Source organism: Lepidochelys kempii, chromosome 7 (genome assembly GCF_965140265.1).
Source record: "Lepidochelys kempii isolate rLepKem1 chromosome 7, rLepKem1.hap2, whole genome shotgun sequence".
In the NCBI taxonomy this organism is placed as follows: Eukaryota; Metazoa; Chordata; order Testudines; family Cheloniidae; genus Lepidochelys; species Lepidochelys kempii.
Genome location: NC_133262.1, coordinates 97,969,578 through 98,091,473, shown reverse-complemented (window position 1 = coordinate 98,091,473; position 121,896 = coordinate 97,969,578). Strand labels below are relative to the sequence as shown.

The window sequence follows — 121,896 nt, the reverse complement described above, 5'->3', positions numbered from 1 at the left end:
AATCCTTTCCTTCAGTTGAGCTACAGTTTAAGAAGATAAATGTGACAGTGTCTCATTGGCTTCAATGTTAATGAAAATGTCCCATGTAACGCATGAGTTGCAATGCGTTGTATTGGGTGATACACTCAAGTGGCCAAATTCAAAGCTACCTGTGTACGGGGAGGTAAATTATCCATCAGTAAGTTGGTGCAAATGAGTCATATTGATTCCAGTGGAGTTCCATTCACTTATACCAAGGCTCAGTTTGGTCTAAAGAATGTATGTTGGTAATTGGAGGACTGCTTTATCATACACCTTCCTACTTCATTCTCCCTATTTGCTTTCTCATCATGCAAGTTTCACAATTTGCGTCACTTTAAATTTGACTTAAGGAGCCTTTGTATGCTAGTGGAAAGATCCCTTTTTGTTTTATAGTTCAGTAACTCCTAGCACATAGAGATCCAGATCCCCGGCTGTGAACAAGCAGCTGTGGAGATTACTTTAAGCCACCTTTACATCTAGTCCACCTTTTGTGATTTTGGGCCATCCTGTCAACAAGCTAGTCTCAGGTGTGAATTAGAGCAGCCTCAGGGCTTCTTTATTTTATACTGACTGCCAATGGCCGTAATGAGCTGACCTGACAACTGGAGCTCAGTGACATAAAAGGATGCCCCTGGTTGCTCCTTTTCCATAGCTATGGTAGCTCCTAAGCCACCTACTCAGAGAGAATTCTCAAGTGGCTAATCAAGCTAGCTTTCAGAGCAGCACAAAGCATCCTTATTGGCCAAGGCTTTGTATATGGCAAAAATATGTGAAAAAAAGAAAGGTAGCCAGGTGCAATGGTCAAATTGAAAAACTGCTTTAGCAAAAAGTGTCTTTCCCCATATTAATAAAAATGCTATCTTGGTATTCTCTTTGGTGAGGAGATTGCTCTGTGTAACACTTCTCAAGCTGTCCTTCCCCATTTTTTTTCTCAAACAAGCATTTATTTTTCACTTAAGCAATTGACATTAATGTTTACCAAACGTTGGTTGATTGCTCCAAGTATTTCTTGAACTGATTATTTCTCTGAGTCCATGAATACTCAGATGGGCTAGTATCTCTTATGGCTCTTGACCTCATAATACCAGGAAAGCCAATGAAAGCCAGTGCATAGGCTTGACGCCACTACAATAGGCCATGTTGGGGCACGAGAAGAAGGAAGTCAGTATTGGGGAGTGATGTGATGCCCACATCACCTTGAAGTGAATGGGATAGTTTAGACTGCAACAAAACACTCCATTCAGATAATAAATAGTGTTTGGCACACAGAGAAATAGTGAAGAGAGCTGTAAAGGCCGAGCAAGCAGCAGATACAATTCAGACTTGGGGAAGAGCAAAGTAGGCTGTAAGAACCAAGGGAACTGTGGAGAGGATGGGACATGTGCCAGAGAAATTTCAGTCTCCTGTGAGGTGTCCTGGAGGCTATAGCAATAATATATAGGAGTATGTTGCAACCGTCTTCCTGAAAAGCATTTTATATTGTGAACATGTCTAAACAGATAAGGACCTCGACAGGGAGACAGATAAATGAATGCACCTGTAAAATTATGTGCATAAAATCTTATGTGGCCCACACTGCTGTGGTCTCTGACCACCAGGTATTTTATATGTATGTACATACATATAGTGAATGTACCCTACTCTGTGACCCTTACAGCAGGATTAAAAGATTAGGCCGTTATTTTTATTCACATTATTATAGAGCCTGATTCTCCACTGTCTGAAGTGGCTGTTTGCACACATGCACAGTATGTACACAGGTTTCAGAGTAACAGCCGTGTTAGTCTGTATTCGCAAAAAGAAAAGGAGTACTTGTGGCACCTTAGAGACTAATCAATTTATTTGAGCATGAGCTTTCGTGAGCTACAGCTCACTTCATCAGATCATATGTACACAGTGGGTGTAAAATGCTATCATTCTTCTTTGCATTCACTGTGCCAGGGGTGCAAATAATGACAGAAAGTGTGAGGCAATGGAGAATCAGGTCCCTACAGTACAGGCTTGGTCCTGCACAAGCAGGTGGACTGATGACATATTGGCATAGAGTGAAAAGTGATGAGTCAAAACGGGAATCTGATCCGGCAATAAAAGACCCTGCGGTGTGGCCACCAAGCTACTTGAGCCAAAGAAGGCAGTATGTAGCTGTGTACCTTATTTACATGTGGAAAATCATGCTCATACCTATGTTGCTTCAAACACACCCATTGTGTGGCCATTCTCCACCCTTTTTCACCCTTCTCTCTTGAGAGTAAGGAAGTTGGTATTCAAAAATCTAGATACTTACTTCCACCCAGGCGGAGTACTGTACTCCTTGTGCTCCACCATGCCTACTGGGTACAACTCTATGCTCCCTGCCACGCTCTAGGCAAGAATATGCAAGAAGAAGGCCCACATGTTAACTCTGACAAGACCATATTCAGCTTGCCTTAGTTAAATATTTCCCTTTACCTGAAGAACTCCTCATGCCTGCATTATCATTGCTGACTTTATTTTCAGTGTTTAAAGAGAATGGGTAGCCTACATAATAAAGACCCCTCTTTCTTATACCCTAATCTTGATTAGCATAGTGAACACTTCTAAGATCAGACATGCCAAACCTGTGAAAAATTGCAGAAATTGGGCTCGTTTTTGGCTTAATTGGCTTGTGAGTTGCTTGTTGGTTGGTTTTTGGCTTGTAGCTTGTTGCTTCTTTTTTTTGATCAGCTCTCAGCAAGCAGGGGCAAGGGCAGGAGAGAGTCAGGGGTGCACAGTGGGCCCACCACAGTCCCAGACTGCATGCTGAGGGGATCTTGTCACATAGAGTGTGGTGATTCTTAGGCATTGACTTCTTTTGAAATGGGATTAGTTTGATTTTTGGCCTATTGTGAAAATCGGGGTGCTTATTTACTGCATGAAAGTTGGCAACTGTGTCTAAGACCTCAGCTGTAATACATGCTTTAGTTTCTCATAAGAAAATCATCAAGTGACTGCGTATTAAGGCACTAGGTGATGATGATGAATATTAAAATCTCCAGAAAGGAGGATTAAAGGCTCTGAAAATTGTGGTTGGAGGAGTCAGAAAGAAGATGCTGAGGAAGTCCTGAGACATAACAGGAGAACTGAGAAATATAGGCCCAAGGGTCATGAAGATCCTGAGAAACACATTGGTGGGAGGCTTCTGGGTCTGACAAACAGAAGGCCTAAGGTAAATAGCACAGGAGCTTAGAGACTCTGGCTTCAGCTTCTGAGACGGGCATGGGGGAATAAAGAACACAATAAAGATGGGTCTGTCCTGAGGAGCTGAGATACTTTGGCTGAGGTAGCAGGAAGATCATGGTGTAGGCAGATGAGTGACAGGAGCTGAACAAAATTATTAGAAGATCTGAGGCATAACAGATGAGCTGGGAAACATAGATAGGGCTAGCTCAGGCGGTGGGGATGGGGGAAGGGGCAGGGTATTTGAAAAAGGCAGGCAGCAAAAGGGTTACAAGGAGGAGGATGGATCAGTGTGAAACAGGCAGGAGAACTCAACTGAGAAATGACCTACCCTGCCACTTTCTGAATGCTGGCTAGGAAAACTATGTTAACCCTGAAGAGTCTGGAAAACCACAACTTCTTTGGTTTGTCGGATTGTAGGAATTAAAGTTTGAGATGTGGAGGCGCAAACGGGCAGTGCAGCCTGTACATTTTAATAAGCACTGTCAGAGCTAATCCACCTCTGTTTTGATGTGGAGTAATTAAAATAGATAAAGAAAGTTCTTGGCTCTGTCCTTTCTCATACTAGAATAGAGGTTTCATGCCACAGTGTAAAGCAGCTGTTGCCATGAGATTATTAAAGAAGCCTGCTTTATATTTCCATAGAAAATTCCTCTTTCTGCAGAGTCAATTCATTCTCGTATGGCTCATTTACACTTCAGACACACACACATTCCAGCTAAGGATGACATTAATGATGATAGTTTGGATGTAGCGATAGGACTGAAATCCATTCCTTCAAACCACTTCAAACCACTCTTCTAATTCAATTCATAATACAGTGCTGTGAGACTATGGCCATGGTAAAAACAATTGTTGAGAGAAGATTTCTATGACACAGAAATTGATGACATGCCATATCAGTCATAAAACTGCCATGTGCCTGGTATACTTGATTTAATTACCCCTTTGATCCAAGGCAAAATGTGGCCTTTCATATCCCAGTCTCCAGGCAACCCAACTGAAGTCCACGTGCATACCTTCAGAAGGAAGGGGAGGATGAAATATGGTTTCCCAAGGGTGTAGGTTTGGGCGGGGAGGTTGCCGCTCCATTTCTCCCTTCTTTCCATTCTTCTGCTGACCTAACCCCTCAGATCAATTTCTCTTCTTGCCAGTCACAGCAGTAGGAAGGGAAATTGTGGAGAACAATGCGGAATGTGTACACAGTGTTATCAGTGGGAAGCGAAGTGATATGTGTTGGTTCAATACATTGCTTCCTACTCTCTTGTGGACAGCACTGATGCCATGTGAGGGATTCAATAGTACTGGGACCAGCTGGCAGAAAATCAGGAGAGATGCCTGTCAAGGGTTTTGGGGGAATCTGGGGTCATCTAGGTTAGCCATCCCCAGTTCCTATCCTTGTTCACACAAGTGGCTCCAGGCCAGCTAAAAATGCCCACTCATCCTCCAAAGCATTTTAAAGTGCTTGGGAGGAGGTTTTTGTCACTCACAAAGTGTGGGTGAGTTAATAGCCTTGCAGAATCTGGCTTTGAGAGTCTACAGGAACTACAGGTCAGAGCCTTGTCTCATCCAAACTTTTCAAAAAGTGTAAATAGCATGTCTTCTCACAGTTAATTTCTAACAGCTAAATGATTATACTAGCTCAGGGAAAAGCAGCAAAATTGCTGGTGAAAGACAAGATGGGAGTTAATGGTTTCCATACATCTCTTGGATTCATCTAGTTGTTTCTCATTTTTGCCAATTACTCATGCTATTTCCTCTGACCCTCTCTCCTCCCCTCCAAATATCCTCCCAGCATCACTTTCCATGAGCTGTAGCTCACGAAAGCTTATGCTCTAATAAATTGGTTAGTCTCTAAGGTGCCACAAGTCCTCCTTTTCTTTTTGCGAATACAGACTAACACGGCTGTTACTCTGAAAGCTGTGAATTTTGTTACCTTTGAAGTTCTTCCTTAATCCACTTGTGGCAGAGATAGTACTCCTGTTCATTCTACACTCAGTCCCTCTGGAGCCAAAGGGCAGAGCTGGGCTAAACTAGATGATGGTGAAAAACACCAGCAGCTGGTCTACACTAACAGTCCCACCATTGCTACCTCAAGTGGGGATGCACCAATGCCAGTGCAACAGTGGGAGATGTAAAGAAAAATGCCAGTGTAAAACTGCCACAAGCCACTGTAGTACTGTTGAGATTGATACCATGAGAGACGAGACTGAAAGCTGGCCAGAGCCAGAGATTCTTAGTCATTGTTACAAACACACAAACCTCCCAAAGTTGGTTTTGTGTGTGTGTGTGTGTGTTTTATTATGATACCTTTTTAACTCCCAAGTCTAATAAACACTAGATTGAAAGGATGTCTTTGTTAATGTTTCAACATTTTACCACCTATTCAATTAAAGTGTGTGAAAGCTCACAATAAATTGTTCTGAAGCTTCATCCGACTTGACATTCTTGATATTCCTAAAGTAAAAATATGTAGGGCAAGATCCCACTTTTTTTTTTTTTTTAAATAAAAAAGCTTTCTGGCTTTCCGCAAACATCAGAAAGAACCAAAACAAACAAACAAAAAAAGCAGACTCAACTTATTTAAACAGAATTTGCAGATCCCCTTTAATAGTTACAAACAATAGTTGTTTGCTTTGTTTTGAAGCAACTCTCATTTTACAGACTGTAAAAATTGAGGTGTAACTTCCTCAATTATTATTTTTCCTGTAGAATCTACTTATCCATCTTAATATATAAAACCTCCAAATGCCTACATAACACTTTATACATGCTTCCTGCTTTATATCACAGGCAACCAGGGAGGGACTGATTCTTATTTCATGTAGAGTTTTTTGTAAATAAAAAGTAGGCTTGGGAAATTCAGTAAACTTTCAGTATGGCTAGAGTCCAACTCAAGTCCTGCCCTAAACTGCCAAACTAAAATAAACACCACTAAAATTATACTGTCACCGTATATTTGATTTCTTAGAACTAAATGACATTTTAAAAACACATTACATAGCAAATATAATTGCTGTAGATTATGCTGAATATTATGAAATTTTCTAAGTTAAAAATACTCTTGGCTTCAGACAATGAAACGCTCTTAGTTCTTCTACCCAGGAAACTTGCACTGTTTCAGTTTGTGTGTTCAGCTGGTCTCAAACAGCAGAAAGTGGGTGGAAGATTAAAACCTACATTGGGGGATGGCCTGATAATGCTCTGTCATGCAGCAGGCCTAAGTATGATTTGCCTGTGCTCCCTAGGAGGAGACTGACCTGAAAGTCCACAGATTGAGTTTAGTGGGACCAGGATTTCATCTCATGTCTATGAAGTGCAGAGCCCTTTGGATTAAACTAATTTAAGATAAAACTGCTCTAATTTCAGATGATCTCAGCACACATTAAGCAGAGAGATGATCTCTAGGTAACCAGGATCCAGCTCCTTTAGGGGTTAGCTTTCTTTTTCTGCTCTAGTCTGTGCAAATCCCTCTCAAAATCTTGTGCAGCTAAAATCCCATGCAACATTTTCAGTACTTCTGTTTTTGTACAGAGTAGTCAAGGTTGCCTGCAGGGTGCTCTGTTTTGAAGGTATGAGAAATGATGCTGTATGTCAAAGTATCAATTCCGCTCTGCATATGTTGCCAAAAAAATCTTGTGCTAAATTGACCAGCAGTGCAGTAAGATTCCCCCCGCCCCAAGAGGCCCAACTTCTCATAAAGTTCTTCACAAACTTCTTGGTGAAATCATGGTCAGCTCGTGTTTTCCAGTCTTGATTCTATCCTTGAATACACTATTCCAGTAGAATCTCTGTCTCCTAGAACTTAAAGTTTACAGATCTCTTTGCCATTGGCTATTTTCAGATAGATAATCCTAGAAATGTAGGGCTGGAAGGGAACTCAGGAAGTCATCAGGTCCAGCCCCATGAGCTATGGCAGGACCAAGTAAACCTAGACTATTCCTGACACGTATTTGTCCAACTTGTTTTTAAAAGCTTCCAACGACGGGGACTCCATCACCTCCCTTGGAAGCCTTTTCCAGATCGTAACTACCCTTATAGTTAAATTTTTCCTAATATCTAACCTAAATCTCCATTGCTACAGATTAAACACATTACTTTTTGACGTACCTTCAGTGGACAAGCAGAAGAATTGATCACCATCCTCTTTATAACAGCCCTTAACATACTGGAAGAGGTTATCAGGTCACCCCTCAGTCTTCTTTTCTCAAGACTAAACATGCCCAGCTTTTTTACAACCTTTCCTCATAGGTCAGGTTTTCTAAACCTTTTATCATTTTTGTTGCTTTCCAGTGGACTCTTTCAATTTGTCCACATCCTTCCTAAATTTTTGTGCCCAGAACTGGACAAAGTACTCCAGCTGGGGCTCACCAGTGCTGAGTAGAGTATGTGCCTTATGTGCAATGCTCCTGTTAATACAGGTATGTTCTTGGCAAATGAAAATAACTTTTATAAAGCTTTAAAATAAGCAGAGATGATTCTTCTTCAAAGGAATAAACTCCAAAACATTGGCTGCTGGGTAATATGTTTAGATATAAATCTGTACCTGAAAAAATGGGTCATCTTAGCAGCTGCCAGACCATGGCCTGGAGTTAGAACCAATGATTGGGAGTAGGGACTTGTGACACCCAGTATACAGAAGCTCTTCTAATCTGGGTGCACTATAGTGTGGCTTTAATTGGAGCCATTGCTATTTGTCTTTGTTTTGTGAACAGAGTATTATCACAAGCCTTTAGGTCTTAGATCTATCCTGTGCCTGTCTCATTCAAGCTGTGTTGTGGTTTTTTTCCACAACTGTCATATTTCTTTAGTGACTTCTCAATATTACAGCTTTCTTTCATAAGCCATGATATGATGATGCAGTTTCTTCCTTCTATAGTTAAGGTTATATACAAGCAACATTTTTTATTATTGTGAAGATTTATTTACACAGAATTTAATTTATAGACTTTCAGGCCAGAGGGGACCATCATGATCATCTAGTCTGACCTCCTGCATACTGCAGTCCACAGAACCTCGCTCACCCACTCCTGTAATAGGATTTTGTAGAAATTAAGTGACATTACATAGAAATCAATCTGAAAACATATAAAATTTAAGAGAATGATATTCTTTCCATAACATGTTTCAAACATCCTATGGGATTTGATAGAGAGTTATAGCTCTGCTATAAGTGATTTTAAAAATTCTTTAGAAAGGTTGTCATTCTCTATTAAATTCTATATGACTTTTCCATAAGGGTTGTGCATTCTCATTACCTTTTAGAGTAACAGACCACAGTAGAGAAATTGCTGGTAATTCCTCTAGCATTTGTTGAAAATTTCCTGCTGATACACAACAAATAAGTCTGAGTTTTGCAAAAGGACTTGAGCCATTCATTAAAAGGTTCTGAAATCATCTAAATATCTGTTCCAGCACTGAGTCCTTGCATTGCTTAGTCCACATTATAAAAAGAAGAAACTGTTTCTGTTCATTCTCAGTACTGCACTTACCCTGAATGAGTGGTGGATTTGTTACACAAGTGCTTGTGTAACACCAACAGACCCTGGTTGTCATCTGTTGGCAGGCAGGATTGAACTGGGGACCTCTCGGGCTTAGTGAATGAGCCTCTACCGCATGAGCTAAAAGCCAACTGGCTCTTAGCTAAGGCTGTAGAACAGACTCATTAACTCTCTCTCTAAGTGGTCTCAGTGCCACTAGATGGGCAGAACACCACACCCAGGAGGTGTGTGGGTTACACTTGCTTTCCACTGTTTGCTCACATCTACCCCCATATCAAATAGAGTTGCCAGGTGTCTGGTTTTTTACCAGACAGTCTGGTCAAAAAGGGAACCTGACTGTATCCAGTCAGTACCATTGACCAGACACCCAAAGTCCTGTTACTGCTGGCAGGGGTGGCAGGGAGGTGTTGGGTCATCACCTGTACCAGCCCCTACTCAGCTGGGGCCACCTCCTACCTACATTGGGCAGCTGGAGCTCCCAGGCCCGGCTCTGCAGGTGAGTCCCTCCTGACCCAGGTGGGGGTGGGGGGAAGAGGGAAAAGCAGCAAGCAAGTGGGGGGTGGGGGAAAGAGGAGCAAACGGGGTGTGGGGCCTTGGGGGAAAAGGTGGGGCCACAGGGACAGGGCCTTGGGGCGAAGGAGCAGGGCAGGGGCAGGGCTTGGGAGGTTCCAGCACTCCTGCTGGAGCATCCAGTTTTAAAATATTATAAATTTGGCAACCCTAATGTCAAATCATTTAATTCCCAAACACGGAAGTTGTTTTTGACTTAACTCTCATAACTCCTCTCTGGACTCATTTGTGGAGATCATGTTAACTTGTTAGTTGCCAAGAACAGTCTGTCCTTTTCAAATATGGTGTAATGGACTGTAATATTTCATGAAACTGCCTGTTCTCTGGGCTTAGCTGGCTCTAACATCAGTAAAACCACCAATTAAATCACTTAAATCTGCTCTTGACATTGGTCCATTTCTTCTTTGGTATACTCATATTCTTGTCTTTACTATCTGCATTTCAAATGGCTTATTCACCTTTATAAGGCTGGCTTTAAAAAAAATAACCCTTATTTCCTGTTTCAACACAGAGAAAAAGCAGCTCATAAGGGAGCTTCAGTTAACTGCTCACTAATTACTGCAGTTTATTTGCAGATTCTGTTTCGTAGTTCTTGATTATTTCTCCAGGCCTATATTAAGGCTGGTGAATAGATTATTCCTAGCCACCAGGATGTTTCTAATCCTTTCTTGCTCCTTTTATTTTCTAAAAAAGAAAAGGAGTACTTGTGACACCTTAGAGACTAACCAATTTATTTGAGCAAATAAATTGGTTAGTCTCTAAGGTGCCACGAGTACTCCTTTTCTTTTTGCAAATACAGACTAACACGGCTGCTACCCTGAAACCTTTTTATTTTCTGATGCCAATTTAAATTTTATCCACCTCTAATCAGAAATAGTGGTGTTATCAGTAGTTGCTATGGAGTTGATGAAGTGAAATACTTGATTTATGGAGCACCACCTTGTATTAGACTTACCACCCAAAGTATTCTCCTTAATATCTTTCCCTGTAATGCAGCCCTGAGCAGAAGTGTCTCACAATGTGTGTGTACTCTACTCCAGAGCCCATTGAAGCCTATGGGATTCTTTTCATTGACTTCAGTTGCCTGTGAGGCCCTAAGGACAGATTTTGAAAGATATTTAGGTGTTGCTCCACTGAATGTTGCAATAACTGATTTAGGAACCTAAGTGTTATTTACAAAAGGCGTTTAGCCACTTGGGATCCTAAATCCCATTTAGACTCCTAAATCAGTTAGGTATTGCATAGATGAGTAAGGCAATGCCTAAATATCTGTTTAAAAAAAATAAAATCTGGGCCTAAGGGCCTGTTTTTCTGCTGCTGTTACTCATCTTGAATAGTACTTACTCACACAGTAGTAATAGAGGCAGTGTAAAGTCTGAGAGAATTTAAGAGGTAGGGAGGAAAGAGGGAGAGGTTGGTGGTGAGGAAGTGGGCTAGAAGCTAAGATAGCAAAGGGTGGAGGGAAAAAACAAGTGATAAGGCAAAGGGAGGGGGGAACAACTGGCAACTGAGTTTAAAAAATGGCCAAGTGCTTTCATACTCAGATAATAATCAAGCCAAACTGTTTATCACCATCTGCTTGTTGGAGTTACATGGACATTGCCTGAGGAGAAAAGTATCTGACATTCCTTAAGGCTGGATCTAAAATATTAATAATCAAGAACAAGGAGGTAGAATATAAACTAAGGAAACCTCAGCCCAATGAGGTTCACTGATAAAGAACCAGTTTTAGCCCTGGGACAGTGTGGTGCGTTTGTGTGCCCTGCATAGATCTGGAATGGTTTAGTGTGAGCCTGAGAAGCCAGTTATTTTATCTAGCTGCACCTGGAAAGAGAGCCAGGCTTAACTGACCATAAAGCACAGCTGGCAGGACCAAGCTGATGAGTGTAAGGAGAGGAAGTTTGTAGCAGAAGGGGGCTGCAGGAAGAGAGTCTGCGGTCACATTATGGGATAGAGAGGTGGTGAGGAGGAAGTCCAGGGGGAGAATATGGCCTGGGATCCTAGCCTGACTAGAGAAGGATGGCAAGCGGCCTGGGAAGCATAAAGCAGCTACTGGGGATGGTGCAGGCCCTGGTGGTGTGCCCTGAATCAAGGGCAGGATTTGGACTGCCAGGGAGAGGGCAAGTCCTGGGAGGTGTTCTGTGGAGGAATAGAGTAAGGAGAACTTAAGAGGCTTAAAGGGCAAGGCTGGGTAGGAAAGTGCCCAGGGAAACAGCAGCAAGGAGTGGATTTGCACAGGCCTGGGCCAGGGGCTCCAGAACAGGGGGAATCTGGGGGCCATGGCACCGTCACTTTTAAAAGTGGGAGGGCATAGCTTTTTACCAGCCATAAGGGTGAGTGATGGGGGAGGAGGGGAGCGAGTGGAGAGGAGTGAGCAGGGCCTCAGTGGGAAGAGGCAGTGCAGGAGCAGGACTCAGGGAAGGGGCACTGTGGGGGGGCCTGGCCCATTGTTTGGGTGCCCTTGGTCCCCCACTTTTAGGGAGCTTCTGCCACTTCTGACCTGGGCTGCTATTTGTAGGGTCCATGGGCTGGAACCTGGTGTAGTGAGAGGGATTGGGTTCCCCTACCAGTCACTGGTAATGTGACCTGAATCTGGAAAAGGAAACAAGGACACTAGAAACCCTTGAGGCAAGTGAATGAAGACCAGAGGCAGGGACCAAAGACCCTCTTGTGAGGACACTGGACTGCTTTATGTTGGGCTTTCGTTACCCCAAAAAGGGAGAACTAAATCGTGACCTGGATGGAGGGTCAAGTTATGGGAAGAGGGACGACCACAGCAACAGAGTGACCATTGGCAGGCGGTGGCCAGACCGATGGCTACTATGCCCACCTGGCCAGAAGGGATGCTTTGCAGTGAGTGAACCCCTTCACAGATAGGCATGTATAATCCCATTTCAAATCAATGGGTGTTATGTGTATGTATCCAAGGCAAGAATTTATCCCAGAGGCTTTTCGACTGTGTCATGCCTTGCTCTGGCTCAGAAATTGTGAGCAACTGCTCCTCATGCTACACAGTTTATGAGCACTGGTAATTGCCAAAATAAATATACAGGAACAAAATGAAGTCAGCTGAAGGCTTGAATATTGAAGCCTCCTATGCCAGGAGGAGTAGATTGGCCAGTTGAAAAAGGATTTCTTATTGTCTAAAAGACAAGAAAGGAATTTGAAACAGTGTGGTCTATATTTCTAGCTAGATCATTATGGCTAATAAAGGCTTGGAGAAAGTGATGTGCATATGCTGTTCTTTTTTCCCTTCAGAATATCAGAAGTTTGTTTTATCTTGTTCACAGTGTTACTGAATGTAGTCTGTATTAGAGAGGGGCCCGCTGCCACAAGTTCCCTCCCTGCCAGCTGCCTGCATCTGTGCTTGTTCCTCTACAGGGTAGCCTGACCGCAAGTAGGACATCTCCGCAATGTGAGATGCACCAGGGGCTGCTGGGCTAAGCCCAGGATTGAGAGGAAGTAGAATGTGGTCTCTAATTAGAGCTGGCCAAAATTTCTGGCGCAAAGTTATTTCTTTAAAAAAAATGCCCCTTTCCCCAAAAACTCTATATAAAAGAAGTAGACACTATCAAAAGTGTGCATTTTCAACAACATTTTCCACAATATTCTAACACATTTAACCAAATTTGTATCAAAATAGTTTTTAAATAGTTAGTAACTTTTTTAATTTACCCAAACCCATCTTTTCTTACTGAAAATTGGGGTTTCAGTAAACAAAAGTTTTCAAAATAGATGTAGATCCTTCAATACACAGACTTTTTAAAAAAATCAGTTAATTTGAGGTATTAACTATCAAATAAACTTGCTAAACGTCTCCCACCACAGGCCAGCCTTGTATATAGTGGTGAGATCCTGGTGTCTAGATTCAGTTATCCTTCTGCTTTGGAGTAGTCAAAAATTATTTTCACAGGTCCATCCAGAAATGGAAGGTTAGCTCTAGGGATGGGGGACGAGACTAGGGGTTTGGCTTGGGCCCATCACTAGTATTTTTTTAGTACATGTGTGTTTATATATAGGTGTTTCCTTCTGACTTCTCTCCTTCTCTCTCCATCAACAGAATAAAATATTTTAAACAGCCAAAAAGATGCTTCTATCAATTTAGTCCTTTTGCCAGTTTTATCAATATGGCCCCAAATCAACAGAATGGCTGCAGACTGTGGAAGATCTCATAAAATTTACTTATGGTAAAAAATAGGTTTTAGGGAAATTGCTTTTTTTGACTGTTTTTTCATTGCTATAAAAAGCATACAAAAATATTTTCCTTTGGTATGTCTACATCTTTTTCACTAAATAGCTAATTTCCTTTTTCTTTTTGCTGAATAGTAGGTTCTTCTGCTTTGATGTCTAAGAAAAAAATCTGATTAGAAAATCTACAGTGAAGAAGAAACAGGAAACACTGTCATCTATATAGGATTTACAGTTTAATGCTTTGGCTTCCATAGATTCACACAATTTTCTACTGGTTAGGAAAATGGCAATGTGCAGACAAAGAATGGATACTGTAATACTTTTTTATTATTTTTTTTTCTGGAAACATATTCCATATCACCTTCTTTCACATCCCAAATTATCCTACAAAAATCAGCATATAAAATTAATGCTCAGTAAATTTAGAACAAATAAAAGGAAATCTCGCAGCCTATAATCAACCTGTGGAATCACAGAATTTAAATACTACAGCAGACTTTATATACACACACAGAACATGAAACAATACCTCCTCCCACCCCACTGTCGGGCTGGTAATAGCTTATCTAAAGTGATCATCAAATTGGGCCATTTCCAGCACAAATCCAGGTTTTCTCACCTTCCACCCCCCCACACACAAACTCACTCTCCTGCTGGTAATAGCCCATCCAAAGTGACACCTCTCTACACAATTTCAGAGTAACAGCCGTGTTAGTCTGTATTCGCAAAAAGAAAAGGAGTACTTGTGGCACCTTAGAGACTAACCAATTTATTTGAGCATGAGCTTTCATGAGCTACAGCTCACTTCATCGGATCTTCATGCAATTGATAGATTTCTCCATACGGCTAAATGCAGTGCCTTGCATAATGACAGGTTTCAGAGTAACAGCCGTGTTAGTCTGTATTCGCAAAAAGAAAAGGAGTACTTGTGGCACCTTAGAGACTAACCAATTTATTTGAGCATGAGCTTTCGTGAGCTAAACTAAGGAAAGTTTAAACTAGCTCACGAAAACTAAACTAGCTCACGAAAGCTCATGCTCAAATAAATTGGTTAGTCTCTAAGGTGCCACAAGTACTCCTTTTCTCTCTACACAATGTGCATGATAATCAAGTTGGGCCATTTCCTGCACAAATCCAGGTTCTCTCACCCCCTCACCCCCCTCCAAAAAACACACACACAAACTCACTATCCACAAGTACTCCTTTTCTTTTTGCAAATACAGACTAACACGGCTGTTACTCTGAAACCTGAATTTAAATACTATGGATGGATTTTTTTCTTTTGAAGGGATAGGTAATTTTATAGTAAGTTATAAATATTCTTAGCTATAACCAGCAACAGAAATTAAATCTCAAGGCATCAGGGAATAAGCTGATTGTAGGGGTCAGGAGGGAACATATATTTTTGCACAATTCACGAAGGGCCAAGTTCTGCTTTATGTTGGTGTAAATCAGAGTAACACCGCCGAAGTCAGATTGGTGCAACAGAGACCAGAATTTAGAATTATGTGAATTGTACATGAGGGCTTCACATCTGTCTGATGCATCAGTTCTTGTCCTCTATGGGGAGGAAGGCAGACATTATGAATCAATGGGTAACTAGCTATAGAAAAACCTATGCTCCTATATAGCCAGGAAGTTTTTGTTTGGAGACTGAAATATATGCAATTTCAATACTTGGTTTTAAACCTGAACATGGACACCAAGGCCTAATACTTGAGTCCAGCCCACCTTTACAATCTCCCATTTGCCTAAGTCTTCTGAGGCCAGTTAGGCCTCTGGCATAAGCATTCATGAGGCTGTGCTAACTATTGCTGGCTTGCAACAGTTCCCAGGAACTTTTTACAATGGCTGCTGGATTGCTAGCGCACAACAGTACTCTGCCATGACACCTTCCTCGTCTATGCCCCAAATGCCTCATATGCTGCTGGGGAGAGGGCTGAGGCAGGTTAATGTGGATCCGCTATGCTGGCTGTATACAAAGTAGGGATTCCCTCCTGCAGGGGGAATCTTCAAATTCCTGAATATGTTGGCTTTATGGCTCTTTTGCACACTCAGGACCTGGCCCCAAGCATGAATAAAACCAGATGAAATAATTACAATCTAAGCTGCCTAGCAAAAAAACCCTCTGAACACAAAGGAAATCCACATGTTAGACATATTTGGAGTTCATCCCTCAATTCAATCAGATATAAAGTGCTTTTCCTCCTCAAGGACACTCAGATGGAATAGTTCAGCCTAATATTAGTGTTTAAAGTTAATGAGCAGCACATTCATAGCCTTTGTATTTTTACATTCTGAGAATCTTTATCCAATAATATGGCGGAGGTATAAGGTTAACTCGTGGTGACCTTTTTTTAAATGTGTTAAATATCAGCATAATTCTTCTCTATAATGATCCTAAGTCCAACAGTGAATGATTGAGGTCTGGGAAGCATGGGCCATGTAAATACTGTTCCAGGGATGGATTTTCAGGCACTCAGTACCCACTCTCAGGGCCAGGTTTTTAAAAGAGCTCAGCACATTGGTTATTGGTACAGGTTTTACGAATGAGGCTTTATTTAGGTTCTGTGGGAGAAGAGTTCTTTTGAAAAACTGGCCCAGTTGAGGGTGCTGAGCCCTTCTGAAAATTCTAGTTCCAGTGTCTGTGTTTGCTTTGGCCTGTGTCTTTCTTTGAGTATCCCTGCCATGATCTAGGAAACAATATTTTATTCTTGTGCTCTCTGTAGCTTGCCTTGCACAAAGCAGGTGAGCGCTCTCCTTTGAGGCAGCCAGAGGGAATCCTCCTGCAGGAGGGACTTGTAACAAATATCTCCCAGGCTCCTCGTACCATCACAGCCCTCAGCTACTGGGAGAAAGAGACTCAGACTTATTCCTGTCACATACTGATGTTGCAGCTCTGGCACTAAGCCAACATTCATTAATAAGCCTTTAAATGCTGTGACAAGGGTAAAATTTCTGCATCTGTATGTACTATTGTAAATTTTTTCCATATCCTTCCATTTAGCAAACTCTTTAACTTGTTTTATCTCTGCTACAGATGTATTTTCCCCTCTCCTCCTATCTTTTCATTCTGTCCAACTCACTGTGGTCAGTAGAATAGGGTTATTTTTAAAAACCCGATTAATTTTTTTCCTACTGCTAGTGTTAAAAATGAATGCATAGAGAGATCAAACAAGGAGAGATTAAAGAGAGAGAACTGTAAACAGATCTAAAAATAGATCCTTGTCTCTTTAAGTCTCATGAATCTGTTGCCCACAGTACAGCTTAGTTTCTTTAAAAGGAACAAGCCCCTTCATTTCTGTTGATGATAAAAGCACTGTTTATAAATCTCCTGATGAAAGCAGAACATAGTTTAAACACTGTACTGTAGAAGATGTTGGCATCTGTTAAGGATTTTTGTGTGAGAGAGTGAGTGTCAGATGTTCTAAGACTTTTTCCAAATTTTTCAAAAGTTTATTTCCAAGTCACTCTCAGCACATGGTACATTTAACATTTTTTCAGGATTGTCTGGTTCTGAATTCCACTGCTTTATTTATTAACCAGCCATGTGTGTAGAAGAAAGAATTTTAAAAATCATAGCTCACATTTTTTAGCCTTACCCTAATGCTTGAGAGGTATCTGTTCTGTAAACAATATGTGGCAGAGAGCTCAAAGGAAATGAGTAAGCCCCTTACAGTGAAACACATTTTAGCAGCTTGCTTAGCTGAGTGCTTCTTGTTTATTTGTTAAAATGCATTGCCAAATATGGAGTGAAGCTTCACTCAGAAGAAACTGCTTCACCAAGGAATTGATTCTGTCTCACTGACTCAGGGCTGTGTAGAAGAGATAAGTAGTGTCTTGGCTTCTTGAGTTATCAGAGTTACCAAATCATTACTTTTTTCCAATGACTGTCTCAGCTCCACGGAATACCTTGTCTGAACTAGCAGGGGAAATAAAACAATGATAGGCCCTGACTCTTTCATCCATTTTTTTCAGTTTCTCATTTCCTTTTCTCTATCAGCAGCAGTGAGAAGCTTTGCTCTGCAATCCCACCTATAAGGACCTCAAATCCTTTTGGAGCACAGACTTGGGAACCCTGTTCTGGGACCTGATCTCTGGTGAGTTCATTTGCACGGGGGGTGCTGATCCTGACAACTGAAGAGAGACTCATGAAATGGTTAAAGCATTGTAGGCGGAGGAGGGGAAGTAGTTGGCTCACTTTGAATGCATCCCTCTTCCCCCCTCCACACACTTTTGTTATTGTTTGTAAAGGCCTCATAGAGAACAGTGGTATTTATGCCTAGCACCACTACAGGACATGACATTACTTTTAGATTCTGTTTTTTCCCCTTTGACATATAGAAGTGTGACAGAAAGAAAGGCGTGTGGGAGAAAAAGTACAAGATCTATTGTGCATTTTACACTCTCCTTCCTCTCAGAAGAGAACACATACTTAAGTGTGGAGGTAACAGTGTGAGTGGTTTAAAGGTATCAGTGCTCCAAAAGGAAAAATATAGACAGTGGGTGAAATCTTGGCCTTTTGAAGATAATAGGAGTTTTGTCATGGACTTCAGTGCAATCATCCAGTGACATCAATTACATAAAATCATGTACTTTACTGCTCTGGGTGGAAACATAAGCTGCACCACTGATGTCAGCTAGTAACCAGCCTTAGTTTACAAATGATGCCTACCACCTGCAATGTTCCAGTGGTCTGGCACTTCACAAATAAGTGAAGGCAATGCAGTAGGACTTGTTCTGTTGAGCAGTTGGTTATGGAGAGGCAGCACAGCTGTGCATCAGTGGAAACACCACCTGTCAGTGGGGATGCAAGTCTCATTCTGCTGGTTCTGCACCAACATATAACAAAAGTGTTGACCCCAACACAATCACGGACAACACCCTTGTGCAAAATGTCCTCAAAATGCCCTCACATGTGTGATCACAACTCCCATTGACTTCAGAGTGTGTGTGTGTGTGTATTTGATGGGAGGATTTGGCTATGGAGGGCTTTCTGCACAACTGTAGAGCTCCAAAGCAAAGTCCCTGGCACATGGGTCAGATAAACATTATTCTAGGTTAATTAACCAAAGGCTATCAGTCGTCTGTGGGTATTCACAGATGAAGAAAATACTCCCCCCGACCCCCCCCCCCCCCGCATTCAGGCAAGGGACCTAGAGATCAGTAGGAGGTGAAGATGTTTTATGCCATTGGAAGTTCCTTGGAAGCCATTTACTGCACAAGATGCTATCTAAATACTTGTTGTTGTTTTACAGTTATTATTTATTACCCATGACTGTGTATCCATACATGTTTCCCACTGAGCAGTGCACCACACCTCAGGAGGAGGCAGACATTTTCGTGTGCCCCCCACAGAGCTGCTCAGAAATTCCAAGCTACTTGCAGATGCAAAGCACACTATCATGAGCTGTAGCTCACGAAAGCTCATGCTCAAATAAATTGGTTAGTCTCTAAGGTGCCACAAGTACTCCTTTTCTTTTCGCGAATACAGACTAACACGGCTGCTACTCTGAAACCTACCATGCGCAAGTCACTTTTTGATTGTTGATTGACTAGAGCGAAGCAAGGGGTTAAATTATGCTGCCAATTTTGTTGTTTATAATGTAACTATCTCTTTTGCCTTCGTGAAACTGAAAGGGCTCAATCTGATGTAAATGTGGTAGCTCAAAGAAAGAGAGATCAGAGCTCTGAACAAGACCCATAGGGGAGGAAATGGAAAATTACAGATTAAGGGAGGGTAAATCTGATTTCAGAAAAGGAAGGTCATACCTGAATAATGTAATGGAATTTTAGCTGATACCATGCTGCTCAGCTAGACAAAGCAGGGGGGGAAATAGAGCAGACAGGCACTGTATGCCATAATTAGAGTACATGTAGTTCCCTATCAAAGGCATTAGCAAAATATAAGGTGTGGAGTCATGGAAAATATGGAAAGCTGGCATGCTGGATTCAAAACTGGCTAAACAAGGGATAATCATATGCTGCTTTTGCAGGTGTATAATTGAGAAGTATCAATTATGTATAGCTGGTGCATAAGAGGATTATTGAGTCACAGAAAAGCTTTCTTTGTTTGGAAGAATTACCAGTTGATAGTTATTCCCATCCATTCCCCATTATGTAAACATTATTTGTGTATTTATGTTGGCTTTTCATTTTTGAAGATGGAAATGCATTTGCTAAGCATATTCATGTTTCAGCACTGCAAGTAGTTTAACCACTTCACTGCTGGTCCTTCATGCCAACTGCTATTCTGCTAAGTTCCATTGAAAGCAGAAGAAACAATCTTTTGTTTATCTATTTATATGTCATGAAGAATACTGTTGGCACTCAACAAATAATAAATCATAAGTCAGCAGCCGAACAAAAAGTTCATTCTGCCAATATGCATTCTGTTTTGTTTCTCCAAGCCTGAATATTAGTACCAGTATTACACAAAGACTTTGTTAAACAATTAGTATGCTTTACTATTAATTATTGAGTTCTTTGTGGTAGGGACACAATTTTCCTATATGTGTACAGCGCTTATCATAATTTAGATTGCAATAGCACCCAAAATGTACTAATTTAATAGCATGACAGTGTTAGGCCAGCCTGTCTACATTCTGGTTCCTAATGGTCAGAGCAGAAACCGGAATCAGGAGTTTAGCCAAGGATCAGAGGTGTAATTGGAGCTGATGGTCAGGAGCAAGGCATAGGGGCAGGAACCAAAGACCAGACAAGGATCAGGCATGGAGCAGGAGTAAAGCAGGAACAGGGAGTTGGGGCAGGAGTGAGGCAGGAACAGGACAGGAGCATAGCAGGAACAGCTTTGGTTACAGAACACAGGAGACAGGCAAAGAACAGGGTCCAATGCAGCAGCAACCGGGAGTCTGTGTGGTTGCTCAGAGAAACCACCCAGATCACATCTTAGCTTAAGCGGGTGCAAGCCAATCAGGTACTCCTGGCTTTCCAATAGGTGTTCCAATAGGACTTCCTCTGCGGCCTGACCTTCCAAGATTAGTGAGGTACTCCTTTGTCTGTCTCCCTTGGTGGCAGCGAGGCAGTATCAGAGACCTAGGGCCCAACAGTTCCAGTTTCTAGACCAACAGAAACCAGGAACCTGCACCCTTTGATCCTTACACTGCCTGTGCACTCCTCCAGGGTGGCACTGAGCCTGGCTTGCTGGGATGATATCAGCTTTTCCACTAGCTTGGGGACATGGATATAGGCACGCAGGATCTTTCCTTGGGACTGTGAGATACTGAAGGCAACCTTGCCTCAGATGGGATTCAAGGATTCCGTGTACTATATAATCTTGTGCCCCTGAATCTCGACTGGTGGAGAGGTTTGTTGAAGCTGATCCAGAAAGGGATTCTCTATATAGGGCTTGAGGTGTGATGTATGGAATACTGGATAGATGAAGTGGGACTACTGAAGTTGCAACTTAAAACACTACTGGGTTCACCAGCTGGTAGATTTGGAAGGGACTGAGGAACTGATGGTCTAACTTCTGAGAAGGCTTGCTTGTCCCAAGGTGTTCTTTGGAAAACCAGACCTTCTGGCTCACAGCAAATGCCTGACATTTGGGGTTGCTTGTCCGAGAATCACTTGTAGGCCTTTTTAGCCTCTTCCAGGTGACTCTGGAGGAAAAGTATCTTGGATATAGTGAATTCTGGACCCAATTGACAGCCTCCAGATAATGCAGTGTGGAAATGGGGATGATATCCATAATTTTAAAAGAAGGAGCTCTGTCCTGTGTAGATGATAGGTATTATTTTTAAGAGAATTTGTTATATTGTATCAGGGAAACTCAGTTGTCTTGATGGAAGTTAATAAAGCACCAGTACTTGATTGACCCTCACCAAATGCCTGTCGATATGGCTGTGATATATGGTAGAGGCGGATGCATTAGGCAGAGTGTCTCCTGCCAGAAGCAAGAGACAAATTGAGGCTCTCGATCAAAGATGATTTGGTCTGGAAGCCTCTGGAGGTGGATGATGTGCACCACCAGCAGCTGGGCTGCTGCTTCATCCAAAAGCAGATGGCTGCAGGGAATGAAGTGGGCCACCTTAGTTAGTTGGTCTATGAGCATTCGGACTACAGTGTGACCCTTGGAGCCTGGGAGTTCCAAAACAAAGTCCAAAGTGATTGAGATCCAGAGTCTCCAGAGGTTTTAGGATGTCAAGGGGTTTCCCATGAGGCATCTTAGTACAAACACATGTAATACAGGAGTCTACACAGTCTCAGACTTCAGTACTCATACCAGGACACCAGAAGAAATGAGCAAGAGTGAAAAAAGTCTTGAGGTGACTAAAGTGGCCTGTGAGCAAGGTGTCATGGCATAAATGTAATTAAATGTGTAACTGTGATGTGTGTCACCCTGTTCCATATGGATTGTTGCACTTTGGCCATTCCCTTCTCTGGGAGTCTTCTCAGCAGAGGTGGCTGTCTGCAGGCATGTCCAGGGAGGTCAGGTGTTAATGAATTTACAGGTCTTCAAGAGATATGGGGTGATTCCAGTTGGGCTCTTCATTTCCCTGGTAATATTCCCGTTTATGTGATCGGGCATCTGCTTTCGCATTTCTGGTTCCTGGATGGTATGAAAGGATGAAGTTAAATTGGGAGAAGAATAGTGCCCACCTGGGCTGTCTTTGGTTCAGTGCCTAAGCCATCCAGAGATATTCAGAGTTTTTATTGTTGGTGAAGACCTGTACTGGGCATCAAGCTGCCTACAGATTAGAATTGTCGCTGTTCAAAAGAGGATTTCACAGCAAGCAGTTCTCTGTATAGTATTTCATAGTTAATTTCAGCAGGTGTGAGCTTGTGAAATTAGTATGTGTAAAGGTTCAATACCAATTGGGGCCCAAGCCTTTGGGACAAGACAGCACCAAGAGCCACGCTTGAAGCATCTGCTTCCACCATGCATGGCTGAGTGGCACCCAGATGTGTCACAATGGGGGCTGTTATGAAGGCAATCTGGAGCTAATCAGAGGCTCACTGTGCTTCAGGTGACTAAATGAACTTGGCAGACTTGCGGAGAAAGGAAGTTGGGGAGGCCTTTTGCCCCAAGAAATTCAGAATGAATCGCCAATTAAAAAATGTTGAATTCCAGAAAGATCTGCAGCTCCCAGATGGGCTCGGATGCTTCCCAGTTGTGGATTGCTTCAGCCTTCTGAGGGTCCCTATGATACCCTTCAGGGAGATGATATACCCCAAGAACTCAGTGGATGGCTGGTCACTCATGCATTTTTTGAGTTTCACATATAGTCCACATTTCTGTAATATTTCCAGGATGAACTAGGTGTGTTTATTGTGATGTTAGGGATCCTCATAAAATATCAATATCATCCAGGTAGATGACTAAGATTTCCCTGAACATGTCATACCAAGTGTTGGAAGGGGGTGGGAGCACAGGTTAATCCAAATGGCATGATCACCTACTCAAAGTGCCTCCAATGAGTCCAGAATGCTATCTTCCTTTTGTCCTCCACTTAAACCCTCCCCAGATTGTAAACCCAGCAGAGGTCTAATTAAGTAAAGATTTTGGTGGATCACATTCAGTCCAGTAGCTCTGAGATTAAGGGCAGGGGCTGTGAGTTTTGGATTGTTATCTGGTTCAAAGCCTGATAATTTACACAGAGGCATAGCATTCCATCCTTCTTTATCACAAAAAGGTCCAGGGCCCCTACCAGGGAAGTGGCTAACCAGATAAAGCCCTTCACTAGGTTTTCTTGGATGCGTAGGCCCAAAGGGCTTTCAGTTATGGTTCTGACATAGGGTATATCCACCCATAGGGAACATGGTTGTGGATCTATGTGTCAATCATAATTCCATTGTGGAGATAAAATGTCTGCATTTTTCTCTTCAAAGACTTCCAAGAAGTCTTGATAATTGCTAGGGAGCTGGGGGACGGTGTCCTGTGGGCTAGGCCCCAAGGCCTGGGTTTTTTTCCCCAAGTGTCACAGTCCTGGGAATAGCTCTAAACACAGGGCTAGAGAATGGGACTCAGTGGGTTGCAGGCAGTAACTGAAAGAAAAACTGATCTTTTCCATCAGGAAATAATGGGGTCATGCTGCACCACCAAGCAATGCCAAGAATCAGGGAAGTGCACTGAATGGATTGCATTTAGTTGCATAACCTCTCAGTGTCCCTAGAAATCAATATCTAAGGGCACAGTTTTGTAGGTCACCAACCCTGAAGACAAGGGACACATAGATAGTTTTGACAGGATACAGCCCACTCTTGGGCTGGAGGGGGCTGCACAAGGTTACCTCGGCATTGCTGAAATTTGCTGCAGCCCTGGAGTCAATCATTGGAGGTGGAAGGGTGTGGCTAGATCCAGGAGACACATCTGTATCAGAGCTTAGATATGAGGAGAAGCCCCTCTGGTCTCAGTTCACGTCTGGGTGCCCAGTCAGGAGGTAGTACCAGGATCGTACTGTGAAAACTAACAGTTCCCTTTACCTTGCCCTTACCCAAGCCAGCTCCCCTTACCTTGCCTGGGCCTGTTAAGTTTCCTGGCAGCTTTCTGATCAAGCAAGAGGTGAGCATGTGTCTAGATGCCCCCCTGTAGATACACAAGTTCATGCAATAGATATACAAGTTCCCCTAATATCATCAGTGCCTTTTCTTCCAGGGTCAGGTGGCAGCTTAGGTCAATCGGTATTGCCTCAGGGGTTGGTACACATGGCTTTGGTTCAACATACAGTGATGGGGGTGGACCCACACTTCTTTCTTTCTTTCTTTCTTTCTTTCTTTCTTTCTTTCTTTCTTTCTTTCTTTCTTTCTTTCTTTCTTTCTTTCTTTCTTTCTTTCTTTCTTTCTTTCTTTCTTTCTTTCTTTCTTTCTTTCTTTCTTTCTTTCTTTCTCATAATTGGGCGTCAATTCAGAGAGCTATGTCAATGAAAGCATTAATTTGGGAGAGGCTCTTGACATGGGACAGTTAATCCTTCATCTCTTCTCTCAAGCCTCACCAGATTTGGTGTAATTGGGCTGCCTTATTCCTTTCCACATCTGCCACCAGTCACTGAAAGTGAGTGGTTTATGTTTTAGCGGGTCCCTGCTCTTGCCAGAACTTCCCCAGTGCCACTTCAGTGGTATGGGCTCAGTGAGGGTCGTCGAATGTAGCAGAGAATGCTTGTATGAAAGTGTCCCAGTTGGTGAAAACTGCGCTGCCCTCTTCTAAGAGGGACAAAGCCCAGTCCAATGCTTCCCTTGTAAGTAGGCTCACCACCAGTCACCATTGATCAGAGATGGAATCAGAGTCAAGAGTCAAGGCAAGGGTCAAAGCTGTAGTAGAAGCCAAGGGTCAGGAGAAAAGCTCAGGGGCAAGAACCAGAGACGAGGCAAGGATCAGGCATGGAGCAGGAGTAAAGGAGGAACTAGAAGCGGGGGCAGGAGTGGAGGAGGATTCAGGAATGGGGTTTGACACACATCCTAGGAGACCGGCAAAGAGCGGCGTCTGATCCAGCAGCAACGGGGAGCCTGCACGGTTGCTCAAACAACTCATCTGGGTCACTTCCTGGCTTCAATAGTGGATGTGAGCAAATCAGATGCCCCAGGCCTTAGATGTTCTCACAGTGCTTTCTGTGGGGCTTTACCTTCCAAGATGAGTGAGTTGCTGCTTCATCTGTCTCCATTTGTGGGGGTGATGGAGTTTCGGTGACCTAGGCACCCCACAGTCCTAGGTTCAAAGCCGGCTGAAACCAAGGACCTCTGCCCTTGGATCCTTTCAGATAGATCTTGTATTTCTAGTGGGAGCTCCATTTCCCTCCCTTGGTGCTTACCCATCCCCACTGGAAACAAAGGGCACAAACTTAAGAGGGGTTGACTGCTTTCTTTAAGCAAGAAGAAAATCCCTCTTCCTGAAAACATTACTTTAAACATTCTCCAGCTATTTCCAAACAAATTGGCCTTTACATGGTAGCAATGATGGAAACATTTAGGAATTAAGGTCTAGTTTTATAAAGGTATTTAGACTTTCAATGAGACTGAGGATCCTAAGTGCCTCTGTCACCTTTAGAAATGAGACTTAGGCCCCTAAATAACTTAGGCCTTGCAAAGCTTAGTGGCGCAATGACTAAATACCTTTAAAAATCTGGGACTGAGTCTTAGTAAAGAGTAGGCTTCTGCAGTCATGACCTGCAGTGATAGTCATGTTCCTCTGCAATAATTAAACTACCAAACACAAGAGTGAGGCTAGTGAGTATGGGAGACAGATCTCTTGTAGCTGGATCATGATTCTGGAACTAATTGCTGAAAGAGATCAAAATGTCCATGTATTTCTCTGTCTCCAGAATGATTTGGTAATATATATTTTTAAAATCCCAGTAATAGGAGAAAGGTGAGTGGAGAATAAAACACAGAGATCTGTATATGTCACTTAAAATGTGTAAAGTGATGAGTTCTCAACTCCCACCGATATAAAAAATCTAATGGTTGATGGGGCTGTGTATTTTATTCAAGCTCTCTGCAAATAAGGGACTTTAATAGTTATCAGTATTTTGGAAAATTATTTATGGATTTAATATGCAGTCAGACTAGATTGTCATGATGTTCCCTTCTGACCTTAAAGTCTATGAGTCTATGACATTTTAGAAAATGAAACTCTTTTAAAAAATAAGTAATAAAACAATTAAGAAATGTTGCTTGGCCTAATTTAACAGAATGTTAAATCCAAGATGACGTGTGTCAACTGAATAATTCCACACTGCTACATTTTTTCCATGCAAGTTATAAATTGTGGTAGAAAATAATCCATTCAAGCTGGCACTGGTGGTCTAGTATCTGTAGCAATGAGCTGCCAGTTGGTGTGAATGACACATAAGGCAGAATTGTAACTTTCTGTCACCTGTAATTTGTTTCACATGTAAAATCCAAGGTCCAGCTGAGTTGTAGATTTCAAACTGTGAAATATCTTCCATAACTACATCTTTTTAAAAAAAAACCAGTGAAGTTCTGCATAATGTCTGAATGATTTACTATTCCATTCTAGATGGGATGGCGTGGCTTTACCCACAACTGCATAATCAGAAAAGGAGTATATGTATCAAATAATCTGTTACACTAAACAAAACAAACAAACAAACAAAAAAGTAAAAGTCTAAGCACCAATTCCTCCTAAAATAGAAAACTATATGGCATAGACACTATTAGATGCCAAATTTTAAGTAAATATGATATGCTGCAGAAGGCCAGACAGGATCAGGATCTGTAATAGTTGTGTACCAATCTGATGGTAGTCTGGAGGCTGTTAGTTCATGGGATTGAATGTATTTATTGTTTTTCATTATTGCTAAAATTCAGCTGTTTTACAGCTTTAGTTATGTTGTTACTGTTTACTATTGCATGTATTTGAATGAAAGGGTAACTCAATGTCATTGGTAATTTAGCCCAGGCAATTGTAGCCATTTTGTATTATCACACACAATTGAGCAGACCTGTAAGAAGGTAAATAGAGAGCCGTACATTCTTAAAAGTTTTCTGTTTCTGGCCTTCTCTGCTCTGAAGGAAATGCTGAATGTAGTCCAGCTTTGTCTAACTTCCCTCTGGGTACTGTTATCAGGCTGTTACTAGCAAATGTTATTAAATTGCAAGATTAAACAGCTGAAAAGTTTCTGGATGGACCTTGACCAGAATGGGGCTATTAGGAGTTTTTCAAAAAGGCATTGAGGGTAAATGGTGAGACTTTCAATGGAGAAATAAAGTGCATTGCCAAAGTCAGAGTCAAGACTTCTATGAGCCTTTTAATAGGAAGTTGGCTAAATTAAAGGTATTAGTGTAAAAGGGAACTATCCAGAATACGGAGTCTAAAATTGGAATTATTAGCTCTTTTTTTTTGTTCATGAGCACACTTGCTGTCCCTCTGCTTTATCGATTTGTGTGAGCAGGGATGATACTGATATACTGATTCACTTTAGGATTATCAGTTTTCTAATCGCACAAAACCGAACACACTAGCCCCACCCCTTCCCTGAGGCCCCACCCTCTTTCCCGCCCCTTCCCCGAGGCCCTACCCCCGGCTCACTACATTCCCCACCCCTTGGTGGCTTGCTTTCCCCCACCCTCACTCACTTTCACTGGGCTGGGTTGAGGCAGGAGGTTGAGGTGTGGGATTGGGTGAGGGCTCCGGCTTGGGGTGCGGGCTCCGGGGTGGGGCCAGGGATGAGGGGTTTCTGGTAAGTATCTCTCCTCACTTTGTGTCTGGCTGCTGACCTAGCATTTTTCTCAAAGTCCTCACAGCAGAAAAGGAGTTCCAGGGCACAGAAGGCATTTTTAGTGCGCAGTAAGCATGTCCACATAGTGAGTTAGCGCAGAGTAGCCAGTGCACTGTAAATTCACACCCTAGCTTGAGGCACACTAACTTCACCATGTAGACAAGCCCTTACTCTCTCAGCCACTGTCCTCTGAGAGTCTCAGTTAAGAGTTGGGAAAGAGGGTAGGTAGACGTCTATTGCTATTGGCAATCTGAGGATGCTATTACCTTGAGTCCCAGTCTGGGAGTGGTTGCTGGTCAGAGGTCTCAGGGTGTGGCAAGAAAGGGAATTCTCCTTGAGTGACTCACCAGAAAAGCAATCAGCAGTGTCTCTCCCTTGAGAGTTAGTGTTTGTAACAAGAAAGTAAAAAAATTAACACATGCAGAAAGTAAAACTGGAAAACCATCTAGACTGGGGTTCATCTAGTCCAGTAACCCCAGAGTGGAGAGCCTAAGGCAAACTCCCCTCTCTTTCCCATACAACCATTACTATGGCCCTGAGCTAAGGCAGGGGAAAGCTGACCTGAGTAACTCCTCATTCACTGGGAACCAGGCAGTGCCCTGGCATGCTGTCACAGCTTCTTCATCCAGCAGCATGGCAGCAGTGGAACAAGCTCCCCATACATGCTGCTTTCCTTGGCAATGTGTCTGATGGCAAAATACTGCTCTCTCAGGCCTCTTTCTGACACAGCTTTGGTGTAAAAGAGAGGGAGGGGAAGCTGGTGAGAGCACCAGCCAACACCTTCAAAGAGAGGAGCAGGGGATTAGCTAGGGAGCCTTCTATGAATAGGGGGGAGAAGGGCATCTTCTGAGAGGCAAGCACTTCCCTCAGTTCCTGAGTAGCTCTTGAGAAGCAGCACCCAGCTACCTGCAGCTGTGTTTGATTTGTTTGGATGAGGGAGTAGTAAAAGTTGGTAAAGAAACCAATAGTTGGTAAACTATTGGGAGGTTTAGCTCAAAACTCCAAGATTCTCCGTGTCATGTTATATAAGTGAACATCTACCAAAGTCTTTCTAACCCTAGATTACATGGTAACAACTGAATGAAACTTAAAGGACACCCAGACTTCTTTCAAAATATATTGTTTAAACAGTTAACGTTAAAACAACCATTAACTCCCTTCCTTTTCCCTAAAACAATACAGTGGCCTTCAACAAGTCTTTGCACTATTGCTGCTTTATAGCCAGGTCTTGATCCATCTAATTATGTGCAGAGGAATTAGGGGGCATAAAGTAACTACATATGGCCCTATCCATGGGACTTGTAGAAAAGCCACAATTTAGTCCTCCTCCTTAGTATATTTTAGTTGCCAAACCATACTCTTAAAACTTATTTCTCTTATTATTTTGAATTTTGATAAATGGTTCCAGTGTTAATTGCTGATTTTCAGTATCTATTGGTCCACTGAATATATCTTCCAAATGTGCTACTTTATCTAGGCACATGGGGCTAAACTTTGCAAGCCTCAGTAATAATTCTGTAATTAAGATTGTGGGAAGCTTTTTACTTGAAACAGAACCAAAATCCCTCTCTCACACACTGAATTTAGTCTTCACATTTACTACAACTTCTTTCCAGAGGCAACTGAATTTTCTAGGATGTTTTCTAGATAAAATGCTTCCTAAGCTTTGCTAGAGAACTTTAAAATCATTCAGTTTTCAAACTGAGCACCATGCGTCTGCCTTTCCCCCTTCGCTATTGCCAAGCAACCAAACAAACCACTCCAAACTGCATTCCCTTTCCATTTTAGTATACCAAACCTTAATTCTGATGTTAACTTCCTCATGGAGAAATAACAAATTATAGACTTATACCAGGTGTATCTATCAGTAAAATATCATCATCTGTCTGAGTCTGGAGTTAAGATTTTTCATTTGAATGTGGGTGTGAGGAAATAGATGTGTGCTTTGTGTGGTGGCTTCAGATTCTCAGACTCTATTTTGGTATCATGATGTTTGGATGGAAAGGAACGGGAGCTGACGTTAGTGTGCGGGTGACTGTTAGTCTAATGCAGGGGTGGCCCGAGGGACATATCTGGGTATGGAAATTATATGGGGGCGGGCCATGAATGCTCATGAAACTGGAGGTTGGGGTGAGGGCTCCGGCTGGGAGTGCAGGCTCTGGGGTGGGGCCAGAAATGAAGAGTTCAGTGTGCAGGAAGGGGCTCTGGCCTGGAGCAGGAGGTTGGGGTGTGGGAGTGTGTGTGCGTGAGGGCTCCGGCTGGGTGTGCAGGCTCTGGGGTGGGGATGAGGGGTTGGGGATGTAGGAGGGTGCTCCAGGCTGGGACTGAGGGGTTCAGAAGGCAGGAGGAGGATCAGCGCTGGGGTGCGGGAGGAGGACTGGGGTGCAGGAGAGGGGCAGGGGTGCAGGGTCCGGGAGGCGCTTACCTCAAGCAGCTCCCAGAAGCAGTGGCATGTCCCCTCTCCGGCTCCTACATGGACGTGTGGCTATGTGGCCAGGTGGCTCTGTGTGCTGCCCCATCTGCAGGCACCAACCCTGCAGCTCCCATTGGCCGTGGTTCCCAGCCAATGGGAGCTGTGGGGGTGGTGCTTGGGTCGGGGCAGCGTATGGAGCCCCCTGGCTGCCCCTAAGTGTAGGAGCCAGAGAGGGTACGTGCCGCTGCTTCCGGGAGCCATGTGGAGCCATGGCATGTGTGGAGTGGGGGCAAGCCCCCAACCCTGCTCTTTGGCTGGAGCACCGAAGCGGGACAAGCCCCAGACCCTGCTCCCTGGTGGGAGCTCGAGGGCCAGATTAAAATATCTGAAGGGCCCGATGCGGCCCCCGGGCTGTAGTTTGCCCGCCCTACTCTAATTTTTGCTAGTGTAACTCTCATATCAGAAACCATAACTCTAAGTTACCAAAGTTTTTTGTTTGGTTTAAGATTGAGTTTCAGTCTGAACTCTGAATGTTTTTTGATGTCTTGTTTTTGAGGTTTAATGCCAAGTTTAATTATCTTTTAGTTTTGTGGTTTCATAGAAATCATGAAAGCCTTCTCGCCACTACTGTGGTTCTTAAGACTGGAGCAGTATCTGATGAAAAAGTGCAAATAGCTCCAGGTGCTGCTAAGAGACTCAGACATTTCTCAGCAACTACCTATCTGGCCCATTGGAATGGCAGCAGTATCACCCTAGGGCTCAGGAACGAACTCCTTTGGGCTGGGAAAGAGTGTGAACTTCCCCTCTTCTTGGCCATTTCTTCTGGTTGATCCATGGAAATAATACTTATTTACTTCTCCAGTGGATTTTGATGATTAATAATTGGTTAATAATTACAAAGTACTTTGAGATGAAAAGCACTACATACATGCTAAGTATCAGTGTCATTTCACACAAAAACCATAGTTTCCACTAACCACATACTACTAGCATCTGAAATAGAACTCACAATGGCTCCAAAAGAATCAGTGTCTAAAAGAGAGTGATTTCTGCTAAAAGAAGATCTCCACTAGCTATGGAAAGAACACCTGTGGCGATCTGATATAGTCCATCCACTATGGCCAGTGGTTGTAAACAGAGACCATTACACTTTTCTGCATATTATATCCACCTTCCTGCAGGGGTGGATTTACACCTTATGTGCCCCTAGGCACAGCATCTTCAGCTCCCCCCGCCTGCAGCTGACCTTTGTGTTGCAAAAAGTTTTAGAGCAGTATGGCACCCGAAGGCACATGCCTACTGTGCCAAATTGGAAATCTGGCCCCGCCCTTCTGGCTGCATAAAGTTTTGTTTGATGCAGAAGAGAGCAAATGAAGGATTACTGAGATAAGGAAGAAGACTGTCTAATTGTGAACACTGAGGAAATGACGTCCTATCATAGCCACTGTTCTTAGCACCACTAACACTGTTGCTGTGCCTTCAGGGTACCCTACGGAATGAACGCTGATGCAGAAGAATTTTGCTTGATGCATTATCCACTATAAAATGTAGAAGCAGCACATTGTGAATCATCAGCTAGTCTCATTTTAGTTTAGTTACTTTGCCACACAGCACATTGGGGAAAAAAAGACCCATTTTTTCATTTAGAACAAAATCATAATGAAATATCAGTCCTTATAGTTTAAGCTTCATGGCTGCCAGGCAACCACTCAAATATTCATTAAAAAATTAAAGGACTAGTAACAAGGGTAACCATGTAGAGGCATTCATTAGCAGTCTTAAATAAGAAATCCAATTCATATTTTTCAGTCTAGAAATGCATTTTGTGAAATGTTATTTTTTAATAAAAAATAAAGTATACTGTTAAAAAAGCCCAAACAAATGGATAGACACATTAACCAACCAACCATGCAGCAATCAACCAAAAAATACCATCTGATAGCTATGATGCAGAAGCTGACTGTACAGTCAGGGCAGGGAAACAAGCAACCAGGTGGATATTAATGAGGTGGGGTTTTGGGGTGGCAGGGGGTGGGGTTAAACTGTTCATTTTTAATATATATATATATATATATAATATTCTTTCTGAAATCTTGACATGAACATACTAATTAGACTAATTATAATCTGTCAGTGAAAATCATCACATTGTTCACTCTACTTGTATGTTATAGCTCTTTCCCCATACTACGTGTCTAGATTGCAAGCTCTTAAACCTATTATGACCTATAGAATGCTACAGAACTGTCTAGAACAGGGGTGGGCAAACTTTTTGGCCCGAGGGCCACATTGGGGTGCAAAATTTTATGGAGGGCCGGGTAGGGAACCTGTGCCCCTGCCCCCTGACTGCCCCCCTCAGAACCGCCCACCCATTCAATCCACCCTGCTCCTTGTCCCCTGACCGCCCCCTTCTGGGACCCCCGGCCCTAACCACCCCCTGAAACCCCACCTCCTATTTATTCCCTCCCCACCCCCGACTGCCCCCCCAGAACCTCTGCCCCATCCAACTGTCCCCTGTTCCCTGTCCCCCGACTGCCCCCTGGGACCCCTGGCCCCCTTACCATGCCACTCAGAGCAGCATATCTGGCTGCTGCACCACCCAGCCAGAGCCAGACATGCTGCCCTGCATGAGTGGGCAGCCCTGCCACCCAGAGTACTGCCCACATGACGGCATGGCTGCGGGGGGGGGGGGGGATCCTCTTGGGTCAGGGGCAGGGCAGGACAGTCCCGCAGACCGGATGTGGCCTGTGGGCTGTAGTTTGCCCACTTCTGGTCTAGAAGCATAAAATAGAATAACAATGATTTTTGAACATTTGGTGTTGGCAGTACCAAGACCGATACCAGTTGTGGACTATTCATCCATGCCCATGAGATTCACCCAGCATGCCCATAGTCCTCCTCCCTCCCCGGCCCCCGGGTGCCAACTGGGAGGGGCAGGGGACAGTAGAAGCCCCCCCCCCCCCCGAGTTTCATACAGGAGGCGTGCAAGCTCCCAGATGGACCACTTAACTACAGCACAGCATTAGTGTGAAATGTAAGTTCTGCAGAGGAGAGGTGCCCCTGGAGCAGGGAGTCAGTATTTTGTTTACAAAGAGAGGCAGGGTGATTAAGATAAGATAGGGCTGGTGATTAAATTAAGGATCTGGAAGTTAGCCTGTAAAAGAGGAGTCCCTCTGTGGAAGGGGGAGAGGTTATTTTTGATACAGGGGACTAAGAAAAAATACAGCCAAGCACTGATCCAAGGTTACATTCAGAAAAGGGGGAGATTTGGGGGCGTAGGTGAAAAGAAGGCGGTCAAACCCAGAGCAGGGCTAGGAGTGTACAGAGAAGTTCCCACTCTACCTGTGGTACTTAATGGGGCCCCATCCCCATCACTAAGCCTGGGCCTCACAATGTCTAACCTATTTCTCCTCCCAGCTCCTCAGTGAGGTAGAGCAATGCTGTTATCCCCATTGTACAGATGGGGCACTGAGGCACACACAGAGTAAAGGCCAGATTTTCAAAGGTATTAGGCACCTAGTGAGATTTTCAAATGCACTTAGAAGGTTTGGTGCTTTGTAAACCCCACTACATATCTAGCTGCATCTTTGGGTCCCTAAAAACCTTTGAAATTCTGTCTTTAAGGCACTGGTCTGGGGTCAGAGAGGAAGTGCATGGGGAGAGTAGAACTCAGGTCTTTCAGGGCTAGCTCCTTATCCAGCACACCAACCTCTCTCTCACTCCTGCATGCTGCAAAAAAAGAGGACTCTGATAGATGGGAGCAAAACCAAGGTGGCCATTCTCTAAGACTCCAGCAAATGGTCCCAGGATGGATGTCATGGTTGACAGTATGAAAAGCAGTACAATGATTAGGAAGGCTGGAGAATGAGAGTCAGATGAGAGGAGATCACTTAACTCCCAAAGGGTGGCAGGTTCTGCCCCGTGCTGGGTTGTACAGCAATGACTGCTTTGCAATTTTACATTTTAACTGAATATCATTTTGTTCAGTCATTTTTTGTTCTGAGTTTGAGAAAAGGAAGGAATGAGAAAGTATCAGATGTGTTTATGCCTCAAATACTCAGGGTTTCAGCTGTATTCAGGCCAATTCCAGAACAAAGAACAGAAACTGCATCCAAAGAGTCCATAAAGTCGACTACTATTGTCATTATTTGCATTATTCACTGAGCACCATCTCTGTGCTCGGCACTGTTCACAATATGCCAGAAAATCCAGTCCCTGAGCCAATGCACATAAGATGTGTAACTCTGGATAAGATGGCTCAGATATTTAAGTTTGAAGTGCATAGCTATTGACCACACGTATTATCACATGTTCACTCTGATGTTTATATCTGTGAGTGGAGGCACTGATGGCAATAGAAGTTTTAGTTGATAAAGGACCAGACGATTCGACCTTTCAACTTTCTTTCTAAAGGATGAGCTGCCCAGAGCTCCTGTGCCTGTTTATTTTCATTTCCTGCCTGCAGTGGCCCTGATGTCTCAATTTTTTCTCAACTTTAAAATATAGAATTTTCTTTAAGTGGTCTCCTGTGAGAGCTGCAACTCAGTTGCTGCAGTGTTGTGTTTAAGAGCCTTCTGGAAAGTAACTTGCCTTTAAACAGAAGTAAAAGCAGTTTTGCCAACTCTCATGATTTTTGTTTTCCTTAAAGCCCCAGCTCCTGGATTCAAGTGATATGTGGTGATTTCAGCCTTCATTCTTAACGAAAAATGAAGTTTCTAGTCCTCATGGCTGTGGAGAAAGCTTCAAAATGTGACCCCAGTGCACCCCAAAGGCTCAAAAAGCAGAAGGCAAATAAAAAGAACCCCAAATCTGTTGTTTTTACATAATCTCATGATTTTAAAGCCAATCTCATGATTTTTGAACATTTCTGATTGGCAATACTGTGAAAATGACTTGAAAGTATCAGTTTTACTCCTGTTTAAGGTTAAAAGAACAGGAATCCTTGTGGCACCTTAGAGACTAACAAATTTATTTGAGCATAAGCTTTCGTGAGCTTGACATCTGATTTGTGTCCATTTATTCTTTTACGTAGAGACTGTCCAGTTTGGCCAATGTACATGGCAAAGGGGCATTGCTGGCACATGATGGCATATATCACATTGGTAGATGTGCAGGTGAATGAGCCTCTGATAGTGTGGCTGATGTGGTTAGGCCGTCACGGCAAACCTAGTGGCTGAACTTTGTGACTTTGTCCTATTTCACATTTGGGGACAATGTATTCCTTCAGATCAGCGGCACTGCTATGGGTACCCGCATGGCCCCACAGTATGCCAACATTTTTATGGCTGATTTAGAACAACGCTTCCTCAGCTCTCGTCTCCTAATGCCCCTACTCTACTTATGCTACATTGATGACATCTTCATCATCTGGACCCATGGAAAAGAAGCCCTTGAGGAATTCCACCATGATTTCAACAATTTCCATCCCACCATCAACCTCAACCTGGACCAGTCCACACAAGAGATCCACTTCCTGGACATCATGATGCTAATAAGCGATGGTCACATAAACACCACCCTATACTGGAAACCTACTGACTGCTATACTTACCTATATGCCTCCAGCTTTCATCCAGACCACACCACACGATCCATTGTCTACAGCCAAGCTCTACAATACAACCACATTTGCTCCAACCCCTCAGACAGAGACAAACACCTGCAAGATCTCTATCAACTACAATACCCACCTGCTGTGAAGTGAAGAAACAGATTGACAGAGCCAGAAAAGTACCCAGAAGTTACCTACTTCAGGACAGACCCAACAAAGAAAATAACAGAACGCCACTAGCCATTACCTTCAGCCCCCAACGAAAACTTCTCCAACGCATCATTAAGGATCTACAACCTATCCTGAAGGATGATCCATCTCTCTCACAGATCTTGGGAGACAGGACAGTCCTTTCTTACAGACAGCCCCCCAACCTGAAGCAAATACTCACCAGCAACCACACACCACACAACAGAACCACTAACTCAGGAACCTATCCTTGCAACAAAGCCCGTTGCCAACTGTGTCCACATATCTATCCAGGGGACACCATCATAGGGCCTAATAACATCAGCCACACTATCAGAGGCTTGTTCACCTGCACATCTACCAATGTGATATATGCCATCATGTGCCAGCAATGCCCCTCTGCCATGTACATTGGCCAAACCGGACAGTCTCTACATAAAAGAATAAATGGACGCAAATCAGACATCAAGAATTATAACATTCAAAAACCAGTTGGAGAACACTTCAATCTCTCTGGTCACTCGATTACAGACCTAAAAATCACAATATTACAACAAAAAAACCTTCAAAAACAGACTCCAACGAGAGACTGCTGAATTGGAATTAATTTGCAAACTGGATACAATTAACTTAGGCTTGAATAGAGACTGGGAGTGGATGGGTCATTACACAAAGTAAAACTATTTCCCCATGTTTATTTCCCTCCTTCCTCTCCCCCCCCCCCACTGTTACTCACACGTTCTTGTCAACTGCTGGAAATGGCCCACCTTAATTATCATTACAAAAGGTTGGGTTTTTTTCTCTTCTGCTGGTAATAGCTCACCTTACCTGATCACTCTCGTTACAGTGTATGGTAACACCCATTATTTCATGTTCTCTGTGTATATAAAATCATCCTACTGTATTTTCTACTGCATGCATCTGATGAAGTGAGCTGTAGCTCACAAAAGCTTATGCTCAAATAAATTTGTTAGTCTCTAAGGTGCCACAAGTACTCCTGTTCTTTTTGCGGATACAGACTAACACGGCTGCTACGCTGAAACCTGTTTAAGTTTAGTTTCTAGTCTATTATTTGTAGGGACGTAACACCTCTAGAGCCCCAGGCAGGTGCAGTATAAACTTTTTGGGCCTTGCCCTAGTAGGATGTTTCCGAAGTTAAATGATCTATTCCAAGCTTGTTGCCGTTCTAACACTTTTTTGCAGTTCATCTAGATTTTTCTACAATTGTTTTAATTGTTGTATTCAAGAGTTAGTAACAAAGAATATACATTAAAATTTTAAACCTAACTAGTGTTACTTAAGTGACTTGACACAAGATGTAACGACATGTTAGTATTAGAGCTCAGTGAGTCTAATATTTATTAAATCCTCTTTTTTTTATATATAGGAATTAGATACAGTGGTCCTATCAGCTAATTTCTAAGTTATCTGCAAAAAAAACCCTAGAGTTTTCAGGTGCCTAAGTAGCCATTGGAATCACGGTTAAAGTTGCCCCTTCCCCCCTCCCCCCAACATCTGAAATGGCGCTCCTGCCCCCAACATGATGAACTGCAGAGATCTGTCAGAGACCTCTGCTGCATAAGACAAGGCTGTGGAATTCCCATGCACAGGGTTTTCACTGCTTTCTCTCACACTTCACCGCCACACAGCAGTTCTCAGGTTTTAAGCTTCTTTTGGGCTTTCTAGGGGTAGGTAAAATGTCTTAGGATTTGGCCTGCCTATATTTGCCTAAAACACTGGGAGGCTTGTCATTTCTTGTCACCACCTTTGAAACACTGCCTCTACCAGGAAGTACTTTAAAGAACAATGTTCTGGCATTGAGCAAATTGATATGTGGACGTCACGGCTGGGAGTTGTTTAAGGGCTGATGTTTCTACAGACAAGGATGTTCAATATGGCTGTGTGCTCTTGTTTGAAAAGTAAAGTAAGTTGTGGAGACAACCCTCTAGTCCCAGGACCTTCTGTGAGAGGAGAGTCTCACGCCCCATCTCCTCTTCCCTCCTGAGCAGCAGATCAAAGAGTTGCTGGCAAGGAACTCAGGGAGGTCTCCTCCCCGCCCCGCAGCAGTAGCAGCAGGGAGCAGGAAGCTCTGCATTCAAGACTGGGAACTCTGCCACTGAGTTCCCAGCAGTGATGTCTTCCACTCTGCCATTATTCATTTTGTTTTGGTGCGATGAGGGAAGTGGGTGTTTCATCCTTCTGCTCTCCTAGCAGCTCCTCTTCCCCGCCCCCTGAGATTAGGAAAGGTCACAAGTAGGGCCGGTCAAACATTTTCCATCAAAATGGGTTTTCAGCAGAAAATATGGTTTTCAACACAACTACATTTTTCTCAAAAAGTGTTTGGTTTGTATGGAAATGTTTGACATTTTGTCACAAAAAAAAAAATCATCACCTGGAAAACTTTTGGGTGAAACCTAAAAATTTCAGTTCAGCAATGCCACTGCAGTGTGTCACTGGATTTATAATTCACGTGCCTCATGTCCCCATTTCTCTCTATAGGCCAGGTTCGACAGCTGGACTACATCTCCCAAGATGCACCACGGACATGGGACTTTCATGATGAATGGCAGCAATTCAGCCAGAGAGGAGACTGTGCTGCATCGTGGGAGATGCAGTCTAGCTTGACTCATAAAGGAGAATGGGGAAGCACAGAGGCACCCGAGCTACAACTCCTGTGAGGCAGTGCAGCAGCATTTCCAAATCAAAATGTTTGATTTTTGGCTGAAAAGTAAAAAAAATTCTCTGGGGGAAAAAAAAAAAAAAAAAATTCTGACCAGCTCTAGTCTTAAGGGCGCCTTCCCATCTCTCCTCTATACCTGAAGAAGGGGATGAGGATTTGCCCCTATCCATGCACACCCCTTGACTACTCCCAGTATCTACGGGAAAAGTGGCTCAGCCCAGATTTCCCTCCCAAACACCTCTGCCAAAGTTCCCTCTTTGGGGGAGGAAGGTGTTTTCTTCAAAAAATCACCCCGGGAGAGGAAGTAGGAGGGCATAGGGAGTACATGAATCATCTCTCTCTTCCCTGGTCTTCCAGCTGCAAATTGGAACAGAGAATTTGTTATATATCTATGTCTATAGGTATAGATATCTATGTGAACAACTCTAGGCATTTATTCACTCTGTCCCTCACTCTTACAAAAAGGATGCTCAGTGGAAAAATGAGTGAAGCCACACATTAACATGCTAGGTTTCAGAGTAACAGCCGTGTTAGTCTGTATTCGCAAAAAGAAAAGGAGGACTTGTGGCACCTTAGAGACTAACCAATTTATTAGAGCATAAGCTTTCGTGAGCTACAGGAAGTAGCTTCTTCTGAGGAAGTGAGCTGTAGCTCACGAAAGCTTATGCTCTAATAAATTGGTTAGTCTCTAAGGTGCCACAAGTCCTCCTTTTCTATTAACATGCTAATTATAACTGCTTCTTATAAAGCAACTCAACTTGCTACTAAAGGAATGAGGGGTGTTTGTCCTCTGCATTCTCCTCTGTGAATTTTTCCACCAGCAGGCTCTCCTTGAAGAAACCTACCTGAAAAAGAAGAGGCAAGTACTCTGGGTTTGTTTCCTTTATAGGGAGGAATGTACTCCAATTTATTTCTGATCCAGGCAAAGAACAGAACAGTATGACCAGAAAGGCAAAGGAGGTCTTGCTCCATGTGTGGCAACTTCTACTTATTTTAATTCTCACTAGAAACAAAAACATGCATGAAAGGAACTATTTTAGAGAATCAGGAATAACATGGTCTCTTCTAATTCAGAGCTTCCTTGTGTGGGTTAATACAGGGTTAACTCTAACTATGTCTTATTAAAAATGATGTAGTGTCTTGTGATTCCAGAGAGCAGATCTCTGAAAACAGTAGTGCTGCAGTTTGTTCTGTGCAGGAGTTTTGAATCAACTGCTGTTTTGTTTGTTCCTCGGTTTATTACACCACCATTGCTTTTTCAGCCTGCATTAATTTCTTAGCAGTCTACACATGCTATACACATCCATCTCTATAGGGCTTTACTCACTTTACCTTAGCCTGAGCCTTCAATTACACCAACCTGAATTTTCCCTAGGAACGCTCTGACATCCTGTGCCTTTGCTTATTTTATGCAGTCTCTTCTCTCCTCCATTTCAAAAGCAGCAATTGCTTATACAGTGTTTACAAGGTTGCCAACTCTTGCAGTTTTATTGCAAGTCTCACAATATTTTGTGGTTCACTTAAAGCCTTAGCTTCTGAAGCCATGTGATTATTTAGGGATCTCAAGCTTTCATTTAAAAAAAGTAAGTGACCTGTGCACCCCAAAGGCTTAAAAACCAGAAGGCATTAAAAAACTGCAGTGTGTTTTTTTAATCTCATGATTTTTTTATTTGGGCCAGTGTCTCTCATGGTTTTTGAACACTTGGGTTGGCAGTACTGTGTTTAACCCAAGTTTTGTCAGTCATCCTGTGTAACCCAATGCATCCAGAAACAATACATCTCTTAGATTGTTAGCTTTTGGGCTGGCGCTGTCTCTCACACCATTTGTATGGTGTGTGGCACAACATGGTTGCAATCCTGGTTAGTGTCTTTGGGTACTATCACAATACAAACCAACACCAGCTTAACTAAAATAATCCGTCTCACCAGATGAACATGTCTAGACCTGGTATGGATCCCTGTAATCCTAAACCTCCACCATTTATCTTTTGGCTTTTTTAAATATCTGGAGTCTCTAACTCTCTCACAGATCCCTCTCTCAAGCCCATTTCCTGCGGGCAGCAATCTCTTTAAGTGTCAGAGATACAAACTCTTTTTGCAAGCTCTGATTCATTTCAGATCTGGATCTCTTGGCCACTGCCTGCTCCATGTTTCCTCTGATTAATTCTCCAGAAAGCTACCATGCCCTGCAATGCTGTATAATTATAATTCTTTCATATTTATATTCCAATAGTGTCCAGAAGCCCTAATCAGGATTGGAACCCAATTGTGCTATGCAAATACATACAGTGTCTCTTCCCTGAGGATCTTACAACCTAAGAAGACAAATGACATCTGAAGGGTGAGGCACAGAAGGCTAAAGTCAAGTCTTTGCATCTATGTAGCTATATAGCAACCATTATTTTTTATTACACCCTTACAAACAGATAAAGTGCTGTTGCATGAACTATGTTCATCTGCTCCTTAAGTCAGCCTTGAGGAGAGGATACTGGCCTTATGGATTTTAACTAACTAGGAAAATTGGTTAAGTCAGGGTTTCCAAAGGCAAGCAGGGTGAGAATGGTATTTTCAGGCCCACTGAAACCAAATTAATGCATTATGCGCAACAGCTCAGGACTACATTACAACCTACTGAAATAAAAATTCCCAGTGTATTGATTTACTGTTGCAGGCAGCCATACAACAATGTCAAAGCAAATGGTTCTCCTGTGAAGCCAGTGATTTTCCAGCAACAGCAGCAAATGGAAATGCACAAAGGAACCACAAGGGACTAGCTATTACATGAAGCAATCATTTCTCTTCCTGAAAGGAAAAGCAGTAATAGCATCCCATAATGTCTCTCCTAAAGCATAATTCAATAATTAATATTTGCTTTTCGTCATTTGTATGGTATAATAATGGCAACCTAAAATGGGGATCCCGGAGCAGGCGTGGGTTCTCCCTGATGGAAGGCATACATTTTGTTAAAACTATTATAAGATAAATGACTAGCTAGAGGATTCCTTTACTTTTAGGGTTACCTAATCCCTGGGAATCATTTCCATGTGAGGGTCTAAGTCAGTTCTTCTCTATAGAAATGTGTTTAGTGGGTACTGGGTCTGACTTGTTGTGCCTGGTCTGAGCAGGGAAAAAAGTAAAAGGGGGAAATAAAAAAGCCCTTCTGAGCAGTGCCTGTCAGTCTCTTGGAACTGCTACAGCCAGTTGCTTTCTTTCTTTGGGGCCCTGCCTGCTGCAGACATATTAGGCACAAATTCTTGCATCAGGTCTTTTTGTAATTTATTTTTAAAACTACAGAATGACCGTGACCCTTGGCATTGAACCAGAAACCCTCTGATTATATGTCTTTGTAAAGCTACAGCAAGGTTTATATATGTGGTAGCTACTATTGTACAGTATGTGCTGTCTCTGCCAGTGTTTCACAAAGTGTCCTTAGCACACAGGATGTGCGACTGGTAAATAATCAGTTGAAACATTTTTTCCTTTTCAGACACATGTTATTCTTATCCTCCAGACCCTCCTTCCTAACCCTTTATATGCCAAATCCCAGATCAGCACCCAGTGATATCGACATGATTATAGACAATTATTGTGGGCTTCTTAGTTGCACAACGAAGCACATAAAATACTGTACCTGTTGCTAACAGGAGATAAAAAATGCCAGACCTCTACAATGAAGTACCAGGGCACAGTAATCTAGACCCATTCTACCATTCCATTTCAGATTCTAGTCCTTGTAGCAGACACTAGATTGAACTATAATATTCCTAAAATATAGGCTCCTTTGAGGAACATACTTTGGCCATGTTGGGTGGTGGCACTGAAACCTATCACAGAAGTATTGCAGAAAAACAAAGGTCAATGACACCATTCAGTAAATGAGCAGCATTTCCTGTTGATGATTCACAAAGAGATATTGCATTTGGCTCCAAAGATGGTGCTTCCTAACCCAGAAAACAGCTAACTTTGATACATCCAGGACACCCGCCATAGGACAATGTTTTCTGTAGAGCAAACATTTGATTGCTTTATGACTACGATAGGTTTACCTTGTGACAGATAATAAAATCAGGTTTCAGACATATTTATATGTAAGTTAAGTTGCACATAAAAAGTCTGTATATTCTTGTCATAGTCATATATTCTAAGGCCAGAAAGGAGTACTGTTATCATCTAGTCTGACCTCCTTATAACACGGGCCACGAAACTTCCCCAAAATAATTCGTGTTTGAATTAGAGCGTGCACAGAGAAAAGCCAGTCTTGATTGAAAAATTAGCAGTGATGGAGAAACCACTAAAGCCTTTGGTAAATTGTTACAATGATTAGTTGTACTTGTTGTACATGTCATCAGTTGTACATGTTACAATGATTAGATGATTAGCATCAACTTCTAGTCAGTGGTTCTTGTTATAACTTTGTAGTACTGTATCTCTAGATAGGTCATAGAGGCCTGCATTAATATTACAGTCTCGTACTTTCATAGTTTTGGCTCCATTGTGCTGGCCAATGTACACACAGAATGTTAAAATGTTTTCTGGTCTAAAGAATTTACAGACTAAGGAGACATCCTCTCCTTTCAGTTACATAGTAATAGGTACCCAAAAGAGAACATTTAGATAGGGTACTACACAAGTCCCATATACTCATTGACCTTTTGAGCATCCCCTTTTTGACAAGAATATAAGCTGAAGCTGAATGCAGTCTATTGGAACACTTCGCTAGATTCTGCATTGTGCAGTATAATGGAGTGCTTTGCTAGATTCTACCTTGAATTGAAGGACATTTTACAGTTCAAGTGTTGTGGCAAGACTTATCAAGCTGGAGATCTACAAGGAAAATATCTAAGTGATCTGAGACAGAAAATGCTTTGCTGCGTATCCTCCATTTAAATGTCCTTACATACAAATGCATCATGTATGCTAATTACTTTTTCAGTTTTGTTCCTGAGTTACCAAGTTGCCCAGCGTGCTCTGTGTTGGCCTCAAACTTTTCGTTATTGATGTGAAAAGAAAAGGAGTACTTGTGGCACCTTAGAGACTAACCAATTTATTTGAGCATAAGCTTTCGTGAGCTACAGCTCACTTCATCGGAAGTGAGCTGTAGCTCACGAAAGCTTATGCTCAAATAAATTGGTTAGTCTCTAAGGTGCCACAAGTACTCCTTTTCTTTTTGCGAATACAGACTAACACGGCTGTTACTCTGAAACCTGTTATTGATGTGGTTTTTCAGACTTCCATCCTTTGCTTCCACGTTTGTGGATTATTATATGAAGCTGATGCCTAGATTTATATCTGATCCTCCACACCTTTCTTCAGGAAACTCAATAATGTTAACTTGTCTGATGGGGTTTAGATGACTCAGAGCTGTTTGATGCACTCAAGAAAGCAAGATATAATAAAGATTTCATGTGCAAGAAAAAGCAGCTCATCTAAGTTGTTGTTGTTTTTTAAGGTTGTAGCCAGTTATTTCCTATTCGTTTTTTAAAAAATTACCTTATATTTAAGATTCCTTTGAATTCAATTTCAAATCCCAATATTTTTAGCCTTGCTATTATTTTACTGTTGGTTTTATTCTTTTTTATTAATTTGTGGAGACCCCATCCCTGAGGAATCTGGGTATTCTATTCGATTAAAGATGTATCAGTTATCCTCTGAAAGAATCTCCTCAATTTTCCTGCACTGCTTGGCTACTCTTTTTCTTGTAAAGTCTATGTGTACATAGTAATCTGAACTCCTTCTGTGTACAAGGCAGGTGACGGAAATAATCTCCTTTGTGTGAAACAATAAGGGAAGAACAAGACTGTTCGGCTAAAACGCTCGCTGACTCAAAGCTTGGCACAAAACATAAACTTTATTGAGGTTTAAGATAGTTTAGTTAACTTTTCCTGCAGTTATTTTCATTTCCAAACATACCTCAATTACCTGGTGACAGCCAAGATTGGAAGGGAGTGGGCAAAAATGTGACAAGGAAAGCTGTTCCTGTGAAACTTCCAGCCCAGCTCTGAAGACCCAAAAGGTTCAGCTATGATTTGAAGAAGAACACAAAGTTGGGGTGCTCCTTGAGCCAAACCTCTGACAATTCTCTAATATCTCTCTCTGCCCCTGGTATTTCTAGGGTCTATCAATATATCTGAAATAATCTAGTCACTTCAGAGGTGATTCTGAAACTGCAGAAGGTGAAAATGTGAGCCCTGTGCTCAAGTTCAAGAAACATAGTAGTTTTAGAGTTGAATCTTCATTTTGCAGTCTAGGATTATCATATGGATACCATCAGAATGCTCACACATTGATTTATGGATAACAGATTTATATATTCCATGCCTTTGAGACCACCACAGTAGATTACTGGAGTGCTCTAATTCTAGGACTTTCTGATAAGCACATATGCATATAGAGCTTGCTGCAGCATTTTGAGTCCATCAGTTGAACTAAACATGCAGAGCAAATGTTTCCAGTGTTGAAGAATGTGTATGGCTTTTTTTTAAACAGTGTTTTTAGTACAAACTAGTATTTATTGTTTAGAAAGTTTCCAAGCAAATGGCCCTTAGTGTTGTTCAGATGCACCTTATGTTTCTTGATCTTTTCATTCCCCCCCACCCACCCAAAACAACAAAAATGCTTTTTACTTCTACAAATCATCTTTTCTATGAAAATGGTGACTTCTCACCTCTGGCACATAAATATAATACCATGCTTTGGGGGTGGGAGTTCACCATTATTTAATGCCCAAAAAATTGTGCTTACTGGTAGAAATGGTGCTCTTTTGCGGATTCACAAGTTGTAGAGTAAAGTTTTGTGGAGAACTTTCAGTTTTGCAAACTGAAAATGAATGGTATCTGCCCCCTTTGCTCCCCATGTGCCTAGGAATATCCGGAAATCTGTGCACTCGGGTTATCTCCTTCCTGTATAGCATTTTGGTCTTTAAGATCTTACCTGACTACTTGCAGCCTAATGATCTGTGGATGGAAGCCCAGCCTAATGATCTGTTGATGGAAGCTTTTGTTCTTTCCTTGGAATGACCAAGCAACAGCAGACACCCCTCGACCATGCTGACATTACCACGTTTAAAATCTGAGCAACAGATTCCACTCTGATGGTGAAAAGCATCTACTAACACACTTGAAATGGCCCCTTGAGAATTCTTCTTATGCAGGTGGTGTAGACCTGGCTTTTACACCATCCCCTTTTCTGGTCTGTACAGGGGCATGACTAGTACAAAAGGGACACTGGTTGGGTTATTCCTATCTCCCAGTGATCCCCAGCTGCTGGAATGACCAACCAGGGTTGTGAGCTGCTAGCGCAAGATGGAGCAGTCTTCAGGCTGCTCTACATCCCATTGTGGACTGGCCTGGCATCTGGCAGTCCAAAGATTGGAACAAAGCCAGGGTGACTTCGCACCACCTTCCTCCAATGCTGTACAAAGGCTGAACTGGGACTTGGTGATTGGAAAGCCTGTTGTTCTGCTTCAGAAAGAACAAAACTGCTGATTTAAACCCAACAATGTGATTACAAAACTATCTCTGACAAATGTATAACTGAAAAACCCCGTTCAGATGAAGTCAATAAGTTGAGATTTGTTCTGACCCTCAGTGCAAGTGTAACCAGAGTTTTTGTTGGTGGTTTGTTCAGGGATTTTTTTGCTCTAACTTTCTTGTTTCCCTGGTTGTAGGGGATGAGGCAATTTACGAAGAAATGCAAAATCAGACAATCATGCCATATTATTTACTCAGGAGACCAGATGAGCTCATTTAGAAGAAAACTTCAGACAACTTGCCATGCCGGTTAAAAAGTAGCTGGGTGGGGATGAATCAGGCCTCTGCTTGCCCAAAGCTAGAATGCATGCTAAAAATGCATAAAGATAATGACTGCACTGTTTTCAGCTGATAACTTCAGCATTGCTGTTTGAGCCGCTCAGAGCCAAGCTGATAAGTGCTGGGAAATATCAAGCTGTGACAAGGTGCAGAGAGCTTACCCTGGATCCAGAAAATGCCCCTGAGGTTGTGGAGCAGAGCACCTCAGGGCACCAAGGAACTTAATTACTTGATTTAAAAGGCAACATCTGTAACTCCCATTGACTCCAGTGCGAGCTCTAGGTGCTCAGCATCAAGAAAATCACATAATGAAAAAGCTCTTTAAAAGCAGGCCACTTGTAGGCAGATGGGAAAGGCATGGTAGGGAGCTAGGTGGCTGCAGGGATGGCAGCCAGGCTAAGCTATGTGAGGGGCTGATTTTTGTTATAGCCCAGATGAGCCTTTTTGTTTTGTTTGGTTTCAGAGTAACAGCCGTGTTAGTCTATATTTGCAAAAAGAAAAGGAGTACTTGTGGCACCTTAGAGACTAACCAATTTATTTGAGCATGAGCTTGCATCCGATGAAGTGAGCTGTAGCTCACGAAAGCTCATGCTCAAATAAATTGGTTAGTCTCTAAGGTGCCACAAGTACTCCTTTTCTTTTTGTTTTGTTTGAAAGCCTTTTGCCTATTGTTAAAGATCAACTGTGATGAACACTCAACATGTTTACGTTTGCACCTCGCTGGGGGTTAGGGCACATTAAGACTGCATCGCTGTTCTGCTTGCTTTGATAGTTGAAATAGCAGGGATGTTATATCTTCACTCCCCTTGCTTTGTTGAAGAGTATCAGCACAATTCTTGGAGGGCGACACAAGGCTGAAACCTGAATTACCACTTCCCCTCTCTCATCTAGGATGGCGAGTCAGAATCTATGACAATCTGTTTATTCTGGTTTTCTCCCTCCACCTGCATTGCTGGCATGAGCTCCCTGAGCTGAATGGCTGGCCTAAGAGGGGCAAAGGAGTAAATCAATCACTCGTCCATACAGCAAGATCCCTCCTGCTAACTGTCTGCCAAGCCAGAAGTGTGAGCAGAGTTGTCATTGATGATGCTGACACAACATATCAAGATCAGGATTCACCAGACTCTGGCTCTGAGTGACCTTGAGCAAGTCTCTTAACTTCTGTGTATCTGCGCATCTGTAACACTGGTACAGTAATTATATGCTTCACATCTCTAGGAGAGAGTACAGTTTCGTTATTTGTTTTAAAGCACTTTCGTTCCTTAACCAAAATAGCAAAATGAATATAACAGATTCACATTTTGAAAACTTCAACCTCAAAGCCTCCTTTCTATTAATAAGAATATGCCCAGTTTCCGTTATAACTTCTTTTGCAAATCTGGCTTCTCTTTTGCTTTCCTGTCCAGCACTGACTTCCAGGCAATAGCTTGTCTATGCACTAATGTCCTGCCCCACTGTTAATGAAATTTAGCATCTTATCTCTTTGTGCTGCCACACTCTGGCTAGATGAGTTTTCCGCAATAACCTAACTCCCAGACTAACTTATTTACACTTGTTGATACTGATCTTTCGGTTCCATCTGCTAATCCAGGACCTGATTCTGTATCACTGATTCACATGAGCAGTCCCTTATTCAATGGAGCTCTCACATGTGTAAGAGCAGTTGGGTAAGGCCCCTAGTTACTCATACAATTTCTTTGAATCTGGTTGCACTGTTTCTCCTTTCTTTGCCCTACTATACATGTTAGTATTAGAAGCTGTCATACTTGGGTGCCTGGAGGGGTAGAGATCCAACAGTAGATGGGGAGGGGTAGAGTAGAGGGAATACTAGGATAGGGAGAGCAAAAAAGAATAAAAACATTAAAAAGAGAAAAAATGCACAGAAAAAAATAAAATAAACAGTAAACTACAAGAAGAGAGTGAGTGTGCAACCACTGTACATGGAGCCAGGGCCCTTAAAGACACGAACCTATCTGCCTATACACTGTGAAATTAAGCATTCCAGGATGGGCATCGCTGCTAGTTTATCTATAAATTCACCTTATAAACTCATAGAATTTAAAGACAGAAGGGGCCATCATGATAATCTAATCTGACCTGCACATTTCAGGCCACAGAACCTCACCCACCCACTCCTGTAAAAAATGTATAACTTCTGGCTGAGTTACTGAAAAACTTCAAGTTACAGAGAATCCACTATTTACTCTAGTTGAAATCTGCAAGTGACTCATGCCCCATGCTGCAGAGAAAGGCGAAACCCCCTAGGGTCTCTGCCAATCTGACCTGAGGAAAATTCCTTCTCCACTCCACATATGGCAGTCAGTTAGACCCTGAACACGTTGGCGAGACCAAACAGCCGTACACTTGGGAATTAATTCTCTGTAGTAACTCAGTCTTCCTTGTCTAATATTCTATCACCAGCTGTTGAGGATGTTTGCATCTGGCAGTCAATGCTTCTATATTACTTCTATAAAAACTCTACAGCTGGGGCTTGTGTTTTGGGGGGACATTAATTTCATTGGGGGGGTGTGTATTTTTAGCAATTTTTGAGTTCTATGTTAACACCAGTGTGTTTCAGGGCTTTCTCTTTGTGTGTACACACAATACTGTTTCAAACTGCACTACGTTATAGTACACTAGGCAACCTTTAGTGCACACCAGCAGGGTCTACACGAACCAACCAATGTACAACGTGTTAGTCATTGTCTTTTGTATGACATTTTAAAAACAATAGGCTGGATTATAATTGAATCTTGAGAGTCAAAAGCTATTCTAATGCTTCTGGGGTAGCTAGGTGGATTCCCCCTTGTGCCACCACTGTAGCATGAACAGGACACTTGTCCATGTTATGTTGCATGGCTTGTACCTCACCACAGTCACAATTCGATGAGTCTTTGAATTTCCATTTGTGGAGGAGATTCCCACGCCTTCTGTGCATTGTCCGAACGCGGTTGAGTACAATCCACTGCCTATGGGAAAGGCAGAATCCCAGGAATTCTTTCATTGGCTCTTTAATCAGGTCTTTGTTTGGGATGTCATGAGCAGCCCGCAATTCAAGCCAGTGAGTGCTGGTGTCCTTTCTGTTGGCCTGTAGCATTGATGGGTGCATCCAGAAAGGCTTCCTGGATTTGAGTCAGGAGGGTGGCCCTGAGTTGAGATCTTGGTGTATCTGCAGGCAGCCAGGATTTTGTTGTACTCCTGGACCACAGCAGTATCTCACCTGATGATGTTGGCTGGTGTGATGCCCACCAAAACTAAAATCTACAGTATTGGCATAGACCCAAGAGAACCGCTAACAATCCAGAGAGTAGCATTGATTCCAGTGTCAATGAGATTGGTGTGGGAGCTGTTGCACCAAACTGGTGTGCAATGCTCCACTGTTGACAAGGCCAGGGCTTGGACAGACGATCAAAGCATGCATGCATCACGTCCCCAGGATGTGTCAGCAATCTTCTGCGTGATAACCCTTGTCTTTATCTTCTTTTTGGTGTTGTCATGGTGTTGGCAATAGCTCAGTGTCCATTCAAGGGTAACCCCGAGGTACCATGGATTGTGGTCATGCTAAAGAGACAGCCCATATGTTAGTGTGCTTTAAAAATTACACCCCTGTACTGCTTATTATTGCTCCATGTCAACAAGCCCCTAGATTCAAGTTCGGGAGCAGAGACGTTGCTCATATAAACAAACTGGCCTGGGAAAGGGGTGAAGTCAACACAAATTGAGTAACCATTCTCATTCTTTCTCCAGTGTTTATTGGATAAACACCAATTTCATTTTTATTTATTGATTAATTGGGGGTGTTTGTTTATCAGTTAAAACCCAAAAGCAGACACCCTACCTATAACCCACCCATTAAATGTTTTGTTAAAACCTTTTTACTATTTACAAAGCACCAAATATTTTAAACATGCTGGGCAAACAGCACCACATGCTTCCAGTGTGAAGTAGCAGCTGCTGGAGCCCAGATACATTCACAAGCAAAACACATGAAGTTGAGTAAAGGTTTCCAAAATGTAAAGGCACCTACCTCAGAGGTCTAAACCCACTACCTATGGGATATATCCTAAATGTGGGATGTTTGACTGAAGGGTTTTGGTTCAGGAGGTCCTCCATTTTGGGGACTTTCTTAATCACCGAGGGGAAGGTGCATTAATCTGGACCTGTTGCTGCATATGTCTCTTATTTTGAACATATAATCCTCTCCTCCTCCTACCTTTTGCACAACACACATTGCACACTCAGATCTCTCTCAGTCCACCCTCCACTCCATTATTTTCCCCCTTCCCTCAGCAAGAGCTGCAAGACAGAAGAGTCTTTAACAGCTGAAGCTCGTTAAAACCGTTTAGCACCTCCTTTTTTCTGGAAAGGTGAGACAGAGAACTTGAAAGTCTGCTAGTCTGGTAACTGGAGTGCAGTCGTTTGTCAACAAGTGCATCAATGTTTAGCATCCTGGGGTTATTATGAACCACCAGTTTCAGGTGTTCATGATCATTTCCGCTTAAGTTCACAATAAGAGCTGATCAGATACGGAACAAACAGTATTTGTGAACATCCATTTGAATTCCAAATAGGTTTTGGTTTGATAACCTTCATAAGTCTTCATAATTAACTTTTTCTGAATGAAGTGATGAAGTGAGCTGTCGCTCACGAAAGCTTATGCTCAAATAAATGTGTTAGTCTCTAAGGTGCCATAAGTACTCCTTTTCTTTTTGCGGATACAGACTAACACGGCTGCTACTCTCAAACCTGTTCTTCTGAATGTGTTTTTGTTTACAAAAATGTGTAAGAAATGGCCTTTCTTCATATGCAGATAGGATATTTACGAATAAACCAGATTGTGTGTTTGCTGTCCTTTATTCATTATTAAAACTTGTTGTAAATTTTCCATTGTAAAGTGTTTTCACTGGAAAATGTAGTGCTTACTAAATTTTTATATTCCAAGAAGCAACATTTTGAAATGAAACATTTTGTTCCAAATCAACATTTTGTATTTTATTCTGTTTCAAAATGTCAAAATTGTTTGTTTAGACATTTCTTAATTGAAACGTTTGGGAACTTTTCAGTATTTCTTCTTTTCATCATGATCTGAGAGAAAAACAAATGTCAAAATGATGGAATTTTCCCCAGGATGAAAATTCCATTTTCCTGCCATCTCCATTCATTATTTGTCATGTGTTAGTTGGAGGTTCAACGTTACATTTGCACAGCACAGAAAAGAAGAATACTTTGCTCTTATATAACGTTTTTCACCTGTAGATCTCAAAGTGCTTTACAACAGATAGTAAATATTGGGAAACTGAGGCACAAAAAGTGAAGTGGTTTGTCCAAGCAGATCAGTGGAGGAGTGAGGAATAGAACTCAGTCTCTTAACTCCCATTGTCTTATCCACTAGTCCAGAAACATTGCCATATTCTCAGCACTTAGGTGACTGCTCATAGACCATTGACAATGAACAGCAAATAGTGTAAATGAACAGTTCATGAACAACCTATAGTGTGAAAATTGTTCATCACGTTATTTGGTTCATATTTATGTATAGTAACTACAGACTTGATCTGGCAATGATTCACAAACAGAAAAAGGAATATATTTGTATTGTGGTTTATTTGCAATGTAGAGTCTGATCAGCTCTATTCATAATGCAGAATTTCTAAAGTAACTGTGTGAGAAGATGATTATTTCCTGAAATTTAATATTAGCTACTTCAACTGTCCTCTCCAAGGCGTACTAACAGACTAGTCAGTATGCCTTAGACTAGTTACTATGCCTTATAGCAATACAAATGGAGGTTTGTGGTTGTGTTTGAATGGCTTACATGTGACTTAGTACTTCACAAGAAAGGATTAAACATTTATAGGAAAAGAATGGCATCTGCAGTTATACTAGCTAAAATAATAATGATCATTGCTACCAACCCTCCTGGTTCAGGGCACATGCTGATTCCCCAGAGTCCTCAGGAAGAAAATTCTTCCATGTCATAGTAATGCCCTGTTAGGTGTTGTGTGAGGATCTTACACCTTCTTTTAAGACATCTGGCACTGGCCATTGTTGAAGACAGGACATCAAACAAGGGGCCAAATTCCAATCTTGTTTACACTGGTTCAACACTGATGTAAGTCCATTGACTTCAGTGGAATAGCGCCTAGTTTACACCACTGTAAGTGAGATCTAAATCTGGGCCTAGATGAACCAGTTTTCTGTTCCATATGTCAACCCCTAAATTCTTGTAAATCATTGGCTTCTTCATGTCAGTATTTATGAAGTGAATGCAAAAACTGCCTGGAAAAAAAGGCCTTTCAGTACAAATGCCTTTGGAATCAGCTGTTTGGGGCAACATTTTGTAGCACGGGGAAACATAATATTAAATATATGTCACAAGGTGGGGGTGAAGATGGGAAAGTCAGCAGCTGGTCCAGTAAAATATATTACTTCACCCACATTGTCTCTCTAACATACTGGGACTGTCATGGCTACAACTACACTGCATATAGCAGAATGATAAAGGCAATTGTGCAGAGCATTATTGCTGCCAAGCTTATTAGCCATACCTCATGATTCATAGAGGACTCATTTCTAAGGAAAATAGCTAATGATTTCAGTAACAAAGACCGGTGCCATAGCTTCAGTTATGCAAACACATCACACAGTATCAGGGGGGGAAAAAATGCCAGAGAGAACAACTGAGAGAACAATCCGTATTGTTATTGGCAACATCTGTAACTGAACCTTTGAGGGACTGAGCTTTTCTTCCAGGCCAAAATGTGTGAAGTAGACAATGATGTGGTCAGAATTGTGATTATCCTGCAAGTTAATAATGCTTCAGTAAAACTCATTACAGAGCTAATGCATTAAGGCACAACTCTTTATAATTTTACTTCACACAGAATAAATCATGCTGGTAAGTGTCTCATTTCAGCCATGGGCATCTCCCACTGCACTAGGCTGATGAGCCCTTAAAGAGAAAGAAAAACATATCCCTGTTGTGAAATATTCTGTCTGTATTCATTTCATTTGCTTATTCTGCAGGAGGCCTGTTTCCTGCACTACAGAGTGAAAAGGATTTCCTTGTTGAAATGTCACCATAACAAACACCTGCACACTATGTACTGTGGCTTTGTTGTGTTTTCTTTTAACCCTTGAGTGGCTTTTTGATTTTTTTAAAGAGTTAAAATGGGCTGCCCCCCAAATTTTGTTTTGAGGTCTAAAGAGGCTAGAATACTGGTTTTAGCCTTTGTTTTTCATTTTCACATGTCTCTGACTATCTAGGTTCAATCAGAAATAGCACATTATTGCAAGAAAGACTGTTCTCATGGTGTTTGCATCCTGCCTGGAACCACTGGACATCTGGGAAGGAGGAAGCCTTTTCTTACATGACTCCAGCAGATGCAAAAGGTATGGATGTAACTTAGATAAGGTATGTAACTTATCTGAATCCTGGAGGCTTACGGTATTTACACCCATCCCTACCTAGAGGCACAATCCTGCTAACACGTATGCATATGACAATGAGGCTATTCACAAATAAACTTATTCACATGCTTTTCTGTGAGTATGCAAGCAAACTGAGGTGTCACAGAAACACCACAGGCAGTTTGAGGTAACCCAACCTGCCTTGTATACTCTCAAAACCTCAACAAACAGCTCCAGGTCCCTATGCGTGGAATCAAAACCTGTAAGCAGGCACAAGACTTCATTGAGGTATCTGAGTAAGACCATTTAAGTTGTACCCTCAGGACCAATCACGAGCTGCACTGGGACAATTTTTGTCCTCAGTATTTTACCTTACTGTTGAAGCTCTGTACTGGCTGACAGTTGAGATGGGAGTCACCTACACTAGCAATTTTTTTACCCTTTATTACCAGTGAGCAGCCCTGTACCCGTGGAAGCGCTCGTAAAGACCTGAAGCAGGTGTTTTCACCACCAACTATGTCATTTAGCCCTGCTGCAACAGTGGAAATTTTTAAGGGAAAAAAGGCTCAAGGAGACATAGCCTTGGTGTCTGGCCTTGAACTTGATTCTGACTCATAGGGTACACTACTGCTTTGACAACCATGGTTTTGACATGTCTGTGCTTAGATCCTACTGTGATTAGCACCTTAAAAATACCGTAGATAAAAACCATCCCACCTGGTTCCCAAGTGGGTAGTGTGGGTAAGTGAAACTGGTGTTGAAAGGCATTTGCTTAAGAAATTGCAATGATGTTCATTAGCATTAGGCTGATCCAGTTATACAATTCTCAGCAGTCAGGGACCACTGATTTTTGTTCTTGTATATGCCTGGAAGGTGGGAAGTCTCATGAAAAGCTAGAGATAGGGCTGGTCTGCATCTAAAATTTAGGTTAACTTAGAGACGCAACTGTAGTGTCTGTAGTGTAAACAAGCCCTAAGACTCCCTCCCTCCCTCTTGCACAAATAAAGCTTTTTCCTGCAGTCTGAATGTTGGTAAATATAACCTTGAGGCCATCCACACCTGCTGTTTGGGTTTAGGCATTAGCAAAGAATTCAGTCTGGCTGGTCATTAACTTTGCACAGAATAAGCGACTTTAGAAAGCAGAACTTTATCAAGGCAGATTATCGAACAGGCCTTTAAATCTGTACTTATAATTTTTCATGTTGATGACATTGGACATGAACATTTTGGGTGCCAAAATATTCAGAATAGCAAGATCAGCGTGCCTACACACGTGCTATTTTCACATACAGCGCTGAGGTTAGATATGTCAGAAAACATGAGCGCCCAAAATTGGGGGTCTGAATGTGTGAGCAGGGTTGAGGACACTTTCAAAACCAAGGCCAGACGTGTGTTCTCATAGCATCATTCTCCTTTCTGTCTGTGCTCAGGGTATGAGAAAAAAGCTGCAACATACAAAACACAACTGGGAGGTTACTGATTAAAAGTGAAGAATACAAGACAGGAACAACTGTTAGGCTGGGCAGTTGTTGAAGATAATTCAAGGTGAGCTAAAGTTCCCTAGCTCACCTATAGTACAATGTGTTCTCAGCGCAGAGCCAAGCAAGCCATCTGATTGTTGAATTAGATTTATGCAGTAAAAATATCAATTGTTTGCAAATGTCCTGATTTGAAAAAGGAAATGTTCAAACCTTATTTTATAATTTTACTGAGAGATTTAAACTGGCTGCAGTTACAGGCAGCCTTGCAACACATATAAATGTTTAAGTGTAAGTCCGTTACATTGTATTACATTTTTATGTCATTCAGTGTCTTAGAGAAGGGGGAAATGTAAGGCCTGGTCTTAAGAGGTGCTGAGCTGCTTCATTCCCCAGGGACAATCAGCATCTTGCAGAATTGTGCCCTTAATTTGCCCGCAAAGTATTTCTTCAAAGAGAGTTTTAAAATGGCAAAACAAAGTTATCCAGTTCTCTAATAGGAATGACACAGTTAAGCTCCCCTTGCTGACTTATCTGTGCTGTAACTGTGAAATAAAGCACATGAACATATGGGACCTCAGGCAGGGAAATTGGGTACTTGCTATGTAACCTTCACAAATCAGTTCATTTCTCTCTCTGTCTCTCTCTCTCTCTCTCTCTTTTTTTTTTTAAATAGCATCTGAAGGAAGCTGAATTGAACAGCAAGTAAACAAATGAGAAGAACACCCCACCCTTCCTCTTATTTGAAGGCTGTGCAATTAATGGAGAATGTGACCAGCCAGTCCTTCCCTTGCTGCCAGGACAAACTCTTGTTAATTCACGTTGCCAGTGTTCTACAGAGCAACAGCAGCACTTGCCCTTCCGCTTGCCTTTTGGTTGGACAGCCAGTGGCACTGCACAGGGAGAAAGTAAGACACAATGGATCTGAATCTCACACCTGGGTGGTGTGAATGGGTGTTCTGCATACACTGTTGTGTCGTGGGAGGACACGGTATCACTGCCATTTCGGTTGCTGCAGTAACTCCACTATGAACAAAAAACCTCTTCCCAGTCAGTACACAGAGAAGAATATGAAGAAGGTGCTTTGCAGTCCCTGCTATATTGTGCTGTTTGTTGTAATAACAGGATAAGTAACAGCCAGAAAAAGATGGAGTTGAGGGTTTCTCCACCCCCAAGTCTATTTATCCCTCTTGACCTCTAAGCATCACCTTTCAGATAGCCAGCTAACAGCATCTGTGAGCTGGAGTTTGTACCTTTTCCCTAGACCAAAATTATCCACCTTTTCAGAACACAATCGGTGAGATCTTCAGTTAGTGTAAATCAGCACAGATCAATTGATTTCAGTGCTCTGCACAAGTCTGGTGACTCGAATTGACTTCAGTAGAGCTAGCCAATTTACACCAGCTGAGAGTCTGCTCCCATAACACTAACTCTTTTAAATCTGTATGTGTAACCTCAGTTCTTCATTCAGTTCTTCCTGAGGCACAACTCCAGTTGAAGTCCATCAATTTTGCCCAAGTAAGGGCTGTTGTACACCAGAAAATTAAATTGACCCAGCTCTGTCGCTCAGGTTGTGAAAATCCACAGCCCTGAGCTGAGCTAAATTCTCCAGTAGTCAGTGCTAGGTTGATTGGAAGAATTCCTCCTAGCTCCTGCCTCTCCGGGAGGTGGCCTACCTTTGCAGACAGGAGAACCCCTTCCACTGGCATACGTAGTGTCTATGCTGAAGTGCTACAGCAGTGCGTCTGCAGCAGTGCCGTTGTGTTGCTGTAGCATTTCAAGTGTAGACAAGCCTTAAGTATGAAGTAAAGAAGACTTCAGGTTTGGGAGCCTTTTTTATTGTTTAATTATATATCTTGTGAGTTGTTCACTTCTTGGATGTTTTTCCATATGAAAAGTTTTGCCTGACTCTGCATGCTCAAACAAAACCAGAACTACTGCCACAAGATCTGTGAACTCAGAGATACAACTGAGGACTCTCTGAGCCATTGAGAAGTCTCTCTGAATCTCTCTTTATGTCAAATTCAGACCCATGGTAATGCATCTGAGTGAGACATCTGCACAATTGGCTAGCTAGAGACAGGTACCAAAATATCTACCCTGTCTTCTGGCAGGCAGATTACATCACTATCCAAAGTATTGCACATTTCTGAACTAGTCTGACCTATCTTTTTTTTCAAGCCTATTGCTGTAAAATATGCTTCGACACACGCACTAAAAAAAAGCAACAAAGGTTTGTCTTGGGTTTCAGTTCTCTGGATAGAATATCCCCCAAACTGGAGATAGAACCTATACTACAGATTTAAGAGATTAAATCCTCAAGAGAGTCCTAATATGCACTGAGTGAATTCAAAGTCCAAAATACAAACTCCTGGCAGATAAGATTCACCTAAGGAGAGTTCCCAGGAAACAAAACGTCATTGCTCTGTTGGATGGGGGCAGGAGGAGGGGAAGGAATCATTAGCTGAAAGCGTAAGCTGTCTGTGAAGACTTTATATGAAGAACTGATGTGTGGTGAATCAGTCCTGAAGCACTCTCTTGTGCAATAGGCAGTCAGTGGGAGGAACACACTGTCATTTCCCTGGGAACACCCGCAAGTAGCATCTTACCCACTTCGCTACAGTTGGAACACACCCCAAGGAGCAGAGCATGTAGGGCCCGACGTACACGTTGACTATCTTCCCATTTCACCGTGCAGGCAGCAGTACAGGAACGCCGTCTGAGCACTCTCCAGGATGTGGTGTATATCGGAGCAATCGTCAGACTGAAGTGCTGCTGTCTTGACTACCTTTCTATTAATAGAACAAATCAAAATGTTTTGAAGAACTAGAAAATATTGGATCAGAAGATTTGGCCTGTTTCTCAGCAAGTGGTTATGTTCCCTTGAGTGTGATTCATAGAACCCAAACTTCCTGCACTCGTCTCATGGACTGTTAGCTGCAAACATTTAGTCTTCCTTTAGTACAAGGAAAATTTCAGTTCAATACAGAATACTGACAATACCGGTCATAATTGATTACAAGATATCTTAGATTTTCAGAGAGACCTTTTGAAAGCATTGCATGGGGAGAGTTTGACCACATGATTACTATTCCCATCAATGGTCAATGACACCTAAATATCCCATGGCTACAAAGTAGGGAACCCTTGCACCTTATATCTCATCTTTCATGAGAAAATGGAGGAACTTTGGGAAAGTCAGCAGCTGTTGGTAAAAATCACATCATGCTGTATTTTTAGAAATAGAAAGAGCCTTGCTTCCTTTTCTATAGAATCTTCCTTCACCATTTTACAGATACATTTTTATAAATTTCCAATCCTATACCTGTAGAAAAGGAAAGCAGGAAAGTGTTACAAGAGTTAGAAACATTAGAAACTTCCAAGAAAAAAAGAACTCATCAAGAAGTCCACTAAAATGATGGGTTCTAAATTAGCTGTTAACACTTAAGAAGGAGACTGAGTTATTATTGAGCAGATGTTCTCAGAGAGCTATCCACAATGTGCAGCGGCAGTCAAAAAAGCTAACAGTATGTTAGGAACCGTTAGGAAAGGGATAGATAATAACACAGAAGAGAACATGATGCCACTATATAAATCCATGGTATGCCCACACCTTGATTACTGTATAGAGTTCTGGTCACCTTGTCTCAAAAAAGATATCTTAGAATTGGAAAAGGTACAGTGAAAGGAACAAAAATGAATATAGGTATGGAACAGCTTCCATTTGAGGAGAGACAACTAAGATGGAATATCTTCAAGATCTATAAAATCGTGAATGGTGTGGAAAAAGCGAATAAGGAAGTGTTATTTACCCCTTCACATAACACAAGAAGCAGGGGTCACGCAATGAAATTAATAGCACATTTAAAACAAACATAAGGAAGTACTACTTCACAGTCAACCTGTGGAATTCTTTGTCAGGGGATGTTGTGAAGGCCAAAACTATAACAGGGATCAAAAAAGAATTAATTAAGTTAATAGAGGATAGATACATCAATGACTCTTAGCCAGGATGGTCAAGAATGCTACCCCATGCTCTGGGTGTCCCTAACCCTCTGACTGCCAGAAGCTGGGCCTGGATGACAGGGGATCACTCTGTAATTGCCCTATTCTGTTCATTTCCAGTGAAGAATCTGGCACCAGCCACTCTCAGAAGATAGGATACTGGGCTAGATGGACCACTGATCTGATCCAGTATGTCCATTCTTATTTTCTAAAACACTGTAGGGGCAAATGGAGTTGGGGGGTGGGAATTCCTTGGGATTAAAAGCCAAGATCAAAGCGTGCTCATGTTGCATCTCGGCATATAAAATACCAGATACACAAGCTGTCCATTGACTATCAAATATGTCAACTGTTCTAAAGAAACAAACTGTTCAAAGAATTATCCAAACAGCTTTAGCTTCATCAGGATCTACATCACCATGAATTGAATGGACTTCTTTGACTTAATAACATTACTTTATTGTGATGGCAACCCCTCTCCTCCTCTTTTTTTTTAAATTCTTGTCATTAACAGGAATTCACCCAGATGTGCTGGTCTGGCTAAGCTGTGCTCAGTGTAGGACCAGGGACCATTAATGTCACTTTTGCATTTCCATTATCCTAAAACCAGCTGGAGGCTGGTCCAGCTCCTGGTTTAATTCGGTATATCTTGAATGTTTAAATTAGAGGAGCTGTGAGGTCATTTCAGCAGCCAGGGATTATCAGGCCTATGGATGTCCTGCCCAGGTCCCTTTTCCCCAGGGACCATGTAAGGATGTGGTGTGAAATTGCTATAGAAGTCCCAAAGCACCCACGGGGAATCCTCAGTGGGCCCTTAAATTGTAGCTTTGACTACTTTGCAAATATTAGACCTACATTTCCAGATAGATTCAGACTGCTCCTGTATCTGGTAACAACAGATGAGGCACAATGCTGTTCTCCTACAAAAAAAAACTGCATTAAAAGTGAACTGCAAAGGAAAAATCTGTTAGCAGTGTGAAGCATTGTCTGAATTAGAGAAATTTACTGTTTTTGTTCCTGTTAGAATGCTTGTAAAGCACTTTGTATCAACAGCCAGAAGTGCCCCCCAACACTTGATGTGCATGCCAGATATTGGTATCGTTTGGCTTCAAAGCTGTTTCAATCTCAACTGTTTCAGTTTTGGCGTAGATTAAGGTAGGTAGGGTGATAGCATAGGTAATTCAAATAATTCCCCTGGTACAGTCCTACGGTGAACCTGCGGCCGTTCAGAATCTACTGCTGTTCTAAAATGTTTTAGAAGGAAGAGCAAAACAGCACAGGTCAGATCACAAATCAGCATGGCAAAGGGGCCATAATGTACCCCTTAATACTTAAACCAGTTTTATCACACAGTCCACTATGAAGGGATCAATTCCTTAATGCAGACAGGCCTAAGACTCATCAACCTTTCCCCTCACTCCTTTACTGAGGACTGGTAAAGTAGTAAGTGTTTGCTTGTGATATCAATATTCCCTCAGTCCTCCAAAGAGCTCTCCATCAAAAATAGATAAGTCCAGAAAGACCTGATATTTATAACAATAGAAAAAATAGCAGAAGATTAAAAGAAACCATTCTGAGAATGCCTTTATATCTCCTAAAGGAGAAGTAAATGGTAGATTTTTCTTTTGCAGTTCACCTTGAAGATATGCAGGAAAATTTGTTGTTGTATGAATCACTTTCTTTATCTCTGCAAACTCTGTTCCTTTATTTCTGCTGCAAACATTTGCTAACTATAAATAAAAGAAATGTATTGACACTTGGGAGGGTCTGAGTTTGGAGAGTTTGTTCTTAGCAGCCAAATACAGGTTGTAGCTGGCAGTTAGGTGAGTGCCCATAATATGTTGATAAGCGTCTTTCTTTAAAAATGTACTTTGTACTTTTCAAATAACACAAGTGAAACAAAATCTGGCTCGTGGTAATTCAATTACTACTTTTGTTTTTTTGATTAACAAATTGAATAAGCCCATCATAATGAGACAGATCATCCCACAGCTCCCTCCTATGGAGTTCTGGCACCTGTCTCTGAAGCATCTGGTGCTGGTCACTGTCAAAGACAGGATCCTGGATTGGATGGGCCTCAGGTCTGATCCAGTCTGGTAGTTCCTATGTTGTTATTCAATTGTTTCCACATAGCTTAAACAAAAGCACCTTTGCTCAAGATATATTTTGAGGTGGATCTGTTTCCTAATGAATATTGTCACCTACACTAAATGTCTGCCCCCCAATTTGTATTGACTTTGCCTCATTCCTGGATTGCAAAGAAACCTAAAATATGCCATTAATAACATACAGCTCTTTATTTTTTCAAGTAAAATGCATAGGAGCTCCCTGGAAATACTCTGATATTGCAATTTTGTGTGCATGACATAAGTTGTTTTAATTCTTTATTTATTTTATAGAGCATGGACTACATTTTCTATTGTATCCTGAATGCACTTAGCACAGCAGAGGAGGGGCCAACGAATCAGCCAGTTGCAGTTTAGAGCAGTGTGGGAGCTGTTCTAAACTGTACCAGCTGGCTATGGTCCCCTAGGGCCCATATGCTAGCTGCGAATAGTCGGAGCTTTGCTTACACTACTGGTGTATAAGTAAGGACAGAGTTTAGCCATATGAAATATAGATTTAGATGAGTTTTTCTTACTAGATCACACATTGCAGAAACGAACTACAGCCTGGCGCCATTCAATATTAGATCTCCGCCAGCTGTTAGGCAGTCAAATAATGGGACTCCATCAAGTTTCCGTAAATCTCAATTTCCATCGTCACTGGGTTCCTGCAGTGCTGTAAGACTAGAACTAGAGAGTGGCACATACAGTATGTTTGTTGGGTTTAACATGCTGTAAGTCATGTATAAATTAATCTGCATTCAAAAACTAATGAAACCCCACTTTGTCCCTCCCCTTCCTTCCATGTAGTTGGTATTCCATGGGTGGGACTTGCCCAGGGAAGGAGAGAGCAGTGTCAGAGCATGACCTTTCTGTGCAGCATTATCCCCTTGGAAAACACAGATGAAGTGAGCTGTAGCTCACGAAAGCTCATGCTCAAATAAATTTGTTAGTCTCTAAGGTGCCACAAGTCCTCCTTTTCTTTTTACAATATAGGTAGAAATTCATGCTGGGTGTAAAAGCACTGAGTTACACAGAGCTTTCTACTCATTGTGATTTTGGTTGCCCAGAGATAGTCTGGCAGGACAGTTATGTGCCTGCACAGGTAGGTACCCCAGAAATCCATAGACTGCTGCAGTTCCCCTAAGAGGAGATGCGGCAGGACTGCACTCCACACTACTCCTGTATTCTTTATGGTGACCGGCAGTCACCTTAAACCCTTGGCACTCTTCAGGGCCAGCAAGTCATTCCTCTTTAGCATCTGGTGCCTGTGTTTTGTGTAGCTGCAAAGCCATGGAAACATTCACATCCATTTTTTTCTCCTGTGAACTTTATCTTTGGGAGGAAACAACAGGGCCCCACGATTGTTAGGGTCTGATTTTTTTTCTTCAGAGGCTCTAAACAATCCAGCTCCCATTGATTTGAATTAATGTGATGTGTAACAGGCCTTGGAGATTTTAAATAATGGCTTTCTTCATTAAATGTATTCCCAAATTCCATCCTCTTGTCCTGGAATCAGAACACAGCTACTTTCTCTCTTCTCCCTACTCTAGGATACTGTCATCTCCCTGAGCAATTTGAAAAGAGTTCTGGGCCTATAAAACCTTGTAGTAATAGCCAACTGTCCCCTTCCAGCAGCCTTTATCTGTCTTACCCAAATCTGCAGCCTACACTCAATGTCCTTATTGCACTTTAAGGCAAATACCATCAATGCTTTTTCAAAGCTGTTGAGTGTTTCTGATTGGCATCCAACCACACCATCTGAGGAAGGCCACATGACATGACTTTGTCTGGATTTTCATACATCCTAAGCAGCTAAAATAACTGTGAAAGGGAATTCATCACTGAAGCAAGTCAGTTTCCAAGCTAGATGAATAGCAGACGGCTGTGAGCTCAGATAGGAGAATACCTGAGTCAGAAGGGTATTACACGGTTGTTACAGGAGCACAGTCACGCTGCTGTAATACTGCACAGCTAGCACTGAATGAGGACATTGTCTGTACTCCCTGTGCCATTGGGGTACTGTGAGTTAGGGGAACATGTGACTGCTTTAACTTTTCTTTGCCCTATCATGAGATTAACTCTCCCCCATTCTTGAGCAGGGCTGAGTGGAATCTGAGGCTGGTTTCTGAGCTACCATGCTGAAGTTGTTTTAAGGCCTCCTCAGCCTGCCTTTCCTCAACCTGCCCTTGCAGTGAGCTCTTTGGGGCTGTGCTGCTGTTTGGACTGCAGAGGGAAGCAGCCCTCAGTAACTGAGGGGATGGTGTGGTGTTTCTGGCACATAGCCTGGGAGGAAGTGTGAAACATGAGGCCATGAATGCCAGCTGCCAGCCCAAGATCTGGGAAAACATAGAATCATAGAATATCAGGGTTGGAAGGGACCTCAGGAGGTCATCTAGTCCAACCCCCTGCTCAAAGCAGGACCAATCCCCAACTAAATCATCCCAGCCAGGGCTTTGTCAAGCCTGACCTTAAAAACTTCTAAGGAAGGAGATTCCACCACCTCCCTAGGTAATGCATTCCAGTGCTTCACCACCCTCCTATTGAAAAAGTTTTTCCTAATATCCAAACTAAACCTCCCGCACCTCAACTTGAGACCATTACTCCTTGTTCTGTCATCTGCTACCACTGAGAACAGTCTAGATCCATCCTCTTCGGAACCCCCTTTCAGGTAGTTGAAAGCAGCTATCAAATCCCCCCTCATTCTTCTCTTCCACAAATTAAACAATCCCAGTTCCCTCAGCCTCTCCTCATAAGTCATGTGTTCCAGTCCCCTAATCATTTTTGTTGCCCTCTGCTGGACATTTTCCAATTTTTCCACATCCTTCTTGTAGTGTGGGGCCCAAAACTGGACACAGTACTCCAGATGAGGCCTCACCGATGTCAAATAGAGGGGAACAATCACGTCCTTCTATCTGCTGGCAATGCCCCTACTTATACATCCCAAAATGCCATTGGCCTTCTTAGCAACAAGGGCACACTGTTGACTCATATTCAGCTTCTCGTCCACTGTAACCCATAGGTCTTTTTCTGCAGAACTGCTGCCTAGCCATTTGGTCCCTAGTCTGTAGTGGTGCATTGGATTCTTCTGTCCTAAGTGCAGGACTCTGCACTAGTCCTTGTTAAACCTCACCAGATTTCTTTTGGCCCAATCCTCCAATTTGTCTAGGTCCCTCTGGACCCCATCCCTACCCTCCAGCCTATCTATCTCTCCTCCCAGTTCAGTGTCATTTGCAAACTTGCTGAGGGTGCAATCAGCTCAATCCTCCAGATCATTAATGAAGATATTGAATAAAACCAGCTCCAGGACCGACCCTTGGGGCACTCCGCTTGATACCGGCGGCCAATTAGACATGGAGCCATTGATCACTACCCGCTGAGCCCGACAATCTAGCCAGCTTTCTATCCACCTTATAGTCCATTCATCCAGCCCATACTTCTTTAACTTGCTGACAAGAATACTATGGGAGACCATGTCAAAAGCTTTGCTAAAGTCAAGGAATAACATGTCCACTGCTTTCCCCTCATCCACAGAGCCAGTTGTCTCGTCATAGAAGGCAATTAGATTAGTCAGGCATGACTTGCCCTTGGTGAATCCATCCTGATCACTTTCCTCTCCTCTAAGTGCTTCAGAATTGATTCCTTGAGGACCTGCTCCATGATTTTTCCAGGGACTGAGGTGAGGCTGACTGGCCTGGAGTTCCCCAGATCCTCCTTCTTCCCTTTTTTAAAGATGGGCACTACATTAGCCTTTTCCAGTCTTCCAGGACTTCCCCCGATCGCCATGAGTTTTCAAAGATAATGGCCAATGGCTCTGCAATCACATCCGCCAACTTCTTTAACACTCTCCGATGCAGCACATCCAGCCCCATGGACTTGTGCTCGTCCAGCTTTTCTAAATAATTCCGAACCACTTCTTTCTCCACAGAGGGCTGGTCACCTCCTCCCCATGCTGTGCTTCCCAGTGCAGTAGTCTGGGAGCTGACCTTGTTCTTGAAGACAGAAGCAAAAAAAGCACTGAGTACATTATCTTTTTCCACATCCTCTGTCACTAGGTTGCCTCCCTCATTCAGTAAAGGGCCCACACTTTCCTTGACTTTCTTCTTGTTGCTAACATACCTGAAGAAACCCTTCTTGTTACTCTTCACATCTCTTGCTAGCTGCAACTCCAAGTGTGATTTGGACTTCTTGATTTCACTCCTCCATGCCTGAGCAATATTTTCATACTCTTCCCTGGTCATTTGTCCAATCTTCCACTTCTTGTAAGCTTCTTTTTTGAGTTTAAGATCAGCAAGGATTTCACTGTTAAGCCAGGCTTGTCACCTGCCATATTTACTATTCTTTCTACACACTGGGATGGTTTGTCTCTGTAACCTCAATAAGGATTCTTTAAAATACAGCCAGCTCTCCTGGACTCCTTTCCCCATCATGTTATTCTCTCAGGGGATCCTGCCCATCGGTTCCCTGAGGGAGTCAAAGTCTGCTTTTCTGAAGTCCAGGGTCCGTATTCTGCTGCTCTCCTTTCTTCCTTGGGTCAGGATCCTGAACTCAACCATCTCATGGTCACTGCCTCCCAGGTTCCCATCCACTTTCGCTTCCCCTACTAATTCTTCCGGTTTGTGAGCAGCAGGTCAAGAAGAGCTCTGCCCCTAGTTGGTTCCTCCAGCACTTGCACCAGGAAATTATCCCCTACACTTCCCAAAAACTTCCTGGATTGTCTGTGCACCGCTGTATTGCTCTCCCAGCAGATATCAGGGTGACTGAAGTCTCCCATGAGAACCAGGGCCTGCGATCTAGTAACTTCCGTTAGTTGCCATAAGAAAGCCTCGTCCACCTCATCCTCCTGGTCCGGTGGTCTATAGCAGACTCCCACCATGACATCATCCTTGTTGCTCACACTTCTGAACTTCATCCAGAGACTCAGGTTTTTCTGCAGTTTCATACAGGAGCTCTGAGCAGTCATACTGCTTTCTTACATATAATGCAAATCCCCCACCTTTTCTGCCCTGCCTGTCCTTCCTGAACAGTTTATATCCATCCATGACAGTACTCCAGTCATGTGAGTTATCCCACCAAGTCTCTGTTATTTCAATCATATCATAATTCCTTGACTGTGCCAGAACTTCCAGTTCTCCCTGCTTGTTTCCCAGGCTTTTTGCATTTGTGTATAGGCACTTGAGATAACTCGCTGATTGTCATGGGTGAAAGAGTGTAGAGGAGGGATGGGAAGGAGGATGTGAAATGGAGGGGGGAGATGAGGCTGAGTAGGAGAAAGGAGTGAAGGAGACATGAGAGAGGTAAAAGGGCCACATCTATAACCTAGGATGGGATCTCAAAGAAATAAAGACAGAGGGTCAGATCTTGTTGTACAGCCAAGCTGTGCACGGTGCAAGTTAGGAGGGAGAAAAGCTCACCATTGCACTCCCATTAAGGATTAAGCCTGGGCCTATGGTGTGCAGGGCCAGTCCCCTGGCAGATGTTAGTACCTAAAGGCTGTTAAATTTATACCAAATGTAAAACCACCCCCAGAGGCTAAACCTGCAGCCATGGCCTCCAGGCCATGCATTGCTCCCTTTGCTCTGACCACAGGATCTTACCCTGCTATGCTGAGAGCAGGGAGTGGGCTGATGTTAAGAGCCTCTGTGCTAGCTCTATGCCGCAGAGGATCCTCCTGGCAGTGGGTGATGATCTAGTTCCAGATGCAGAATGCTGTGGTGAATGAAAAAGAGCCAGAGGAGAGAATGAAGAGACAATGGTAATTTAGCTGCAGTGTCTGATGCACTAATACATTTCAATCATTAACAATTATAAAAGCCTTCTGTGAGATTCTGAGCATGGCACCCCTTGTAATAACAATGTACAGAACAGGCGAAAAGACACAAAAAAATAATCATGACAGAAACAAGCTGCATATGTCAATGTGTATCAAACCATGTACCTAACAGAAAAATGTCTGTAGTGGATGTAGCTAGAAACACCCACTGCAGAGATAATTAAACTGCAGATACTAGGCTAGATTTTCCCCAGAGCTAACATTTTCTAGAACTGGCCTAGCTCTCTGATTGCTGTGGAGTTTGTGTTTGCAAGTTTGTTCTTGGATCTTGAACCTGTAAATATGAATTGCAGGTGCAAATCAAAGTACTTCCACCTCTAACTGCCTGATTTGCACCACAACTATGTAACTAAAGCACAAATATTCTGATTTGCACCTGTGGCTGAATTGTGGTACAAACTGCACCCCAAACAGGGTGGCTGGGAATGTGACCACTATTTCAAGGAAGATGGGGCGCACTGCACTTCCAAACATATGGCAGCACGTCTGTCAGAGCTTCTTGCAGTCACGGTGAAAGGATTACATTACTTATTCCTGAAACGAAGCCACTTATGGAGTAGAAGGCACAGCAGATTAGGGTAAAACTGAGGAATACAATATCCAATTGAAATTAGGAGGGAATTAGGGAGGCAGAACATAATTACCTAAGAAGGAAATTGGCCAGGACACCATACGAGTGTTAACATTGGAACTGTGTGAAATGCAGCAGTCTGTAAAAAATCCTTGCAAATCCCATTTTTGCTCTGTGGTGTTCCTTGCTTTCAGTATAAAAGTACAGACAAGCTAGAGCTGGTCCAAAAACTGGGAGGAATTTTTCACTTGTCAATGTTTTTTGTCAAAACATTTCAATTTTTTTTAACCAGCTGTAATACAAGCTTCAAATTCCAAAGAGAAAGAGCCCAAACTGCTGCGTTTTGCCTCATAGCAATCTGAAACCATGCAGAATGACTGAGTTTTGTATGGCATCCAAACGCTGGTAAATATGTCCTGTATTTCAAATTGAGAAGAAACCAAGTCAGAGCATTTCCCCAGATTATTAGGGTTGCTGCCTCTGAGGTACAAAAAAATGGGGTATCCGGAATGATCTTGAGCCCATAAAACTTGACAGCTGGTAGTGTGCACTGAGCACTCTTACTGATTTCCCAGTGCAGCTACCTCAAAAAAAGGAATAATGCTGGGAAAACCTGGATAGGTGGCAACCCTGCAGGTCATAAGTTCCCTCATGAAAATTCTACATGGCTCTGTAGGACCCCTAACTTTTGCCAAAAGTGTCATAGGATCTATAATAACCACAAGGTTATTACAAAGGTTTGCCTAGCCTGAGTGCAAGGCACATGATGGCCAAGTGTTTTCGGGAACAGGGCCTATTCGGTTGACAAAGTTCCATCTGAATTGATAGATGTAACATGGCCCTCTAGTGGCCATTTGGCATAAGTGAACAAAACTAGTGCAGTACCATATCCAGTGATGATTTGGAAAGATTGCCTGATACTGGATTTTTATGTTTGCTTTGGATATTAGTGTTGCTCTAACAATGCTATAGTGAGAGCTGCTAATTCCATTATAAGACCCTTCCTTTCAGATGCATATAGATGATGTTTTGGGGGAAAGGCATTTTCCACCAACTCATTATTCCAAAACAGAATTTTTTTTACAATGAGGAAATATAACAGTGCTTTATCAGGATGAACCCAAAGTGCCTGAGAGGTAGGGAGGCTGTTTATTACACAACATGTTTGAATACCAGTTTACAGAAGAATATGGGAGTTGGGAGGGGGAAACCTAGAGATTAAATATCCCTCTTTGGGGAGTCTAAGCAGCTTTGCTGGTGGGGCCTAACATAGCAAAGGTAACAGGCCCCTTTTGCCTGTCCCAGGCTTGCAGAGGAAATGAAAAAATTAGGGGCCCAGTCCAAAGCCCATTAAAGTGAATGCCTCTGCCCTGTGCTGCATCCCATTTCCTGAAGAATGAGCTATCTATATAATGGGAGGCAAAGCAGACACTGAAACTATGCCTCTCCTTGTATTTTGCATTTTTCCTTTCTATGGAAACCTTGGTGGATTGGCATTTACCTCCCTCCTCAACTGGCTCACTCCCTATGTCTTGTTCCTTTTCCCCATCTATCTTTTATACGTTCCCCCCAGTTACACTCTGCTGTCTATTCTCTCTCACGGACAAAAGCTAATGTACTATACGCACTAGTGGAGTACAAGCAGAAGAATTTATAAAAACAAATGCTGTGGTTTGAACTATATTTTCAATTTCTAGTTTCCTCTATTTCTTCTCCTGAGACCCACAAACACCCCTCTCTTGCCAAAACCATGTGGTGCTAGATGCTGATAAAGTATCTGTGATGGATATACGACAGGTAAATCAGGTTAGATGGTCTGCATTCGGACAATGTGCAAATTATTATTACAAGAACAAAAAGCTATTTTTTCCCACTGAAAACTTATTTTCACTTCTAGTGAAAGGGGTAAAAACACTCAAGTTAACAGTGAGTAATTCCAAAAGACAGATTTTGATGAAGACCTGTGCAGTGTTGTTCTAGCCATGTTGGCCCCAGCATCTTAGAGCGATAAGGTGGGTGAGGTAATATCTTTTATCATCAAGCTCTTCTTCTTGATGAGGTTGTGGCATTTGTACACAGCCAAGTCACTCATAGTGGAATAATACATGATAGGCTGCTGAGACACTCATAGGAATATTCCTTTGGAGGGTTTCTTGTGACCTCATACAACACAATTGAGTTATGATTTTGCCAGAAGCTGTAGATGTAAATAATTCTTTGTTTTACTGCTTCTTGTGTTTTGTTGTTGTAATTCAGCGTATTGATCCGTGAGTGGCTGTCACAATGCAGTCTTGTTTCTCTGCAACAGCTGGTGATAGTTTCTCATACTGTACCAGGACAAGCAGATCCACTTGCACTGAAATTCTAAAGTCTTGGGTTTAAGGAGAAGATCAGAGTCCATTTTTCTGAAAACAGATCAGTGATGTATTTCCCAGAGCTCTGATGCAGTGATGATTTTAGAGACTTGCTAGTTGCCGTACCAGTAGAGAAGAAAAGACTATCAGTTTGCTCACTTCAGTGTGCAGGAATCATGTTATTTCCTGTAGGAGTGGTTCCCAAACTAGGGGCACTGCTTGTTCAGGGAAAGCCCCTGTTGGGCCTGGGCAGTTTGTTTACCTGCCGTATCTGCAGGTTCGGCCAATCGCAGCTCCCCCTGGCCGCCCTTCCCGCAGCCCCCATTGGCCTGGAGTGGTGAACCATGGCCACTGGGGACTGCGATCGGCTGAACCTGCATACGCAGCAGGTAAACAAACCAGCCAGGCCCGACAGGGGCTTTCCCTGAACAAGTGGTGCCCCTAGTTTGGGAACCACTGTCCTATAGTGAGTATAAGGAAGTACAACTGAAGAGTACTGATATGATGAGTTAACTATATTTGTTTACCTTGGATTAAAATTGGCAAGTGTTTAAGGACCTCCACTGTGGTGTAGTGTATAAGATTTGGTTCAGCATCTGGTGGATTGCATTTATTTCAGAGCAATATGTGACATCTGTAAAGCAACTTTAACTCAAGGATCCTGAAAAGTTCCACAGTCTGTGAAAACCCATTTTAAATTATTCAGGAATTATTTTATCCCTTAGTGAAATAAAGACCCACTTGGGTGGAAGGCAACAGCCATTAAACACCACTTAGCAACCGTACCAGACAAAAATAAGCTATATTAAGTAGTTACCCAAATGTACTTCAGCCAAGACATAAGAGTGACTACCCCTATGTTAGCAGATAGACTCTGTAATCTCTGCAAATCTTCAGGCCTTTAAGTATGATCCAAAAGAAAGCAACCACCTATGCCTGGACACCAGTAGCTGATTCAGAGGGAGCAGTTTTACCTGAGTTGTAGTAGTGTGCAAAGGAGAGCAGGGGGCAAGGAACTTCCTCTCTTAACACCTCCCTATAGTGTGAGACACAGTCTTGGTCCTTGCACTTAAGAGCCCTTCCTAGTACCCTTCAGAGTGCAAACACCCCACTGCTCTAGCCGGCAGAGGTGGTCAAGGATATGCTACTCTGCCCTGAGAAATGGTTCAGCATTTACACTTCTCCTTGGCATCAAAAAGGTACAATCCCTCCTGGAACTCCCTATGGGCTGGTATGGCTCAGCACCACCCTAGCACAGGGCTGTGGATAGCTTACACTGCCTGGCTCTGAGTCACTAACAGTATGTTTACACTGCAGCTGTGAGCAAGCCTCCCAGCCCTGGTAGACAAACAGTTACTAGTAGAGCTTGAGCTAGCATGCTAGCAGCGTGGCTGTTGTGGCTCCAGAGGAGACTCAGACTAGCTACCCAAGCTCAGAGCCAGGGGGTTGGGTGGGCCTGAAAGCCCAAAATACTGCTCAAGCCACAATGTCCACACTGCTATTTTTAGCTTGCTAGCTCGAGCCCTGCTAGCATGTGTCTGTCTACCCAGGTGCGGAGGCTCACTCCCACTAGCTGTGTAGACATATCTGAACACTACACGGTGCAGGACCCTGGGTTTATTGCAGCCTAACCCTGCTAAACTCTTATGAAGACATTCAAATGCATCATTCTAGATGTAGGTGGCATATAGCTGGAGGCTGGTAATGTGTTGAGGCCTCCGAATCCAAAGAACATCATGCCCAAGTTCATAATTTGAACTTTTGTTGATTAAAATCTTTCTAGGTCATATTTTTGGAACAATAGAGTGTGTTTCATGGGGAACAAATGCAGTATTTCAAAGCCTGGCTTACCAGGCCAATCTGAGACACAACAATGAAGTTCATGTTAAGAAACTGAATGCAGCTTGTACTTCTGTAATTCCTTCTCCTAACATTTTGTGAGACATGCTATTAAAAAATAATCATTTCCCTCTTGTAATGTTAATTCTGTATCTTGCTGTGTGCTATTAAATAGCTGCTATATTCCACCTCCCCCCAAAAGCAGCTGTAGTTGAATTGGGAGGGAGGAAAGGGAAATGATTCTTTTATGTGTATGCAAACACAGAGAGAATATATGACAGCATGGGGTGTTATAAAGGTTTTATTGATGGCAGTCTGGGATGGCTGCATTACTCATGAGCATTAAAGGCATGGGCAATTTCTGAAGGTCAACCCAGACTTATGGTAATAAAGTCTTTATGAACATCCTATTCCATCCTGTTTGCAGAGGTGGTGTTGGTGGAAGGTACAAGCTATTGAGCTTCACAGAGCTTTTCTTCAAGTCTGAAAAAGGAAAATAGAGTGTCAGAGCTAAATACAAGTGGGGACGGATTATTAAGCAGAAGGGGTTAACACATGTTGTGGGATACACTGGTTTTCTTCCCCAAACCTGAAGAAGAGCTCTGAGAAGTTTGAAAGCTTGCACATTTCACCAGCAGAGGTTGGTACAATAAAATATATTACCTCACCTACTTTTAGGGACTGTAGGCCTTGAACACTGGTTCACGGGATTATTAGGCACTAATAAGTGCTAACCTCACACCCAGTGACCTGCTAATGGCGGTCAGAATAGAACCTGAACTCTGGAAGAGGACTCCAGTCCTCGGAGCTGATTGGCAGAAAATTGGGGGCTGTGCTGGGTTCCCAGTTTCTATTTAAACCAAGCACATAACAGGAAGTTGTCCATGCAACTTGATTCTCTGTATTTAGGGCTGCCTGCCCTGCCATATCTGCTCCCACTGCCTGACTGTGATCGCCTGGTAACCTGATCTTGCCTGACTCTTGGTTTTGCCCTCTGGCCTGTCTTGGACTTTGACCTCCTGGTGTCTGATCTGCTCTGACTCCTGCTCTGGCCACCAGTCAGCCTGCCCATGTCCTGATCATGACACCTACCTTGTCTCTCTCACATTTCAGCCTGAATTTTGTTATGCCGTCTATTTTAACGGTAAACTATTTGGGGAATTATCATAAATAATAATACTTTGAACTTCTCTAGCCCCTTCCATGTGAAGATCTCAAAGTATTTTATAAACCTTAACAAAAGAAGAATCATGCTATTATCTCCATTTAACAGATGGGGAATCTGTAGACCAGTGAAGTTAATTGGCATGTCCAAAATCACAATGTGAGCATGGGACAGAAGCCAGAAAATGAACCCCAACATGATGCTCACTTGTGGAGCTTAGCCCCAGGACAATGCTTCCTATATGTGGGAGAGTTTAGCATTTTTACTAATGCACTGGAGAGTTCAACATTTTCCTAGGTGCTATTTTTCATATTCTTCCATCTGGAAAGTTCTGTGTTGGCCCAAACTCTACCCATAGGAAACCTAACCCTCGGGCAGAGAGCCCTAACAATAGGAACTCTAATCCAAGCTCCTAGTACCCTATCCATAGGAAACCTAACCATAACTTGAAGGGCCGTGCCCATAGGAAGCCTAACCCTAGTGTAGGGAGCCCTACCCATAAGAATGCTAACCCTAGCTTGAAGTACCCTACCCACAGGAATACTAAACCTACGGCAGGGACCCCTACCCATGGGAACCCTAATGATAGCTCCAAGTGCCCTACCCATGGGAACCTTAATGCTAGGGTGGGGAACCCTAAACATAGGAACCCTGACCCTAGGGCAAGGAGACCTCCCCATAGGAATTCTACCCCTAGGAACCCAAACCCTAGGGCGGGAAGCCCTACCTTTAGGATCCCTTACCCTAGTTCCAACTGCCCTTTGCATAGGAACACTAACCCTAGTTCCAAGCGCCCTACACATGGGAACCCTAACCCTAAACCTAGCTCCAAGTGCCCTACTCATAGGAACCCTAACCCTATGGCAGGGAACCTTACCCATAAGAACCCAAACCCTAGCTCAGCCTCCAAGTGCCCTACCCGTAGGAACCCTAACCCTATGGTGGGGAACCCTAACCCAAGTTCCAAGTGTCCTACCTATAGGAACCCAAACCCAAAGGTGGGGAACCCTACCCATAGGAACCCTAACCCCATGACAGAGAACCCTAACCCAAGCTGTGAATGCCCTACCCCTAGGAACCCCAACTTTAGCTCCAAGCAACCTACCCATAGGAACCCTAACGCTATGGCAGGGAACCTTACCTGTAGGCACCCTAACCCTAGCTCCTAGTGCCCTATCCATTGGAACCCTAACCCTATGGTGGGGAACCATAGGGTTCCTATGCATGGGGTTCCCTTGACCAATGTAATTTTTAGTCCCTGCTTTTAGAGGATGCATACCCGTGAGGGGGAAAAGAAAACATTTTTGTGGTGGGTTATTTTTATTTAAAAGTTGAGCTGCTAGGAAGCTGCTGAGAGGTGTGCAGTGGTTGAGATGGAGGAGCGGGTGCAGTGCAGATATGGAGGCCAAAGGCCCCAAATAGATACAGAGTTATTCCATGGTGAAATAAAGATATACAGTACTGTGTAAATACTGCTAATATAGCAGAAATGTATTTATTAGAGTAACAAGTAAATATCAATATTTTAATGATGCTCACTCTGTGGGTATATACTTAATAATTGTTTTTTCATATTTTATGGTATGTCTTAGATCGGTGCTTAAATTCAAATGCTAGCAGTGCAACCCTGGGAGGTGCTGAGGGCCCTCAACTCTCATCCTAAGCAATGAGCCTTCAGGGTATTCTTGAGAGTTCTGGACCCTGTGGAAGATCCAGCACTAAATGGCTGTTTCTGGTTAATGATAAGCTGCTATACTGTGCTCAGAGTGAGACTAACAATAGTACCAAACTGAAGTGGGCTTGTGATATACACAAATGTTTAAAGGGAGGCTGCCCAACCCACTGCTCATGATGGTAATAGGGGTAAAAAGCTAATCTAACCCTCCACCCGTCATTTTCTGAGGGTTTATTTCCACAGTGCTTTAGTCGACGCCAGAGAGGTGTACATCTTTGTCCACACTCGCATGTCATTCACTAACTGGCCTGTGTGGACCATGCTGGTGTGCCCTGTAATTTAGGGAACTCTTAGTATGCACCAGAAGAGTCCATACAGACCAGTTAGCGCATGACATGCGAGTGTGGACAAAGATGTACACCTCTCTGGTGTGGACTAAAGCACCATGTAGAGAAGTCCTCATACACTATGTGAAACTCATTGTTAAGGCCTTAAGAAGAAATACAGAGGTGAAGAATGAATAATACCTTATCTACATTTCCACTCTCCTTTTCCCCTCTGCTACATATTGATTACCATAGCACTGTATTAAGATTTCGGAGGGCTTTATATCAACACATCTCATCTTTCTTATATTCCTGTCTCCTTCCTACTTTATGCAGCAAAACAGCTGTATTGCTGTCACTTTATATAACAGAGTGCACGGAGGAACCTTGATACTCGATAAGGAAGGCTGTGAAAGCCACTGCCAAGCTAGTCTGTATTGTGACAGATGAGGAAACGGGAAACGGAAAAGTTTTGAAATATTGTCTTGTGTGCTGCTTTTCGTGCATTTCTGAGTTACTGCAATTACTTTGTTTTGGAGAGTCTGAACAAGGTGAAATGTAGCCAGAATGCTAATTTTAATAAGGAAGTAGTTCTCTTTGGATTTAACTTCTAATTTCACATGCAGTTCATACAAGCCCCTTTCTCTAAGACTTTATGGAAAGCTTGCAGCGCTATATGGGGTAGGGAACAGTAAGTAAATGTGGATATTTATTGGGGGCATTTATTGCACTTCTTGGAAGCCAGTTTTCTGTACTGTTGTGTTCATTATTTCTTGATTTTTTCATTGTGTTTCCCTATATTCTTGAGCCCTATCCTTTTGTGAAAAGTAAGCAACAGGGCAACCTCTCCTCCCTCAACATCTCCTCCTGCCACTCCCTAGGACACATAGAATCATAGAATATCAGGATTGGAAGGGACCTCAGGAGGTCATCTAGTCCAACCCCCTGCTCAAAGCAGGACCAATCCCCAATTTTTGTCCCAGATCCCTCCATGGCCCCCTCAAGGATTGAACTCACAACCCTGAGTTTAGCAGGCCAAAGTTCAAACCACTAGGCTATCCCTCTCCCGACATGCTGCCATTTCTCCTTTTTTCCATTTCCCCCTCTCTTCTTTTCTTGTCTGTTCTGCTTTTTCTTTTCTTGTCTTTCTGTTTTTCTCTATATTTTTTTTTTGCTTTCATTTTTTATCCATTTCTTGGTTTTGTTTCCCTCCCTCAGTTGTTCTCTTCTTTCTGCCTTGTCAATTCCCTGTTCATCAGAAAGTTATCTGTTGCTCTGGGCAGGAGTGTCCACAAGAGAAGAGAATGCACCTAGCCACAGGAACCACGCTTATGTGCTACCACAGCTCTAAGAGGGGTAGGGGGAGGCTCTTCATTAGTCTAAATGTACATTGGGCATGTCTACTAAAACATGGGAGGTCTCATAAGATGAAAAAAGCAGCCTTCATGGACACTGTCTGACTTGGACCTCAAGTTTCATCGTCAGCCCATGTTGCTTTTAGGGGGATGCCTTTGAGATGGAGGGTACAGAAAATGATAGCAGTGATATAGTCCAGGGCTGGTGAATTAGTGTGAGAATGGGCAGAGATGGCAGTTGTGTGGCACTGGAAGAAAATGCCCAAAGAATAATAGAGGAAGCAGCAGTCATCAGCAGCAGACCTTCCTCTCCCACTTCTCTTTCAAAAACAAATTCTTTCAGTTCCACCACTGGCATTTCCCAGGGCATTTCTGCTGTACTAGTCACTAAAGGACTGGGAACTCCCAGGATTATCCCAAGAATCAACAACATGACTGCTTAAATCCTGCATATCAAGATCTCTTTTGCCATGTTCATTTGTACAAGGCGTTGTTAACAGGGGGAAAAAAAGTACATTGACAATAATGGATCTGGCCAACATTTTATCCTTGTTACCCCCACCAATAAACTTTTCTTGGAATTCCTGTTTTTGTTGCTAGCCAAGTCTCATAAGCTTTAGTTTGGACTGACTACAATTCCTTGCTTAATGGCTTTACGACAGAGAACCAGGGTGTGCCCTTTTCCATCCAAAAGCTTTGCTGCGAGGTTGGTTTGGTTATATATCAATGAAATATTTGTGTCACTGCAATAGTCATAAGATATGAATGTGATAGACATAACAACAGCCCCGAAAACTTCTTCTATTATAGTGAAGAAATGCAATGTTATAGAATTGTGCCACCTTGTGGTGAGTCAAATTGGTAGTTGCTTTATTTTACCTGTGAAAATAGGATGTTCACGTACACAGTAATATCTGGTTCAATAATGCCCTTTTACAGTTAGAGTGAAGGTAAACGCACATTGTGGTCATTGTTAGAATTGGAAGGGCTAAAGAACTGTGATCGATTTCCTTTTTAATGTACGTCTCTACTCAGAAATAGAAATAAAAGAAGAGAAGAAAAATACAGATGGGAAAAGGAGATCTCAGTCCATTCATTTCACATCCATACACAGTAGATGACGGCTTATTTCTCAGAACAGCCCTACTTCTGCAGAGTAACCATGGGGCTGTATGCACTAAATTAGGAAAGTCAAGACTCTGGGGATTCAGACTATGGGAGACAGGTTTTGTTTTTGCTTTTTTAATACAGCAGCACTGACTTTTTACCAGACTTCCTGAAGAAATGTGATTAATTCACTCAGACTTTCTTATGGGGCCTAATATTTTTCAGGAGCCCATATTTTCACTAAATGGAGGTACTAATGAATGCTCTTTCATCTTATTTTCAACTGTGCCACAGATAATATTTCAGCCATTCCCTTTCTGCTACTTTATATGCAGGCACTTTTTCCTCCAACAGCCCCCACATCCCAGCATCCTTTGTTTCCTATGGCACTTCAGAGAGTTTCGGTTCTCTCTCCATTTAAAAGAGTTCCTAGCTGCTGGGAGACAGGAATTTGCTTATACAAAGCATGCTCTCCTGCCTCTCCCTCTCCTGGCTGCTAGGGGGGAGTTTTTCTCCAAGGGGAGCTCTCTGCTCTATGCAAGGGCTTTTGGCAGGTCTTTGTCACCACATGGCAGTTTTTCAGTAGCTCTGAGGTGCTGAGCACATTGCTTCTCACTTACTGAAGTCAATAAGAGTCAGGGCCGGTCTACACTGGAAAATTAGATCAATGCAGCTACTTTGCTCAGGGGTGTGAAAAATCCACACCCTTGAGCAATGTAGTTAAACCAGCCTAAATTCCCATGTTTTGAAAATCCCATTAGGTACCAATCTGCATCTTTAGGCACCTAAATACCTTTGAAAATCTGGCTCTGAGTGCCTGTGGAAAGATAGGGCCCCGTACCCAGGTGCTAAAGACTGAATTGTTCCCCAGCCTGGAGCATCAGGTTAAGCTGAATTAGCGGAGTGAGGGGTGTGTTTAAATGTGATCCACGTAGAGCATGGCTAAAAATTGTATCCCTTTCTTTTCTGTATTTCACACCCTTTCTCTAATTACTGTGCCTGTGTGTAATGACAACAACCATTTTGTTCTCTAGTGGCTGCAGCCTATGCTAAGAAGACACATACAATGGGCTCTCTCCTGGAGACTTTACTTCTGTTCTTTCTTGTTTTTCCCCCCTCCTTCATCTGAAACAAGTCATTCATTCAGAAAGTATACGGTAGCTCTTACCAGTACATAAAGAGGCTGCCTTCATGTTATGGAATATGGAACAGCTTTTTCCTACACATCTCAACACCGCAACATTTCAAAGAATTTATTTTCCATTTCTGTGTGTTGCTTCTGTATTTGTAGTTGAAAGACCTTTTAGCTGATTTCTCCAATTTGATTCAGGACTAGGGGGAACTGTTCCTGGTACACTGTTATGTTAATGAGAATTACACTTCACACACAAAGCAAATTCCTCATTGTTTGTTACAGACATGCTGTTGGCAGCCATCTTTTTCTTTTTTTATTTCATTCTATGTCCTTTGCCATTTGGCAAAACATTAATCCCTCTCAAAACCCCCGCTCTCTCATGAGGAACAAGCCAACAGTGACCTTGTTTGTTGTAGCTGATTTACATCCTTGCTTTTCTCCCTGTGATCAGCGATGTCAGCACAGGTCTTGGGTTTAGGATTCGCTAGCAGAGAGGTTCTCCTTCTGTGGGCTGGATGGCAGCCTTTGCAGGGGCAGAATAAACAGGGTGTAATGTAGTGACTGTTGTTGCTGTTGTCATCACTATTACTGTTTCTCAGTGATAGACTGGTGGATAGGAAAACAAACTGATACTGAGAACCCTGTGGACCGGGGCTGCTGGTGTGCTGCACTGGCTGCTGCTTTTGGTGATCAGTAATATCTCATTGTTACAGATCAGTTGAGCACAAGGTTTGTATTCACCAATTGTCTCTTATACGAAGGCCATGTCTACACTACAAAGTTTTGCCAAAGTGAGTTACATCAGCATACAGCCACTGCAGTTAATATATCGCTTGTGCGAATGCATACTTGGCTTCTTCTATTAGTGCTGTACGTACTCCCCAGGAGTGCTTGTGTCAATGCACAGTGTGGTCCACCATGGGTAGGTGACCCAGTATGCAACCGACCCCTGTTTTGGCAATACATGGTGGGGCAGAAGCAACTTTTGCGGGGTGACTGGGAGCAAGGAGTCAACTTCCCATAATGCAATGTTGTCCATCCCATAATATCATCTCTCTCCCGTAATTTTTGTACCTATTTTCAATTTCCCATGACCTTGCACCAAACTTGTCACTATCCACCATCTCTGAAGCATGGAGCCTGCACAGCTTTGCAGTATTACCATGGGTGTTTAAAGCACAGGACGCATGATCTTCTGGTATTTACAAAGCCGCAGAAAGAACCATGGGGAATGTGATTTCCTGGTGATCAGTTTGATATGGGGCACAGCGAGAACTAATTCAGGGTTGTTGGTGGCGTTCACAGAGAAGCTGGATTGCCACTTCTGAGCCTGAGACATGAGCACTGACTAGTGGGATTGCATCATAATGCAGATTTGGAATGACGAACCATGGCTGCAAAAATTTCAGATGTGCAAGCTCACATTTCTGATTCTGTGTGTCAGCTCACCTCATCCATCCAATGCAGGGATGCCAAACTGAGAACTGCATTGACAGTGGAGAAGAATGATGATCACATTATGGAAACCTGCAATTCTGGATTGCTACCAGTCAGTGGTAAATCATTCTGGAGTTGGGAAAATCCACTATGGGGGCAGTTGTCATGCAAGTGTGCAGGACCATTAATAGACTCCTGCTACGCAGGACTCTAATTCTCGGCAATGTCCGGACAGAGTGGATGGCTTTGCAGCTATAGGCATTACCGAATTGTGGTGGAGCAATAGACACAGCCCTCTTTTGGTTCCAGGGCATCTTGCCACAGAGTATATCAACAGAAAGATATACTTTTCCATGGTTATGCAAAGCACTGATGGATCACTGAGGATGCTTCATTGACATGAATGTTAGCTGATCATGACACTCACATCTTCAAGAAGACAGGACTATTCAGAAAGCTGCAAACAGGGAACTTCTTTCCCAGCTAGCGGATTACCATTGGTGATGCTGAGATGCCAATAGTGATCCTATCCTGGGGGATCCAGCCTACCCCTTAATGCCCTGGCTCACGAAGTCTTACACTAGCCACCTTGATGGCACCCAGGACAGTCAGCTATGGGCCCAGAAGGAGCAGAATGAGAAATGAATGTGCTTTTGGTAGATTGAAAGGACGCTGGCATTGTTGATTGACCAGGCCGGAACTCAGTGCAAAAAATATCACAATGGTTATAGTTGCCTGCATAATATTTGTGAAGCAAAGGGGGGAAATCTTGCTGTTGGGGTGGAGGATGAGCAGCTGTTAGCCCTTGTGTCTGGCTGTTCAAACTCCGGCTTTGGAAGAGCACTTTAACAGCGAGCCACAGTAATGTGTCGTGGTATACTGTGCTCAGCCTGGTGCTGCAGTTTGGAAGCCTGTTAGGAATTGTTTGCTTCCTGTGCATATATCACTGACAGTTCACCCACTGATGTTGGGGTGCTTGTTGTACATTTATGACAGCTACACCGTTTGGCACTGATCCTACAGGTTGTTAGGGTACAAGACCACTACTTTCACTGCCAGCATGCGTTGTAAACTAATAGCAATGAATAACTTTTGAAACAAGTCTTATTCACTTACAAAAACAGCTCAAAAATCTGAAGAATTTAAAAGTAAATACATTTTAACTTAAAATAATTTAGGAATTTAATAGATAAACAAGAGGAAGGAACATTGATGTCCATTGTAGCTACAAATACATCAACCATGGTTCTCACAAGTCAGTATGTGAAGCTGTGGTTGTCCATGCTGTGTGGAGTGGTAGGGGTAGGTGTTCAGGCCTTGAGGCCATATGGAATGTCGGGTGGGGGTGGTATAAGAAGGCACTATACTGCAGTTCTCCACCAACTGCAATGGGAGTCAAGCCCTGGATTGCTGACCCTGGTGGTCCACAAGAGTCCACAGCATCTGAGTTTGCTGACAGAGAAGTCCCATTATGTCCTTGTGCATCTCCCTTTCCTTTTCCTGCACCTTTCTCCAGTCTGCTCTTTCCTCCTCTGTACAGTCTGCAACATTCACCCTCCAGGCCCTCTGGTCAAGGCCTAATGCAGCACTGGTTTGTAGGATCTCGCAAAACCTGTCCTCCCACATCTATTTTTTTTTCCCCTTTCTTATCTGGGTCCATCATTCTGCTGGTGTGGACATGGTACCCCTCAAAGCCATAACAGTCATAGCTACAGATTAAAACACAGAGGTACTATTGTTAGTACAGTAGATATGGAAAGTGAAACTTAAGGTTCAAAACTCCCCCTGTCCCTTGCTCCCCTAAAGTGTTAAACAAAAGAACTTATTAATACGTCTGTCCTGTGCCACTTTCAGCTCAAACCATGTGAGTAAGACCCACCAGGGATGAGGCAAACAAGGAAGGAATCGCTCAGTGGCATAAAACTGAGTATAGAATACTGGCATCGTTTTCCACTGGGGGTGGTGGTTTTAGCTGATATCTCACCCCCTGAGGATAACAAAGGTGGAGAGAGCATGGCTGTTGCTGGAGTCCGAAAGGTGCCCAGGCCCATATGCTGCTAGTCCGTTTACTGCAACGATGCCTGCCAAAGTTCAGTGACTGGTGTGGGAAAGTGTCCTACTGAAGAGGAAGAAATAAGGCAGGCATCCCCAGAAAACTTCAGGAGAGGATTGCAGTGTACCTGCATGGAAGTTTCATCGAGATCTCTTGAGAGGATTCAAGGGACTCTGTAGATAAACTGCTCCATATGCCCCTCCCACCCCTGCCTAACTCTAGAGGGGAATGAAAAGCACATAGCAAGTCTACCTCTTTGTTGTACTGCTACCTCTTGTGGTTCCAGTAAATTAATGAAAAATCGATAGCTGTGTCCTGCTAAGTTGAGGCTACCATCACTGTAATGGGAAACTTTATTTATACGCTTACCCTAGGTTCCTTCCACTGCACCGGGCTCACTCGTGCTCAACTGCTAAGACTGGCTAGACTGCGGTGGAGTCAAAAACAGGTCCTGGCTCACAATACAGCTCGACCACCCCCACCAGGTGCCTGTCACCCATAGAACTACTACTAGTGTTCCTCATTCACCTGCTCCTTGCTGTTCACCTCAGGGGCTTGTGACTTGAGCCCCTTGGAGGTATCCATGATAGATTCAGAGTGGTGGTGAGATCTCTGCCAAGTATGGCATGTAGCTCTTTGTAAAAGTGGCAGGTCTGCAGCTTGGCAGCAGGTCAATTGTTGGCCTCCCTGGCCTTCTGGTATGTCTGCCACAGTTCCTTAGCTTTCACAGAGCACCGCTGCTGGTCCCTGTTGTACCCCTCCTCTTGCATCCCCCGAGCAATCTGTTTGTAGATGTTGTTGTTTCTGTGGCTGGCTCAGAGCTGTGCCTATATAGCTTCTTCTCCCAACAGGCCTGGGAGGTCCAGGATCTCCTGTCTACTGCAGGCAGGAGTGTATCTGGAGAGAGTAGACGGCATGGTCAGCGAGGCCGTCATGCACAATAACAAAGAGCAGATAGAGGTGCGCTCACCAAGCTGGACAAACAGGAAAAGGCATTTCAGAAACTCTCAGCTGTTTTGAAGGGAGTGGGGGGAGGGAGGACTTCTGGTAAGTGTGACCCCTGGCAGTGGAGTTAACAATTTTGACCAGAGCGGTTAGTTTTCGGCAGTGTGAGCTGGCTGCTGTTAGGCTCTACATAGGTAATGCAGTGTCTAAGCTCACGCTGCATTGACTTCCAGACATCACCTCGTGGCTCAATGCTGTTCGGGGAGCTGGAGTTACTATGGTTTGAGCATTGGCCTGCTATAAACCCGGGGTTGTGAGTTCAATCCTTGAGGGGGCCACTGGGGGATCTGGGGCAAAAATTGGGGATTGGTCCTGCTTTGAGCAGGGGGTTGGACTAGATGATCTCCTGAGGTCCCTTCCAACCCGGATATTCTATGATTCTATGTCAGTGTAATTGGGCACTCACATCAGGGGGAGACAAATTTAAGTGCAGACATATGCACTAGGTCAATGCAAGGTGGCTTATGGCAATTTTGTAGTGTAGGCTGGCCTTAGATTGTAATCTCTTCAGGGCAGGAACCATTTCTTTGTGCTTGTCTACATGGAGTCACTCAGGAAAGTGAAGGATACTCTAAATGGGTTTAATGCACTTTAAATTATGTAGATTGACTTCACACCTTTAGCTGATTCTCTATAACTTTCTACTTATGATCACTCAGAACACAGCCTGTTACATATCTGTAAAGCAGTCCCTAGGTACTACCACAGTGGAAATCATTAAAATAAACAAATAAAGACATTTTGGACCTGAAATCTTCAACAATTTTCTTTTAAGTCAAATAAAGACACATCATTACTATATGGCTAACTTGGAGAAACAAAAAGTACATTTCATATCTTCCCACTAGCTGCTCTGCACAGCAGAGGCTGAATTTGTAACACTTTTTAGTACATCACAATTTAATAAGAAATAGTTTTACCCTTTGCTGTGTGATCTATGTGTCCAGCATACATTTTCTGTTAACAATCAATACACTGTTATGGGGTGCATCATGTAGTAGACACCAAATGCCAGCTACTATAGCTTGACTTTATATGAACTGAAATACAGTCATTGGCAGTTGTGTGTTCTACATAGGATTTGAGGCAGTGATAAAGTATGACTGAGCCAAACAAGCAACGGATTACAAAACCACAAACAATCATTTGAGCCTGCCTGGGACATGAATAATCCTGCCGCAAAGAATTGTGAAGGCAATAATTAATCCATTACCTAGTGTTTGTTCCTTCAATTTATAGACATCTTGTTGCACCCGTTGATTTGAAGACAAAGACCTGAAACTGTAAGTCCTTAAAGGCGCCTCTGTATGAGCAAACAGGTTTGATTATTTAGAGTCTGCATGTGAGTAATATGTCTCAAAATCAGTTGATAGCACAATACTCTGCTTAAATTCTGCATAGACATTGTTTTCAGAAACAAACATCCCTCTCCATATCAACTCTCAAAGCTTGAAGCTAAAGAAAACAAAGGCGCAGTTAGTAAGTACCAACCAACTTGGTATAAGAAGGAAATAGTAGAATATTTTCTAAGTACATATGACTTTGAAATAAATAGCGGGAAAGGGAACATAGCGTAAATCCTGTATTTTTACACTAACATGGTTATCTTTCATGTCCTCTTCAGTGCATGGGTCTAATTCGCAAATAAAGGGAAGTGATTTTCAATGTAGTATGTTAATGATTATGTAAATGCTTCAGATCTTTAAAAGAACAGAGCTTTGTAATATGTACACAATGGAAAGATGGTGCTATTTAGATAAGCACACCTTGACCTTTAGAGCTGTTGGAGATAGCTATGTGAACAAGAGAGCTTTTGTCTGCTAGCTACAGCACTGGGCCTCTGCCAGGCCTGCCAGATCTGTGCAAGAATCTCTGTTGATCAAAGCCTTGTAATAGGAGTTTCGGCTAAGTTAATGTAGTGCCTCCCCTCCAGGCTCTATCATTTAAATTCCAACCATGGCTATTCTACATCTTCCCTATGCTGCAGTCCTGGGAAGTTTGCTATATGTGTTTGAATTTCTGTCAAAATACAAATTAAATACAAAAGTAAATCTTCCAGGCTCCACAGGTTCCTTTCCAAAGGCTATCCTGCTTCCAGTAGTTTCAGACTGTAACAGTGGGGATGTTTATGACTCTAAGATAATCATTTGACTAATGGATTAGGTAGTCTTTGGACTGTACCCCAACATGTGGGCTCTTCTCCACAAATTCCACACCGCTAAGAAATCTGTCAGCCAACGAAAGATTTTTATATTGTTGTAGCCCAAATTAATTCGGCTCTAGTTGGCTGATCATATGACCTTTGTTAGCTAGGGATAGAGACACTTCATGCGAAATACATTAGTCCCTTCATTTTCAATTAAACTCTAATGGGGTAGACTGGCATTTCTTATGAATACACTGACCAGATACAGAGCCATCCACCATTCCAGTCCTTTGGGGTTTATTCAGCAGATCCGATCATGCACCTGTTCAGGGCAAGTAGTGGGAGTGAATGGCAGTGTGATGAAACAGAGAAACTTCCTGCCAGTACAGCAGGGGTTAAAGAGAGCCTTTGGACCCAGCTAGCCCCACCCCATCATACCTGCAGCCAATGCCAGGCCTAGAGGGGGGAGAAAAGGAGACAACCTAACACACTTGAGGACTGACTGGCAAAGAGGCAGGAGCTAGCTGCCTCCCTATTTGGCCAAGGGAGACTGTGGAGGAGACCTAGGAGCCTCCAGCAATTGAGGTAACTGGGTGACAGAAGCCTAGAGACATTGCGGTGTTCGGCCTCACTAAACTTACAGGTGCCCTGCCCAAAGGAGCCTGGAACAGCAGGAGGGCACCTTCCAAGGTCCACAAGAGGGCATTAGTAGAGATAAGCCACCATACCCACTTGGCCTATGGGGGCCATACCGCAAACTGAAGGGACAGTGGTAGGAAGTAGCCCAGGGCAGTGGATTTAAACTCCATAATGGAGGGCCCCCTGTTCAGGGATTGACTAACACAGGGCCTTGGGCTGGGACCAGGTGGAGAGGGAGGGTCTAGGTCCTCCTACCCCACCACCTAAAAGACTGAGGCACCTCAACCATGGAAGCAAGTCAGGTGCCCCAACCACTTGGCTACCTGGCTCTCCAAGCAGTGTTACAGGCAGTGAAAGATATCTATCTTTGTTTGCCCTTTTGGTTTCTTTTTTAAAAATTGTTGTTTGGTTTTACATTATAGGGTTTTTTTCACATTCTTTTGGGACATGTACTGCAGTTAAATCTTATCAGATATTGTATCTATATCATTAAAGGCAGTGATGTGTGACATTCAAAAGCATTAGAGGTTCCTTTAAGCACCCCTACATTTCCAAATTTATCCATCCTATCCAGATTCCTTGCATCTGCAAAATTAGCCTGGAAATCTCACAATTACTGGCTTTGCCAGAAGACTTATGGCAGTGGTGGGCAACCTGCGGGTCGCATGCGGCCCATCAGGGTAATCTGATTGCAGGCTGCGAGACATTTTTCTGAAGTTGATTGTCTGCAAGCACGGCCCCCCGCAGTTCCAAGGGGCTGCGGTTCACCAGTACCAGCTAATGGGAGCTGTGGGAAGCGGCGGCCAACACATCCCTGCGGCCTGCCATTGACTTATAGCATGTCTTGCAGTATATGTCTGAACTGACTTGGAAACAGGAACAAACTTCTTCACAGTATTTTGATATTCCTAATCCTGTCTAAATATAGAAAGCACCAAAAAGATGGTAACCCAACTTTACAAACCTCCATCTAGTCATTGCCAGCATGAGGAAAACATTGACAAGTAGGGAAGAGCTCCCAGGATAATATAACAAAAGGTACCAGACTGGTAGTAACAGCAGCAGCCTTCAGAGCAGGATGCAAAGAGGACATCCTGCATACTAGTCCCTTCCCTTACAGCCAAAGCTCCAGGACCTGGCAGTGATGATCAATAACAGTTTGGACTATGTGGAGAAAGTGTACAGTGGTTGTTACTGTCTGTGGCTGCTTATTGTCCATTAGTGGAAGGAGAGCCAGACCTATGTTGCTGCTGGTACTTTCAACTCCTTGAAAGAGACAATGAAAGCTGTTGCCCTTAGGCTTCCCTGTTGACCATGGTCCATGTTTCTGCTGCTAGAAGCTTTAGCGGGAGGGGCTAGACACAGGGGTGAAAGTAATATTAAATTCTTACTGGTACGGGGGCCCAGCTCTGGGTCCCCAGAAGGGGCGGGGCCTCAGGCAGAAGGGGCGGGGCTAGGGAGGTCAGCCTTCCCCAGCCAGCCCATCTGCACTGCCTGGCCTGTGCCACCTGGGGCTCCGGTGGCGATTTAAAAGGGCCCCGGGCCCTTTTAAATCGCCAGCCCCAGGGCAGCTCCTCTTCCCCCCCCACATCGGCAACCCTGCTGGTAGCAATGTTAAAGTGCTGCTGCGGCAAAGGACCCTCCTGAAAGCACAGCCACGGCGGCACTTAAACGTCGGCTGGGTACGGGCCAATACCGGCTTCTTACCGGTACACCGTACTGACCCGCTTTCACCCCTGGCTAGACAGAGATGGCTAGTGGTGCCTCTGGCCGTGTTTCACATCTGTGTATATTTTATGTTTTACATTTCAAAAAGTGAACAAATGTTCGGTCACATATTTAACAACTAAAAATAAAACACTCTGCCTCAACCAGGAATAGCACCACAGCAGCCAGTAAGTGTAATGCAGCTGAGTTACCTTTGCTGTGAGAAATTTAACTCTTGATTACTTGACTTTGTTAAAATCTGTAACTGTGACCTTCGTAGTAGCATAGTTTATGGGGTTTTATTGTAAAAAACAGCGCATGTGACATGATGGAATTAAGTTACTGAGTTCTCGTATCGTGAAAGAGTGGTTCAAGCTAAGTGTCCATTAGAAGTACTGGGGGATAAAGATCCAAGGAAAGGCCCAAAGAAGGAAAATCTATTTCACATTGGCCAGCAGGAACCTGTTATGAAGGGTGTCTATTGGGACATAAATACAGACACCTGGCAGATAGATTCGGGCTTATGATCTTAAACTACACAGGGGTTTCTGGGATACAGAGTGCAGACAAGATTCAGCTGGTAGAGATTTCTTGCTCTTAAATACTCAGCAGGGTGAACACTTGTGTTGATTTATGAATGAGAGGAAATTTAATTCACTGAATCTGGGGATTTTACCCATCGTTGCATGTCTGCTATGAATCAAATGGGTTGTTTTACATCTAGCCTCTGATGCTGCAGATAGCAGTTCACATACTCTTTACCAAACGTTCCTTACAATGGATTACCTGACAGAATATACTGATAGGAGAATCTTGGAAGGGTTGTTTTGTACTCTGAAACTGATTAGAGAAACAAGATGGATGAGGTAATATCTTTGGTGAGAGATTCAAGCTTTTGAGCTTACACAGAAGTTGGTCCAATAAAAGATATTACTCATCCACCTTGTCACTGTAATATCCAGGGACCAACACGCCTGTAACAACACTGCATGAAATGCATTAGACATTATTAGACCTGAGTGCATTAAAGGAGACAAAATCTCTTGAAAGTTTAGTATTTCATGTTAGGAAACCATTAGCTTTATATAGGAAAGGGGAAAGTGACTATGAATTAAATGATCAGCTGAGTGTTTGATTTGAATCCTTGCAAATGCTAAAATAGCAGAGACACACGTACACGAGAGAGGAGGGAGACAGACACACAGGAGGAGCTGAATGTTGCAACAGAAATCTGGGACGTTTCTCAGTGTTTGACTATTACCATGGGGTTGTGGGAAGAATAGAAATTGTACCTGGGCAGGAGACAACTCTTAAATTATAGACCCTAACTTTAGAACAGGCTAGCTGGAGGAAATACAGGGTTTCTTCATATCCAGTTTAAGATATTGTCTGATAGTAGGAAATTAACCGTGGGTTACTGGAAAGGAGAAAAGGTGAACTCCCTTCATTTCTGTCATTGGTTTGAAAACTGATGGACAAGAAGGAAAAAAGGCTTCTTTTCATGTTGAAATGTTACCTTTTAACATGTAATATACTGTAAATTCAATTTAATCCATAGTGCAAAATAGTGTATGATCAAGATGAGCTATTACATGAATAACAGTTGCAGAAGTAGACATGGGTTACATAATCTGTTTCCAAAAGTATGCATGCATCATCTTATATCTGAGCATGGCTTCTGCCAGAGGCTCATTTCCTGCCTGAAAGCAAAATAAAAGCTTCTAAAGATGTAAAGGGAAATTACAAAAGTGAGGCAAATGGCTTTATATAACGTAGCATATCATTCTAAAGGCAGGGAAAGTGTTCAGCTCTGAGGTAAAGTCACTTTTTTCCTGGGATGTCAGAATATTAAAGCGATGTCTGAGAAATGTCAGACAAGCCACTGACTTCAAGAGAAACTAAAAATCTTCCTCTCCCTCCCTTCCCTACACCTGTTGCCAATTCCACTATTCCAGGTTCACAAACTTCATGCTATCTTTGTCACCTCTCTCATACCATACATCCCAACTCTTGCTACATCCTATGGAAGACGTAATAATATTGCTTTTAAACCATATTTCCTCTCCAGCCTATGTGCTAAAATCTAGGCCTTCTGCTTTGGTCATCCCTTGTTTGCTGCATTTTCTGTGTTCCCCTTCTCCAGATGATCCAAACTGCAGCTCCAGCCATATTGCCCCTGAGTCCCTTCATAGGTCTTCTGTCATGTTTTACTGCATCTAGTTCAAGCACCCTGCCCTCACCTTCAGGTTTCTACACCACTCCAACAAGAGCTCTCATATGTCCCATGAAGACACCTGGTATTGATCTCTCATACCCATCTTGCTCTTGTGTTTTTGTTCCAAGCAGACAGTATTTTTTGACGACAGGAGGGGACTGGGAGTCAGACGGAGGTGTCTTGCTGCATCTGTGGGTACATCTAGACACCCAGTGGCAGTCTGCAGTGGGACTCTGAGCCTGGACCCACAGACTTGGGCTCATGTGACCATGCTAAAAATAGTTGTGTAGACAGCATTCTTAAGTTGCAGCTTAGGCTGCAGCTCGGGCTCTGGAGTCCCGCCCTTCCCCCAGCTCAGAGCCCAAGCTACAGCCTGAGCCACTGTATTCCTAGATATTTTTAGCACTCTACTGTGAGCCCCAGAAGTCCAAGTCTGTCAACCTGGGCTCGGCGAATCATTGCTGTGAGCTGCATAGACATCATGTGGCCTTGAGCAAGTCACTTACCCTCAGCTTCCTCATCAGTAAAATGGGGTGCATACTTTACCTTGACAAAGTACTCTGCAGCCACGAGGTAAAAGGCACTAGAGAAGTGCCAAGTATTATTGCATTATCCTGTGTATGTTGTTGGTCTGAAGTTACTTGGGACAGGGTGGATGTTGTCTATATGTCTGCAAAGATGCCATCCACACCTGGCTCCCTATAACTAGTAACAAATACTGTACTTGTCCTGTCCCCCAGCTCCCAGACTAACAAAATACAGCTTCTGCTGCTGGGCGATCTGCCTAAATCTTAGCCTGGCCTGGACAGATTTGGAAGGGATGGTGGACCTCATTACAGTTCCTGAACTGTATAGAATTTTTGCCTGATGCGAAAGACAAGCATCTAAAAGCATTCAGAAAGTGAAGCTTCCACCTCATTCTCTTCTGTCCTTTCAGAACTCTTTCTTTACAGCTTTATAGGGATATGTTTCCAAGTAGTTTGTGGCCAGCTAGTCACACAACAGGCAGGTGCTTGATCGTGGCATTTAAGTGTAATTCCCTGCAGTTTGCTTCCACTTGACTCCCAAGAGCATGTGGTGAAATGAGAAAGTTCTCCTGAAATCAAAGCAGCAAAGGGCTGTTTTAAGCCTCCATTTTTCAAGAGTCTAAATTTAGTGATGTTGGAGGCAGAAAATATCCACCTGTTAAATCACTAACCTAATAATTACCAAGGATGTATGACTGAAGGAAAGAGAAGCAATTTGACTTTATAAAAGAGTATGGCAGTAAGCTTTGTGACAACTTCGTTGTGTTACCAGTCTCATCAATAAATAAAACGCAACAATGCAGAGAAGCTTTGCATAAAATGTAAAAATATTCTACATCTAAAAGATGGAGTGCATTATTCAAACACATCCATGCAGGTGGTAAGAGGTAAATCATTGAACAGTTACAAGATGAAGGTAATTAAATAGTTTTAATACATCTTATTATAAGCTGCACATTTAACTGAAGACTAAAGTTAATCAAGTTTCTATACTTACACACACAAAAGTCTCTATCTACAAATGCTAATAAACTTTTGTCTTCAATATAGGGGCTCCATTCAATAACAAAACATGGACTTTGTTGCTGTGTCACTAGCTAAAGTTCAGCAGGCTGGTGTGATTTGGTAGCTATCTACTCCTTTTGCTTGTTGAACTCACTTAGGATTTTAGCTAAATTTCCTACCATGCAGTCTCAAACTAGCACACCCTCAGTGTTCCTAGTGGGAAGGTTGCCTAGAACGATATTGCTGGTAGTACTAAACTGAGCATGTTCAGTAGAGCCAAAATTGTTGCTAAAGAGACAGGAATGAACCCAAAAGAATGTGAAATGAGAAATAAGATGGAAGTTGTTTGCATGGTAAACTCAGATCAATTGAGAAAGAAGAAGCAGGGAGCCAATATTTGCTTTTCTAAAATAAAAATCATTTGAATAATTTGTACCCTAAGCTCAACAGATCTGGCTGGTGATCACAGGGCTGTAGGTTACTGTGTAGGCTAAAGCTTGTTTTCCACGGCCCCTCCCATGTCATGCTGTTGTGAAGAGAGTAGAAACCAGTTCTGTGTGCCAATGCTACCTTACTGCCTTCAACGGGGTTGCTGTTCTGTAACTAAAGAGTATTTGGCCTAATGAAAAACATACACAGTCTAGCAACACTACACAGGCACTCTGCCTCCTCACTGCAAGAACTCTTTAGTTACCCTTTGAGATGCAGTACAAAACACCCCTTCAGACTTATTAACAGAGAACGATAATTCCTGATGCAGCACCTTAAGATGCTTTACAAAAGAATAAAAAAGTAGAGCTTAAAAATGTCTGGAAAAAACAAACAAAGTGCCACAAGCCAAGATTTGAAAACTAGAACAGTGCCCCTTCCGATAAAACAAATGTATACTAAGCCTAAATATTTCTGTGACACATGTGTGTCTGGGACTAGAGACAAGGTTCTGTGGCAAATGGTACTATGTGCATTACAACAGGCTCATCACCATTATATGGTGTGTCCCAGTCTATGAAGTAGTTTAGTAGTGTGTGGTAGAAACTGCTTGTCACCCAGGCATGAGCCAAGAAAACACAAATGCTTCAGAGTAGATGGGATAATTAAAAGTAAGACTCTGTGGGGTCACAGACACCAGATAATCAAAGATATTTAGGTTCCAAATTTCCATTGAAATCAATGGGAGTGGCGTGCCTAAAAACCTCTGAGGATCTAGCCCTACAGTTCTGCCATTTACCTACCGCTCTCCTCAAGCCATCTTTACCTGTTGTTTAAAAAGATCAAACACTGTTACCTTCTTTTTTAAGGAAATCATATTTTATAAAGGTTTCAGAGTAACAGCTGTGTTAGTCTGTATTTGCAAAAAGAAAAGGAGGACTTGTGGCACCTTAGAGACTAACCAATTTATTTGAGCATAAACTTTCGTGAGCTACAGTTCACTTCATCGGATGCATACTGTGGAAAATACAGTAGATGTTTTTATACACACGGACCATGAAAAAATGGGTGTTTATCACTACAAAAGGTTTTCTCTCCCCCCCCCACCCCACTCTCCTGCTGGTAATAGTTTATCTAAAGTGATCACTCTCCTTACAATGTGTATGATAATCAAGGTGGGCCATTTCCAGCACAAATCCAGGGTTTAACAAGAACGTCTGAGGAACACTAGGGGGTGGGGGGAGGGAGGAATAAACAAGGAGAAATAGGTTACTTTTTATAATGAATCAACCATTCCCAGTCTCTATTCAAGCCTAAGTTAATTGTATCCAATTTGCAAATTAATTCCAATTCAGCAATCTCTCGTTGGAATCTGTTTTCGAAGTTTTTTGTTGAAGGATAGTCACTTTGAGATCAGAAATCGAGTGACCAGAGAGATTGAAGTGTTCTCCGACTGGTTTATGAATGTTATAAATTTTTGACATCTGATTTGTGTCCATTTATTCTTTTACGTAGAGACTGTCCAGTTTAACCCTGGATTTGTGCTGGAAATGGCCCACCTTGATTATCATACACATTGTAAGGAGAGTGATCACTTTAGATAAGCTATTACCAGCAGGAGAGTGGGGTGGGGTGAGAGAGAACCTTTTGTAGTGATAAACACCCATTTTTTCATGGTCTGTGTGTATAAAAACATCTTCTGTATTTTCCACAGTATGCATCCGATGAAGTGAGCTGTAGCTCACGAAAGCTTATGCTCAAATAAATTGGTTAGTCTCTAAGGTGCCACAAGTACTCCTTATATTTTATAAAAAGCTTTTTTTGACCATTAAAGCTACAATCGTGTGAGTCTTTTTTTGGAATATCGAGAAATACATAATCAAACATTAAAGCATTTCACAGGAAGAGTGATGAGCTATTTTAAATCTAAAGCTGCTTCCTTTGCATAGATCATTTTTAGTAGAGGACAAAGTCGTGTATTGTGTGATGTCATGTGTCTGTGGGAGCGACATGATAGATGTTTGTAATTTTCAGATCCCTATACCGTTGATTAAAAAGGAATGAAAGTAATTTTTACATTCATGTGGCCTACATGATTATACAGAAAACAGTTCTGATGAACTTCCACCAAGAAGTTCAAAAAAGAACTAAAAATACAGATGTCTACATGTTCATAAAATATAGAAGTTAGTAAAGATCTTTTTTTATTTATAATGACAGTCTTTGATTTTGACTAAGTTGGGACAAGTCTGCCTCAGCTAAGTGCTCATTAAAATAAAAACCCTCTTACCACATGAAAAGAATGGCTTCATGCACTAGAAAGGTAACCACCACTTTGCTATCCCTGAGTTTAATACATTGCTGAATGAAGAACTGAATGATCTCAAAGACGTAGGAAGTGAAACTATTAATTATCAGCCTTCAAAGCCACATGGATGAGCTATATTAGAGCATTTTGGCAATTGCGATGTTCAATGTGCCTGTAAACCTCTCGCATCCACGCACCCAACTTCTGTCAGCAGTGCACACTAACTCACGCCACCATTCAGATTACGTTAGCTTAAGCAAATCTCACTAGCATTTCATCCTGTTCCAGGTCACTCTGCACATTTGCAATGGCAGGCTGAACAGAAAATGCATGTGTTGCAGCTACAGGTTTGCTTAGTCTTCCCAAAATAATCCCATAATGGTCCTGTCCACCCTTCAGTAACAGGTTTGACAGCCCAGAGCACTGCATCTTTCATCTGTCAAACCACTCATCTCCCAATTATATGCAGTAGTCAGCCTATTTCCCTCCACTCTCCCACCCCAGCCCGTGGAGGAGAAATGAACTACACCAAAATAATGCAAAAGGTAACTTTATTCAAACTACTTCTGTAGTAAGATATTAAACATGAGTAAGGGGAGCAGAATTAGGTCTTAAGGAATTTTCTTACAATCTGTGAGACCATAATCAGATAGTAAAACGTTAATTCCACCCCGAATTTGTATAGTTCTGCCTAGACCTTTAGAATTCTGAGCTACAGTGATGACTTTTTAGTGACGGTTTTTCATTTTAGTTTCATGGGATCCTGGACTACCAATTTTTGTGGACTGAACATTTAATCTGCACTGTGAAAAAGCAAAGGGCATCTCTAGTACTGTACCAGCCCGGTGCTTCCACAGCTGTCAGCATCACCTGAAGAGTCTCTGAAACTTGTTCACTGGAAACTATAGTTAAGCTATCTAGGTTTGGTAGAAGGTCAACCCCAGCTGGTGGCCTAGTTCCAATTTAAGCTACATAAGGAAACACAGAATGTGCATCATGCTGCAACAGGATGAGCAGTTTTGCAAGTTGCAGCTTATGAAACCAGACACACACATCTCAACTGTGACAATGCATTACAGATTTCCAGCTCTGAGAAATCCCAATGGCTCATATATATGAAATGTGTGTAAGCACCGTAATACCATTTAACGATGCAGCAAATCTAAACGGCCACTAAAGTGAGTTGGCTCGGTTATCTGAACCATATGCATCCTTTCAGAAAGATTCACTTTCACAAAAATGTATTTTATTAAAATAATAACACCGACCAGAAATAAATATGATTGATTGATCTGATTTCCTTCTGTTCACTGGGTAATGAGCATGAGACATCCATTCAAGGGTAGAAATAATCACCAGGATACCTAAAGCACTCCCCGCCAAAAAAGAGCAGTTGATGGCAAGGCACAGGAAGAGGAAGACAAGCTTTTTGTTGCTATTGCCCAGGATAGCTCAAAGAAAACTTACCAATGAGCGTATTTACCTGATGATTTGCATGTTACTTGGTATAGCTGTGTTCAACTGTGTTTCAGAAAGCAGGAGCATTTATGACAATGGGAAAATCTTCTATGTTGACAATGTATGCCCACTATTGTTCCCCATTCATACTCACTTTTTAAAAATAACCACTTCCTTCACTTTCTTACAAGCTAAAGTAATGTACCACAAGAGGGCACACAATTCTGTGTCAAACCAGAGAAATTGGTTATTTACAGGGTCAGCTGAAATGACGTAATTGTTCATGTTGATGTATGGATTTTTAAAAGTGCTCAAAACAATACGTTTGTTGAAAATATTCTTCAGGGAAATAGCTCAATCTTATATGAGGGGAAGACAGTCCTGCAGGTAACACACTGGACTTGGACTCAGGGCATAAATTTCTGGCGGTGTCAAAGACATTCCCTGTAATTTTGGGCAAGTCATTTAATCGTGCAGTGCCTCAGTCTCCCATCTGTAAAATGGGAGTAATATGTCCTTTTTTTCTCCTTGAGTGAAATCATGGCCCCACTGAAGTCAATGGGGGCTCTGTCAATGACATCAATGGGGCATTTCTATTTAGATTGTAAACTCTTCAGTGTGTGTGTGTGTGTGTGTGTGTGTGTGTGAGAGAGAGAGTATAGTGCCGAGGCCCCCATCCTGGGTGCTACCACTACACAGATAATAAAAATAATAGCTGAAGCCTGAACACTTTTAATATCAATCTTGTTTCTTCCTAGATCAAGAGTTCAAATCAGTGTGAACCATATTTTAATAAAGTTATTGTCTACTGGATCCCACCCCTCATAATCACATGGCGTTCTTGTGGCAACTCCAGCAATTGCACACACTTGAAAAAGCAATGTTGAGAAGGTAGTGTGTATTTTTAGCTGTCTTTAATGCAACAGTTGTTTTTGTACTTTTGAAAAAAGTTAATCACACTATCAGATTGCCTTTTCGCTTCATCTCTCTTGACATCTGTTCAGTTTGACAACGGCTGTCATAGAGAAACTTCCTCTGATCATAAACAGTTGTGAAATATTCCGTTCTATTATCTTGCTCTTTCTCATTTACATGATGACAGCACTCTGATGTTTATATACTGCTATATGTTAGAGAAAACATGTAACCGAGTGTTCTGGATTTTTCAGATTCCTTCTATGAAATGCCACTTAGTTCAAAATACATTTTTTATATATTTTACAGAGCACATAAGTGCAGATTTCTTATAAAATGTATTCAGCATATACAATCCACTGCTACACTGCACAGTGAATTTGATGTGCTGCATAGTGAAGTGGTTTCAATTCACTTACTGAAAAAAGTGGACTATGGAAAATATTAATAACCTGCTGAATCAGATATACCATTTACTGAACTACAATAGATATTCTACCAACCTTGCTAGGCTATATACTGTTATACATAGCACCACTGGTGTGCATTGTGATTTACAGACATAATAATAAATAAAGACTGAGCTCCCTGCCCAGAAGAGTTTACAGTATAGTTAGAGAAGCTGTGAAATTCATCCCCCAGTAAATCAGATTCCATAAGCCCCCTATTTAGCTACTGTAGTACTGTACTTATTCCTGGTGAATAAGATATATCCTTTAGTGAACCAGGAAGATTACATGCTGAATCAGAAATCTGAATCAGCTACTTCAGATAATGTGTGACTCGGTTTCGGTATATTGTTTTGCCATCTCTGTGTGTAACATCAAAAAGGTCTGACCCTACAAAGTACACACACATGGTTCTGAACACTGCAGGAAGAAAGACAAGATACCTTGAATGTGCTTTAACTAGTCCACAACGGTATTAAGAGATATCTGTAAACAATCCACCAATAACTCACCCAGACAGGTCATCCTTCGCACTGTAATATGTTCCACTGGATGGAGAGCTACTGTGAGCTCTGCCCCCAGCCTCTCTCCCCTTATTAATCCAGTTCCAGCACCATTACTGGGACCTCTCTGCCCTCCCTCATCTAAGTGTTAAGAAGGCTGTACGGGGGGAGGGGAGGCTGTCTCCATGCTGTGCCAGTCATTAAGAGCCCCAGCTCCACTTCCCACCTTCTTTAGGTGATGCCTTCTACTAATCCACTTCCACTTCCTAATCCAATTCTGATTTATCAGGGAACTGGGCCCCTTTGTTGATTGATTTACCTGCACTGCATACCTGTTTAACATGAATTTTACAATCTAACATACCCTGGGCTTCTGAGAGGAAGGTGAAAAACCCATCTCACCCAGGCCAACCTAGCAGTGAGGGAAAAATTCCTTCCGAGTCCCAAGAAGGTGACTAGCATGATGCCACTGAAAGGTCCAAAAATCTGGTCATATTCTAAACCCAAGGAGAGGGTGTTTTGCTTCCTGGTGGAGAATGGTGCCTCCAGGCAGGGGAAGAGCTTAGGACCCTTTGGGTCTGAGGGAGCCAATTTGTTTACACTACACCCTTCTGTCCAACCAATCAGCCAAAAAGATCTCTCCCCCCGCCCCCAAAACCATAAGGTGACTGAGTGGTCACAAGGAATGGAAGAAAAGGGCGGGGGGATTGCAATTCTCAAAAGGGCCTAGGAAAGAAAGGGTTTTCCCCTTTGTGACAGGGTGCGCTTGCCCCACACTGATCCAGAGGGTGTTAACTCCACCCTATGGGCGGGGGAGGCCACGTCCCCTTGGCCCTGATGGGCATGCCCCAGCTGGAGACCTGGTATAAAAATGAGCAGATCAGCTCAGTCTGGGCTGACTGCTGAAGAGGGAGGATGCATGTTGCAGGCTCCAGCTTGGGAGCCACTGAAGGTCCTGGATGAGGGAAGACAGAGGTGCTAAGCCCCAGGTGGATCCCCAAGCATGCCTGAGGAAGATGGGAGCTGCACAGGCTGAGGAGCCCAGAGATCCTGGGCCACTGCTTCTGAGATAGGGTAGGAAGGAGCCTAGGGGGACTAGTCATTGTGCTGGGTGGCATCAGAGTGTTTTGGCTGGATCCCTGCTGACTCGGGGTAAGCACACTTGGAACTGCCAGGGCCCTGGGCTGAGACCTGGTGGAGTAGAGAGAGCCTGAATCTCCCTACCTGAAACACCACCTACTCCTAGCTGGCAGCCCATTTCCCTGATTCTGACCACTAGGCCACACAGCCCTGCTGGGGAGGGCAACCACATTGACTCCAGCCATTGTGTTGCTCAGCCTGAGGGAGAGGGCAGCCATATTTGACTCTGACCATTGGGCTGCACTACCCTAAGACTAAGCGCGATCACACAGATTTAGCTGTAGGGCTATAACAACCCTTACCCTGCTCCAAAAGGGGATAAGGAGCACTTGCTCTGCGACATCCTTGTTGGCCTGGACAAAACTTTCTCATCTCTGAGGCTGCAGAGAGAGGGGGCATTTGTGCAAAACACTGTTATTCCTTGGGAATGTGCCTTGTTATTTTTTCCATCTTTCATAAGGCCATTGAATTCTCTTAAACTTTATAATCATAAATGCAGATTGTTTGCTTTTCTAGAAGGCTTGCTCTGCCTGTAGTCATTTGGCAGCCTGGAATTCAGATGGTTGTATGGCCTATAATGAGTTGGTGCCCTCTTTCACTTTCTGCCCCCTCTACTGTAAGGTTTATGCACAGAAGAGCATATGTCCCATTCTTTTAGAGGCTGTTTGCTATCTGATCTGTAGCAAGTTTTCAGAGGGTGGGTCAATCATGTTGGCAGAAAAATAATTCTTGCTTAAATATAAATTTCAGTTTTAGATTAGATCTAGATTTGCATTAGATTTTTAAATCAAAGCCTTTAATGGGCATTAGCACTTATTGCTGTTGCCTTCTGCAGTCATAGACTCACTGAAGACTATCCCTGTATTCCCTGTTGGGAACTGTCGACTATCACCTTGGAAGATGCTTTCTAGAAGTTAGGGGACAGAAACCTGAGTCAGGATTTCTGAGTTCTAGATTTGGCTCTGTCACTAACTGTATGATATTGCATAAGTGATTTCACCTCAGTGGGCCTCAGTTTACCTATCTGTGAAATGGGTATCCTCCTAGGGCTGAGATGAGGTTTTGATGAATGTTTGCAAAGCACTTTGAGATCCTTATTAGAGGCATTCTATAAGTGCAAAATTTTCTTCCACTGACATGCACATTTTAACTCTAATAAGGAAACCAGTTTTAAATTTGGGGGCAGGTCTAGAGCTACAATGCTTCTCTCCTTTGTTACTGTACCCGAGTGGCAACTAGTGACACAACAGCAATATAATTAATCAAAATGTAATTCCTTTGTCCCTACTACAGCTGCAGAATATCTTAAGACAACAGAAATTGTCTTACTCTACAGACATTTTGTGAAAACAAATATTTATCTACCTGTACATATTCAATTTTCCTGGAAAGAACCTTTTAAACTGGCTCTGATTTTCCATAGCATATTGTACCCTGGCATAATGCAACCATAGTGTGGCACTTGGATCCTCTACTGACATTTCAAGTCTCACTGAAATCTATTGTAAGAAATCCATGGCCTAATAGAACTCTCACTGTGGCACACCAGACTTCACAGCAGCAGGAGTCAGTCCCAGGCCTCCCATTCCAAACACACAACTTCTCATCCCTACCACTTGAGCTGAAAGAGAGTTTCACTTTGCTGTTAGTAGTACAGGGGCCATGACACACAACTTAGCATTTTGTATTCAATTCAGTTGAGCTCAGTGTCACATATACATACTGTAGCCCAAGTTCAACACATTCTCCTAGTTAGATTAAGCTCATCCTGATCATAGTATCTCGTTTGGTTTCACAGTCACTGTGGACCGGATTCTTCACTATCTTGCATTTTGTGCAGTTAGTTACAGCAGTGCAAAGTCAGTGAACCCCACTATCAATCGGGAGTGGGGGGTTGTACCCACACTTTGCAGTGCTGTAACTAACTATATAAAGTAAAAAGCAGTGAAGAATCATCATGCCCTTTGTGTTTCATTGACAGAAACAGGCTCATTTTTGAGACAAGACACATAGACAGATAATCACTAACATATCACATCATAAAAAATAGCACCACCCCTTCCCTAAAATGTGAAGCCATCCTGCCTCTACAAAGCAGATAACTCTAGGCTTAAATCTGTTTGGTGACCAGCTAGAACATGAGTCAAACAGGCACAACCCACTGTTAGACTAGATATATTTCAAATAGGATTTAACAGGCAAGATGTACCACCCTCCAGGAGAACAATGAAGTCATGCACAGAAGAGCCTTGAAATTGTAAAGTAACCCCCATGGTGTATATGTCCCCACACCTATTGCCCATTCATATATCCAGTAATAAATGATACAATGAAGAGAGAGCTCACCAGGTGACTGTCTCAAAGCTCACAAGCTGAGAAAGGGTTAGCACACATTTTGCTAGTTGCTTACTGCTGCTATCCGTTTCAGTAGTCAGTAAACAGACATCTGGTGCATAATGTCGTGACAATCTGTCTGAATTTTGAGTTGAATGACACCTTGTAACCGTCTATCATATGCAGCCTTTAAGGGGGGAACCCCCTACCAGAAGTATTTTTTCTTCCGTACTGATCAATTTATTTGACTTCCAAAATATATTTCAGACTCATAAGAGCCCATCTGATCATGCGCAAACCTAGCACTATGGGAGGCATTGGTGCTGTACAAGATATATAAGGGTACATAGAATAACTGACACCTACTCCTAACAAAAGTCTTGACCAACACTCCCGCACCCAAACAAAATCCCTACCCCAAGCAGAGCTTTTACCCCAAAGGAGAAGTACCAGAAACTCCATGCATTCCACAAGGGACCTTGCTATTGCTATTGATTTTATATGTAAGACACTCCTACTACAATGATGGGCAGCGGTGTAAACCCTCAGACACATAGATGCCAAGTTTTGTGAAGCTCCATGCGTAACATTTAACGAGAGGAATCTTCATATTTGTATATAATGCTAAACTTCATCTTAAAAACAAAGTGTAGCTTTACTGTTGGTGAAAGGCATTGGCTACAAGCCTTGGTGCATGAAGCCTCTATGTTTATCTAAAGAGCGGCAGAAGGACAAGTTTTCCTCACACCCTGCCTTGCTATCAAACCATGATTTGGGGCAGGGGAACTTATTCTAGGACAACAGGGACAGTTCACTTTTCAGGTCCAGGCATTTCTTAGTCTTTGTGCTGAGTCAGCCACTTAGCGCAAAGTGTGGTAGTGGGTTTGTGATGGAGAGCTGGAACTGAGACCCGTCCCAGCTCATCCCTCATCACCAGGGGTCCAACCCAGGTCCTCAAGGTCCACAGCACATTCTGCTGCTGCTTGAGCTAGACAGTGTGAGTGGGAGACTGGGAATCTGGCATAGTCTGCAAGGGTTGTGGTAGATAGGCAGTTGGGCCTGGGGAAGCCACCAACCTTATCCAGCCCACCCACTCAGGGTACGTCTGTGCTTTGAGCTAGGGTTGTGATTCCCAGATAGAGAAAACAAACCGGTACTAGCTCTGATTGTGCTAACAAGCTAAAAATAAAGTGTAGATGTGGCAACACAAGGGATGGGAGGGACTAGCCAGCTTGAGTACATTCCTAGCATCTTGGATGCATACACACTTGAGTTGCTAGTGCTGCTGCAGAATAACAGGTTCATGGATCCGGACTGGAGGCCCTCAGGGGTGCACTATGCCATGGAGCCACTGGTCTGGCTTTTCCTTGCACCCATCTGTGTTCCTTCTGCTTGCATATTCAGAAAGAGAAGATCAGGCTGCTAGTAAACATCTGTGAGTGTGATTGATGATAATTAGATGCCTATATATTGCATGTAATATGTTAAGAACTAGCTTTAAAATGCACCATTGCAAAGATCTCAGCCTTTACAGTTATGAGCATCAAGCCTACAGACTGGTGGTAGCATTTTTACTACTGTTACATAGTAAATATGAGGCTTTGACTTCACCGAATTTTGTACAGGAACTGAGGCCAGGGTCAATGCCCTGTGAGGATCACTTTCTGTTGAGTCACAATGATAGCAATCTTTTAATTGCTAGTAATGTTGCAACACGTTTCACCAAATGTTGTTTAAGGCCTTATGCTCTGCTGTTCAGCACTGTGTTCCTCTGTACTAAGAACACTCCATTGTAATTTTCCACTGCCAAATGCCATTCTGTTTAGAAAAGCCTTCAGTTCAAATAGGGGAAAGGATTAAAGCAGGGAAGGGGATATATTTCAAAGAGAAATGTATTGTTAAAACAGAACTAAATGTTTCTCTGTGAACTAGATGTACTAAGCAACATTTACAAGTCTTTGGACATTGGAGCTCAGTTTAGAGTACCTTTCACAGCTTCTATACTGTGGTACATAAAGCTTTGGAAGTGACAGGTTTCAGAGTCCCAGGAACCTATCCTTGCAACAAAGCCCGTTGCCAACTGTGTCCACGTATCTATTCGGGGGACACCATCATAGGACCTAATCACATCAGCCACACTATCAGAGGCTCGTTCACCTGCACAGCTACCAATGTGATATATGCCATCATGTGCCAGCAATGCCCCTCTGCCATCTACATTGGCCAAACAGGACAGTCTCTACGCAAAAGCACAAGTACTCGTCGTTCTTAAAGCTTCGGAAAGCATTCTGCTCTCAGGCATGATTCCAAAATGTTGAAAAATTCAAAAGTAAAACATTCTTAAGAATGGCTTTCCATGCTCTGTACACAAGGAGCTCTGGAACGGATAGTCTGTCTCAGCCAGTGCAAAGACCAAGTCCTCAAGTAAGTAAGGAACCATTTAGCCAGTGCTTAATTTGTATAAAAAGAGGTGCCAGGCATCAAGCAATTTTTCTTTTTCACCATTCATAACTGAGGCAGTAAGCACACAGGTGCCAGGGCTATGAACTGCCAAGCCTAGAGGTGCTGGGGCTTGGCCCTGTCACAAATTAAGCACTGCATATGGCATAGTCTAGTTATTTTACACTGCATGAACAATCCTGCCTTTAAGTGCAATATATATGTAGAATCAGGCCCCAAAATGAATAGGAAAGCATTATCCTTCCCAATACTATTCTCTCCTACACATACTTTGTGCTGGCTGGCTTGTTCCTCTCCTCTCCCCCGCCCCTATCATTGCTGAAGTTGTTCAGACTAGAAACCTGTGTCTGTCCTTTTCTATTTTAGTTGTAACAATTAATAGTCCTGGCACCACATTTTTACAGATAATAAATATAGCTGATGATATTTATTTCATATTTTTGGTGTTTAGCGCTTTACAGACAGTAAAGAGATAAAGTTCCTGCCCAAGAGAGGCCATTGTAAAAGGAACAGAAGTCCTAAATATCATCACTGAATATAGGAGCTGAATTTGGCTTCCTTCCAATGAGAGCTAAAGGCAACAGCTCTGCTAGCTTACCCAGAAGAGGGAGCCTCCTATACATACATATGAGCAGATCTAATTCCATCCAGGAGAGGCCCATATCCCAAGTGAGTTCAGTGCATACTGTTGTAGCATTACTCATCAGCCAAATGGTCTGCAGTAGCTTTGATGTAAATCTCTCTTTTAAGAGCCCCATATAGGTTTGTCATAAAATTATCTGCAAGCTGTACCTAAAAGACATAGCAGTGTTTATTCTAATGTGAGCAAGTTCGGGGGTTTTATTCTTGTTTTTTGCTTTTCCTGGGAGAGGGCGGATGAGGTTTTTAATATGTTAAAACATTAAAAGGAAAAGAGAGTAATCAAACCTCATTAGGATACTTTAGATTTAGCTACACAAAAAATGTATCTAATCTGAAGGATGTTTTGCACTCCTGTGACTAAGAACTGATGTGGCATGTCATTAGTCCATGATGGGAACATTAATCTGCTTGCCTATGCTACACATAGGAACATAGCAGTTGTCAGACTACATCAGAGCAGTGGTCAATCTAGTCCAATTTTCACTTTGGGGTGACCAGGAACAGATGTTTCAGAGCAAGGTGCAAAAAACTCCCTGTCCGTGAAGAAATAAGAAAAGAGAGATTTGTCACTGGTTTAAAAGAACATATTACACATGCTCAGGAAATTCCATCCAAAATCTTATCTTTCTCAGACTTCCGTGATTCTATTCAGGAGGCCTTGAAGACACAAGTCGCTCTCAAGGGTCTACAGACCTCAGGACATCAGATCCTAGGTGGATGCTATGAAAAATAGGCTGATAGAAGCCTATCTGAGCAACAGAGAGAACTTGGTTTGCTTGGGGGGATTCTATGGATGAAGGGAAGGGAACAGAGTTACTGCGGTTTAACCCTATTTTTCCACCTCTATTATCACACCCTATCACTTTGAAAATGGTTGGACTGATATAAATACCTCACCATTTCTGCTTTCTAAAAACAGAATTGTTTCGAGTAATTGTTTTTAAAATGTGAATATTTCCAATTGTAAACTACTTCCCAAACCTGAAGTATCATAAAGTGGGAGAAAAGAATGACACATAAAAGTGGGGGAAAATCCTCTCCTCTCCTAAAGACATAAAAACAGAGTGCAAGTAAGTGGAAGAAGAACAGCAAAAATGGGAAATGACTCTAGTTCTAATTCTGAAAGCCAGATTGTTTTCCAAAGGAAGGCAAAACCGGACAACCAGCGGATCAGATGTTTTACAACCACCATATCTTGCTTCAGCTCTTAAATACATGGATCTACCTAGCAACTTTATAAAATCATTGTTTATCATTTGGAATACCAAAGGCACGCAAGATGCCGTACAGAATATAAAGTAAGATATGGTCCCTGTCTCAAGAAATTTACAATCTAAGGACCAAATTCTGCAATTGTTAATTGAGCAAACCTCTCACTGAAGTCAGAATTGGGCTGTATGGAAACAGAAGTTGTCAGTTTTAATAGCAGTTGGTAATAACACTTCTCTTCCAAGCCAAAAGCTCAATTTCTTTTATTTTCCATTGTCATGTCGTAACTGTATTATCATTGTGTCGAGCTACAGTACATGACACAAATAGGGAGAATCCTTAGGAGAAAATCCTAACTTGAGAGGTATTATGAGATACAGGAACCAAATGGCTTTAATTGACAGAATGTTATCACAATACCTTTTAATGCAATGTACTTCCTGCAAGTGAAATGCTGCTTTTTTTTTTGCTTTTTTTTAATTTCATACTCTTCTCTTAGAAGACGCTGCAATACTGATTTTAAATGTTCAATAGCTTGTCCTTAATGACAAAGGATGACCTTATCTGCATTATCTGATAGCTTTACTCTAGATCAATATTTAGAGCATTTAGAATCCCTGTCACTCCAGCTGTATTAAAGGGAAAGGGCATATTAGGTTGAAAACAACTTAATTGCTGCATATGCTTGCACTCTATTTCCATACCACCCCCTCCCCCTCACCTTTCAATAGAGATGGTCCTTTGTTCCATTAAAAAAAAAAAACAGTTTTCCATTGGAAAATGCAGTTTATTCAAAAGCTAAATGTTCCAAGGGAATGTGTCAATTTTGACAATTTTAGATCTGGAGAAATGAATCATTTGACTCCTTTTATTTCCTTTTCATTTTATTTCAACTCTTATACTGTGTGTATGTATGTGTATGCATATATATCTCAACATTATCAAAATGAAACATTTTGATGTTTCAAAATTAACTTTTTTAAATTTTCTATTCCACAGGAAATTTTGAAATTTCAACTTTTTGTTCTGATTTGGAATGAAAACAAATTTCAAAATCTCAGAATTTCCCAGGAGATGGAAATTCCATTTTCTGGTCACCTCTACTTTTCAAGCCTGCTAAGTTTGGGTAAATGCAAAGGAATCAAATCCCTCAATGAAAAATGTAAATTAGCAATAGTCTTTGAGATGCATGAGAGAAGCCTGAAGATCACTCAAATCTTGCTGTTGCATATTCATAATAGTAAAGTTATCAAAAATCCCCTCATGATGATCTTGTTAGACAAGATTCAATTTAAGTTCCCCAGGCATTCCCCAGGTTCTTCAGATGGAGAAATATATTTTCCCAAATATTTGGTGAAGAATTCTCTGATCTTGCATTGTACCCAATGCAGACACTCTAGCTTTCTACATAGTGTCCCAAAGTATGAACCATAGTCTAATAATGACCATCTCATCTCTCTTAGTTTGTGTGGCTGCAAATGATATCTCCCGATCATGTGCAATTGTGTAATGCTCCTGAAGCAATTACAGCATTTGCTTACACATTAAGAGGTCATATGGGGGCAGTATCTGTCTTTAATTCAACAAGTGTTTCAGGGGGAAAAAGTTAATCAATCCCACTGTCTATATTTTTGTTTCCTCTTCTGTCATACCTGTTCTGATTCTCTGGCTGGAAACCCAGTACCATGTGACCAATCAGCTCTCCAAAGACCACCAGCAATCCATGGATTACAGTTTTAAAACCACTGCTGTAGTAAAGGCGACATCAAGATGTTAATCTGAGTATTATGGGATGGAGCCTTATTCCATCCTCTTCCTTCCTGATAAATCAGTGGGAGTTTTCTTCCCCACCCTGTTTTGGAGTTCAGTAAAGAAGCAGGTTCCCAGCCTGCATTGCTGTGAGTAGTCTTATTTTTGTTACACTTGAGTCATCCTTTTACAACAGCTGCTGTAGAAAATAATCAAAGTTCTTGTAATGTGGATAAAATAAATGTGTTGTGCCATGTGGGGAAAAAAATCCCCATAAATATAAAACAACCTTTGGGGGGAAAGCAAAGGAAAGAAATGTTGCTCGCTCTAGCCTCAAGTTATCAGTTTCTAAAAAGCAAATGCTGGGGTTTCCTCTGTGAAAAGAATGGTAGCTTACTGGTAACACTGACTGCAATTGTACAGGGAGGTTTTTTGTTCAGTGAAGACGCAAAACAGTCATGTGAAAACTCCTTGAATTCCAATTAATTGTTCAAACCGAGCATGCCCACCCTCATATTCTCTGTATCAGCATTTCAGCTGTTAACCTTCTGAGGTTCACACAGCATTATTGTGCACCTACAATACTAATAATCTACCCTAGAGGGGAAGGGTCTGTGTAAGAGTTGGGTATATTCTTCTGGCCTTTTGAAAGGATATTCTACCATCTGGCCATGGGGGGCTCTTAAGTAGATGGGCTATGGGGTGCTCACAGAACCCAGCCCCTAAACCTCTTCTCCCAGCTACAATTTGTAACTGGATCAGACAGGTTAAGGGTTTGGAGAGGTAGGTGCAGCTGGGTCTCATTAATCTACTAGGTCCAGAAGAAAGGTGTGGCTAGTGTTTGGGGCAGGGGAAAACTCTAGTTAGTTTAATAAGAGCTGTGGCCAGGCTGGTTGGTCCCTAAAAGAGGATTCTTGCTTTGGGATCTTTATATATGCTGGGGTGTGACCTCTCATTTACATTTTAATCCTACAGAGGGAAGAAATTGAACCATTTTAGAGTTTGTTTTGGGAGTGGGATAGTTGCACCATTGAGAAGAGGCCCGTCAGAGCATCAACCTGTCTTTAGGATTCAATCCTATCTGTATAAAGGTTACTTTAAATTATTTTCATTGTTAAATGGAGGGGGGGGGGTTCTGTTCTGTTTTAGCTCCTCTAATGTTCCCACTCAGTACCTGAGGCAGTTTTAAAGTATCATGCAGGTGTAAAATGTATTCCTTGTTAAGTGTCATTCTGGTTTTGAAATTGTGGCTGCTGGAGGCAGCAGGTGGATTCCAATGGAATAATAAGACCTGAACTAAATCAAAAGCCAAAACATAGTGCTATGCTACAGCTAGAATAGATGCTTCAGGGCAGCTGGTCAGAAAATCCTGTCTTAGGAACTAAGTGGTGTTGATCTATTTCTGATTCAGGACTAAAAGCATACATAATTATCAACATTGCTGTGAATAGTTCATTTTTGTTTCCTCACTCAAGTAAGAGAGTGAAATCTAGACAAGCAACTCAATTAGCAAAATTAAAGGCCTGATTTAAAGTCAATAGGAAGGCTGTTTTGGATTTCAAGGGGAGTTGGATTGAGCCCAAATTGGACATGACAAGTATTTGGTTAATTGCCCAGCTAAATTGCAGTAAAAAGGAAGGAAAGAAGAAATGGAACAGTTTTCACTAGAAATATTAATTCTTGAGTGTGTAAATAAAACCAAACACAGCACTAAACTCTGCCCTTGGACTTGTGCACAGCTCCCATTTCCTTTCATTGTTGCATTTTTTTTTTTCCAAAAGATGGTTTGAGAAAAGTTTCTCTCAAGGAAAAAGAAACATCCTCCAACCTAGTTAACTCCCTGAGAAGTGTAAGGGAGTTTTGCATGTGTACCTAAAGGCAGAATTTGGTTCATAGTAATTCATTCTGAAGACCAATTAGGGAAGAGTCAGCTGTTTCCATTACCAGCATCTGGAATCCAATAAATTCCCAGATGAGTATAATCTAGAGTCCTGTTTTTCTTAACTGATTTATAGATGAGTAGTACCATTACCAACCTCAGAACATCAGATTTTTTTTTAAAGGCTTTCAATGTGTGTTTGCTATCACTACCTTGTTCCTTACCTTCAACTGGCATAACTTTTTTTTTAACTAACCCAACAAGGAGCAAATGTGTTTTGAACACTGGTGGAGTTAATATCTCTGCTGTGTTGCTGCAAACCTGCAGCTGTCAGCATGAGATCATGCTGTGAGAGGAAGCGTAGTACATCCATTTGTTCTTAATCTTGGTTTCTCTGCTATCCTGAGTTTCTAGAGAAATAGAGACCAGGACAGCTAGTTGAAAGAGTGTGTGATATCAGTGTCCCAGGTCTGTACCCAATGGATTTAAATCTGGCATGGCTGGTAGCTGACCAACAAAGCATCATAGCTTGAACATCAAAGACCTCATGGCATCAGTGATTGAAGTATTTCCTAGTGAAAAGTTGTTAGAAACCCAATAAAGGCTTTGAACCAAGCAGTGTGGGGACAAGATAGGCTTCATACCCATGACCCCATGAAGGAGCAGATCTGGTTACATTAGGGCTGTTACACTGAAAACCCAAGAATAATTTCTAGTTCCTAAGGGGTTAACACTGGGATGCTGGGGGAGCCAGAGGACATCACAAACTTTTTTTGCACTATGATCCATTGGTTTAAACACAGGGGCCCAGATCCACAAAGGTGTAGGCTCCTAACTTCCTGTGAAATCAATGGAAGTTAGAAGCCAAAATACCTATGTGGATCTGGGCCATAATGACTATTCACAATACTATATAGCAGCACTCTGAGATTTGTGTATTGCAGAGTTTGTGCTTTACCTAGAAGCACTGTGCTGCAAGTGCTACAACTTGGGGGCCAGATTTTCAAAATAATGTAGGCTCAGCACTTCAAAGGCATTTAGGTGCCTAACTCCAACAATGAGATTTAGGCACCTACATACCTTTGCGGATCTGGGTCTCACGTCCCAGTTAGACCCCTAAATGCAATGGTGCTAGATTTTTCAAAGGAGTTCCGGACCCAATAACTCTCTCTGAAAACTACTGAAGCTACTGGGTGCTGAGCACTCTTGACAGTCACACGACTCATTTAGAAGCCTCAAATGGGAGGTGAAAATTTTCCCAATATTGTTTCCAGTTATGAAAACTTTCTAATGTTTGTAACTTATGGTTGTAGTAAAGTGGTCAGGATAGAGATAAGTGGGTATTTTAGGATGAGCTGTACTCCACCACTCCTCAAATCCTCTAAGGACTACCCCCCCCACACACACACACTCTCTTGTGATGTAGTTGAATAAAGCAGCAAGTTTCCAGCCTGGAGTCCTATTTGTAGGCTTATTTTTGTTGCACTTAGCACTCCCTTTACAAAAATGGTCACACTTGACTTTTACAAATAATATTGTTAGTTGCTTGAACAACTCTGTGAACATTTCAGCGTGTGGATTGTCTGCAAACTCTTTTTCCATTCAGTATGTCTTGGACTTCTCACAGCATGTGATTGGTCTCCTTAGTCAGGCAGTATTGTCTCTGCTCCCTGATTGACTGAAACATTAAAAACAGGTAAAAGCACTTCTGGCATGAATAGTAAAACTACATGTGCTCCCACATAGATATCATTATTTTCCAGAAGAACAGCTGCTCCCTCAAACATTGATTTGAACAGAACAACCACTTTGTGTCAATTTCTTTTTAAAGGAGAACAGAAGAGGATAAAATGTGGTCAAACTGAATAGCTAGTTAGTATTAGAACAAATGTTTTCTTAGGACTCCAGTCTACTGGGACTTGGGAGATGTGAGCAGAAGACTGAGCTCCTCACTAGCTATAGGAAGAACTGACAGTCACAGCTGTCTCTTGCTCAGCTTTCTGGCTGGACTATTGCAAAGGTTTTAGGGTGAAGGAGATGTTAGTTGTAACAATTTAAGGTGTGCTTTTGTGCATGCTGCAAAAAAACTATTTTTCTCACTAGCATGAGGTCTGGTCTTCATTACATAAAGCAAGACTCCCTTTAAAATGAATGGAAGGGAAATTTCCTTCTAGTCCTAATTAATCTGAACAACAGGAAAAAATAGAGCTAATTAAGAGATCATTGAACAGGCTCCTGTTTTAGTAGACTGTAATCTAGCTCTGAGTGGATAAACCATAAAGCCAAATAGTTTATCTGGATTAGAACCACATTACTGCAGGGCAAGATGTAATACCTGTGCTATTGTATTGCAAATGATATTAGGTTTCTAAACCAGGACCTGATTTGCAAAATGTGGAATAGATTAAATTTAAACTCTCTCCTGTTTTCCCCACTACCTTCTTGCACTTGTGGCCCAACCCAGCCCCCATTGATTGGAATCGAATCAGGCCTTAAGTGCAGTTGTCTGCTTTTGTGATTTTTCTCTTTTTAGGCTCATCTTGTAGACAGGTCTGGTATTTAAACCAGCTGAGCTAGCAAAGTCTCTGTAGATAAATATGAACAGTTATATGCAAAGGAATTTGCAATTAGGAAATAAAATAATTCATTTCAGGGTGATACAATCTTAAAAATTCCACAGACCCAGTCTACTTTTTCTACTAACATTTATTACATATGGGAAGCTCTTCATATGAGTGGGAAAACAAGATAGTGTTTTTATTTTCACTAGACATCCCTGTTCTGTCTGGGACCAGAAGAATAGTTGTTGTTATCTCCAAAGGAACAAAACGGGAGATGCCAGAAACCTTGCTCTCAAAATATTCAGCTCAAGAATCTTAGCAGACCCAAGTGATCTGAACACGGTATTCAGGGACTATGCAGATAACATTGTCCATAATGATCCTCCAAAACTTTTTTTTCCCCCCCAACTGTATTTGACTGATTCAGGTCTCCATGTTCTTGGGGAAGGAGATTTCAGTGAGACATGAAACACCTAGGAAACAGACATTGTGTAAGAAACTGCAGTGGCAAGGCCATGTTTGTAGCTTGTGAGGTTGGGCATGAATTAAAATGGAGAATGAGATGAGTTAGTATTCATGATTAGTGCCACTTTGACAGAACTGGATGCAGAAGCTTCCCCTCACCTAGCTGTCAGTGTGCTTCCATCCTGCCTTCCTAAAGGTATGAGTGAAGTCCCATCTAAAATCCCCATCAATCCTTGGCCCCTCTGCAAAAGATGCCAAATGTGGTGCCAATTTCAGTATTATTGAAGCCTATCTACTAAGAAATGGCTGATCGCTTCACACTGCCTATTGACCACTTTCCATCACTTCTGGCCTGTAATGTACTCAAGCCAAGTAACCTAGAAAGAAGAGCTCTGCTCCTTCCATCCCATCAAAAGCCATCCAGTCTCCCACATGCTGAAATGAAATTACATTTGTCTGTAGCCATTAAAGACAATTATCAGAATTTCTTTTGGACAGGCAGCTTTATGGAGGCCAAAGACAGAATAAGTAATAAAAGCCCACGCTTAATCACAAAATTGTTGATATGCTGCATGTGTGTTGACTGAGTGGCCGTAGGATTATTTTGTTACTGTGATCAGAACGTAACTGTTATGAACACTAAGCATAGCCACACAAGAATAACATAACATATATAGCTATTTAAAAATATATAAAAGCAAATAGTATTTTTAACTACCTCTTTCCCAATCATAAGCAAAGAGTGAGAATTTAGAAATATTTCTGTTCAATCCACTTAAGAAAAGGGTCTTATACCAAAGAGAAATTTAAATGGCTGATAGAAGCATTAGGATGCCCTGGATTGTTAGATAAAGTACCAAAAAAAAAAAAAGTGTAAATGGGGGTGGGGGGAGAAGCTTTTAGGGCCTGAAGACTCCCATTGACTTTATGGGCTTTGTTAGACTCTTAATCACTAGAAAAGAATAAGACTAATCTAGCTGTAGCGAAGCCCCATGTTGATCTTTCTGATGTGCCTGTTAAGTACTGTAGGTGGCACCCTTGCAAAGACCAGAACTATCGTAAAAGCAGGTACAGTATTCATGTTTCACGTTAAAATTTGGTAATGGATCTCTTAATCTGAAATGGTCCAAAGTTTCCTAGATCCAAAGATCTAGTTGTGTGTATACATATAAATTAAACATAAAAAACCAAGTTGTGTAAGAGAGTTTCCTAGGCCATAGAAGGAGTTCCTCCCACGGACTCTGATATCATCAGAGCTGTTTGTGTTCTCTAAGTATTGTGCAGCAAGTGATATGGCAGAAGCACTCGGACTTTTTCATGATCTCTGGCATCCAACAAATGAATTGACTCCATTAATTTTGCTTCTACCATGTGAGGCGTGTAGAATTTTCTGCAGAGAATGAAATAGATGTTTACAATACATTTGTAAGTGAAGATATGGGACTGTGAATCTCTGACCTGATCTATTTTATTTTCCGCAGTGTGATTTTGATTTTTTTTTCCCCCTCAGATGCAGTGGGTCAATTTGGCAAATGTAAATGTTGAATAACCTGTTAATATAGCCACTCTATATTTACACCAGTGTAAATGGGAGCAGCATTTAGCCCAATATTTTCCTTTTGATATATTTGTAAATTACAGTAGATTGTTGACTAGGTTACCCATTAAGTTTCTCTTCCCTGTGAAACCTATTTTATTAGACACAATATACATTTTTCAAGACCCATCTTCTGCAATGCAATCCTCAACATCCTCATTTCTTATTGAAAGGATTAAATGTAAGGATAATCTTAGATTATCTAAAAACTACTTCAGAAAAGTTCATTAGAAAACATATAGGAATGATGATACGTTCATTTTATTCAATGGTCCTCCTTGCAGTTTAATAATCAAAAGAAAAACGGTACGGGGTTATGTTCTGCCAGTCAGACTGCTGACTTCATTAAACATTCTTGACTCTAATTTTGCATCTCTAATGCGTCTTTTGAGATTGGTCTCATCTCTAGATACAGTCATTCAGACAAACAAAAACCCAAGAACCAAACACCTCAAAATGGTATTAGTGGTGTCTGAATCAAGGCTAGAAGATGTTCTCCCTTTTATTTGTCTTCAGGTTTTTCCATAGTGCTCATTAGGAAAGCAGTTTGAATTTAGTCTCACAACATCCTTGTTGGCAGTGAAGTAACATTTTTCCCTATTTTATAGAGAGGGAGAAGTGAGGTATAGAGAGCATGTGATTTGTCCAAGGCCACACAAGAAGTCTGGCAGAGCCAAGGACAGAACCCAGATCTCTAGCATCCTACTCCAGTATCTCAGTCACAAGACCCCACTTCTTCTCTAGGAATAAGGATCAGAATTTTATAGCTGATCTCTACTTTTATAATGAGATAGGCCCAAGCTCCAGGGTGGCCCTTACCAGCTGTCATGCAAACTTGTACCTCTCCAGTAATTGAACAAGATAGACATCGATTACATTAATCAGCCTTCCTGTGGTGTTATCTGAGAAGCAAGACGGCTCCCTGTTCTTGACAGTTTTTGCCCTTGTGTTCTCTTGTGTAACTTTAGCACCCTCGTGGCCGAGATGGAGTCTGCTCTGCAGGCAGCTCTGGCCAAGAGAAGGTGCGCACAGGAATGCAGCAGGGAAAGTCCCTTCCACCCTAAGGGCACCTGTTCCAAACCCCCTAGAGCGAATACATATACACCAGCAGAGTACAATGAATGTAGGAAAGGGAAATATTTATTTACGAGGGATGAAAAGAGGAAAAACCTATCCCCTCAGGAAAAAGATTTAAAGGGACCATGCTTTGTAAACCCCAAGGGGGTTGCACTTACTTTGTCACCCATTCCCTGTCTCAGTTTGCCCCCAAAGGAATATAGTGGGAGATTGGGCTCTTTTTCTCCGATTCCTGTTGCATACACGTCCTTCCATGCTCCCACTTCTTTCACCTCTTCCTTTGTACAACATTTCATCTGACTCGTCTCTCTATGTTGCCATCTTCTATTACCCATTAGCCTCCTCCCTCTCCACCTTCTTCTCTGATTTTGAGGCATGGCTCTCACTTTCAATGCAATCTACCACCCTTTGTTTGCAAATACATATGGAAATCTTCAGATGGAAGCAGATGTTTGTCCTCAAACTGGCTACGGCTCACAACTATCAAGTCAAGGGGGAAAAAAAATCTGGGCTACAAGCTATTATGCACTCACCTTTGAATGTTTAAATCTTGCTGGCCAGAAGTCCTCATAGATGAGAGTTAAAGGAATAACTGGCTCCTAAATGTCTGATTAATTCCCTCAAACATTGCATCGCTGAGTACTGATCATTAGACATCAGAACTCCCTGCAGTAAGAAATATTCCTCTCTTTGGATGAATCCTCATATTATATGAATCTGCTATATATTAAATTGGAGAGGTTAAGTGGGTAACAATGGGAAGTTCCAAAGATCTACCTTGACAGACTTTCACCTTTTTGCTTCATTGTAATGAATCTAACCCCCCTACACACTGAAGTGCTGTCCTAATGTAAAAGCTCTGGACACTGTCGCCTGTACTACATTTGACTTTCTGCAGGATCAGTAAACTGCTCTGGGGTCTTGTTTGGTCAAATCAATTAACCATGTACCCATTCGAACTCATTCCTATATTGGACAGGGAGCATTCTCGGAAGAAGTTGAAGGAAATATAATAGTCAGTGTAGGATATTTGTCTTTTTTTTAAAAAATGTATATAACGCTACCAAATAGTAGTAGTGGGATATTGTGCCATCTATGCAGATCCAGCTGAAGGGGTCTGAAGGAGAAATTGTAGCAATTTAAGTGGTTAAACAAAGGTTATCGAGCAGAAATTATGGAGATGAGAGGCATCTGGTGTATTTTGAGCTCAGACAGGGTTATAGATTTAATACACAAAACTGTAAATCAGCATTTAGATATGGGTAAGTATTATTATTTGTATTATGGTAGCACCTAGAGTCCCCATCGCACTGCACAGTCATGCAACAAAATGGACTGTCCCTGCTACAGAGAGCTCATGGTCTACGCTTCAGACAGCAACAACAGGTGTATGAAACAGACCAGTGAAGTGGATCTGGATTAGGAGGCTGAGAAAACAATAAACCAAAAAGAATTTAGCAGCAAAGCAGAAGTATCAATTTGTCACTTGTCTAACCCCTGCCAGATGGGAGTGATCTGTAGCTATCACAGCAGAGAGCGGCTTTAAGGGGGGATTTGAAGGAGGATAGCTTGACTGATTTATCAGTAGTGACAGGGTGCTTGTCCTTTCCATAGTAGATTGCATGGGACAAAGCACTGAAGTAGTGCTATGATGCTTTAGGCAACAGGCAGGTGATCAGGGCTGGATTTTCTCGCAGAATAAAGGAATGCTGAATGCTTAGTAAACTAGTAGATCTGATAGATAAGATAAGACTAAATGATGAAGGACCTTAAAGGTAAAAACAAGGAGCTTGAGACACTGGGGGGGGGAGCCACTGGAGAGACTTGAGGAGGTGGTTCACATGGCTGAAGCAATGAGCCAGGAAAATGACCCTCGCAGCAGCATTTTGAATGGACTTGAGGGGATTGATGTGGCTGGCCAAAGAGAAGGAGATAAGAGTAGTTAAGGTATGAGACTATGTGAGCCTGAACAAGAGCCTAAAGGCTAAACCTTTTGAAATATGATGTACTTAAAAGACTTGGGTATGGCCAAGTAAAAAATGACACCCAGGCAGGGAAAATGGTGGTGTTATCCAGTGACAGAAACACTGGGCTTGTGGAGGTCGAGGAAAATCAGAAATTCAGACTTGACCCTATGGAGTTTTAGTTACCAGGTGGACAACCATGAAGAGATGGCAGCAAGGCAGGCTGAGATGTGGGATTGGATGGCGGAAGGCAGGTCTTAAGTGGAGAGAGAGAAAGATGTCTGAGCTATCAATCCCAAGTGGCATAAAGCTCAGTTTTAACCTCTGAATATGAGGACAAGCAGGCTTGTTTTATTAAAATTATTTTCTTAGCTCCGTTTCAATTTTGTGATTTCTGGGCTTTACAACAATTTAAATTTTGCAATATTCTGTTGGAGTCTGTGTGTGTCATGCAGCTTTATTATATAAGTATCTACTATATAAATCATCTAGATTTTAACAAAAGATCTTTAAATACAAATTAAGATTTACATTACTGAGAAATGTATCTGTTCAATGTGCTATGCAATTTAATTGCTTCTACTGGAAACTCTTCTTAAATATCTTAAGATTAAGAAGAAAATTAATATTTCAAAGTACTACTGAGTATGAGAGGAAATAATGCCCAGGATAATGAGAATTAAACTGAATGTGAATGATCTTCTTTCTCAATAACTTCTATTGCTGGGGGACTTGGGGCTGAGGTTGAAATGGAAGCTGGCCATCAGTTACCTAGACAGCTTGACAGACAATCAAACCAGCAACACTACAGAGCTGCCAAAAAGACTTCCCTTATACATCCCCTCTACCAGCTCCTGCCATGGCCAAATTGTGCAGAAACACTATAGGAACATGCTAAATCTATTTTTTCAAGGCGTTATTACAGTTCACTGCCAATCAATTTGTGGTCTTACAGTGGCATTTTCAGGTAGCTAAATAGTAAAAGTCCAAACCAGTCCAGATAACAAATAGAATTCTCGGTGTTGTATTTCCTTTAGTGTGTGGTGTGCATTAAAGAATCACACAACATTCCGTTGGATTTCCTTAACTTGCCCATCCTGTTTAGTGTGATGGGGAGTGAGCAGTGCAGGAGAGGGAATATCTGAATGGACACTGCTGTGGCCCATTACAGGAACATGAAATTAAACCACAGCATTAATGTTCTTGTTTTATAAGTTAGGCTGTCATTCAAAAGGAATTATTGTGAGGAAATGCTGTGGCCTGTGTGACACAGGAAGTCAGACTAAATTATCACAATAGTCTCTCCTGGTCTTGGAATCTATCCGTCTATGACCATCAAGGCGTTATCACAGATAGCTAGGGCACTGTCATGATGGATCACTCATGAGATGTCTGCTGCTAAAACTATCATGAGTAGTTTCTTGGTGTTTAATATATGCTACATATACTTTTCATCTGCTTAGTGGTATGTAAGTGTATTTCTTTCGGTTCTGTTATATTTAAGGGGACAGTGCTTGTCCCCTGCTTTTTAATTCTGTCTCAGCCCAGCTACACCTGGTGAAAGGTCATATAATGCAGAACAAGGGAAGATACTGACCACACTTAGCCAAGATGAAGCTGCAGTTTTGCAGCATCCATCCCATAGGGGACTTCTGCCACTGAATCCTGATAAAATGCACCAGCTTTTGTAGTAATATGCACGCTCCATTGCACATACTAGGAAGATTCCTGCTCAGTAAATGTAGAAAATGCAGCTTCCTGAGGATACACCTAGGCCTGAGGGAAGAGTGTGATCAGAATCAGGTTAGCAGCAGATGCAAGTTGCAAGTCTCCATGTGTATTTCCTTATTAAGAGAATAGTTTTACCTAAAATCAGAGTGAAACAGATTTTTCTTCTTTGACATGTACCATGCACTGAGTATTTTAGCTCGTAATAAGTCATTTCTAAAGTGACATTTTAGCTTAGCAGAGAACTGTGCGGTCTTAAGAGCTGGTTTAGCATTCCCATGTCTATGGATGGTGGCAGCATTAGTGATTATGATATATGTATGGAGTGATGATTCTTATGAGGAGGCATTCTTTTGTATAAGAACAACACATTTTCTTTGGACTTTGTCCTGTGAACAATTTTAGTTGGTTAATAATTTATTGTGATCTGACCAACTGGGTAGGGTTTGGCCCAGAGGGTTCCCTCTCATCACCTGGAGATAACAATGAGTCAGAGCCACCAAGACTGTGCATGGAGGAGTTGCTGACATACTGTGCATGTTGAGAGCACGCATGTGATCGTGGACACTACTAATAGTCTGAGGGCAGCCTGCTTGGCTTCTTTTCATCCCCTTTGTGGCCAACAGATTAATTGGAGAATTGCAGTGACAAAGCCCTACAATTGCAAAACCTGCCTAGACTTCAAGGGCAGTAAGGAGTTTTACTTTAATCTAGCCTGACTCCCTCTCGCTTCTACTTTAATCTTTGCTCATTTCCAACTGCTGGATCTTATTATGCCTTTATCAGCTAAATTAAAGGGTTCTCCGGTAAGTGATACCTTCTCCCTGTGTAGGTAACTAGAGATTATGATTAAGTCTCCTCTTAAATTTCCCTTCCAGGACTCCATACAGCATGTATTAACTGTTTCAATTCCTGTTTGCTTTTGGTGGCTCGCCATTACTTAATTGTTGGGATCAAGGGGAGTAAGTTGTAAGAACATATCGGAAATGGGCATTCTGCAAATGAGTTCAGTAATTTGGTAATCCTAGATGGAAAGGCTCAATGTTGGGAGCTTAATCCACTTTCTACATTTAGAGTTGTTTTGTGGCTATTCTAATCTTTTTTTTTTATAGAAATTGTGTACACCACATAATAAGGTGAAGCAGGCAGACTCACTGGAAAGACTTCCAGTGCAGAAGAAAATTGTAGGCACTTGCTTGATTATCCTGTTTTAAAGATAGGAACCTGCTGACAAGTTGTTTTGTATTATATTACATTGCTATGGAATAGGAATATTATGCACCAGTTGTATAATAGCAATATACAGACTGCCTTTGATATCTTGTGCAGTATAAATATTTTAAACTCTGCTAGTTATTCTATGCAGTACCATATGAAAGAGCAAGTTCTGACCTAGACATTTAGGATATCTACCTGTAATGCAATATAATCTTTAACATTATAAAAGACTGTGAAAGAAGCAGTTGACATCTTGGATTAATGTAACATGTGAAGAATGTTATTTTCCCCAATGCTGCACCATCTCTGGGAGTCAGCTTTTGTGTGTGTGTGTGTGTGTTTGCAGGCGTGCCCTGTTCTCCCCTTCCCTCCCACCAAATCATTTATAGGGAATTGAACCTGCATTTGGATCCAGGTTGAATTACATTGACCCACAAAATGAGTAAACTGGGTTGTGTTTTTATTATTGTAGTTCTCACACAGTAAAACAGTTTATAATAATGCAAAGAAAGGCAAAGGCATTCTGAGCAAAATGAAGAATGTTTAGATTATACATATCCTGAATATTTATGAAGACATCCTGAAATGGTGGTGGATTTCACTGTTTAATAAAAAGTAACTTAAATATTCAAAAACACCTGATTAGTTGTCTAACCTTTTTCTAAAGTACTTAATTCATGCTAACAACTTGAGTGCTACTGAGTCTCTTTTAGTGTATCATTTTCTATAGCACGAACTTACAAAACTTTTGAAACCAACAGTATCATATGTTCAGTATCTTTCAAACAATCTGTTGATAACCCCATTCAGCCTTCTAAACACTCCCCCCACTTCTCTTAAATTACTTTCCCCTACCCAAATAAAATAATATTTGGTGTTTTGGTTGGTAGGGCCATGTCCTAGTATTATGCCTAAGTCAGTGCACTCTAATTAATAGTTGGACACCAATGGTTTGGAGTGGAGTCTCTTATATTCACTGAATGACCAGAAGCCTGTGCGCTTGACTCAGAGAAAAATACACACAGTTTTGTTCCGAGATATTCTCTCCTCTTCAGAACCCTGGCTTGTTTTTCCACACTTACTAACTGGCTGTCATCTGGCTTCATGAACCCAGCTCCTTCTTCTAAACCTGTAAGAGAGGTCTCATCTTATTGTCATGGCAGCTCCCTGCTGAAGCCACCTTCCTCCCCACACCCCTTTTACCTCTGGATTACTTACTGAAAGATTTGAATCTCCTGATAGGAATTACAAGGCAAAGCTGATTTTGATCTTGTCTCCGGGGTAGACCATTAAGCTCTTTCTGCCTTTGCTGATTATGGAGTTTGTACATGGGCACATTGCTGGATAAATATTTGTGACAGTTCACACCCTTGTCTCTCCTTGCACAAGACTGTCAAGGATTAGCCTCAGATACACTGTGTAGCCAGTAGCAGCCATCACTGCGTGGTTTCACAGCATCCACGGACAGCTAAGTTCTCAGTATTTGCATGTAATTACAAAGTTAGAGTTTGTTCTGAAACTGGAGTTGAGAACTGCTAAATGCCTGTGCCCTCACCCCAGCCTGACTTGTGTTACTGCAGAGATGAAGCTAAAATGGTTATTAAAAAAATAAGTCTTAAAAGTTCCTCTGACAAACAGAATGCTCTGTGAATTTCTGTTAATACGTTACAGTCCAGAAGGTACTAGCATATACATCTATAGTAGCAGTAATAATGCTGTGCAGTAGATCAACATTAATGTTGCCAGGAGATATGACACTCAAATATAAATCTAATAAATGTCATATTTCCATATCTATTTCTTTAATTCTGATGTCACTAACATTAGACTTTTTATTATGATTATCTGATGCTCAATTATAATTCAGAAAGGCAGCAACAGCATGTAATTGATTCAGGCTCTGATGGTTCTGCCAATATTGTTCCTTTGTAATAGGGGAAAAAGACTACTAACTAGCTGTTTATTTTCTTGGCTCTGAAACTACTTGAATTTCTTTCAGCCAGTGGTTCAGTGATTCCTATTAGGTCAAGCAAAATTTGGGATGAGATCCTGGCCCTCCCCACTGTGTCTGCCTTACTGTGGTGCCTAAAGCCAGCAAATCTGACTGCCTGAGGATTCCCCCATCACAGGGGAAACCTTTTGGTGGAATAGAGCCAATGCAGCAGCCCCTTTGTCACTTCCCTGAGATTCCGGGAAAAAAAGGTGCATTCCTAAGAGAAAGGAGTCGTAGCTGGAGCAATGTTGTGTTCTGGTCATTCCTAAGTCGTGCAATGGCTCCTTTGGGTTGTGATCAGCTGCCACAAAATCCAGAAGCCCAGAGATTACCTTAACTTGTACTGGGGCTGGCTCAGTGCCTGATGGCCCCAGGGACAGTGGGAACATGACTCATGAACGTGGCAGAA

The 121,896-nt window shown here is 42.3% G+C and overlaps 1 long non-coding RNA gene across 1 annotated transcript; it reads left to right on the top strand.

Moving 5' to 3' along the window:
• Positions 1-17,336: 17,336 nt before the first annotated feature.
• Positions 17,337-57,032, top strand: LOC140915362 (uncharacterized). Its single transcript, XR_012160139.1, has 4 exons — positions 17,337-17,578; positions 53,584-53,709; positions 55,158-55,272; positions 55,882-57,032. It is a non-coding gene; the product is annotated as an uncharacterized lncRNA (long non-coding RNA).
• Positions 57,033-121,896: the final 64,864 nt, after the last annotated feature.